This window comes from Sapajus apella, unplaced genomic scaffold, assembly GCF_009761245.1.
Source record: "Sapajus apella isolate SASKATOON/1434 unplaced genomic scaffold, GSC_monkey_1.0 scaffold89, whole genome shotgun sequence".
Classification (NCBI taxonomy): Eukaryota; Metazoa; Chordata; class Mammalia; order Primates; family Cebidae; genus Sapajus; species Sapajus apella.
In genome coordinates this window covers 1-125,296 of record NW_022437029.1, presented here as the reverse complement: position 1 = coordinate 125,296, position 125,296 = coordinate 1, and the positions used below count along the sequence as shown (strand labels likewise).

At 49.6% G+C, this 125,296-nt stretch overlaps 4 protein-coding genes and 2 long non-coding RNA genes across 7 annotated transcripts in view; all 6 read left to right on the top strand.

Moving 5' to 3' along the window:
• The window catches only part of STARD7 (StAR related lipid transfer domain containing 7), a 24,585-nt gene extending 10,393 nt beyond the window's left edge, over positions 1-14,192 (top strand). The window contains exons 2-8 of the mRNA XM_032255285.1: positions 3,485-3,693; positions 4,023-4,072; positions 5,695-5,805; positions 5,887-5,969; positions 6,896-6,995; positions 11,620-11,704; positions 12,858-14,192. Coding sequence (XP_032111176.1) covers positions 3,485-3,693; positions 4,023-4,072; positions 5,695-5,805; positions 5,887-5,969; positions 6,896-6,995; positions 11,620-11,704; positions 12,858-13,042 — 823 coding nt within the window. The 3' untranslated portion in view covers positions 13,043-14,192. The remainder of the gene's footprint in view (positions 1-3,484; positions 3,694-4,022; positions 4,073-5,694; positions 5,806-5,886; positions 5,970-6,895; positions 6,996-11,619; positions 11,705-12,857) is intronic.
• Positions 14,193-45,604: 31,412 nt separating this feature from the next.
• LOC116534712 lies at positions 45,605-57,056 on the top strand. Its single transcript, XR_004261842.1, has 4 exons — positions 45,605-45,615; positions 48,086-48,090; positions 52,128-52,133; positions 56,379-57,056. It is a non-coding gene; the product is annotated as an uncharacterized LOC116534712 (long non-coding RNA).
• DUSP2 (dual specificity phosphatase 2) lies at positions 54,747-57,048 on the top strand. The gene is made up of 4 exons (XM_032255284.1): positions 54,747-55,252; positions 55,337-55,458; positions 55,832-56,051; positions 56,163-57,048. The coding sequence occupies exons 1-4, from the start codon at positions 54,865-54,867 to the stop codon at positions 56,375-56,377; spliced, it is 945 nt and encodes a 314-aa protein (XP_032111175.1). The 5' UTR covers positions 54,747-54,864; the 3' UTR covers positions 56,378-57,048.
• A 4,372-nt stretch (positions 57,057-61,428) lies between the features above and the next one.
• Positions 61,429-76,281, top strand: ASTL (astacin like metalloendopeptidase). The gene is made up of 9 exons (XM_032255278.1): positions 61,429-61,483; positions 62,155-62,280; positions 64,446-64,507; positions 65,764-65,857; positions 66,564-66,681; positions 67,305-67,486; positions 69,880-69,961; positions 70,044-70,198; positions 75,860-76,281. The coding sequence occupies exons 1-9, from the start codon at positions 61,429-61,431 to the stop codon at positions 76,279-76,281; spliced, it is 1,296 nt and encodes a 431-aa protein (XP_032111169.1).
• A 7,098-nt stretch (positions 76,282-83,379) lies between these two features.
• ADRA2B (adrenoceptor alpha 2B) lies at positions 83,380-87,123 on the top strand. Its single transcript, XM_032255283.1, has 2 exons — positions 83,380-85,154; positions 85,600-87,123. Coding segments are annotated over exons 1-2 (1,353 nt in total). The 5' UTR covers positions 83,380-83,802; the 3' UTR covers positions 85,601-87,123.
• A 12,709-nt stretch (positions 87,124-99,832) lies between these two features.
• Positions 99,833-124,450, top strand: LOC116534709. 2 transcript variants are annotated; one of them, XR_004261841.1, is made up of 3 exons: positions 99,833-100,138; positions 117,299-117,376; positions 124,259-124,450. It is a non-coding gene; the product is annotated as an uncharacterized LOC116534709 (long non-coding RNA). The 2 variants fall into 2 exon arrangements; XR_004261840.1 differs by lacking the exon at positions 99,833-100,138 and adding an exon at positions 115,571-115,725.
• Positions 124,451-125,296: the final 846 nt, after the last annotated feature.

Genomic DNA, 125,296 nt, shown 5'->3' with positions numbered 1-125,296 from the left:
AAAAAAAAAAAAAAAAAAAAAAAAAAAAAAAGAAAGAAAAGAAAAAAGAAAACAGCAGACTGGGAATAGAAGGAAATTTCCTTCAGCTGATAAAAGGCATCTATAGGCCATGTGTGGTGGCTGATGCCTGTAATCCCAGCACTTTGGGCTGAGGTGGGTGGATCACAAGGTCAGGAGTTCAAGACCAACCTGGCCAATATGGTGAAACCCCATCTGTACTAAAAATACAAAAATTAGCTGGGCATGGTGGCGCGTGTCTATAGTCTCAGCTACTTGGGAGGCTGAGGCAGAAGAATCGCTTGAACCCAGGAGGTGGAGGTTGCAGTGAGACAAGATCATACCACTGTACTCCAGCCTGGGTGACAGAGGGAAAAAAAGGCATCTACAAAAAACATAGCTAACAGTGTAGTTAATGGTGAAAGACTGAATGCTTTTCCCCTAAGATCAGGAACAAGATGAGGATTCTGCTGTCACCTCTTCTGTTCAACATTGTACTGGCGATCACAACCAATAAAATTATGCAAGAGAAGTAAATGAAAGTCATTTAGATTGGAAAGGAAAAAATAAAGCTCTCTATTTGTAGCTGACATGATCTTACATATGGAAAATACTAAGGAATCCACAGAAAACTGTTAGAGCTGACAAATGAGTTCAGCAAGTTTGCGGGATATAAGATCAATCAGTACACAGAAGTCATATTTATTTATTTATTGTTTTTAATTCTTCAGACAAGGAAATAGGTTCTGTGACAGAAGTCATATTTATATACACTAGCAATGAGACCAATCTGAAAATAAAATAAAACAATCTTATTTACAGTAGCATCAAAAGGAATAAATACATAGGAATAAATCAAACAAAAGTGTATGACTAAAAGTGTGACACTACAACAAAACATCACTGGAAGAAATTTAAAAAGACAAATAAATGGAAAGACATGCTGTACTCATGGATTAGAACACTTAATATTGCTAAGATGGCAGTACCATGTAAGTGATCTACAAATTCATTGTTGTTCTTATCAAAATCCTAGGCAGTTTTGCAGAAATTGGCAAGCCAATTTTGATACTCATGTGGAAATGAAAGGAACTCAGAATAGCCAAAACAGTCTTGATAAAAGAGAACAAAGTTTGGAGGACTCATGGTGCCCAATTTCAAAACTTATTATTACAAAGCTACAGTAATGACACTGTGGTACTGGCATAAGGATAGACATTTAGATTGTTAGAATAAAATTGAGTCTAGAAATAAATCCTAAAATTTTTGGTCAATTTTCAACAATGGTGCCAGGATAATTCACTGGGGAAGGAAGCCTTTTCAACAAATGGCACTGGGTCACCTGGAGAAGCACATGCAAAAGAATGAGTTTGGACTCCTACCTCATTACCATACACAAACATTAACTCAAAATAAGGTAGAGACCTAATGTAAGCTAAAATTATAAAAAACTCTTAGAAGAAAATATAGGCAAAAGTTCTTGTGACTTTGGATTGGGCAATGGTTTCTTAGATATAACAGCAAAAACATAAGCAATCAAAGAAAAAATAAACTTCATCAGAATTAAAACTTCTGTGCATCAAAAGATACTATCAAGAATAGGATAAGCACATGAAAAGGTTAGGGAAATATCAATCAAGAACAATGAGATAACATTGCACACCCACTAAGATGGCTGAAGTTGAAAAGATGGACAATAATAAGTGGGGCACGTAGAACCAAGGATGTGGAGCATTTGGAATCCTCAAACATTGGTGATGTTAATATAAAATGGTATGATTGTTTGGAAAACAGTTGGCAGTTGCTTAAAAAGTTAAGTGACCCAGCAAATCTGCTCCTAGGAATCTACCCAAGAGAATTGAGAATGTATCTATATGAAGGTTTGTATACAAATGTCTACAGCAGTATTCTCTTTTTTTTTTTTTTTTTTTTTTTTTGAGACAGTTTCGCTCTTTTGCCCAAACTGGAGTGAAGTGGCACCATCTCAGCTCGTTGCATCCTCCGCCTCCCGGGCTCAAGCAATTCTCCTTCCTCAGTCTCCCAAGTAGCTAGAATTACAGGCTCCCGCCATCACACCTGGCTAATTTTTGTATTTTTAGTAGAGATGGGGTTTCGCCATGTCGGCCAGGCTGGTTACATATCATATGATGATACGTATCATATGATTCCATTTACTTGAAATGTCCAGAAGTGGAAACTCCATACAGACAGAAAGTAGATGAGTGGCTGCCTAGGGCTGGAGGGAGGCAGGAATGGGAAGTGAGTAATGATGGGTAGAGGTTTCTTTTGGGGGGTGATAAAAATGTTCTGGAATTAGATAGGGGTGATGGTTGTACAACCTTGTGAATACACTAACAAGTACTGATTTATACATTGTAAAAGAATGAATCTTCTGGTATGTGAATTTATCATGTAAAAACAAGGGGGAAAATATATTTACTTATAATAAGACAACCCAATAAGAAATGAACAAAAGATATCAATTGACATTTTAAAACCATAAACCTTCATAGTTAGCATTTGAGGGCTACTTATGTGCCAGATACTAAATACTTAACTTTTATTTTACTTTATTTATTTATTTTAGAGATGGAGTCTCACTCTGTTGCCCAGGGTGGAGAGCAATGGTGCAATCTCGGCTCACTGCAACCTCCGCCTCCTGGGTTCAAGTGATTCTCCTGCCTTAACCTCCCAAGTAGCTGGGATTACAGGCACCCACTGCCATGCCCAGCTAATTTTTGTATTTTTAGTAGAGATGGGATTTCACCATGAGTCCAGGCTGGTATCGAACTCCTGATCTCAGGTGATCTTCCCACCTTGACCTCCTGGGATTACAGGTATGAGCCACTGTGCCCAGCCTTTTATTTTTTAAGAGACAGTCTTACTCTGTGACCAGACTGGAGTACAGTGGCACAATTATCACTCACCACAGCCTCAAACTCCTGGGCTCAAGTGATCGTCCCACCTCAGCCTATAGCTGGGACTACAGGCACATGCCATTACACCTGGCTGATTTTTTAAATTTTTTCTTAGAGCCAAGGCCTCACTGTGTTTCCTGGGCTGGTCTCGAATCTGGCCTCAAGCAATCCTCCTGCCTCAGTCTCCCAAAGTGCTGGGACTACAGACTTGAGCTGCTTTGCCTGTCCATAAATATTAAGCACTTAACACTTCGTTTGTAATCTTTATACCCAGCCTCGAGATAGGCACTATTATTTCCTTTTTATAGATTTAGAAATAGGAACTGGTTAAATAATATTCTAGTTAATGAGCGTTGGACTAAGATTCAAACTCAGGAACTCAATTTTAATTCACTATACTGCGTCCTGTTTATATACTACATACTGTGGTTTACTGTATAACCTTCTTGCACAGGCCTCTTATTTTTTTAAGACTCTGTCTCTTAAAAAATAAAAGGTTGGGCGTGGTGGACCCTTCATTTCACAAGGCTGACTAACCACCTCACCATGGCTCTTTTTCTCCTTTCCAGATCCATTAATGAGATGAAGCGGTTGGAAGAAATGTCAAATATGTTTCAGAGCTCTGGAGTCCAGTGCCACACTCCAGAACCAAAAGCCCAAACAGAAGGGAATGAAGATTTGGAGGACAAAGAGCAACCTTGGGAAATGGTGATGGATAAGAAACACTTTAAGCTGTGGCGGCGCCCAATTACAGGCACCCACCTCTACCAGTACCGAGGTGAGCACAGGTGGCTGTCTTTTTTGTTCCATAATTGCTCACGTGCACGGGATTTTTGTTCCTCATACTTCTCTAAACTGTTCTGGTTGTTTCTCAGAAAATTTGGCATGGTTTTTTGTTGTTTTTCTTCTCCCAGATGACAAATGTTTCAGTGTCATCTTTGCTATAGATCATCTTTCTCTTTCTTTGTTGCTCTAATATGACTTCTACTTTCTGAACCTGACTTTAAGATCTCTTATTACTTCAGAACTAAAACATTGCTAAGTGATAGAAACAAGGTGAGTGACCGGAGTATGGCAAGCATCCCTTATTCTTTCTTGTCATTCTAGTTTTTGGAACCTATACAGATGTGACACCTCGGCAGTTCTTCAATGTTCAGGTGAGTTAATTTTTCTCTCCACATTTGGAGCTGCCTTCAATATCAATTGCTACTGTCTACATGAATAATTTCTCTGACTCAGATGACATTGGCTTCAATACATCCATCTACCTACCTGTCATCTCACATTGCATAGCATTTAGGTAAACATTTGACTTAGAATTTCTTTATCTGTCCCATGGTGGTGAGATCCATTTTACCCTCCCACAGGACTCTTGGGAAGATCAGATAGAGGAATGGATATGAATACTTTAATGTATTTTATGAGGCTTTCTTGTTTTTTTTCCAAAACAACTTGAGAGTAAGTTACATACGTCATAGCCCTTTATTCCTAAATTCTTCCAGTGTGTATTTCTTAAAACTAGCTATATTTTCTTAACTAACCATGATACCATTATTGAAATCAGTAAGTAACACTGATGCAGCACTTTCATGTAGTCTTCTGTTTGTATTCCGGTTTTATGATTTGACTCAGTAATGTTCTTTATAGCATTTTCCCTTTAGTACAGACATAGTCAGGATTATATTTAGTTGTTGCATCTCTTTAACCTCAAATCCAGAACATTTCCATAGTGAAAGCCCTCCCTGAGACCGGGTCCTGCTGTGTCACCCAGGCTGGAGTGCAGTGGTGTCATAATGGCTCACTGTAGCCTCTGCTTCCTGGACTCAGTGATCCTCCCACCTCAGCTTCCAGGCTTAGAGGCATGCGCCACCACACTTGGCTAATTAAAATTTTTTTCCCTTAGAGACAGGGTCTCCCTATGCCTCCTAGGCTGGTCTTGAACTCCTGGGCTCAAGTGATCCTCCTGCCTTGGCCTCCCAAAGTGCTGGGATTACAGATGTGAGCTACTATGTTGGCCAAGTATTTATTTCATGAAGATGAAGAGTATCTGTTCAAAGACTGCTTTCCTCCTTGTGGTGGAAGATGTTTAAAAAAATGAAACAGGGAGGTGGGATCACCCAGAGTTCTAGAAGAAAAATTTTTTCTTTCTGGATTTTTCATTTGTTTTGCCAGACTTCAATAACTAGTTCGTTATTGTTAATATGCGATATTGCTCTAATCACTCTAATATGCTCTAATCACTCTAATATCACTCAAATATGCAAATGCACTTTCCCCTGAGGCAGTAGATTTTGTTGATTTGTAATGAATTTTTATTGTTTTTATGTATATGGTATATCTGTCTTAATTTGAAATTCTTCAGTTACTAGTGATGCCAGAAATTTTAAAAAATATGCTACTTGCATTTTTGTGCGTGACATGTCTACTTAATACTTTTGGACTTTCGTTGTTTAAAACCTTTTAGAATTGTCTTATCCTTACATATTCATATGACTATATATTGTTTTTTCCCAGATGTGTCTATTAAAATGTATTCTGTTACACTTTTCCTTGGTTTGTCTTTTTAAGATGCACATTCAGTGTAATGACATTAGCCTGTACAAAGTGATGTTGAAAGAATCATCTGTAGTAAACAGTCACATCTCTCACATTTCAGCACTGTCTGTTAGGTCAGTTTACTATCTCCTTGTAATAAGGTTCTTGGGTCAGAGACCAGAGCATCCGGAAAGCCTTCTGCATTTTTGTTTGTGGGTCTTCATGGTCTTTTCTCTTTCTGCAGCTAGACACAGAGTATAGAAAAAAGTGGGATGCCCTGGTGATCAAGCTGGAGGTGATTGAGAGGGATGTGGTTAGTGGTTCTGAGGTTCTTCACTGGGTAACCCATTTTCCTGTGAGTATTTTTACTTCTGTTTTTGTCTCTCTCCAAGTTTGTGTGATACAGACCACTAATCCTGTCCCTCCATTTCTTTAGTATCCAATGTACTCGCGGGATTATGTTTATGTTCGGCGGTATAGTGTGGATCAGGAAAACAACATGATGGTGTTGGTGTCGCGGTATGTATGGCTGCCTGTGGCTCTTGCTTAGTCCTTTAGCTGTGCTCTTCATTCCTGCGTACCTGAGTTTGCATATTCTTAGTGCCCTGGTGAGTCTCCCACAGGCTTCTCTGCAGCCAGTGCCCTATCCATCCAGCTAGAAGATGAGGGGGCTCTGACCGTCTAGGAAGAATGGAGACATACAAGCTTTTAGCTAAAGTGTTTTTTTGAGTTCTTTAACGTTGGCAGTTAAAAGAAGTGCTGTTATTTTTGACCCACAGCATAGTGAGCCATAAATTACCAAAGGAACTCACTTCATTTTTAATTAATTAATTAATTAATTTTTTGTAGAGGCAGGGTTCCACAGTGTTGTCCAGGCTGTTCTTGGACTCCTGGCCTTAAGTTATCTTCCTGCCTTGGCCTCCCAGTGCTGGGATTGCAGGCATGAGCCACCACGTCTGGCCTTCATGTCATTTTTTTTTTTTTTTTGAGATGGAGTTTCACTCTTGTTGCCCTGGCTGGAGTGCAATGGTGTGATCTAAGCTCACCGCATCCTCTGCCTCCCGGGTTCAAGCGATTGTCCTGCCTCAGCCTCCCGAGTAGCTGGGATTCCAGGCATGTGCCACCATGCCCAGCTAATTTTGTATTTTTAGTAGAGACGGGGTTTCTCTATGTTGGTCAGGCTGGTCTTGAACTCCTGACCTCAGGTAATCCACCTGCCTTGGCCCCCCAAAGTGCTGGGATTACAGGCATGAGCCGCTGTGCCCAGCCCCTTCACTTGATTTTTAGAACTTAGTTTGTATTTATTCATCTTAGTGACTCCTCTGTTGGCGTGTATTTTAAAAAATCAGAGCCAGCCTTTTAGGCCTTCCCCTTAACTTAGCTCTCCTGTTGTTTTATATATAGACATTACTAAGAGTTTGCTTCTCCTTTCCTCTCCTTACCAGTGCTGTGGAGCATCCGAGTGTGCCAGAGTCTCCAGAATTTGTCAGGGTCAGATCATATGAATCCCAAATGGTTATCCGTCCACACAGGTCATTTGATGAGGTGAGTTTTACCTCATCTGAGAGATGATATCCCAAGGCTATGGAATTTTCTCAAGGGATGTCTTTTATCTGAACTAGGGAGGAGGGGGTATGACCCAGGAACAGTTCTCCGGAGAGGCTGATGCTGCTGGTCTGGGAACCATATTTTGGGAACTCCGGTGTACGTGATGTACCTGGAAGATCCCCAAGGACAAGGTAGTGGCAATCCATTGGTTCCCTTTTGTTTGAGAGACAGTTATAAGAAAGAATCATAGCCACTGATGTGTTAGCCTGTGTCAGCATCATTCTTTAGGAACTACAGTGAGTGCTTTCTGTCAGCATTTCACCACAGTGGGTAGAGCACTGGAAACCTTTCTGGATTTCTGCTTCCTTGTTGGAGAAATGGGAGGGTTGGAGTCATGCTCTCTGCCTTCTTTAAAATTCTATGACCTTTCTTTGAAAAGAATATTTATTTCAGCTTAGTGGGGTGTTTTGTTTTTTTTTTCAGTCTTGTAAAACTAAATCTCCATTGAGAGTATACATATTGATGCCAGGGGCTGTTGGTTTTAGTTCTATTTCACCTTATAATAGCTTTGTTTCTCCCTGTTGCTTCTGTTTGATTTAGAGCTTTATGGACTGTGTTCTTTAGTGTAGTTTTCTTATTCTCATCAAGTTTTATTTACACCACTTGAAGTAAGACTTGAGCCAGTGGTTCACTTCAGCCAATGTAGCATGTTTTTTTTTTTTTTTTTTTAACTGGGGGATCTCTGTGTTTACTTCTGTGCTATTTTTATAGCAGTACTTTTTAGGCCACAGATTGCTACCTATTAGTAGAAAACAAAACTAATTTGGGGGATTATGGTTAGCTTTTAAAAAAAAAAAAAAAAAGGAAAGAAAAGGAATAAATAGAGCAGAATAGAAACTACCTGAGTGTAAGAGTATTTCATGAAACTTTGGTTACATAAATACATTTAAGTGTGTGTATGAGAGTGAGAGAGAACTAGGTTGCAATATGAAAAGGATCATTTACAATGGATTGTGGTTAAAATGTTTGAAAGCCCTAGCTTTAGAGGATAGAGGGAGATAAGGCTGTGGCTAGTTACCTTTAGGAAGGGGAGGTCAGGCTGGGAATGGTGTAGGAGGGAGACTTTTGCCTCACATCCTTTATGTTGTTTTTAAATTCTGAACCATGTCCATATGTTGCCTATTTGAAAAAAAAGTGACTTGAGTTCTAGGATTGCTGCCTTAAGAAACCATGACCATGAAACAGCGAAGGGCATAGTTTAGCACTTAGCAGAGTGGGTTTCATCTGGTAAATATTTTTTTTAGCTGTGTTGGGAGAATAAGATTTATCAGTGTAATTTTTTTTGTTGTTGGGGGGGACTGAGTCTTACTCTGTCGCTCAGGCTGGAGTGCAGTGGCATGATCTCAGCCCATCGAAACCTCCACCTCCCAGGTTTAAGCAATTCTCTGCCTCTGCCTCCTGAGTAGCAAGGATTACAGGTATCTGCCATGCCTGGCTAATTTTTTTTTTTGTATTTTTAGTAGAGATGGGGTTTCACCATCTTGGCCAGGCTGGTCTTGAACTCCTGACCTAGTGATCCACCTGCCTCGGCCTTCCAAAGTGCTGGGATTACAGGCGTGAGCCACCGTGCCGGCCTATAAATCTAATTTTAAAAAATTATTTTTGTGGCAAACTCTTACGAAAAAGGTAGGACTTGATTTGGTCCTTGTAAAAAAAAAAAAGAAAAAAGACTGGATAGGAAAGCAGGACACTGGGGTTAGAAGACATGATTCAAGCAAAGACAAACAGAGGAATGAGCCATGTATGCACCCAGAGACTCACATGCTAAGGAAGGTGGAGGTTAGGGAGAAGTAATAAGTTGCATTGACTGTGTATAGAGGGTACTCGAAAACAATGCAGATGAGTTTGGATTTGCCAAATGGGAAGTAGATCTTTGAGCCAAGGTAGAGGGTTTTTATCATGGAAAATTTGAAATATATACAAAAGATACAGAAGTAGAAGAGTTTAATGAACTCTATGTATCTGTCCCCAGCTATAGTTATCAACTCACTGTTTTGGGAAAGACCAAAATTGTTCTATCCATAGCCTTTCTCATTTCCTTTCCCACTCCCCTGATTATTTTGAAGCAAATTCTAGCTTTACTATAGGAGAACCCATTTCTTCTATTATATATTTCAGTATTTGTTTCAAATAAGGATTTTGGTTTTTTTTGGAAATAGGGTCTTACACTGTTCCCAGGCTAGTGTGCAGGGGCGCAATCACAACTCACTGCAGCCTCGACTTCCTGGGCTAATGTGATCCTACTGGCTCAGCCTCCCGAGTAGCTGGGACTATAGGTGTGTGCCACCATACTCAGCTAATTTTTTGTATTTTTTGTAGAGATAGGGTCTCACCATGCTGCCCAGGCTGATTTTGAACTCCTGGGCCCAGGCAGTTCTCCCACCTCAGCCTCCCAAAGTGCTAGGATTACAGGTGTGAGCCACCATGCCCAGCCCAAATAAGAAATTTTTAAAACAGCTCTGGGCTGGGCAACATGGAGAGACTCTGTCTCTACAAAAAATAAAAATAAAAATTAGCTGGGCATGGTGACAGGTGCCTGTAGTCCCAGATATTTGGGAAGCTGAGGTTGGGAGAATCACTTGATCCCAGGAGGTCAAGGCTGCAGTAAGCCATGTTTGTGCCACTGCATGCCAGCCTGGGCGACAGTGTGAGACCCTTCTCAAAAAAAAAAAGAAAAAACAAAACAAAACAGGCGCAGGCACAGTGGCTCACGCCTGTAATCCCAGCACTTTGGGAGGCCAAGACGGGCAGATCACTTGAAGTCAGGATTTTGAGACCAGCCTGGCCAACATGGTGAAACCCCATCTCTACTAAAAATACAAAAATTATCCAGGCATGGTGGCATGTGCCTGTAATTCCAGCTACTTGGAAGGCCGAGGCAGGAGAATGGCTTGAACCCGGGAGGCAGAGGTTGCAATGTGCCAACATCGTTCCACTGCACCCCAGTGTAGGTGACAGAGCGAGACTCATCTCAAGAAAAAAAGAGAAACTCACAGACTTAAACGTACTTAGTTTTTAAATTTGTTATCCTTACTGATGCTCAAATTGATCCTAGTTTTAGCGATTGGGAACCTTGTTGGCTTAGGGCCCTTTGACATGAACCTAGAAGCTATCTTGCTTTCTGGTGTTACAAGATGTTGTAGGTTCATCTTGTATATTTTTAGTTTTAAACCTGGAAATTAGCATTTCTTCAGGGAGTCCTAGTTCCTTTTATTGGAAAATGGTATTTAAATACCAGAATTTGGCTGCTAATGGTACTCATAGCTACAAGGTTTATCGTTTGTAGGCCTTTTCAGAAAATAGAACCAAGTAGTACATTTTTCTTGTATGTTTATTTTTAAGATAAAACAAATCTTAAGTATATACTAATACTTTTCATTCAAATTTAGGATTATGGAGTTTTTGTTTCTATCTTGTATCTTTTATATTTCCCTGTACTGTAGAACTAAATTCCCAGGAACCCTAACACAACTAACTACTCATTTGTTGAAATACACAGCCTCAGAATAACAATATAATGTGATCACCAGTAATATGAAGAATAAAAATTTGTGTGTCTTTTTGTCTTCAGGATATGCATACTGTGTACGAAATATAGATATATTTTTTTTTTTAGACAGAGTCTCGCTCTGTTGCCCAGGCTGGAGTGCAGTAGTACGATCTTGGCTCACTGCAACCTCCACCTCCCAGGTTCAAGCAGCCTCAGCCTCCCAAGTAGCTGGGAATACAGATGCGTGCCACCATGCCTGGCTAATTTTTGTATTTTTAGTAGAGACGGGATTTCACCATGTTAGCCAAGCTTGTCTGGAACTCCTGACCTCAGTGATCTGCCTGCCTTGGCCTCCCAAAGTGCTGGGATTACAGGCGTGAGCCACCGTACCCAGCCACCACCCAAAGCTTTTTTTGTGAGATGGAGTCTATTGCTCAGACTCTAGTGCAGTGGCTTGATCTTGGCTCACTGCAACCTCTGCCTCCCGGTTCAAGCAGTTCTCATGCCTTAGCCTCCAGAGTAGCTGGAACTATAGGTGTGTGTCACCACGGCTGGCTAATTTTTATATTTGGTAGAGATGGAGTTTTGTCATGTTGGCCAGGCTTGTCTTAAACTCCTGACCTCAAGTGATCCACCTGCCTCGGCCTCCTAAAGTACTGGGATTACAGACGGGAGCCACCATGCCCACTTCACACCTAAAGTTTTTATTGGGAGCTGGTTACTTAGTGCCGTCTGCTTAGCACATACCAGAATTCAAGACCCCCAAAAGCAAAGCCTGTGTTCAGGATAAATCACATTGTTTGCATAGCCTAGGTACAGGGAGCCAGCCTTATCAGCTAACTGTTGACTGGGAGCATTCTGGGAGCCAAGTTGGCCAAGGGTCAACATTGTAAGCAGGCCTTTCTATAGATAGTAGTGTCTCAGGCCTTTGGTGTTAACTCTTTTCTGCACAAGGTAAAAGAAATGACACTCCCTGCTCCAGAATCAGATTATAGTTATTCTATGATATTGGATATGGAGGTTGTGGTGAGTGATTCAGGGATCTTCATTTTTGTTGTTTTTCTTTTCCAGAATGGCTTTGACTACTTACTGACATACAGTGACAATCCCCAAACAGTGTTTCCTCGCTACTGTGTTAGTTGGATGGTTTCCAGTGGTAAGTAAGGGCAAGTATACAGGGCCTGTGTTAAGCATTTTAGTTTCTCTATCTTCTTAACAGCAGCAAGATTAGTACTTGTCTCACTGGAGTCCTATTGGGGAAATTAAACGTCTCTTCTGGTTCTTTTTTTTTTTTTTTTTTTTCTTGAGATGGAGTCTCACTCTCTTGCCTAGGTTTGAGTGGAAATGGTGTGATCTCAGGTCACTGCAACCTCTGCTTCCCAGGTTCAAGCGATTCTCCTGCCGCAGGCTCTTGAGTAGCTGGGATTATAGGCACCCACCACCATGCCTGGCTAATTTTTGTATTTTTAGTAGAGACGAGGTTTCACCATGTTGGCCATGCTTGTCTTGAGCTCCTGAACTCAAGTGATCCACCTGCCTCAACCTCCCAAAGTGCTGGGATTATAGGCATGAGCCACCGTGCCCAACCCTTTTCTGGTTCATTCTTGAATTACTATGATGATACCAAAGACTCCAGGTGGAGATTGAAGGGATGAGAATTATAGGGTCCCAGAAAGGAACTTGTACCCGGAGGAGAGCTTTAAAAACATTGGCTTCAATGCCTTAAATATGAACTGTGTAGATTAACATATTTAAATTTTCTTCTTCAATAGTTGAAGGCCATAAGATGGAAAATATGGCGATCATAGGGCAGTCACCTGGGGAAAGGAGCACTTGTCTTAACAAAGGATATACATCATGGCTATAACTGCAGCTTTCCCTTCCACCTTCTTGTCTGAGAAAGCATACTTGTGATTTTCTTTTTTGTGGTTCTCTATAGGCAGCTTCTTACATGCTTCAGGGGAGAACAGAGAGATTAGGTGTTTCTGTTTGACATTTGTCTAAATAAAATTGGCAGGTATTTTAGCCGTGCCACTGATAAATGATATTTAGATTAAAAGATCCTTTTGGGACTTAAGTGGCCTGATTAGTACCTCCTTTCAAAGAAGGAACAAAGATCATGGGTTGTTTTTACAACGCATGCTTTGGGAACACATTCTGGGAGGCAGCTGTTATTCACAGGCTATCAGTCAGGCTATGATCTTTATAAGGAAGAGCTAGTTCCCTACCATCAAAGAAATGGGGTCTTCTAATTTTGAGCCTACTGTTGGTTTATATGTCAGCTTAACCTGATTCCTGTCTCCCGACAGGCATGCCAGATTTCCTGGAGAAGCTGCACATGGCCACTCTGAAAGCCAAGAATATGGAGATTAAAGTAAAGGACTACATCTCGGCTAAGCCTCTGGAAATGAGTAGTGAAGCCAAGGCCACCAGCCAGTCCTCTGAGCGAAAGAACGAGGGCAGTTGTGGCCCTGCTCGGATTGAGTATGCCTGACAGGCTTTGGGATAAGAAGGGACAGGCGTTCTGGCCCTGTCTCAGTCATTTATCACTGCTACAGAACGGGGACATGCCACATGTATTAGAAGGCATCTGCTCTAACTTCCAGTGTAAGAAGATAATTCAGTAACTGATGTCCCATTTTATTCAGAGCCCTGTTGCTCTTACCAGAAGAGAAGAAGGCTACATTTGTGGGAGTGTTGTCATATTCTCAGGCCAACTATTTTGAAATTCGGTATCTCACTGAGCGAATCTGGAACAAACCTCTCACCTCAGGCCAGAAGGGGATGACCTCCATTTGCTTCTCTGAGTAGTTTCCTCTGTTGACATTCCAAATCCCATCAATTGTGCAGCACTTTGGATTTCCTTCAGTTCTACAGGTCCACCTGAAAAGTGTAGTTGGCCCGTAAAGTCTCTCAGATGAGGGGCTACTGGGAGTACTCTTGGTAACAATCTTGATGTCAATGGGTGTGAATGATACTTGGCTGTGTTAAGTGCCTTGTCTGCACCTTGCTTTTATCTCTAGGGACATGAAGTTGTTATGAATTTTTTTTTAAGTAGAGTTGAAGTCTCCTTATGTTTCCCAGGCTGGTCTTGAACTCCTGCCTTGGACTCCCAAAGTGCTGGAATTATAGGTGTCAGCCACCATGCCTGGCCAGTGACATGAAATTTGTACCAAGAAATTTCCCTCCTTGCTGGCACAATACCACCCATTGATTCACCTTATCCAAAGCAGTTTCCTTTGAATCAGCCAGTTCTTCTATATTCATTGGATCATTTCCTCCTTCCTAACCATCCCTATTTACCAAGAGCACTGGGAGACTAATCATTTTAGATAGTAGCTTTTTGATGCTCAAAACATCGCCTTTAAACTTAGTTTAAAAAATTTTTAATTTTATGTCAAAATAAAGGAGTTGAGGAGTTGAGTGGGATTCTACCTTAGTCCCATTGTATAGAAAGGGTCACCATTTTGATGCAGACATTATTTTTCATTTCAGGTTTGACTTGTTCTTTTCAGAATGCTAAAGGTGGAGGAATGGGGGCTGGGCCACTCCCTTGGAGCTCTCAGATCTGTAGACAAGCTGTGTAAATGCATAGATGTAATCTTGCTGCAAATACTAATATAGCAGCGATGTGGTTTATGTTACCGTCATGTTCCTCTAAAAAGTTTTTCTGACTCTTTTCAGAGCCAGAATAGGATAGATTTCACAATCAGATGCTGTCCGTTATGCCCAGCTGGTTTTGCTTATGGTCATGCCACAGTTTGTTAGGAGAATAAGTAAGGATCAAGTTTTAAATCCTCCCTCCCTCCCTCTCTTCTGGAGTCTTGATGGCCAGAGGTTTTTGTTTGTTTGTTTGTTTTTTTTGGTCTGCTTGCTACTGTTTTGTGGTGTTGAAAAGTGATTTAGCCGGGCACAGTGGTGTGTGCCTGTAGTCCCAGCTACTTGGGAGGCTGAGGTGGGAGGATTGCTTGAGCCCAGGAGCTCTAGGCTGTAGTGCGCTATGCCAATCGGGTGTCTGCACTAAGTTCGGCATCAATATGGTGACCTCCTGGGAGCAGGGGACCACCAGGTTTCCTAAGGAGGGGTGAACCGGCCCAGGCCGGAAATGGAGCAGGTCAAAACTCACGTGCTGATCAGTAGTGGGATCGCGCCTGTGACTATCCACTGCACTCCAGCCTGGGGGACATAGCGAGACCCCCATCTCTTAAATAAAGAAAAGTGATTTAAACTTGAGACTAACTTAAACCCTTCCTTGACCTTATTGTTGCCTGTTCATTTTTGTGCCAAGGAAGTAGCTGCCCCAGTGTATGTCTTGCCTTCTCAGAGTCATTGTTGGAAGAGCAGAGAGATGCATTGAGCAGTCCCAGCGGCGTTTCATTCATTGCTTCTCTCTTCTCCCCAGCACCTGACAGAAGCCAGGGAAGAGTCCCTGGGTTATGTCCAAACTTAGCACCTGTGATTGTTGGGGTGTGGATGGATGTGTGCATGAGACAGAGAGAGAGTATGTGTGTGTGTGTGCATGCATGTGCTCACACATGCACAGGTACAAAAGAGTTATGGTTGCTCCATGTTCTGACAGAAATTTGATTCTGCACTTGAGGTCTGCCTGTACAGTTACTCATGTCATTGTAATGATTTCACTCCTAACTGTGACATTTTTATCAAATGTGTGAATAAATACATCAAGATTGATACAAAAAAACTTTGTCTTTGGAAAAACGGTGGTGGAAAAATCTTGCATATTGGGCTTATCATTTCTTTCTTATCACAAAGTTGAAAAGCATTTTTACTCAGAGTTGGGAGGTGAAAGTGGCAGGCCTTGTTCATTCTTGGTAGATAGTGGCCGCCACACAGCTTGCCTAGACTATGAGCCCTTTCCAGATGACCTGCTTGGGAACTGAAAATAAACTACCAATATTCACTTCCCTAGCTTGACATACTGATATCCTCTGCCTTTAAAGAAGGATGACTTTGGAGGGAGCAGTGCTAGAGCTTAGCATTCGGTAGAAATCAGGAGGGATGTAAGCGGGCCTATGGTCTAGGGTTGAGGAGAGGGCCAAGACAGCACCCTTGGTGGAGGGGGGGTTCTGCTAGCATGCTCTGAGCATAATGAATTAAGTGTAATTTTGCCTAGGGGAAGCATTAGGTGAACACAAAAGCACATCCAGTTGAACTGAGCTGCGTAGGAACACACAAGGCACAGGTCCCTTTGTGGTGTACCACCTCCCATCTGATTCCAGAGAACCATGCGCCTCATCTCATGGTTGCAAGCTGCAGCCCTTCCATTGGCCATCAGGGCTCTGTGCCTCATACTCCCCTCTTTATTCTCCTTTTTCCTTTCAGCCTCATTTGTATTTTTTCTAATCTTTTTTTTTTTCTTTTTTGAAATGGAGTCTCACTCTTACCCAGGCTGGCGTCCTGTGATGAGACCTTGGCTCACTGCAACCTCTGCCTCCTGAGTTCAAGCAGTTCTCCTGCCTCAGCCTCTCGATTAGCTGGGACTACAGGTGCATACCACCAAGCCTGGCTGATTTTTGTATTTTTAGTAGAGATGGGATTCCACCATGTTAGTCAGGCTGGTCTCAAACTCCTGATTTCAAAGTGATCTGCCTGCCTGAGCTTCCCGAAGTGTTGGGATTACAGGCATGAGCCACTGAGCTGCTTTTTTTCCTATCTTTTCTCTCGCTTTGTCTTATCTTTTGTTCTCTTCCTCTTCACATAGGGTGGTGGTATGGGAGCTGAGTGGGCGGTCCAGTGAGTTTTTCCCTGCAAGCTGCAGGTCAAGGGAGACTGCTTTATATATTTCTTAACCATTGACATGTTTGAAACTGCTACCTTTTTATGTGTCACAAAGATTTTTAGTGTTGCACACCTAAACCCGTTTTTCTATAGGCCTTACAGTTTTTGTTGTGTTGTTTTGTGTAGACACATGTGAGAGAGCAGCACGGAGTGTTCTTTGAACAGGAGAACCATACAATAGGAATGTAGTGATGCCTTAATAGCCAGCGTGGGCTTAGCCATCACATAATTCACAGCATGGTGACCAGTGTTAGTATGAGTTTTTATTTTTAAAAGTCTATATATATATATATATATTGAAAAGTTAAAAGAGTAAGAAACTACATTGCATACCCTTTTCTTTGCTGGTATTTAGTATCTGCTGTGTGTGCTTTCCCTTTCTATATACACAGTGTCATGACCATTTGAAAGTAGGATGCAAACATGGTATTTCACCCCTAAACAGTTGAGCATTCTTTTTATACTACAGATGTTCTGTGTAGCCACAATATCATTAGTACACAAGATAAGTAACAATGCCACAGTATCTAATAATGCAGTTCATATTAAAATTTCCAAAATGATTTTTATAGCCTCCCCAACCCAAGATATAATTAAGTATCATGGTGGCATTTGTCTCTTTGGCCACTTTTCATCTAGAACAGTCTGCCTTTCATAACTTCACCTGCGCTTCATATAGTAGAATGTAGAGCAGTGGTCTTCAAGTTTGGCTGCACTTGGGAAGCTTATGCAAACTCCCAAAGCCTGACCCCATCACAGACCATTAAAACCTCTAGGATGAGCTATGGTACTTGTGCAAGGGTTAAATGCTGAATGTGATCAAAGGGAGACAAAATAGGCTAGAGAGGCAACAGTCTCCCTAAATCCACATACCGCTAATGTAAGTCTTGTCATATTGTTGGCTTATGCTGAGTTTGGGATTAGCCAATAACAGCCACCATTACTGAGCATCTACTGTGCCAGGCACCATGCTTCAAGCCTTAATCTAATCCTATAGCCCTGTGAGTATGTAGTTGCCTCATCTATAAAATGAGGAGACAGCATTAGAGGTTAAGTAATTTTCCTGCCCAGGGTCACACAGGAAGTGACAGCCAGGATGCAGACCTAGCTCTAACATCTCCAAAGACAGCTGGCAGTGTGGCTTAACACTTAGGTTTTTAAACATTTTAAAATTTTCTCCCTAAAACTTACATTAGTGTTTATAAATACAATGCTAGATTCTTTCCCCTGGGGGTGGTTGACTTGTTGGGAAGCTTGGATCATAGGCTTGCCTTTTTTTTTTTTTTTTTTTTTTTTTTTTTGACATAGCCCTGCGAAGACCTTGAGAAAGTGTGCCCCTATGGGCTTGCTTTTTTTAAAAAAATGTTTTTTGAGATAGTCTCGCTGGTGCCCAGGCTAGAGTGCAGTGGTCCATCAGAGCTCACTGCAACTTTGAACTCCTGGGCTTCAGTGAACTCCCACTTCAGCCTCCCGAGTAGCTGGAACCACAGGCATGCACCACCATTCCCATGTAACTTTTTAAGTGATCCTCCTGTGTGGATCTCCTAAAGTATTGGAATTACAGATTAAGCCACTGTGCCTGGCCTAGGCTTGCTTGCTTGCTTGATTTTTGTTTTTTGAGAGAGTCTCGTTCTGTTGCCCAGGCTGGATAGCAATGGCATGGTCACAGCTTACTGCAGCCTTGAACTCCCTGGGCTCAGGCGATCCTCCCATCTCTGCTGGGACTGCAGGTGCAATCCATCACACCTGAAAATTTTTTGTATAGGTGGCTTTCACCATGTTGCCCAGGCTGGTCTCAAAACTGGCCTCAAGCGATCTTCCCGCCTTGGCCTCCCAAAACACTGGAATTACAGTTATGAGCTGGAAAACTTCAGAATGTACACCACACCCAGTACCACACTGTGTAACATGAAGGGATGCTGGTGGGGACATCTTGAAATAACGTTTTCTAAAGATATTTAATTTCAAAGTAACCAGTCTCTGATCCTAGCATGATAAGACGAAAATATAAATATTTTTCTCAAAGTGAAAATAGTCATAAAATCTGAGAACTATGATTTCCAATGAATAAACTTGAAAGCCTCTTAAAAATCAGGCAATAACGTGTAAACGAAAGTGATCTTAATGCAAATTGTACTATCCCTACAAGCCTCAGTGGGTACTTGATAGAGCGTCATTCAAATAGAGCCCTCAGGCTGTCCACTGTCACAGCTGCTTTAATAACCTCAGGGTTGATTGTGGCCCACAAATATACTTTAAAACTTTTTTTTTTTTTTTTTTAGGCGGAGTTCTGTGGCTATTTGCCAGGCTGGAGTGCAGTGGCGCGATCTCAGCTCACTGCAGCTGCCTCCTGGGTTCAAGCAATTCTCCTGCCTTAGCCTCTGGAGTAGCTGGGACTGCAGGCGTGTGCCACCACACACACCCAGCTAATTTTTGTATTTTTTTATCTTTATTATTTATTTTTTTTAAAAGCCCAGGCCCCTCCGCGCGTGCACACGGAAGATGTGCAGGCCACGTAATTTTTGTATTTTTTAGTAGAGACGGGGTTTCACCATGTTGGCCAGTTGGTCTCAATCTCTTGACCTCGTGATCCGCCTTGGCCTCCCAAAGTGCTGGGATTACAGGCGTGAGCCACCATGTCCGACCACTTTAAAACATTTTTAAACAGATAAATTATAAATGACGTAACTTTATTACCCACTATTTTTTTCCCTTTTTTGAGACAGAGTCTCGCTCTGTTGCCTAGGCTGGAATGCAGTGGCATGATCACTGCTCACTGCATCCCCTGCATCCCAGGTTCAAGCAGTTCTCTGCCTCAGCCTCATGAGTAGCTAGGATTACAGGTGCCTGCCATCACGCCTGGCTAATTTTTGTATTTTTAGTAGAGACTGGGTTTCACCATCTTGGCCAGGCTGGTCTTGAACTCCTGACCTCGTGATCCACCCTCCTTGGCCTCCCAAAGTGCTGGAATTACAGCCCACTTTTAAAGAGCCTGACCATACCTTAAAAGGTAGACTGTTTGAAAGTAGTAATATGTGGGCCAGGCGCAGTGGCTCATGCCTGTAATCCCAGCACTTTAGGAGGCCAAGGCAGGCGGATCACCTGAGGTCAGGAGTTCAAGACCAGCCGGGCCAACATGGCGAAACCCTGTCTCTACTAAAAATACAAAAATTAGCTGGGCATGGCGTTGTATGCCAGTAGTCCCTAGCTACTTAGGAGGCTGAGGAGGAGAATCGCCTGAACCCAGGAGGCGGAAGTTACAGTAGGCCAAGATTGCACCATTGTACTCCATCCAGCCTGAGCAATAAGAGCAAAACTCCATCTCAAAAAAAAAAAAAAAAAAAAAGCAAGTAGTTATATGTAGATATTTTTACAGTAAATACATTTTGTCATATCTTAAAATTCTGCTGTGTATGAGAGTTTAGGATTATGTTCAGCCTCCAGGTATAGAGACTATCGTGGCTGAAACAAATTTACCCTTGATTCTTGTGAATGTAGCCAGTTCAGGGCTGGTATGATAGCTCTGCAGTCCTCCTGCTCCCAGGCTCCTGTCTTCGCCATACAGCCTCCAGCCAAGGTGGAATTACAGTTCCATCAGAGGCTGAGGGTGGGACCCAAGCAACCTTCAGTTTTTTTAAAGTTTTAAAGTTTCCAGGGATACTAATGTGCGGTGAAGTGGTTCAAAATAAGAACTCTGTAGCTAGAGTCAAAGGCTGTGTGACTTTGAACAAGTTACTGAACCTTTCCCCTTATCTGTAAAAGGGAAATGAGTACCTACTTTGTAAGGTTATTGTGAAGATTACATAATATACGTAACGTACCTAGACTGGTGCCTGAGACACAGCATTCAATACATTTTCACTGTCTTCTTTTCTCCTGATTACCTTTCTGGAAATTATAGTTTGTCAATACCCTTCCTAAAATGCGGACCCCAGGGCTAGATCCCTTTCTGTTCCCTGGAAGGTAGGCATCCCCAGGGGAGGGACTGTGTCTGTGTTCCCAGTGCCCCAGCGGGACCTGCTCCACCTCTAGTCATCAAGTCTGTTCCACTAGTGGGAGGGAACAAGGGGAGAAGAGGATGGCCTCTGCCTTTGAAGATACTTCCCGTTTCTACCTACAGCCCAATGGCCACACTTTCAAAGAACACCATGTGCTGGGAAATAGAGTCTATATTTTAAGCAGTATCTGTCCAGTTAAAATTGAGAGGTAATTTGCTGGGGAAGAAAGGGAGAATGGAAATGGAGGACACTGGGAGTCTTTGCCAAATTATAGGTGAAAATAACTTTAAGTGGATCACTTCAAAGGACCAAATGTTTCAGTTAAAAAGGGAAAAATCACCAGTAGATGTTTTAGAACTTTCAGTAGATAGTTTAGAACTCAGTAGATGTAGAATTTATTTGGCATCAACATCAAGCCAATTGGTCTGTAATTCATCCCCTTTTTGAAAACCTTAATGACCTTTGTCCATCTCCAATCAGCAGTGCCTCTTCCCTCAGGACTTTAGACAGCTTATTGAGGACCCTCTGAAGAAATCTCCTTGGCCTCAGTGTCTGGAATAGGACTCTCAGGCATGCACTTTTATTTTTGCTTCATTTCTAGATCCAGTTTCTGTCCCTGCCCTTGTTTATGTGTTTTGTTTTCTTTTCCACCTCATATCTTTCTACTTTCTAAAAATCTTGTGTCTGATATTTTGTTGGCTAATTTGCTTCTCTCTTGGAACACAAGTGTTGTCTATGTTAACACAAGTATCCAGCACACTTCCTATCCCCACGTGCAAGTCATTGTAGCTGCCTGGGCAGCTATAATCTAGTTCTACATCTGGAGGTCAGGATTCATTTGGAAAGTTGAGCTGATGGGAGAGGAAGAAAGTACTATTTTGGTATTCAATTTCCTTTTTTTCTGATGTGTTCAATCTTCCCCTTCCATCAGAAGATACAGAAGTGGGCTGGGTGCGGTGCTCACGCCTGTAATCCCAGCACTCTGGGAGGCTAAGGCAGGTGGATCACCTGAGGTCAAGAGTTCAAAACAAGCCTGGCCAACATGGTGAAAACCTGTCTCTACCAAAAATACAAAAATTAGCTGGGCTTGGTAATGCGCACCTGTAGTCCCAGCTACTGGGGAGGCTGAGGCAGGAGAATCACTTAAACCCTCGAGGCGGAGGTTGCAGTGAGCCAAGATCATACCACTGCACTCCAGTCTGGGCAACAGAGTGAGACTCCATCTCAAAAAAAAAAAAAAGACACAGAAGTGGGAAACTATGTGGGGACAGGTTTGGGTGTTCCCAGGTGACTCCAGAGTGGTCAGCTGTGTGTATTCCTGCAGCCCAGGAGCAGCACCTCAGTTCTGTCGGCTAAGAAACTCTACCATGTCAGAGACAAGAGTTAGCTGAACTCAGTGAGTCTAACCAAGCTCCCAAGAGAAAGACACATTTAGCGTTCCAAGAAATACATGCCAGCAGGATGAGTCAGGCCTTGCTAGCCTGACCAGGATCATCTCCACTGTAAGCAAAACACATGGGAAGCCCAATCACAGGGTTTTAAGGTGATCATGCAGGCAGGTGGACATTTGCTTGGCTATATTTGTCCTACTACCACCTTCTGAGCTTGTCAGTGAGCTCCTGGGCAGCGAGGTTTGTTTTTTTTTTTGAGATGGAGTTTTGCTCTGTCGCCTAGGCTGGAGTGCAATGACTTGATCTTGGCTTACTGCAATTTCTGCCTCCCAAGTTCAAGCAATTCTCCTGTCTCAGCCTCCTGAGTAGCTGGGATTACATGCACATACCACCATGCCCAGCTGATTTTTATATTTTTCGTAGAGACAGGGTTTCACCATGTTGGTCAGGCCCGTCTTGAACTCCTGACCTCAGGTGATCTGCCTGCCTCCACCTCCCAAAGTGCTGGGTTTACAGGCATGAACTATTGTGTCAGTCTTTTTTTTTTTTTTTTTTTTTTTTTTTTCTTAAAATGGTCTCTGCCTTTGGAGGCTTGGGACTGTTCAGGCTGTGTGTATATTTTCAGTTTGCATTTCCCTAGACAGGATTGAACCCAATATTTTAACAAAATGTAGTTTAATGTTGGAAGGCACTTCAGAGGGCCTCAGGTACAGATCTTTCATTTATAAATGATGCTCAGAGCTCAGCATTTGTTCCAAGTCACACAGCTCTTCCCTGGTCTAGAAACTTGGTCTTCTGGGATCCAATGCATTTTCCATTTCACTATGTAATTTCTTGGTGAAGTTTTTGGAGAAATCTTTAGAATTCATAATATGCGTGCTCAAAAGCCTTAAAAACCACTCCCAACTACCTGGACAAGGAGTGTATTAGTTTGGTCATAATCAGTTTCCATAACAAAGTACCAGAAACTGAGTGGCTTAAACAACAGAAATTTATTGTCTCACATTTTTGGAGGCTGGAAGTCCAAGGGCAAGGTGTGAGCAGGGCTGGCCCCTTCTGAGGGCGGTGAGAAAGAATGTTCTCGGACTCTTCCAGCTTCTCCTGGTTGCTGGTGTGTGAGCTGCATCACCCCAGTCCCTGCCTTCGTGTTCCCTGCGTGCACACCTTGTCCACATTTCCTTTTAATAAGGACTCCAGTCATACTGCAGTAGGGACCACACTACTTCATTATGACTTGATCTTAACTATATCTGTAATGCCCTATCTCCAAATAGGGTCACATTCTGAGATACTGGGGATTAGACCTTCAACAAAGGAATTTTAGATGGATACAATTCAATCCAGAACAACGGGAGATCTGCAGAGAACTCAATTGAAGAGATGAATTTTCAAAATCAATGTCCGGAGGCTGCTGTCCCAGTGGAGTCCAGAAAGACTTCCCAGCCTGGCCAGGGCCACCTGTCCTGCAGCTTCTGTGTTGAGCAACAGGGGGCAGGGCTGTGCCACCCACTGGTAATCTTGTCAGCCTTCCTGTGACTGCTGGATTTTACAGCTCCTGACAACTGACAGTTTGGCGTGGTTCTATACGGGCACCACTATCCCCTCAGAGCCTTGACTTGCATCAAGTCCTATGAATGAAAGAGACGAAGTGGGCCAGACGACCACAGCCTGTGTGGGTGTGTACAGTAGTGCACGGGTGGAAAGAGGAGGCCAAGGCTTTGTCCCTTTGGACGACTGGGAGAGTCATAGGCTCCAGGCAGTGACTAGGAATGTGTTTGCTGGGGAGACAGATGGACAGATGGAGATAACTAGGCAGCAGCTTGGATAAGCTGTCTCCTTCCTCATCGCCCTCCTGCTCCTGGAGGCCAGTCCAGTGTTCAGTCTAGGAAGGTGGGTTGGTTACTCCTGAATGAGCTGGGACTGTCAGGCCATTAGGAGGACCCAGCTGTCTGATGTTCCAATGCTCCTGTTCTCGTTTCTGCACTTCTTATGACAACTCATGATTGTTTCCTGTATTTCTGTGCCTAGGAAAGAAGGCATGATGGGATGATAATCAGCAAGGACTTACTGAGGGCCCACTGTGTGCCTTAGAACTTCCAAAGGAATTATGAAGCAGCTGGGGAGATGACACTTGCCTAGACAGAATTACACAGCCCAGCATCGAGAACCAGCAGAGTCTCAGCCCTGTGCAGCAAGGACAGAGCAGAACTGAGTACCGTGACTCTGTTCCTGAGACCAACTGTCTCAAACATAGTCACACCAGTGGACTGCTGGTTCATCACCCAGAATGTTCTGTATTCACCTTTGGATCTTGCCTCCATATTCTTTTGTTCATACAGTATGAATTAAGAGACTAAAAGGTAATACAATTATGCATTTCTTTTCTTTTTTTGAGATGGAGTCTCACTCTATTGCCCAGGCCGGAGTGCAGTGGCACAATCTCGGCTCACTGCAACCCTTGTCCACCCAGTTCAAGCGATTCTCATGCCTCAGCCTTCCCAGTAGCTGGGACTATAGGTGCATGCCATCATGCCCAGCTAATTTTTGTATTTTTAGTAGAGACGGGGTTTCACCATGTTGGCCAGGCTGTTCTTGAACTCCTGACCTCAGATCCACCTGCCTCGGCCTCCCAAAGCGCTGGGATTATAGGCATGAGCTACCACGCCCGGTCTCACTTATGCATTTCTTTTACACATAAAAATATAAAGAAAAATTACATATCACTGGCAAAAAGGTCCAAAAAAAAAAAAAAAAAAGAAAAGAAAAAAAGAGAAGATTTTTTTTTCTTTTTTAATAAAGAAATATAATTGGGCCTTGTGTAGTGGCTCACGCCTGTAATCCAAGCACTTTGGAGGCCAAGGTGGGCAGATCACCTGAGGTCGGGAGTTCAAGACCAGCCTGACCAACATGGTGAAACCCTGTCTTTTTTAAAAAAAAAAAAAAAAAAAGGAAATATGATTTTAAAAAAGAAAAATTACGTAATCTGTACAACCTAGAGCATCAGTGATTTTTTTTCCTCCACTTACATTTGTATATAACATTTTTTCTGGCTGGGGATGGTGGCTCATGCCTGTAATCCCAGCACTTTGGGAGGCTGAGGTGGGTGGATCACCTGAGGTCGGGAGTTTGAGACCAGCCTGGCCAACTTGGTGAAAAACTGTCTCTACTAAAAATACAAAAATGAGCCAGGTGTGGTGGCACTTGTCTGTAATCCCAGCTACTTGGGAGGCTGAGGCATGAACATTGCTTGAACTTGGAGAGGCAGAGACTGCAGTGAGCCGAGATCACACCACTGCTGTCCAGCCTGGGCAACAGAGTGAGACTCTATCTCAGAAAAAACAAGAAACAAACAAACAAATTTTTCTTTTTCATTTCGGTTTTATCCAAGTATTTGTGTGCATAGTTTGAAAAGTCGTGGCCGGGCACTATGGCTTATGCTTGTAATTGCAGCACTTTGGAAGGCTGAGGCAAGTAGATCACTTAAGGTCAGGAGTTTGAGACCAGCCTGGCTAACACAGTGAAACTCGTCTCTACTAAGAATACAAAAATTAGCTGGGCATGGTGGTGGACTCCCAAGGCTGAGGCGCAAAAATCGCTTGAACCCAGAAGGCAGAGGTTGCAGGGAGCCAAGATGGTGCCATTGCACCCCAGCCTGGGGGACAGAGCGAGACTCTGTCTCAAAAAAAAAAAAAAAAAGTCAAATAGTTCTTAAAATTTGTTAGAACTCCTCCCACCATTTCCCCTCCTCAGGGAAAGCCAGTTTCACCTCTCCCAGCGTATTACCTTGATATTTACCTCCCTGTCTCTAAATAATGTGCTTATAGCACCCCTTCTTGCTTTTTCATTTTAGGCGTTTTATAAAGACTTCACTCTTCCTTCCCCCACCCCCGTCTCCCCACCCCCATCCTTCCCCGCAATGACTTAGCTCTTCCTTCCCCTCCCCGCCCCCCTTTTCCCCTCTTTCTCCCACAGTACTTAATTACAGCTGATTAGTTACAGTATTATTTAGCATTTACAGTATTATGAACATGGAAATATCACAGGCAAGACATTACACTTATTTTCTAGCACCACTTACTGTTTTCCTAGAGCCAGTTCTGGGTTTTTCATTTGTTTCGTTTGTTGTGGGGGTGTGTGTGTGTGTGTGTGTGTGTGTGTGTGTGTGTGTGTGTGTGTGTTGCTTTTTTTGTTTTTGAGATGGAGTTTTACTGTGTCTCCCAGGCTGGAGCCCATGGCTCGATCTGGGCTCACTGTAACCTCTGCCTCCCAGATTGAAGCGATTCTCCCACCTCAGCCTCCCAAGTAGCTGGGACTACAGGCACCCGCTATCATGCCTGGCCCTGTTGTGTTCTCAACACTAACCACCCTCGCCGGTGCGGTGGCTCACGCTCGTAATCCCAGCAGTTGGGAGGCCTAGATAGGCAGAGCGCTGGAGCTGAGGAGTTGGATATCAGCCTAGGCAATATGGTAAGACCCTGTCTCCACCAAAAATACAAAAACTGTTAACGGGGCGTGGTCGTGGGCGCGCCTGTAGTCCCAGCTACTTGGGAGGCTGAGGCGAGAGAATCGCTTGAACCTGGGAGGTTGCAGTGAGCCTAGACTGTGCCATTGCACTCCAGCCCTGGGCGACAAAGCTCCGTCTCAAAACAAACGAAACCAACCAACCAACCAAACAAACCGAACCACTCACCTTCTCTGGCAATTGGGATCTCTCTGCTGCTGCAGCAGGTATCATAACATTTTACTTCCCGAGGGTCTGGGCAGACGGTGCTGCACTGGGTGCCCAGCTGGTGCCTGAGACCTCCCTCTCCAGCCGCTTGGGATCTCTTCAGGTCTGTTTTGTGTTCTCTGGGTCCCATGTCTTCCTTTTTGTTGGTTTATTTCCTCATCGAAATAAAGAAGAAAGGGCTCACCAGAGGCAACCTTCTTGAGAGCCTTACCTGTGATATTTCTATGAGTATAGAAATATCAGTTGGAAATAGTTTTTCTCTAGAATTTTGGCGGTCTGAAGATGTTCTGATTCCTGATCTTTTTTCAGCCCTCCAGCCCCCAACACTCTCTCTTTGCTTCTAGCATTGTTTCAATCTGTTGTGCTGCCGTTGGGTCCTGGTTTGTAAACTCAACATCTTTCATTCTGGAGGACTCTCTTGCATTATTTCATTTTGCCTCTTCCCTCTTTTGGTCTTTCTGTTATTCAGAGATTTAGTCACCTGAACTTATCCTCTCATTTTCTCTTTTTTGCCTCCTGTTTTTCAATTCTTTGTTTTCTTGCTACACTTTCTGGAAATTTCCCTCATCTTAACTTCCAAACCTGATATTGTTTTATTTATTTACTTGTTTTTATTATTGTTATTTTTGAGATGGAGTCTCAATTATCGCCCAGGCTGGAGTGCAGTGGCATGATTTGGGCTCACTGCAACCTCTGCCTCCCAGGCTCAAGTGATTCTCCTGTCTCAGCCTTCCGAGTTGCTGGGATTACAGGCACGCTTGGCTAGTTTTTGTGTTTCTAGTAGAGACAAGGTTTCACCATATTGGCCAGGCTGGTCTTGAACTCATGGCCTCAAGTGATCCACCTGCCTCGGCCTCCCAAAGTGCTGGGATTACAGGTGTGAGCCACTGCTTCTGGCCTGATACTGAGTTTTAAATTTCTGTTTTCTTATTTCTAACACTGGAGACCTATTTTCTGAGTGTTGGCTCTTTGTTCTTATTTTACAGGTATGGTATCTTCCCTCTCTAAGAATGGGAGTGATTTTTGTTAATGTTTTTTTCTTCCTAGTGTCTCCTCCAAGTTGCTTTTTCCTGTTAATTGCCTCTCCTTCATGATTGAGGCTTTCCTTGGCTGTTGGTTGTTGATTCTTATTAAGAAACTTGGACTGGGCTGGGCGAGGTGGCTCATGCCTGTAATCCCAGCACTTTGGGAGGTCGAGGCGGGCAGATTATGAGGTCAGGAGTTCAGGACCAGACTGGTCAACATGGTGAAACCCCGTCTCTGCTAACAAATACAAAAATTAGCTGGGCATGGTGGCTCATGCCTATAATTCCAGTTACTTGGGAGACTGAGGTAGGAGAATTGCTTGAACTGGGACCCAGGAGGCGGAGGTTGCAGTGAGCCGAGATCGCACCACTGCACTCCAGCCTGGGCTACAGAACAAGACTTCATCTCAAAACAAACAAACAAAAACTCGGACTAGGGGTTCTGAGCGTGTGAGCAGCTGGCGATGATTCTCACTGGAGGGTAGGCTGGCTGGCTGTTACACAAACATTCAGCTGGTTCTTATTCTATCCCTTCTCTTCACCTCACGTGGTAGCTCACTTATCCTGAGCCATTTGGGCATTCCACTGGGTAAACTGGATTAGTTCTTAACTGTCCCCACTACTGGCTAGGAATTCAGTTTTTTCTTTCCTTTAAGCCATTTGCCATTTTGACCATCTACTTTCCAGCTTCCAAAAATGTTTTCCATTTGTTTCCTTTCTCCTTGATGGTATGGGGTTTGCCTTTCACTTCGCCTTCTTTGCTGTCAAGTGTGGTTTCAGGAGGTAACCACTGGCATCTTTACCTAGGTCCTTACTTTTTTTAATTAAGTAGTTTTTATTCACTGACTTTGTTCAGGTATAATCAAAGTACAGTAAGCTGCACATACTTAAAATGCACAACCTAATACATTTTATTTAAATTCACTAAGTAAATTTAAATGCACAACCTAAGAAATTCTGACCTGTGATATACCTGTGACAACAACTGCGATGAAGGTAATGAACATTTCATCACCCACACAAGTTCCCTTGTGCCCTTTGCAGTTATTCCCCTGCCCCTGCCTGAGCATACCACCATAGAATATTCTTCATTTTATAGAATTTTATATAAAAGGAATCTTACAGTATGTGCTATAGTGTGGTTCTTGAATTCAGCATAATGATTCTGTGATCGTTCATGTTGTGTTTATCAGTAGTTCACCCCTCGTCATTGCTGAGTATTCCACTGAATGCATGGACTACAATTTATTTCCTCATGCACCTGTGGAGGGACATTTGAGTTGTTACCAGTATGGCGTGACTATACACAGAGCTGCAATAAACATTTGTGTACAAGTCTTTGTGTAAATATATGTTTTAGGTTTTTTTTTTTTTTTTTTTTTTAAGGTAAATACTGAGGAATGAAATGGCTGGGTCATGGTAAAAGTATGTTCAAATATTTTTTCTTTCTTTTTTTTTTTGTTTTTTGAGACAAAGTCTTGCTCTGTTGATCAGGCTGGGAGTGCAATGGCGTGATCTTGGCTCACTGCAATCTCCACCTCCTGGGTTCAAGTGATTCTCCTGCCTCAACCTCCCAAGTTGCTGGGATTACAGGCGTGTACGAACACGCCCCACTAATGTTTGTTTTTTTTTTTTTTAGTAGAGACGGGTTTCGCCATGTTGGCCAGGCTGGTCTTGAACTCTTGACCTCAGGTGATCCACCTGCCTTGGCCTCCCAAAGTGCTGGGATTACAGGCATGAGCCACCCGTGCCCGGCCTCAAATATTTTTAAGTGACTGCCAAACTGTTTTCCAAAGTGATTGCTCCATTTTATATTCCCAAGAGCAGTGTATGAGAGTTTCAATTGCCCCATCTCCTTGCCAAAATGTTTTGTGATCCATCTTCTCATTATGGCTTTAATTTGCATCTCCCCAGTGACTAATGATGTTTAGCATCTTTTTATGTGCTTTTTGGTGGTCATAAATCTTCCTGTAAAGTGTCATTTGAAATCTTTGGATCATTTTGTATTGGGTTGTTTGTCTTGACACAGAGTATTTCTATTTTTCTCCTCTTTTAAAAATGAAGATATATACAATTCAGTGGTTTTAAAGCACACTTATGGTTATAAAACCATCACCATGACCTAATTTCAAAACATTTTCATCACTCCTCCGAAAAATTCCAGATTCATTAGCAACCACTCCCTTTACCCTTCTCTCCCCAGCCCCTGGCAACTACTAATCTACTGTCTGTCTCTATGAATTTGCCTATTCTGGACATTTCATATGAAAGAGTCATAAACTATGCTGTCTCTTGTGACTGGATTCTTTCATTTGGTGTAAGATTTCTAGGGTTCATCCATATTGTAGCATGTATCAGTACTTCATTCCCTTTTATGGCTGAATAATTTTTTTTCGAGACAGAGCCTCGCTCTGTCATCCAGGCTGGAGTACAGTGGCATGGTTTCAGCCCACTCAACCTTCATCTCCCAGGTTCAAGCGATTCTCATGCCCCAGCCTCCTGGGTAGCTGGGATTGGCAGGTACCACCACACCTGGCTAAGTTTTGTATTTTTAGTAGAGGTGGGTTTTCACCATATTGGTCAGGCTAGTCTTGAATTCCTGGCCTCAAGTAATCTGCCTGCTTTAGCCTCCCAAATATTGGAATTATAGGCGTGACCCACTGGGCCAAATAATACTTTACTGTGCAGTTGTACCACATTTTGTCTATCCATTCATTCACTGCTAGGCAGTTGTGTTTTTTCCACTTTTTGGCTATTATGAATAATACCATTATGAACACTCATGTACACACTTTTGTATAGACATATGCCTATAATTCTCTTGGGTATAAGTAGGAGTGGATTGCTGGCTCATATGATTATTACTAGTGGAAGGTATCTGAGTTGCTGGCGAATCCCTATGGGTCTGCAGCAACCTCAATTCTTGCCTCCTCAGAAGAAATAATTCAACTGAGAGCCGAAAAAGACATCAAGGCAAGTTTTCAGAGCAGGAGTGGAAGTTTACTTTAAAAGGCTTTAGAACAGACAACAGATGCTGGAGAGGATGTGGAGAAATAGGAACACTTTTACAGTGTTGGTGGGACTGTAAATTAGTTCAACCATTGTGGAAGACAGTGTGGTGATTCCTCGAGGACCTAGAAATAGAAATTCCATTTGACCCAGCAATCCCATTACTGGTTATATATCCAAAGGATTATAAATCTTTCTACTATAAGGACACATGCACACAAATGTTCATTGCAGCACTGTTTACAATAACAAAGACCTGGAAACAACCCAAATGTCCATCGATGATAGACTGGACAGGGAAAATGTGGCACATATACACCATGGAATATTATGCAGCCATCAAAAATGATGAGTTTGTGTCCTTTGTAGGGACATGGATGAACCTGGAAACCATCATTCTCAGCAAACTGACATAAGAGTAGAAGATCAAACACCGCATATTCTCACTCATAGGTGGGTGTTGAACAATGAGAACACATGGACACAGGGAGGGGAGCACTACACACTGGGGTCTGTTGGGGGGAAATAGGGAAGGGACAGTGCGGGGTGGGGAGTTGGGGAGAGATAGCATGGGGAGAAATGCCAAATATGGGGTGATGGGGAGGAAGGAAGCAAATCAAGCTGCCATATGTGTGCCTATGCAACAATCTTGCATGTCCTTCACATGTACCCCAAAACCTAAAATGCAATAAAATAAATTAAAAAAAAAATAATAAAAAGAACAGGAAAGGAAGGAAAGTACACTTGGAAGAGGCCCAAGCCAACAACTTGAACAAGTGTGATGTTTTACCTTGATCCTAACACTTTATAGGCTGGCCCACTGATGGGGTCTTGTGCCCATTTCCCATGATTCTTCCCTCAGGGTGGGCCGCCTGCATGTGCAGTGCTTTCCTTACCCTTGGGAGGTGAGCATGTGCAGTGCGTTTCGGAAGTTGAGCTCATGCCTATCTGAGGCTTTCTTCGCTTTTCTGGTGGGGTGTCCGCAGAAGGTCCACATTTTGTCTCTTAATGCATATACCTGGGAAGTTGCTTCTCCCTAGCACCTGGATTTAATTAATACGTTAGTGCAATAGGTGTGGACCATCAGGAAATGGACTCTCCCTGGCACCAGCTGCCAATTTATCACTGTTATGAGGCAATACGATAACTGCCAAACCACCACCAGCATTCCTAGTGGGTTGAGGGAGAGCCCTCTCTTCCTCGCTCACACCTGTCTAACTACCTGTAACATGGCTACTGGATGTTTAACTTTTTGAGGGATCAGCAAACTGTTTTCCAAAACAGTTGCACCATTTTACATTCACACCAGCAATTTATGTGGGTTTCACTTTCTCCACATCTTCAACAACACTTGTTATTGTTCTTTATTCTAGCCATCCCTGTGTGTGTGAAATGTTATCTCATTGTGGATTCGAATTGCAATTATTGAACGACTAATGATGTTGAGCGTCTTTTCATGGCTTGTTGGCCATTTGAATATCATCTTTGAGGAAATGGTTATTCAAAACCTTCACTCAGTTAAAATTAGATTATTTGTGATTTTATAGTTGAGTCACGTATTTATATATTTTAGATGTGTAGATGTGTGTCCTTTGTATATGTGTTGGTAATATTTTCTTCCCTGTCTGTAGCTTGCCTTTTGTTCTTTTTTATGGTTCCCTCCCTCCTTTTTGTTTTCTTTTCTCTTTTCTTTTCTTTTTTTTTTCTTTCCTTCTTCATGGAGTCTCGCTCTGTCACCCAGGCTAGAGTGCAGAGGTGCGATCTCGGCTCACTGTGTGAGATTGCACCACTGCAACCTGCGCCTCCTGAGTTCAAGTGATTCTCCTACCTCAGCTTCCTGAGTAGCTGGGATTACAGGTGCATGCCACCACGCCCAGCTAATTTTTTTGTATTTTTAGTAGAGATGGGGTTTCACCGTGTTAGCTAGTATGGTCTTAATCTCCTGACCATGTGATCTGCCTGCCTCAGCCTCCCAAAGTGTCAGGATTACAGGTGTGAGTCACTGCACCTGGCCTATGGTATCTTTCAAAGAGCAAAAGGTTTTAATTTTGATAGAGTTCAACTTAACAATTTTTATGTGTTTTTTTTTTTTTTAGACGGAGTCCTGCTCTGTCGCCAGGTTGGAGTGCAGTGGCGCAATCTTGGCTCACTGCAATCTCCACCTCCTAGGTTCAAATGATTCCCTCAGCCCTCCTGAGTAGCTGAGATTACATGCACGAGCCACCACACCCAGCTAATAATTTTTGTATTTTTAGTAGACATGGGGTTTCATCATATTGGCCAGGATCATCTCAATCTCCTGAACTCGTGATCTGCCCACCTCGGCCTCCCAAAGTGCTGGGATTACAGATGTGAGTCACTGCACCTGGCGTGTGCTTTTTTGTGTTCTAAGAAAACTTTGTCCAGTTATCGTTTCCAGAAAATATATAAATATTTTCTCCTATGTTTTTCTTCTATACATTGTATAATTTTAGACTTTACATTTAGGTCTTTGATCTGTTCCAGTTAATTTTTATATATGGTATGAGGTAAGGGTCTTGGATGACATTTAGGATGTTTCCAACATTATTTCTTATTTTGTATGAGGCAGAAAAGGAGTCTCACTCCCCTATATTTTTTCTCCCTTGCCTTATCTCATATACCTTGCAGGAAATGTGTTTTTGTTTCTTTTTCACCTTTTTTTTTTTTTTTTTTTGAGACAGAGTCTCACTCCGTTGCCAGGTGCCAGGCTGGAGCGCAGTGGTGTGATCTTGGCTCACTGCAACCTCTGCCTCCCAGGTTCAAGCAGCTCTCCTGCCTCAGCCTCCTGAGTAGCTGGGACTACAGGCGTGTGACACCATGCCCAGCTAATTTTTGCATTTTTAGTAGAGATGGGGTTTCACCATGTTGGCCAAGATGGTCTTGATCTCTTGACCTCGTGATCCGCCCACCTTGGCTTCCTAATCACCTTTTTTTTTAAAGAATAAAGTGACAGAAAGATTTGCTAACATGGGGGTAGCCAGTATACTTCCTTTTTACTCAATACTGTCATGTTGCTTTCCCTACATGACTTTTTAAAATTTATTTTTTAGATAGAGTCTTGTTCTGTCACCCAGGCGTGATCTCGTCTCACTGCAATCTCCACCTCCCAGGCTCAAGCAATTCTCCTGTGTCAGTCTCCCAAGTAATGGGATTAAAGGCATGTGCCACCACTCTCAGCTAGTTTTTATATTTTTAGTAGAGATGGGGTTTTGCCATGTTGGCCAGGCTAGTCTCGAACTCCTGGCCTCAAGTGATCTGCCTGCCTTGGCCTCCTTAAAGTGCTGGGAATACAGGAGTAAGCCACCATGTCTGGTCAATATTATCTGACTTTTATTTTTTATTTTTATTTGGTTTTTCCAATCTGGATGGTATAAGAGGGATATCTCATAATTTTGATTAATTACTGGGGAGTTTATTTCTTGTCATATTTGTTAATCATTGGGATTTCCCTTATATGAATTGCCCATTATAATCCTTTTTTTTTTCCTTAGAGACAGTCTCGCTCTGTCACCCAGGCTGGAGTGCAGTGGCCCCATCTTGGCTACCTGCAATCTCCACCTCCTGGGTTCAAGCAGTTCTCCTGCCTCAGCCTCCTAAGTAGCTGGGAGGGGACTACAGGCACCCACCACCACGACTGGCTAATTTTTCATTTTATTTTTGTATTTTTAGTAGAGACAGGGTTTCATCATGTTGGCCAGGCTGGTCTTGAACTCCTAACCTCAGGTGATCTGCCTGCCTTGGTTTCCCAAAGTACTGGGATTACAGGCGTGAGCTACTGTGCACAGTTGACTATATCCATTTTTATGTTGATATTTTTCCTATAATTCTCCTGGTTTTCTTCTTGATTTGTAAAAATTCCTTGTGTATGCCAAAATATAATTTCGTAAGAGTTAATTTTATTTATGAAATTGTAAATAGGATCCACAGGAGTAGAGTGAACAGCTCAGAAGCTCAGGACCTAGGTGATGGTGGGGTGGCCACCACCATTTAATAGACTGAAAATTAGGATGGAAGTTGGGGGTGTGGTGGAACAGGGCCACAGGGAGTGGGTTTTCACCAGTGGAAAAGTAGGTAGAGCCCTTCAGATGAAGCCAACTGGCTATCATGCAGCCGTGGTGCCTGGAGTACACAAGGTCTCCATCAACATGGCGGAGGAACGGCAAGCGGGAACATCGCACAGGGCTTTTTACTGACTGAGTCTGGAGGTGGTGTTTCATTGTCTGGAGTAAATCACATGGCTCTGCCAGGTGTGAGAGGGCTGAGGAGGGCAGGTCCCTGCATCTGGTAGGGAGGAGGTTGGGACCAGCAGCTACCAGCCATATTCACCGCAGCATGTGTGCCATTGTCCCCTGGCGGGCAGGCCTGGCCTTGCAGCCCACCCCTGGACCCGCCTTGGGAGGGGAAAGGCTGCAGGACTCTGGGAGTGCTGCCGCCAGGGAGGGGCTGCTGGGATCAGCTGGGAAGGAGGGAGGGAAGTGGGAGAGGGGCTCGGGTCCCTGCATGCTGCCCGAGGAGGGCCCGTGAACACTGCCTCGCAGGCCGTGTTGGGCAACAGGAGGCTTTTGTTTTCAGTAAGGGATCTCCCCTCCTAGCTTTGGTTCTGAGTGCATTGCAAAGGGCTCAGGGAAGGGCAAGTCCAAACAGGAACTGTGATGGGTTATGGGCAATGCATTACTACTGTCTTCTCCCTTCTTTTCTGTGTGTTCCAGGTTTCCTAATGTGGAGGGATTTCTGGGGTAATGAGGGAAAATAACAAATGTGTGCAGGGTGATGTGGTGGGTGAGGCTTCTGTCCAGAGTGAGGGATCCTTCCCCTGATATGGGTGTCTCCAGGGCCTCCCTGCCCGTCCCGTGGGCATCCTTATTCCTGGTTCACACCGGTGGGGTCACCTCCCCAGGGTTCCCACTTGGTAGCTGAGGAAAGTGGGGCTCAGCTGGCTTGCGGGCCCTGCCCGAGGCCACACCGTGTGCCAGTGGTGAAACGGGCTTGGAGCCTCCGGATGCTGGGCCAGCCATCTCACTCCTTCCCCTCTGCCTTAGCGCTTGCCTAGGCTGAGGCTGCCGGGGAGACCACGTTAGACACATTTGAGACCATCTGTCCCTTCAAGAGCGCAGACCCAGATGTAAATTCCTTCAGTCCCCAAGGAGCTAAAAATAAGAGGCCTGTACCCCTAGATCAACCCAGGAAAGGCCATGTGAAAACCCAGCAGCTGGGGGCGGAGGCCCAGGGCACAGGCCCAGCAGTGTCGAAGAAGTGGAAACAGGATGTGAGCTGAGAGGGGGCTGTGAGAAGCAAGGTGACTCCCAGCAGAGGCGGCCACCTGGTACAGCACGTTCTGAGCCACGGAAAAAGACCCTGGGCTGCGTGGGAGCCTTACATCCTGCTTCAGGACAGGCCTCCCCGGCTTGGCCTGGCTGTTGGCCAGGGCAGAAACTGACCCCTGTGCTGGGGTGGTGGGGAACAAAGGACAGGATGTTCCCTTTCAGAAAGATGAGGATTAAACCTTAACAAGGGCTCCTGGCTCCCCCAGGGAGGCCTGGTACCTACCCAAGGCCACCAATGGAGGAACAGGGCAACTAGCTCACCTGCTGTCCGTCAGCCAATGTTGCTGGCCAGGCCTGAGCCAGGTGTGGGGAAAGCAAACCCTCCAAGGCCCACTCCATGACTTCAGGGAGGCATCAGTATTGGGTGGGTGCCTTGATGAGGCCTGTGAAGGGCAGAGTGAGCCCAAGCTCTGGGAGGTTCTGGGAGAGGCCCTTGATTCAGTCTGGGGATCTGGGAAGGCTTCCTGGAGGAAGTGAGGCCTGAGGAGTCTCAAGGATGGGCAGAGGAGGGTTGGGTGAAGGCATTCCAGGTGGGTCAGCTGGCATAGGGTGCAGAGGGAACTCCCAGCCTGAGTGGTGTGGTCAATGTCACCAGGACCTCTGTGCCCACCTAACCTGAGCCCACCCCCCTTGGCCTGCTCAGGGCCTTTCCTGAGATCCCTCCTCTCTGACGTCTGCAGCCTCCCCTCTGGCCTGTCAGAAGCCAACAGATTCAGCCAGCCTCGGGGTCTTCCTTCACAGCCCAGACCACAGTCCAGTCCCAATTAGTGGAAAGCTTGTCTCTCCCTTCCCCAGCAGCCCCAACTGAGGGTTGCCCTGAGGCTCACTGAGTCACCAGCTCCTTCTGGTGGTTCAACACTTTTTTTTTTAAGATGGAGTTTCGTTCTGTTGCCCAGACTAGAGTGCAATGGTGTGACCTCTGCCTCCTGGGTTCAAGCAATTCTCCTGCCTCAGGCACTAGGCTTACAGGTATGTGCCACCGTGGCTAATTTTGTATTTTTAGTAGAGATGGAGTTTCTCCATGTTGGTCAGACTGGCCTTGAACTCTGACCTCAGGTGAGCCACCTGCCTTGGCCTCCCAAAGTGCTGGCCGATTCAACTCTTTTTCCTTGGTTTGTAACCAGACTTTTTCTCCTAGAGCTCTTTATATACATTTATGTTCATGTAGAATGTAGGCTGGGTGCAGTAGCTCACGCCTATAATACCAGCACTTTGAGAGGCCGTGACGGATTGCTTGAGCCCAGGGGACCAGCCTGGGAACCTCTACCAAAAATACAAAAAATTAGCCGGGTATAGTGAAGTGCGCCTGTAGTCCCAGTTACCCTGGAGGTTGAAGAGGAAGGATGGCTTGTGCCACGGAGGTTGAGGCTGCAGTGAGCTGTGATCACACCACTGCACTCCAGCCAGGGTGACAGAGTTGTCTAAAAAAACAAAACAAAACAAAAAAACCCAACAACAAACAAACCAAGAATGCAGAGTTTCTCTTTTGTTTTTATTGGTATGGTATCATACTGCACAACCTTATTTTGCAACTCAGTTTTCTTCACTTTATCTTGGAGCTTGTTCTAGATCAGCATCTGTAGGTTTACCTCATTATTTGTTTTTACAGATAGTTGATAGAAGTGTAAAAACTTTGTGTTCCATTTTTCCTTCCAATACAGATAATGCTGCCTTAGAAGTCTCTGGACAAGTTTCTTTACCCAGAAGAGAGGTTGCATGGTCAAAGAGCATGTGCTTTAAACATCTGGATAGGTTCCGTCAAATTGCTTTCTTTAAACAAATATTATCCATTTACACTACCACCAAAAGGGCACAAGTTCACTCACTCACCACCCTCCCCAGAACTTGAATAATTGCCAGTCTGATGGGTGGATCATCACTTTGCTTTGTTTTAGTGGGTAGAGCATGGCTTTTGTGGATTACTGGACATTTGCATTGCTTGGCCTGTGAAGTCTGTGTTGTTGATCTTTGCCCCTTTTCCTGTTGTGATGTTTGACTTTTTCTTATTTGTTTTTGGAGGTCTCACATCTTCACTCACTTTCTTCACACTCTCTGGCCTCCTTTCCTGTTGGGTTTTCTCCATAACCACCATCTGATGTACAATGTGTTTGTTTCTTTATTGCTTGTCCTCCCCACCACATTAGAACGTAAGAACCAAGAGGGCAGGGATTTTGTTATTTGTCCATGTGAAGGTTTCCAGCACCTGAAACAACGCCTGCTGCCTGATAGGCACCCTCCAATTAACTGCTGGATGAATGAATGAATAATATTTTATCTGTCACTTGTTGTCAAATATTTTCTTTTCTTTTTTTCTTTTTTTTTTGAGTTGGAGTTTCACTTTTGTTGCCCAGGCTAGAATGCAATGGTGAGATCTCGGCTCACTGCAACCTCCACCTCCTGGGTTCAAGCAGTTCTCCTGCCTCAGCCTCCTGAGTAGCTGGGATTACAGGTGTGTGCCATCACATCTGGCTAATTTTTTTATTTCTTTCTCTACTAAGAGATGAGGTTTCACTATGTTGGTCAAGCTGGTCTTGAACTCCTGACCTCAGGTGATCCACCTGCCTTGGCCTCCCAAAGTGCTGGGATTATAGGTGTGAACCCCCGTGCCCAGGCTGTTTTCAAATATTTTCTCCAGGTTTGTCACTCACCCTTTACTTTTGTTTGTGGTGAGTTAGAGCATACAGAAACTTAAAAAAATATTTAAGTTTGTTTTGTTTTGTTCTCTCCAACTTTTATTTTAGATTCAGAGGGTAAGTGTGCAAGCTTGTGACATGGGTAAATTGCATGTCATGGGGGTTTTGCCAGGCTGTTCTTGAACCCCTGACCTCAAGTGATTTGCCTGCCGTGGCCTCTCAAAGTGCTGGGCTTACAGGCATGAGCCGCCGCACCCAGCCCTTTGCCCATTTTTAAAATGGGGTTGTTTTTTGCTTGTTAATTTAAGTTCCCTATAGATTCATGTTACTGCACATGAAATTACTATCTTTATCTTCAGCTCTATTGTGTCTTTTAGTCAGATTTTACTGCTGTCTTTATGTAGGTCTACACATTCCTTTTAGGCGTATTTCTTGGTGTCTTATAGCTTCTGTTGCTATTGTGAATGATACATTTTTTTTTCTATGATAATTTCTGGTTGGCATGAAAGCAATGATTTTTGTATGATCTGGTGTCTGTTTACCTTGCTGACTTTTGCTTATTAATTCTAATATTAGTGAGATGATTTGCTTAGATATTTTTCTGACAGGCAGTTATATTTTCTGCAAATAACGATGGTTTATTTTTTTTCTCCTCCCTCTCTTCTTGTTCTGTGAAAGGCCAGCATGCCCAGAACATGGACGGCAACCATCCCAGGGGCTCGCCAGCCTTACTCCTCCTTCAGGGAGAATGCTCCCGGAGCTTCGTTATTCAGCGGGATGTTCACTGAAGTTCAGAAGCTTCTATTTTCCTATTTCTAGTTTCTATTTCTGCTCTTCTATGACCTCACATGTTAAGTGCCATCAGTTTCTGACAAGCTTGTTTGTTATGGTACAGACTGTGGCATTGTAGCTGGGCACGTGGCTGCTCAAGATAACGGAAGCCTTTCTTGCACATAGGTGTGGCCAGGTGACTACGTTCTGCTCATTGGGCTATAGCAGAAGTGACAGTGCCACTTCCTGGAAGTGCCCTTAAAGGAAGGAGGGATCATGTCCATCTTTGCCCTTTCCTCTTTTCTGCTGGCTGGAATGCCAATGTGAAAGCGGGAGCTGGGGCAGCCAACTTGCTCTATAAGGTCACCTTGGAAATGAGGGCAACAGGATAGTAGCACTGGATGCCTGGGAGCGCTGGGGAGGATACCTGCATACCAGCCCGAGCTCCTAGTCCCCACTTAAACCTGGGCCCCTGTCCTGTTAACCAAATCGAACTGCTACTGACATACCTGGGTGCCACTGAAAGGTTTCCAGCAGAGCCATTTAGAAACTTAGAAAGTTCATTCTGGATTCTACAGGAGGTGGGGGATGCTGGAATCAGGATGGAGCTGGGGTCTGCCAACCCCCTCCAGCCAAAGACCACAAGGAACACAAATGCAGTTGAACACACTGGGAGTATTTGCAGAGAGGGCGAACGCACAGTACTGGGAACTCTGGGCATCTGGGCAGGAGGTGTGAGGAAGCGCCTGTGCCATGGGCTGGGCTGCCCTGTGGCTTGCCTTGATGTTGTGGATAATTGGACTCCTCCTCTTTGACAGCGTCAAAATGTGGTCATTTTTGCACTGTACCACAAGGTCATTTCTCTTTTTTGGGCTGGGGGAACAAGGAGAGGGAAGATGTTGTTAGAGCCTGGGACAGCTAGGGCCATGCAGAGTGGGTGAGCTATGGGAGCAGGAGTCCCAGAGGGACCCAGCCCGGCCCACACCTTGGTGACAGGGCAGAGGGGGAACAGGGGCAGAAGTCCCCGTCCCCGCTTCACCTCCTGATGCCTTCTGGCTGAGCACTCGGGAAGCAGAGAGCAAGGGAGCCCACGTGATTGTCCACGCCTGGCAGCCTGTGGGCCCAGAGCAGGGAGGAGAACAGGTCTGGGAAGGGGAAGGGGACAGAGAGTAACCAGCACAGCCATTGCCTTCTCAGAGCCCAGAGTGGTGCCTGGCACATAAGAGCTGCTCCACAAATACATGTTGAATGGCTGAATCTCATGGAGGTCTTGGTTCTGTGCAGCACCCCTCTAATGGGTGTGATCCTCCTGGGGAGATTCCAGGGTTGAGGAAGAGAAGTTACTGGAGATGCAAGAAGGGGCTGGGACCAAAAACAAAGTGAGCAGTCCCCTCTCGTGACCTGGCTCCTGGCTCTCTTGTGGCTCTTCTTGCCCCTGACATGACTGGGCCGTACTAGTGCAGGCTCTCTGGACCCCACTGGCCAGGGTCTGAGGGCCTCCTGCCGGGCTAGGACAAGAAGGGGCTGTGCAGGGAGCCAGGCCCCCTGGATCCACCTTGGACACCTGGATCCCCCGTGCCCTGAGCCTCTCAGCAGCCCTTGCCCAAGCACGTCCTGGGTAGCAGGCCTGAGACAACCCTCTTGGGAGCAGATGGCTGCAGCACACCAGCATGGATTTCTTCTGTCCCAGCACCTGCTGCACGGAGCCTATGGAAAGTGCCGCTGATCAGGGAGAGAAAGGTCCTCTCAGCATAAGCCGCTCAGAGAGAAGCACAAGGAAGGGGCCAGCTAGGCTGGGAGCACTGTCTGTGACGCTCCCCCGAATGGACAACCACAGGGCCTCTGCTCTCCCTGACTGCCTCCTCCTGCCCCACAGGATCCAAAGTTGGGGAGTCAAGGGCCAGGAGGCTGAGAGGTACCTGAGGAGGAGGGTCCTGGGGAAAGGTTTATCCTCAGCTGTGAGAGGAGCTTACACGTGGGCAGAGGGGCCAGGAAGAGCTCTATGCCTGGGGTGGGGCTGGGGGACAGAAGAAAGGCTTCTTCTGGGGTCTCCCTATAGGTGGGGGCTGCCCTCTGTCCTGGGAGGCCAGCCCACTTGCCTGCACTCACGAGTCTGTTGTTCCTACATTATTTCAATTATTTACATATGGAAGGCCCTTAGCAGCTTCCAAAACATCTTCCCGGATGGTGGCTCATTCAGTTCCCACAACAGCAGGGTGAGGTGGCGCTGCCTGGGCCCCTTCCCCAGCAAGGCGGCTGAGGCAGGGTGACATGATTCACCACTCCTGCCACCCACACAGAGGGGCCACCCCTCCTCGCACGCCAGGAGGGGAAGGCACCCGTGTGCACCCTGCTGCTGGCGGGTGAGCAGTTTCTATTTTCCTTGGCTGACGAGCCTCCTCCCTGCTGGTGCCTGTCACTGCCCCAACTCGGGACCCAGAAGGGGACTTCCTCCACCCTCTATAGGGTGGGGTGCGGGTGAGCCCCGCCTGGCCTCTGCTTAGGGCTTCTGGGCTGCCCAACACTGCCTGGCCCTGTGGTCCCTGACCCATGTGGCCACCTGCTCACCCACTGTCTACTCCATGCCAGGGCCAAGATCCCTGTAAGCCCCTTCTTCCTCTGCTACTGACCTATGCTCAGGCCCCAAGGGCTCCTTGGGGAGGTGGGACATGACTGAGGAGAAGCCCAGTGGCTCCTCTGTGACCTGTTCCTTCCCTGGGAACCGTGGCTGTGCATTGGTCCTGTCCATGGCCCCACTTGCTTAGTGTGGCTCTGGAAGGGGCTACCCCTGTGTTCGGGCATGGGGGTGTTCCTGGGGGGATTGTGGCTGACCTGAGGGCAGGCGGGCTCTGCTGAGGGTGGGGGAAGGCAGCATGGCTCTGGGCTACCTGTACAGGACACGTCTTCTTCCTCTCCAGCCTCTTGCTTAGGATTCACCCAGTGTGACTCACTTTCCCTCTCTGGGCCTCAGTTTCCGTATCTGTAAAGAAGGGCTGATGACAATCCCTGGGGCGAGGACGGAGGGAGACATCCAAGAGGGTGGAGCATTCCTGGAGGCAGCTGGGTGACAGCAGCTCCAATGGGACAGCAAGTCCCCGAGGGCTTCACAGTGCTGTGGGGCACCCAAGAGGGAGACACCAGGCTCCGTCAGGGTGATGGGGACGCTTCCTAGAGGAGGCAGCATTGGTGCTGGCCCCAGAGAGGCAGGCATGAGGGCATTCTGAGTCCACGAGAGGGGCATTGCAGACAGAGTGGCTGCTGTGAGCACGGTGGTGTGGGGGCAGGGCACAGTGTGGTGAGAAGATCTAAGCTGGGCTTTGCTGAAGAACATGAACCAAAAAAGAGGAAGAAAGGATGGGGCCTTGACTCCCTGCTGAAAGGTGTGGCTGCTTTGCAGAGACAACGGCAGGGACCTGGGACTTGGTTAGATTTCCCTCGGGGAAGAAGGACTTGGGCTGTGATGGGAGAGAGTGGACAGAGGGGGCTGGGAGACTCGGAGGCAGGTGCTCAGAACCTGGTGAGGGTTGGGGGTGGCTGTTATCATAGTCGGGTTAGGAGACAACAGGGCCTGGCTGATTCTGAAACCAGCTGGTTGGTTTAGGAAACCTCTGCTGCGACCTCACATTGGCCCCAAACCAGTGTGTCACACTGCTTGGAGTAACCCTAACATGGAGTAACCCCAACATGGGCTCCGGTGTGGGCACATGACATGCCGGGTCTCTGATCCTGTCACACTGTGGAGTTAACCACCTCTCTGCTTCTCTGGTTTAAAAAGCAGTGCTTATTTGTTTTTCTCATACTTTATGTCATCATTCCAAACAAATTTTGGAGAATCAGAAAAAGGGGAAAATGTGTTTGAAGTGGGCTCATCTCTCAGCCAAGGTGGAGGGGGCTCCCCAGCCCCTGGAAGATCGCGAACCCATCTGGGGTTCTAGCTCATCTAATCTGTAGCCCATCTAATATATAGCCACATGTGAGGTCCCATGCCCTGGGTCCTGGGCAGACACGCATTCCTGTTCTGTTTCCATTGGGTGGGGGTAGGGGACTGCTGGGCTCCAACCAAGATCAGATGCTGCCAGGGGTATGGGTGGCAGGTACAGGCATGGGCATGTCAGGCCTCCCCTTCCTTGGAGGACCTTACTGCTATCGGAGAGGTAGGACCAATGTGCAGAGCCCAGGGGAATACAGCCCTGTGCGTTAATGAGGAAAGGATGGGCTGGGGGAATAGCAAGTAATTCCTGTCTCTCAAAGTGATGTGAAACTGATGAGAGGCGTGATTTAGCGTAGCCAGCTCATGGTAGGTTCACAATAATTGGAAGTTACTGGAAAACATTGCCAAGTAGTTCTTATTTTTAGCCAGAAGGAGACAACATCCAGGTGCCTGGTGCTGCTGGAATGGAGCTGAGGAAACCCTCTGGGTCTCAAGCCTCGGGAAGCTGCAGCCAGGCCCCTGGCTACTCTGGTCTCCAGGACCTGGGGAGTACAGACAGCTTCTGGGGGCTCACTGGCTGGGGCCATTAGCAACTGGACATTCTGGGCTGGGGTCTGAGGCTGGGTAGAGGGGCCTGGTGGTCAGAGAAGGGTAGAGGGAGGTGAAATTCTGGTGTATGTGGAAGCCACCAACAATCCTGTTGTACCCGATGAGCAACTTGTGTTGAGGTGGTGTGGCCATTCCCCTGCCTCAAGGAGGGGCTTCAGTCCCCAGAGGGAGAAGTCTTCCGCTCTGGGCGCCTTCCCTGGGGGGCATGGGAAGCTCCCCTGCATTCTGACTTTGGGCCTTTATCACCTGGGTTTCTCTGGTCCAGCAGGCCTGGCCACGGCAAGGCTGGGCCTGTGCAGGCCCGACTACAGACCTAGTGTTCAGGAGCGGCCGCAGAGTGCCTCCTCTGGCCTCCAGAAGGAGAGACAGACTTGCCTGAGCCCGGAATGGAGGAGAAGCAGGGAGGGTTGGGGTGGGACACAGAAGGGTCCACAGGAGAGGCGGCTCCAGCCATCCAGGGTCAGAGAACAGCAAGAGTGGAGCTATGGAAGTTGGGATTTCAGAGTGAATGGAGGTCGCGGTGAGTCCTCTAAGCCAAGCTCATGAGTGGGGGATTGGGCTGTCACCACCGTGGTCTCTGAGCAGGGAGAGGCAGGCTCTATACTAGTTCGTCTTGGACTGCCTCAGTCCTTCAAGTTCACACAAGGGGCAGGAGTCCTGGGAGAGCCTTGCTGGGTATCCCCTGAGCCTGGGCAGGGTGGGCCAGGACCAGCGTCCCTGCCTCAGCCACTGCTCAGCTCCCCTTTCTTGGCCTCCTGTGGCTGAAGGGGATATTTACTGAGGGTAGGGAGGCGGCCTGAAGATGGGGGAGCAGTGAGGGGTTGGGGAGGAGGAGAACAAAGTGACAGTGGGTAGAGGGACTGGAGAGAGAAGGGAAGAGGGCAGGTGGCCCCCCAGCTGCAGGCCTTCCCTGCTGCCACACAGGGCGCCTCCCTGGGCACTGCCCTCCTGCTCTTCTCCAGGTTCTTCCCTCAGGGTCTGGGTAAGGGCAGCATACTCTCCAGGCCATCCTGTGTCCCTCGTGCCTCTCCCTCGCCCTCAGCACCCAGGCCAGCAGAAAGGAGCCTCCTGGCGTGGGGGTTCTAGCCTAGTGACTGCTGTCTTTGGGGCTGCACCCTGGGGCTTTCACTCCACCCTTCTCCTGGGTGATCTCGCAGCCCCAGCTGGGCAGCCCAGTGTTGGCAAAGCACCAGGTGTGTCTGACCCCTGCAAGCTCCAGGAAGCTGGACTAGGTCACTACTGCCCCTGCCAGGCCCAGCCTAAGAGGCCATTGGTGGCCACTGGGAGTGGCTCCTCCAGAGCCTTTCCTCTCTCAGACTAAACCTGAGTCCTGCCTCTGCTCCTGGGGAAACTGAGGCAGGCACTCTTTGCCCAGGCCCTGCTGTGGGTGAGTCAAGCTGTGGATAGGGCCACACACCTCTGGCCAGCAGCTACACCCCTGAAGGAAGCAGGGGACATCTGGGTTGCAACACTCAAATGCGAGATTCATTATAGTCACAAATGTGTGTTGTGTGTGTTCTGGGGTGTGCATGTGTGTGGCAGGTGTGCGGTCATCCGGTGTCTGTGTGAGAGGAGAGGGCTGAGGCCAGGGCCCCAGAAATGGCCCTGCTTGAACGCCCCCACAGTCCAGGAAGCTGCTTCCTTCCGGGTGGTGCTGGCCAGATAGGGAAGGGGCCATTTACCTGCGCTGTCTGAGAAGTGGATGCAGGTCTCGTACCAGGCAGGGCTGTGTCCATGTGAAATGTGGGCAGGGCGCTGGTGGGTGGCAGTTGGTCTCAGGGCTGGTGGTTAGGAGCGCAGTTTCATGGGCTCCAGAGGGGGAGCTGAGTCATGTGAGCCAGGGGTGGGCCCACCCATGGATCTGGGGCCTGGCTCCTGGGGCCACTGGGACCATGGCAGGACTAATCATGGAGGGTTCTGTGGGCTGTTCTGGGCCTAGGGAGGCCATATCACCATGGGTGTGTCCACGTGTCCAACGGTAATGGAGAGGATGTTTAGGCTTGACTGTAGCACCGTGCACATGAGGACAGGTGTGGGAGTGTGGCTATGTAATTGCAGGGTGTGTGTGTGTATGAGTCTGTGTGCACATAACACATGTATGTGTGTGCGTGCACACATGACCTTCTCTGGGTGTCTGGGCGGCTCCATGAGCAGTGATGGCCTCAGCTTTTCCAGGCACTTTCATTCTTGAGGAAGCATCATTGGATTTGGGCCCTGATCCTCCCTGATCCTCTGGAGTCTCTTCCTGTCCGGTGTCACCCCAGCCATCTGTGCTCTAAACCTGAGCCTCAGCCCTCCATGCCCCTTGTCCTCCCCCACCTCCTGCAGCTCCCCAGTTCTCTCTGTGGAGCTGTGGAGGGGGGCAACCTCCCTTCTCTGGCCTTCGCCCTATGTCGAGTCAATTCTCCTCTTCCAGATGATAGAATTGGGCAGCAGCTGGCATTCCTCAGCTGCTCCCTGTCCCCATCTCAGGGAGGAGGATCCCTGGCAGGGCCTAGGGTGACAGGGGAGAGGAGGGAACCTTGTCTTTCCTTAGGAACCTGTGTTCACCACTTGCTCAGCCCAGACCTGTGAGCTGCCTCCGCTCCTCTCTTTCTCACTGTCCACCTCATCCCATCTGCCCACAATTCCTGCCAGCCCTGCCCCTGCTGATCCTGGAGCGTCCTTCCTTTTCATTGCCAGTCAGGGTCCAGTCAATCCCGTCTCCTGAATCACTGCATCAGCTCCTGACCTCTCCCCACGGCCATTCCTGTTCCCATAGTCCACTCTCCACTCACAGGTTCCCTCCCCACTCACAGGTTCCCTTCCCCAGCCCACCCCCAGTCAGGACTTTCCAGCAGTTCCCATTGTCCTTTTAAGGAACTCAGACCCTGATCAGTGCTCCGGGCCCAACCAGAGCTCCTGCTGCAAGGCCTTTGTCCCTGCTGTTCTGCCTCTTGGCTGCTCTTCCTGGCCCCAGCCCTGGCAGGTTCCTTGCCATCCCTGGAGTTGCAGCGGAAAGCTGTCTCCTCCCAGAGCCCTCTCTGGTGCCCCCTCCCCTGCTCCATCTTACCCCCCTCTGTGGCATCATTCATAGCACCTCCCAGTGTCTGCTGTGGTCTCATTCATTTACTACTCCACAGGTCTCTGACCCTGCATTGGAAGACGAACCCCGGAAGCCAGGAACCTTGTGTGTCTTGTTCTCGGCTGCATCCCTAACACCCTGAAAGCAGCTTGGCACTCAGTAAACACTGGTGAGTGAATGAGTGCTGGGACCCGCAGGAAGCCTGAAGCTCACAGCTGTACGTCACAGAGCTTGCCCTTGAACCCAGGACATCCAGTGGGTTGCAACAGTGGACTTTTTTTTTTTTTTTTTTTTTTTTGAGACAGAGTCTCGGAGTCTTACTCTGCGGCCCAGGCTGGAGTGAGGTAGTGCAATCTCAGCTCACTGCAACCTCCTTTTCCCAGGATCAAGTGATTCATGTGCTTTGGCCTCCTGAGTAGCTGAGACTACAGGTATGCGGCACCACTTTGGACTAACTTGTATTTTTAGTGGAGATGGGGTTTTGCCATATTGGCCAAGCTGGTCTGGAATTCCTGGCTTCAAGTGACCCACCCAACTTGGCCTTCCAAAGTGCTAGGATTACAGGCATGAGGTACCATGCCCAGCTTCACAGTGGGCTCTTTTACTGACATGCCTGGGACATCTGCTCTTGGGAACCATCTGCTGCTCTGGGCACCTGAGGACACCTCTTTTTCTCTGGAGCTTGAGGCATGGTGGGGGATGAGGGCCTAGGCTGATGATGACTTCCGACCCACACTGTGGATTTCAACTTCCCGTGGAATCAGCTTCCTGTCAAGGGCTACCTGGGGGCACAGGGGCAAGTCCTTACAGAAATGCCTGCAGAAATGCATCAAGCCCCATTCAGGGCTGGGCACTGTGCTTCCCAGTGGATTCAGAGGGGCAGTGCCCTGGGCACTGTGCATCCTTAAGAGGTTTGCAGCAGAGCTGGGGAGGTGGCACTAATGCCCTGAAGGTCTTCCAAGATAGCAGCAGAGAGAAAGGAGGGCTGTGGTCAAGGGTGGGAGGCAGATGGAAAGGGCCTGGAGGACAGGGACATGGATTCTGGGGACAGTCATGAGGGGATACAAAACTGAATTTCAGCCTTGGCTCTGAGAGCTTGGGCAAGCTCCTTAATCTCTCTGAGCCATGGCTCCCCCATTTGTATTTGGGGCTCTTCAAGGTTTAAATGAGAATGATTTCTGTTAAGGTCTTGGGACAAGTCAGGGCACATGGCAAGCACACAATCAGTGACAGCTGTGGTTGTTCCAAGAAGCAAGAGACTCAGGCTGGAGGTGTATGCTGGGGAAAGGGGTGGATGAAGGATACCCTGCAGTCAGACCCATCTGGACCTTGCCCAAGGGCAGGGCAGGGCAGCCCAGTGGTTAAGCCCAGGTTTCAATCCCAGTTCTTCATTTGCATGTGGACTGTGTGGCCTTGGTTCTGCCCCCCAACACCTTTGGGCCTCGGTTTCCCTATCTGCAGAGCAGGGTAATGAGGCAGCCCTCCAGGGTGTGAGGCTAGATGCAGTGATGCTTCCAAGGCACCCAGCATAGTGCCGGTGATTGCGTTTTTAATGAGGACATAGACCAAGACCACACTGTGGAGAAGCAGCCCAGTTGTGTCTGACCAAGGCAATGTGGCTTCAGAACCCCTACAGCTAACTGATGCCCAGAGCTGCCCCTGCTGCCGCTGCTGCTGTGCTGCTATTGCTGGTCTTTTTTTTTTTTTTTAATTTTTTTCCTTTTAGGTTTTGGGGTACATGTGAAGAACATGCAAGATTGTTGCATAGGCACACACGTGGCAGTGTGATCTGCTGCCTTCCTCCCCATTACCCACATCTAGCACTTCTCCCTGTGCTATCTCTCCCCAGCTCCCCTCCCACCGCTGTCCCTCCCCTATTTCCCCCCCAACAGACCCCAGTGTGTAGTGCTCCCCTCCCTGTGTCCATGTGTTCTCATTGTTCAACACCCACCTATGAGTGAGAACATGCGGTGTTTGATTTTCCGCTCTTGTGTCAGTTTGCTGAGAATGATGGTTTCCAGGTTCATCCATGTCCCTACAAAGGACACGAACCCATCATTTTTTATGGCTACATAATATTCCATGGTGTATATGTGCCACATTTTCCCTGTCCAGTCTATCATCGATGGACATTTGGGTTGCTTCCAGGTCTTTGCTATTGTAAACAGTGCTACAATGAACATTCATGTACACGTGTCCTTATAGAAGAACGATTTATAATCCTTTGGATATATACCCAGTAATGGGATTGCTGGGTCAAATGGAATTTCTATTTCTAGGTCCTTGAGGAATCGCCACACTGTCTTCCACAATGGTTGAACTAATTTACACTCCCATCAACAGTGTAAAAGTGTTCCTATTTCTCCACATCCTCTCCAGCATCTGTTGTTTCCAGATTTTTTAATGATCGCCATTCCAACTGGCTTGAGATGGTATCTCAATGTAGTTTTGATTTGCATTTCTCTGATGACCAGTGATGAGGAGCATTTTTTCATATGTTTGTTGGCCTCATGTATGTCTTCTTTTGTAAAGTATCAGTTCATATCCTTTGCCTACTTTTGAATGGGCTTGTTTTTTTCTTGTAAATCTGTTTTAGTTCTTTGTAAATTCTGGATATCAGCCCTTTGTCAGATGGGTAAACTGCAAAAAATTTTTCCCATTCTGTTGGTTGCCGATTCACTCTAATGACTGTTTCTTTTGCTGTGCAGAAGCTGTGGAGTTTGATTAGGTCCCATTTGTCTATTTTGGCTTTTGTTGCCAATGCTTTTGGTGTTTTGGCCATGAAGTCCTTGCCTACGCCTATGTCCTGAATGGTTTTGCCTAGATATTGCTGGTCTTTAGAGGTGGCAGACAGCCTGGCTTAGTCTTTGATGGTAATAAAGGTGTCAGCACTGGTGAGGTGGGAAGGGGGTCCCTTTGTCACCACCACCCCCACAGTGCACCCAGCTCTGGTCACAGGGGAGCCCCAGGAGGCCTCTTGTCACAGAGCCACTTGCCCAGTGCCCACAGTGCGATCACATTTTTGAGACTCCCTCATTTCTTGCTCAACTCTTACCACCGGCCACAGCTCTTCCTTAGCAACCTCCTCTTCCCTCCTTAGATACCTGGGCCTAAGGCACAGGGCCTCTGGCTAGCAGGGTGGGAATCAGTTTCACTACTGGGACCCCAGTGGGTTGGGGGCCACAGGTATGCTGGTGGTGGGTGCCCAGGGAAAAGCCCAGAGGGGGGTCCCCTCCACCCCCAGGCCCAGGCCCATCTGGGAGCACAGCCAAATGCAGTTGCTTTGGTGGATAACCCCACAGGCAAGTGGGCTCTGGCCTTGGCAATGGAACTGGTTTTCCCACAATCCCTTCCTCAGACTGTGACCTCCTCTCTTTATTGGAAATCATGGCAGAAGGGGGAACCAGATTCCACAGCACTGCACCTCCTGAAGTTGGTAGGGGCCATAGGATCCCTTCCTGGACAACAAGGCCTGACTCTGGCATCTCCTGCTGGCACCGCACTTTGTTTTTTCGAGATGCAGTTTTGCTCTGTTGCCCAGGCTGGAGTGCAGTGGCATGATCTCGGCTCGCTGCAACCTCCACTTCCCGTGTTCAAGTGATTCTCCTGCCTCAGCCTCCTGAGTAGCTGGGATTACAGGCACCTGCTACCATGCCTGGCTAATTTTTTGTATTTTTAGTAGAGACGAGGTTTCATCATGTTGCCCAGGCTGGTCTTGAACTCCTGACCTCAAGTGATCCACCCGCCTTAGCCACCCAAAGTGCAGGGATTACAGGCGTAAGCCACTGTGCCTGGTCATGCACTGCACTTTTTAAGATGCTCCCAATAGTCTTTCTTAAGTCAACTCAGTTTTTACAAACCTAAAATTTACTTCAAAAGGAAAAGATATCATTACTCTAGGTGGATAATTAGTATCATTTACCATGAACACAACATAAATCATAAAAATAAATATTATTGAAGCAATTAGGTCAGCTCCTTGAGGGCAGTGGTTTGGGATTTACTGCTGCATCCCCAGCACATAGAACAGTACCTGGCACATAATAAGTTCTTGAAATGTATTTCTGAATGAAGAGTTGAGTAGGCAATAAATGCAAAGGGATGGGTAACCTACATAGGGGTATTTGGGGAGGGCGCTCAGCCTGTTTGTTGAAATGAGGAAAGGCAGGTGTTAGGGGCTAAAGCCATGCCAGCCCCATGTGGAGACTTTCTTCTTGATGTACTCAGAAGGACTGATTGACTTGAGAAAGGCAGAATGTCCTCTGAGCATGGCTGGGGACTCCTCAATGCCAGTCTGGATGCAGCCTCGAGGTGTCTGAGCACTGGAGTATCCTCCTGGGGGGTGCATGCCAGGGGACCCGAAACTCAGGGTGGCACCGGGGTGAGAGGTAGGGCCAGGATCGGAGTGTGTCAGGGGCCCCCTAAGGAGGCCCCACTGTGCCCAGGAGAGCTTCCCCAGTAGCACTGCTCCTGGGTTCCTGCTCACACACATGCATGAGACATGGCACATGACAGAGTGTGGGAACAGACCCCAGGCCTTTAGGCTACAGGCTTCACTTCACCTTGGCCAGGAGGAGGCTTTGCTGAGTGCTGGGTGCCCAGGTGAATCCCCTGCCCCCACCCTGCACTGTGCTGGGTGCGCCTTCCTCACAGAGGGGCTGTCCCTGGAGCCCGGTGCGTGGGGTCTGGGTCTGCACCTGGCAGGAGCCTGTGGGAGTGGCCGCCACATCCGCGTGTTCGTCAGAGGCCTGGCACAGGAAACGCGACGTCATCTCTGACTCACCCCTCGGCGGGGCTTGGGGTGGCCCGTGACTCTCACCTTCATCCATACTCTGGCCCAAGCACTGTAGCCAAGCCACTCATTCCCCGGCCCCTGTGGGGCATCTGCTTGGGGGTGGGGGCTGGAAGGAGGAAGAAAGGCTCTACAGCACCAGTGCGGAGCTGAGCGAGGCGGCTGTGGGAGGGAGACCCGCTGTGCAGGGGGCTGGGCGGAGGTGCTGCTGGGGCTGGGAAAGACCCGGAATCCCGAAGGCAGGAGCCAGTCACGCTTAAACAGCCGTCAAAATAGATGGTCATAAAAAGAATAACATGCAGAATCATTATTTGTTCCCGGTGAGTCTCACAGGTTTTCAATTAAAAAAAAAATGCTGAGCCCAAACTTACTTGATAGTGTCTGCTCTGTAACAGCCAGGCCGAGAAAAACACAAACAAAAACAGAGAGAGCTCTGAACAGGCACCCCCAGCCGGGGTCAGCCCCTTCCCATCTAGTGGCAAGGACTGGGTCCTGTTTCCAGAGCCTTCAGGCTGCTGAGCATCTGCCTAGCAGAGACCCCTCCTCATTGCATTCTCCACTCCTACACCCAATGCCCTGCCTCCTCTCTGCTGCCATTCCCAAGACTGGGCTCTGGTGATTGGGGATTGGGGAGACTCTCAGGGGTGACAGAGAGGAGCAGGCGTCCCGCACCATGATAACCAGTGGCAGCACCTAAGGCTTGGGGGGCTTTTGTCAGAGCAAAATTGGGAGAGAGGCATGGGTTTGTGTCTCTCCCCTTTCTTACTCAGCCCTAGGCTTTCACCTAGTAATTGGGGGTGGGACTTTCCCCAGTTTGGGAGTAGGGAAAGAAGGTAAAGGGAATCCCTGCCTTCATAGCTAAGCTGGGCCTCTGTGAGCCCATGTTCCAGAGCTTAAAAGGGGACAGCCCCAAGGCAAATGGCCTCAATGGGGTGACATGTGTGGAGCCACTTTAGGTCCTGAGTCGGGTGGTGGCATATGCCTGTAGTCCCAGCTACTCTGGAGGCTGAGGCAGGAGGATCACTTGAGCTCAGGAGTTTGAGGCCAGTGTGGGCTACATAACAAGATCCTGTCACTTAAAAAGAAGAAAAACAGAAACCACTGGTTGTGGCCAAGAGTGCCAGGTCCCAGGGACCGTGCCATCAGTGCAAACCTTCAGCAATGCTCTCCCCCAGTGCAGAACTCACCGGCAAGGTATACCGGTTTCTCCAGAAGGAAGGGAAGAGGCCCAGCCTAGCATGGGGTTTGGGGACTGGAGCCCCTTACAAGGCTGAGCTGAGTTCTCCTGAATCAGGAATCACACCTGGCTGGGGTTCTCCCACGGAGCTGGAAGGCTGTGGCTCCCAGCTCAGCAGCAAGACTAGATCTGACTGTCCGTCTGCACACTCTGTAATTTGCCCCTGGAATCAGCATTAAGTCATTTGGAGGCTGATGCCAAAGATAAGAGCTCATATCAGCCTCTGGGATCTGTGGCCCAGACTCCCTGGCTCTGTTGTGGGCTTTGCTGCCTCATCCTCGACTGGCCTGCGAGGCAGGGCAGGGCCTCAGCCGAGTTGCCCAGACAGTGGCATAGCCTTGGAGCCTTGAAGCCAGTGTGGACAGGCGCTCCTCCATGATGTGCTCCCCCTTACAGATGGGGACACTGAGAGGGCGACATGGCCCCAGGGATCTTTGGAGTCCTCGGGGCTTTTCTCCTCAGCATCTGCTTTGATCCCAGCACATATAAGCTCCAGCTCCTTCTCACACGAAGTGGAACTGCACAGGTACCATGCTCCCGTGAACATAACCAGGCATATAGCACACTGCTGTGAGGAGCTCAGAGCCGACAAGTCCAGAAGGGCTGCGGGCTCTTCACAGGCCCCAGCTGTCACTCTCCAAGACGATCTGGACATAGAGGTCTTCGGGGAGCTGAAAGGGTCTTTCAAAGGGCACAGAGGAGGGCCTCAGGAGACTGGGGGCTGGGAGGGTGGATTCTGAAATCCCACACAGCTGGGGGCAGGGCGGGGGCAGCTCCAGCTCAGTGACACTGTCCCCACCCACCTGAACTTCTCTGCTTGAGTTTGGGAGTTCATTGCCAACAATTCTTGTGGCTCAGACCCCCCACGCACACCTGGGCCTCACCACATCTGGCAGCAGGGCTGGGGGAGGTCAGAATGGAGGGGATACCCAAGCCCCAGTCCTAGGGCTGCAGTGGTAGTCCTGGACTTTGCTGCCCAGAGGGGCTGGACAGGGAGGGCTAGGGTGGGGGAGGCCAGTTCTATTCTGCTTTTCCCTCTTCCCCTTGCCAAGGTCTTGAAATCCCCGCTAGTCTGGGGAGGGCTCAGAGCGTCAGTGGACTTCCCACGGCAGGCTTGTGGCAGGGGAAGTGCTTCTCTCCGGGGCCTGGGGGCTTTCCCTGGGCCCAGGAGGAAGAAACTTGGCCCCACTCATAACTGGAAACCGGTCACAGACCCCTGCTTTCCCCCTGAAATGTCCCCAGGACCTGCCTCATTTCCCTTTCTCCCAAGCCCAGGGGCCTGGGCCTCCAGGGACTGTGTTCTGGCCTAGCCTGGCTACCGACCTACTGCAAGAGTCTGGTGCTGGTCTCATTTGGGCAATGGGGGGCGGGGATGGGGAGGAGAGAGTCCCTCCGGCCCAAGGTCTCCAAATATGAGAAAAAGGACAGTGTAAAAATCACCTGTGGCAGCAGACATTTGTCAATACGGTGACAGGTTCCTAGGAGGGAAATTCTGGGAGGTAAAGGGAAAAGGCAGAGGGAGAACGGGATGGGGTGGTGGGGTACGCCAGGAGACATCTCTGGCCCGGAGGGGGGACTTGCTTCTGAGAAGCTGGGTTCCCAACGACTGAGTGGCTTGGGACAGGTCAAAGGGTGGGCACAAAGACACCCTTTGGAGGGGGTGCTGGTCCCTCCAAATACAGACAACACCTTCCCCTCCCTTAGTCGCTGGTCCCTGCCTCCTCCCTGTGTGTTGGTCCCGCGCCCCGCCTTCCCCCGGAGTCCCCGGGTCCGCCCTGCCTGCGCCCCACGTGAGGGGCGGGGGCGGGCGCCAGCGCCTTCCTGCTCTGCCCTTGTATGGTGCCCCGGAGGCCGGCCCACGGTACTTAACCCAGGCTGCTGCAGAGGGTGCCTGGAGCTGACCGACCGCTCCGGCAGCGCCACCGCCACGAGAGCTCGGGAAGCGGGGAAGAGTGGCAGGAAGAGGAAGAGGCACCGGTGGTCATGGGGCTGGAGGCGGCGCGCGAGCTTGAGTGCGAGGCGCTGGGTGCGCTGCTTCGAGAGCCGCGGGAGGCGGAGCGCACGCTGCTGCTGGACTGCCGGCCCTTCCTGGCCTTCTGCCGGCGCCACGTGCGCGCCGCGCGACCAGTGCCCTGGAATGCGCTGCTGCGGCGCCGCGCCCGCGGCCCTCCTGCCGCTGCCCTCTCCTGCCTGCTGCCCGACCGCGCGCTGCGAGCGCGCCTGGACCGTGGGGAGCTGGCGCGGGCCGTGGTGCTGGATGAGGGCAGCCCCTCGGTGGCGGAGCTCCGGCCCGACGGCCCGGCCCACGTGCTGCTAACCGCTCTGCTGCATGAGACCCGCGCGGGGCCCACGGCCGTGTGCTTCCTGCGAGGTGAGTGCGCCGACCACCCTCGGCCGCTGCATCCGACCCCGGGCAGGGCCTTCCCCGCTGACTGCGCCCTTCCCCTCCCTGCAGGAGGCTTCGACGGCTTCCAGGCCTGCTGTCCGGATCTGTGTTCAGAGGCCCCCGTTCCTGCGCAGCCGCCGGTAGGGGACGAAACCAGCCGCTCAAACCCCAAGGCTCCCTTCTACGACCAAGTGAGTGGAGATAAGAAGTTCTTGTCACTGCCCTCCGCTCCTCCCTACCTCCCTCCCCACTACAGGCTGGACGTGTGAGCAGTTTGCCCATATACACACCTTTATACTTGTGTGTGCGGGAGTGGGAGGGGGCCGATACTGCTGCTCGTGCGTGCCTGTGTGGGTCTATGTGTGTCTGCATGTGTATGTTGGGGGCATGAGGGGCCTGTGTGTCCCCGTGTGTCCTCCGCACATTCCTGAGTCCTGTCTCGGGTCAGGAGGACTGGCTGAGGATTCCTCTTGTCTTGGCCAGCCCATGGGGTCTCCACCTGCTGCTGCTCCAGCCTTCTGGGGCTGAGCTGAGAAGGCCTCACCACCCCTTTGCCCCCTCCAGGGTGGCCCTGTGGAGATCTTGCCTTACCTATTCCTGGGCAGCTGCAGCCACTCGTCAGACCTGCAGGGGCTGCAGGCTTGTGGCATCACAGCCGTCCTCAATGTGTCTGCCAGCTGCCCCAACCACTTTGAGGGCCTTTTCCGCTACAAGAGTATCCCTGTGGAGGACAACCACATGGTGGAGATCAGCGCCTGGTTCCAGGAGGCCATAGGTTTCATTGGTAAGGGGGCACCTCTGCCCAGAGATCCCGAGGGGCTCCAGGGGAGAGGAGTGAGGGCACCTATCTCCTGGCACATTCCTTTCTGACATCACTCCCCCGTCTCCCTTGCAGACTGGGTGAAGAACAGTGGAGGCCGGGTGCTGGTTCACTGCCAGGCGGGCATCTCACGCTCCGCCACCATCTGCCTGGCATACCTCATGCAGAGTCGCCGTGTGCGGCTAGACGAGGCCTTTGACTTTGTTAAGCGGCGCCGGGGTGTCATCTCCCCCAACTTTAGTTTCATGGGGCAGCTGCTGCAGTTTGAGACCCAGGTGCTGTGTCACTGAGGTGGCACCCCTCTGCCTGCCTGCCTGCCTTGCTGCTCTGGCTCTCCCTGGATCCTGGGGGAGCTGACTGTGGACTGGTGAGCTCCCCTCTGAGCCAGCACAGACCCCTCACCTCTGGGAAGGCTGCTGCCTCCTTAGAGTTTGAGGAGCCCCCACATGGGGGCTCTAGGAATGCCAGTGTGCTGGCCTTTCCAACCTGGTGCTCTTCTGCTGGGGGAATGAGGCTGGTCCTCATTCAGGGGTTGGGAACTGAGGTTGTGTCTGCTCTCTCCCACCCCATCTTCTGGCAGAAAACAACTGGACTCTACGCTGTGGACTATCCCTAGTCCACCACCATGTTGAAGCCCTTGGCAGCCTGAGAGCTCCAAGGAACAAGCTGTGACAACCAGAAGCCCTGTCTGGGGGGTGGTCCGCCCGGGGCCTGGAGCCTAAGCCCTGTGTTCCTGGGGCAGTGGGGACTTGGGAAGTGATGAGTGTGTCATGTTGCATGTGTCCTCTGTGAGCCTTCCACACCTGTGCTGGTGCTGGAAAGTTATTTGTGCTCTGCTGACATTTAACACTCCCTCCCCCACTTCCTCCTAGCTCTGTGGGCAGGGGTTGGAAACTTAGCACTTTATATTTATACAGAACATTGAGGATGTGTCAATAAAATATTGTTTTGTTTAAAAAAACAACAGTCCCCCAAGCGTCTGGTCTCATCTGATGCCCAGGAACCTTCTTGGACCTCACCTTTCCTTGTGCCTGCGCGGTTTGGGAAGTGGATGGGCAGAAGGGCTGGTGACCGGAAGGGGCAGGTCTGACCCTCCCGCAGAGGCTGCCCTGCTAGCCCTGGTTCTTCTACCCTGGGCTGGTGTCCTTTCCCAGACAGGGTCCTCGCTCCGGAGCTGAACAGGGTCGTTTCTGAGAGGCTGGCTCCTGTCTGTGACTCAAAGCCAGGCCCAGTGCTGCCCTGATCAGACCCCGCTTCTTTTTCAGAATGTGGAAGGATGTGAATGTGTACCTGAGGGTGTGGTCCTGTGAGGGTGGGTGGTCTTGGCCTGTGCACACATGTGTGTTGTGCGTGGTGTTCCTGTGGGAGCGTGTGTGCACTCCCACACAAGAGGCACTTCCCAGGCCTTGTGGGCCTCTGTCTCCTCACAGCAAGGCCCCGCAGCCTCCCTATTCTTCTCCCACACCCTGGGCGGCAGGGGCTCACAGTGGCCCCTGTTCCAGGCATGTGGCCCCATGTCTGGTACAGGACCTGTCACCAGGGATGGGATTCATTGCTCTGCACACCCACTTAACTAGCACATCTTGGTTGAACTTCCAGTTACGGGCCCAGCATAGGACTAAGGTGTCTGTGGAGACCTGAGACGAGGGCTCCACCCATGCCAGAAGCTAAGGGGTGCATGCCGAGACTGCCGGAAGGGGGTGCTGTGATCTGCCTGAGAGCAGGGGTGCTGACGCCTTTGGAGATGGTTGTGCGGGAGCCAGTCCTGCTTCAGGCTCACTGGGACACTCTCGGCCATTCGGAGTGTCATCCAGACAAGGGTTGCCTCTGAACAGTTTACCTCTACGGCAGAGGTCCCCAGGCCATGGGCAGATCCCTGTTAGGAATTGGGCTGCACAGTAGGAGGTGAGCAGCTGCATCAGTATTACAGCTGCTCCCCATGTGCCCCATCGCTTGCATTACTGCCTGAGTTCCACTTCCTATCAGATCAGCAGCGGCATTAGATTCTCATAGGAGCTTGAACCTGTTGTGAACTGCATTTGAGGGATCTAAGATGCATGCTCCTTATGAAATTAACATAATCTGTCACTGTCTCCCATCACTCCCAGAAGGGACCGTCTAGTTGCAGGAAAACAAGCTCTGGGCTCCCACTGATTCTACATTATGATGAGTTGTATAATTTCGTTATAGATTACAATGTAATAATAGAAATAAAGTACACAATAAATGTAATGCACTTGAATTATCTAGAAACCAGCCCCCTCACCCCTGGTCCATGGAAAAATTGTCTTCCACAAAACTGGTCCCTGGGCTAGGCACGGTGACTCTTACCTGTAATCCCAGCACTTTAGGAGGCCTTGAGTGGGTGGATTACCTGAGGTCACGAGTTCGAGACCAGCCTGACCAACGTGTCAAAACCCTGTCTCTACTAAAAACACAAAAATTAGCCAAGCATGGTGGCGGGTGTCCTGTAATCCCAGCTACTTGGGAGTCTGAGGCAGGGAATTGCTTGAACCCAGGAGGCAGAGGTTAGAGTGAGCCTACATCACACCATTGCACTCTAACCTGGGTGCCATGAGTGAAACTCGGTCTCAAACAAACAAAAGAAAACTGTTTCCTGGTGCCACAAAGGTTGAGAACTGCTGTCTTACGACATTCTGTATGCCTGGGAGGGCATACACCTGGGGCAGTGGTCAACATAGTTTGACAGTACGGCGGCTGGTTTTGCTTAATCTTGCTGTATACAGTTTTCTTGTCTGTAAAATGGAGTTTTGTTGTTAGCCCTACCTCTCAGGTTGTAGACTTACACAAGTCAATTCGTGTATTGCTTGCACATAGTAGGTGGTCAGAAAATGTTAGCTAACTATGGCCCTAGGAGTGAGGTTGATCTGACATGCAGGTGTGCAGGTTCAAGGTGTGCATCTGGACCAGGATGGACACTTAACGACGGCTGGGCCTGGGGTCCTCTTAGCCCTGTGCCTGGAGCCCGGCATAGGTGGGCGCTCACTCTGTGAGGCCGAATGAAGAGTGATCTTTCTTCCCTCTGTTCTCTGAGGGTGGGGTGAGCCACTCCGGTGTAAACTGGGCAGAGCCGGAGCTGCTATCCCGATTTCCTTAGGACTTGAGCGGGTATCTGTTGGGACCAGCTTATACCCTCATGCCCAGCTTGGGGCTCTAAGTCATAGGGGACTTCACACCACACAGCCTCATCTCACCAGCTGGACTGGTGGCCTCTGCCCACCCTACCCTTGGCCCTACCCTATCCCACCCCGCCCAATAGCTTGTCATCCAGCAAACTGTCCTCTTTCTTTCTCTTTCCCTCCTTTTTTTCCTATTAAATTTTTAAACTTTTAATCGTGGTAAAAAATGCAATATAAAATTGATCATCTTTACCATAACCAAGTGTGTAGCAGTAGAAAGTGTATTCACATCGTTGTGTAACAGATGAACCCGAAATATTATACCTATTAAACAATAACTCCCCATCCCCACTCCCCAGTCCCTGGTAAGCTGTGCTCCACTTTCCGACTCTGTGCATTGGGATATTCTAGACACCTCTTGGAGGTAGAATCATGCAGGGTTTGTCTTTTTGTGACTGGTTTGTTTTGCTCAGCAAAATGTCCTCAGACCAACTGCATGTCCTAATAAAGACCCTGTTTCTCTCCCAAAGCAGGGTGATTATTTCTTACCATTATTTTAATTTTTTTTTTTTTTTTTTTGAGATGGAGTCTCACTCTGTTGCCGAGGCTGCAGTGCAGTGGCATGATCTTGGCTCACTGCAACCTCTGCCTCCTGGATTCATGGGATTTCTGACTAATTTTTGTATTTTTAGTAGAGACAGGGTTTCACCATATTGGACAGGCTGGTCTCAAACTCTAGACCTCAAGTGATCTGCCTGCCTCGGCATCCCAAAGTGCTGGGATTAGAGACATGAGCCACCACACCTGGCCTACTTTAATTTTTTTACTGAACACTCATCTTAAGTGGTCAGCCTCGTACTTCTTGGTTTTCTGAGGGGACCTATTCTTTATTTTACTTATTTTTTCTAGCTTTATTGAGCATAATTGACGAATAAAAGTAGCATATGTTTAAGTGTACAATGTGATGTTTTGACATACGCATACCTTGTGAAATGACCACAACAGGCTAATTAGCATATCCATCACGTGCATCCTGACATCTGTCAATACCCTGTCCTGGCAGCAGGGTGTCTGCCTCCAGCACAGTCTCTCTGTGATTCTGATTCCTATCTTTTGAGAAGCTCTGGATTGCTGAGAGGTCTTTATGGACAATAGCTGCTGTTCTTGGCTCTGTGGTTTCCCTTCACTGGGCATGGGTGGCTGTGAGGATGTCCCCAAATGCTGCCCAGTGCTGACATGCTCCACCTCTGGGATTTCAGTCCAAGTGCGCCTTGAGTGACCTGGCTCTGAGGCAGGGGTACGGAGGTGGGAGGATATATGTAAGGAGTTTAAATTTCCAAATCTGTGAAATGGGGATAAATACTGACTGATCATGCCAGCTGCTGTGGGATTAGGGAGGTGGACTTCCTGCGAGGCTCTGGGCATCTGGAGGTTCCACCTTTCCCACATGGCAGGCTTTTTGGGGTGCTAGTTGCACACCGTTCAGTTTGTGAAATTTCCTGGAGCCCTGCGTTTATGATAGTGCGCTTTTCTATCTGTGTATTAAAATAAAAGCTTGTGAAAGTGCAGTGACCTTTCCCTCCTTCCACAGATACACCGGGAGTGCCTCGGGGTCTCAGGTAGCTTTCCCCATGTCTAAGCACAGGCAGGGGTAGGAAAGGGTGTCTTCCTCGCTGGAGGGATAGGTCTATCCCAGGGCTGGGGCCTCAGCTGGGCCTGGAGCAACTTTCTGCGATGTTTCTCTGCCCCCTGGTGGCAGGAAGGAACCTCAGAAGAGCCACACTCCCAAGTGGGCCCCTCAGTCTTACCCACTGCAGTCAAGAAGGGGACTGGGCTGGGGTGGGAACCATAGGTAGGCGTCGCAGGGGCTGCAGGTAGAGGTGGTTGCGGCGGGGCTGCAGGTAGAGGTGGTTGGGGCAGGGCTGCAGGTGGAGCTGATTGGGGCAGGGCTGCAGATAGAGGTGGTTGGGGCAGGGCTGCAGGTAGAGCTGATTGGGGTGGGGCTGCAGGTGGAGATGGTTGGGCAGGGCTGCAGGTGGAGGTGGTTGGGCAGGGCTGCAGGTGGAGGTGGTTGGTGGGAGCTAGGTGGGAGCTGGAGCAGCTGCTATTTTAGAGGGGGTGGTGGTTCTGGTTCTGTAATTAGGTTTATGTGTCCTGCTGAGGCTTAGTCTTGCTTGCTGAAGGGGCGGCAGGGCTCTACCATGGAGGGTGTAGGGGGTCTCTGGCCTTGGGTGTTGGGTCTGCTCTCCTTGGCAGGTAAGCTGGCTGCCTGGCCCTCCTGCTGCTGGCTCCAGCCTGGAGAAAGCTGGGGAGAGGCCAGAAGGTTGTGGCTGGAGCCTGCAGGGATTATAGCTGAGCTCAGTGGCTCAGAGCATGGAGCTCTTCAGGATTGTTCTAGAAGTCAGCTTCTGGAAGCCAAAGGGAGGCCTCCTGAAGGTCTTGGAAGTAGAGGGCCTGCCTGGCAGAAGATAGCAGGTGTTGTGCCCCAGACCTACTTGTCTTGTGGTGGGGGTAGACTGAAAGTCCCCGCTCCAGCCTGGTTAGGCCAGGAGTCATCCAGGCTGAGCCCACTGTCCAAGAGTCTGGGCTGAGAGTCAGAGAGTGGGGTCTGAGGCTGGTCCTGCCTCTGCCATGGGTGTCAGAACCTGAGGTCTGTCCTGCCTCTTTCCTTTCTGTCCCTCCTTTACCTCATAGATGGGACATGTGCCCTTTTGGTCCCACTAAGGGAGGAGCTCCTTCCCTGAGGTCATCTAGACTTTGGCACCAGTTGGGGTTGAGCAAGGAGGCCAGGAAGGCTCCTCAGCTCTGTGCTGGAGCCTACTAGGGGCTGAGTCTTGTAGTCTGATCCCCTACAACCACCCCATATCCTGCTGTCTGGTCTCACCGGTGGGTGCTCCAGGATGTATGTCCCTGTCTGTCTGGACCAGGTATGATCCTAGGAGTGCCTCTGGCCTCCAGCTGCCCGGGAGCCTGTGGTACCAGCTTCCAAGATGGCCTCACCCCTGAGGGAACTCAGGCATCCTGGGATAAGGACATTCCTTCCATTAACCAAGGTGAGGCCATTGCATCTTCTCAGTGCCTGGAGAGGCGTGGCATTGTCTATGTAGTATGAAAACCACACTGAACACTCAGAAATGGAGAACCTGGGAGGAAATGGACCGGCTTACTTTGGGCTCTAAGTGGTTTTTAAGACATCGGGTAGTTTTGCTATGTTGCCCAGGCTGATCTTGAACTCCTGGGTTTAAGTGATTCTCCTGCCTCGGCCTCCCAAGCAGCTGGGACTACAGGTGTGAGTAGGTGGAAATTCTGTGGGCAATAGCTGAAGTCTACTTTTTCTTTTTGTATCTTTCCTAGTGGATTGTTACTTTTATAAGAAAAACTAAGTTCTTAAATGGCCTGATAAAAGTAGAGGTCGTTGGCCCTCTGAGCCTGGGTGTGGAGCTAAGTGATTAGTTGATGTTTGAGAACATCAGCCACCCTGTGCAGGACTGTTTGCAGGTGTGGTTAAGAAGTCTGAAGCAGTCAGGCGCAGTGGCTCACACCTGTAATCCCAGCATTTTGGGAGCCCATCTTGGGTGGATCAAGAGGTCAGGATCCGCTGGTCAATATGGTGAAACCTTGTCTCTGCTAAAAATATAAAAATTAACCGGGCGCAGTGGTGCATGTCTGTAGTCCCAGTTACTTGGGAGGCTGAGGTAGGAGAATCACTTGAACCCTGGGGGCGGAGTTTGCAGTAAGCTGAGATTGTGCCACTGTATTCCAGCCTGGGTGACACAGTGAGACTTCATCTTAATCAAAAAATTTGGGGTCTTGCTGTCTGGGAATGTGGGGATGTCAGCTGAGGTATGAGGGTGTATAAATAGCCTGAACAAAGCCAGTTGAAATGGAGTCTGGAGTTCAGATGTTAGAACCATGAGGGCTGAAGCACTGGGGAAAGAGGGGCAACCCTGCCCTAAGGGTGGGTGAGATCCTGCCAGATGTAGCCACTGTAAGATCTGCCTCCCTCTTCCTCCATGAGCTGACACGGCTCCACACTAGCTAAGCCTTGAGCCCCAGACACTGCCCCACCCTTAGGTCACCATGAGTGGTCTGGAGGTAACCAGAACCAATGACTCTTCCCTGGCATTGACTGTCAGATGCCATGGAGAAAATTCCCAAATGCTAGTGACTCCAACACCTATCCTATCACCTATGGCGAGGCTGTCTCATAACAGCTGTCAGTGCCTTGCCCAATGCTCTTCCCTGGGAAGCAGCTACCCATCTGTAGCCGCTGTGAATATGGCTAATGCCACACAGCTGTATCTACCCACCCAAGACTGGCCCTAAGCCAAAGGGAGCTGCCTCAGCCAGAAATGCCTAGGGGCTACTCCTTCACTTGCCCAGGATGGCCCACTGTGACTCCTCAGGGACTGGAGTCTGGCCCTGCCTCAAGGTGGTACAAGTCAGAGGTGCCATTTGTGGTCCAGAGCACCCATGGGATCTGGCTGAGGCTGCACCTGGATTCTTCCCTGTCTTCTCTTCTCTCCTGCTTCCCTCACTCCCTCTGAGTCACTTGTGGGAGACCCAGCTCAGAGAGAGAATGAGAAGCAGATGCAGGCTAAGAGTGGAGAGGAGCTTGCGAGAGTCAGTACTTGCCTGCCTCGGATGGTGCAACAAATTTGAATTTGCCACCTCAAGGGGCCTGAATATAACAGGTGGGTGGGGAATAGATGGGGGATGAGGTGAATGGAGAGCCCAGCGCCTGTTCTGAGGAACGTGGCTCAGGCTGGAAGAGGCTGCTGCTTCCTGACAGCAGGGACTGGATTGCGTAGGTCGTAGGAGCCATGGGCTGTGTTTGAGCAGGGGAAGGATGCAGCCTGGCTGAGAAGCCTTGCACACTCTGGCTGTGCCACTTCCCCGAGGCCACACAGGTTCAGTGCTCAGGGAACCTCTAGCTCCACAGTCAGGGGAAGGACAGACTCCAGCCTCAGATGCCTTTGTCTTTGTCTCCCGGCCCCCTCACACCTGCAGACAACCCCGCACAGGCTGACATTCTCAAACATCCAGGCTCGGAGAGCCAATGACCTATAATTTCATCAGGCCATTTAAGAATTTACAAAAGTAACAATCCACCAGGAAAGACACAAGAATAGACTTAAGTAGGGATTTGCTTGGCCTGTCCCTTGAGTCAGTGTTCTGGGAGACATGGGCCAACAAATGTCCTTCCTTCCCTTCCCAGGGCTCATCCCGGAAGAAACCCCAGAGAGCAGCTTTCTCATCGAGGGGGACATTGTCCGGCCAGTGAGTGCACACATGGACGTGTGTGGGTGCGGATGAGCCCACGGCTGGCAACAGAGGCCCTCTGTGCCCACCTCGGGTGTCATGGGGCCTGATGTGTGAGGGGCATACATAGCTTGATGAAGGCCCCTTTTTGTCAAAGTCAGCGACTCTTCTGTTAGGAATAAGCCAGCCTGAATGCTAAGGGAGACTGGTATCTAAAGTGCTAGCACAGTTGGCCTGAGAGGGCTTCCTGAAGGAGGAGGTTTGAACACTTGACCCAGCTTGGTACCCTGCCTGGGGGAGGTGCTCGGACCAAGGAGGAGATGAGCAAGGGCTGGCAGAGTGGCTGGTGGGGGATGAAGGGCCTGGTGGCAGTTGCGACCTGGGGATGGTGGAACAAGGAGTGTTGTGGAGTCTGACCATCTTGGCTGGGGTCGAGGGCCCATGTCTGAAGCGAGAAGGCTGCTGGGGATTGGGGTGCCTTGCTGGTGGAAAAGGGAACACTGTGCCCAGGGCAGCAGCGCTGTATTTTAGGTGACTGGGAATGGTAGAAGGCTCCTGAGTAGGACAGTGACCCAGGGGAAGGCAAGACTGTCCTGTTGGAAGATGCCACTGATGGCACAGCCTCCAGGAGAACCAGAAACTGGCCCAAGCCTGCCCGGGAACTCTGGAGACAGGGCAGGCCCCTCTGGGTTATCCAGCGAGTACATGGGGAGGTGGTGTGGGACCACCTGGAGCAGAATCAAAAAACGCCTCCAGCTGATGGCGCAGGCACACCGGGGTGCTCTGGAGCCTGGGCTCTGAAGGGCTCTGGTTGCTGGAGAGTAGAGAAGAGCGGGCCAGGGTGCTGCCTTGCCTTCACTCCAAATAGGATCTGTCCCTATCATCATCCCACATTCAGGGAAGCTTGGTGGCTGTTCCCCTCTGGAAGGGGCACTGCTCACATGCTGGGGTGGGGCTGCCAGCCTAAGCCCTTCTGATCCAGGCTACCCTGGGCTGCTGGGCCTCCTAGCCATCACGCTCAGGGACTAATCTCTTTGCTTGAGATTGAAATTCTTCCGTCATAGGCCAAGGGACTGTCTTGTGCATCAAGGTTCACATAGCTGGCCCCCTTGCCTTTCACACCTCTGTCCCATCTCTAATGGTCCCCCATCCCCATGAACACAGGTCCTGACTCCCAGATCTTTGGGTTCTGGTGCCCTGGGGTGTGGTACCCTTGGAGCACAAAGCTTGTGTGGCCTCTGTTCCCAGAGGTTGAGCTGCTGCTCTCTCCTCAGAGTCCCTTCCGACTGCTGTCAGCAACCAGCAGCAAGTGGCCCAAGGGTGGTGGCGGTGTCGTGGAGGTCCCTTTCCTGCTCTCCAGCAAATACAGTGAGTGAGCGTGGCGGGCTCCCTCCTTGCTGCAGCTCCTTCTTCCTAATGCAGCTGGCTCTTTTCTTCCCTTTTCTGCTTATACCTCCATATTCCCTCCACAGAAGCCCTTTTATTCCTGAAGGTCTCCTGAGTCGGGAGGGTTAAAATCCTGGAAGAGCTGATGGGACAGTATATATAGGGGGATCTGGTTCCCCTTCAGACCAGGCTGTGGAGAGGACAGTGACCCACCCAAGGCCACACAGCCAGGGTCTGTCTGGGGCCCAGCTTATTCCCGGCAATACAAAGCTGCCTTTTATTTTTATTTTTTTTGAGTCGGAGTCTCGCCCTGTTGCCCAGGCTGGAGTGCAAATGTGTGATCTAGGCTGACTACAGCCTCTGCCTCCCAGGTTCAAGTGATTCTCCTCCCTCAGCCTCCCAAGTAGCTGGGATTACAGGCTCATGCCACCATGCCTGGTTAATTTTTTGTATCTTTAGTAGAGATGGAGTTTTACCATGTAGGCCAGGCTGGTCTCGAACTCCTGACCTTGTGATCTGCCCACCTCACCTTCTAAAGTGCTGGGATTACAGACATGAGCCACTGTGCTGTGCCAGCTGCTCTTTCTTGATGCTATTTTGGGAGAATTCTGAGCTCTGCTTCCAGACCCCCATGTAGAGCTCAAAGAACACCAGGGCTCTGGGGGTTCAGCCAGGCAGTGTCTTTCAGGTGAGCCCAGCCGCCAGGTCATCCTGGAGGCGCTTGCAGAGTTTGAACGTTCCACGTGCATCAGGTTTGTTACCTACCAGGGCCAGAGAGACTTCGTTTCCATCATCCCCATGTATGGGTAAGTGCTGGGGCCAGGACATGTATCTCAGCTTGCTTCTGCGTTACAGCCTGGAATTAACTTGTCCATTGTCTAAAATCTACTTCTGGGCCATCCTCCAGGGCTCACAGTCCCCCTGCCCACCCTGAGGGGTCTCCCCAATGCAAGCTGGACCTCTAGGGCGGAAAGTGGGAAAGGGATGGGAATGGTGCCAGACCCTCATTTACAAAGTCATTGAGTCCTGGCAAGTCCCCTAACTTCTGAGCCTCTTCTGCCCTCTCTGGGAATGGGAGTGGTATCAATATCTGCTTCCTAGCTTGTCAGGGGCCTGAGGCAATGTGTGTGAAAGCCTTGGCTCAGGGCTGACCAGGAGGGTGTGCTCACATAGTGAGCTGTTCCGAGTTTATATCAGTTCCTGCTGCCTCCCTGCAGCCAGGCTGGTGAATGGGGTCCAGTATGCCCATTTCACAGAAGTCCAGGCAGTAAAGGGGCTTGGAGAATGGTGGACCTGAGACTAGAGCACAGAGTGGGGCCTGCCTGTTGGGTGTTTGTCTACCTTGTGGTGTTGGGGGATGGAGAGCCCAGGTCTGTGTGTCTGGGGGGATCTGGGCTGGCACTCATCCCCTGCTCTCATTGCCCTGCAGGTGCTTCTCAAGTGTGGGGCGCAGTGGAGGGATGCAGGTGGTCTCCCTGGCACCTGCCTGTCTCCAGAAGGGCCGGGGCATTGTCCTTCATGAGCTCATGCACGTGCTGGGCTTCTGGCATGAGCACGCGAGGGCTGACCGGGACCGCTATATCCATGTCAACTGGAATGAGATCCTCCCAGGTAAGCCAGGCCATGTGCAGGACAGGCTGGTGCTGGGGAGGGGACAGCTCCCGTGGATGAGACCATCTATCCTCCCTACCACCTGCCTGCTTCCTGTGGGGAAGGTGGAGGTCCCACTTCTGTCTGGGATCTGCAGGTGGTCCAGTTGCTGCTCTGGGCCCCAGGCCTTCCTCCACCCACCTGTAGTTATGCCTGAGCTGGGGCATCACCATCTGCTTTGTCTTGATTTTCATCCCTGAACCTGTCCTCTCCCTGGGTATAGGGCAGGCCTGTGGATACCTGCTTATTGAGTACTCTAGCAGTGGTCTCATGTGCCAGATGCCACCATCATGGGCCAGGGCTGTGTGCCAGCTGAGGGAAGCTGAGCCAAGGCTTCAGCCCCAAGGTAGCAGGCTACACAGGCCAGGTGCTGGGCCACGGGCTGAGGGCAGCACTGTGGGGCTGGGACATTAGCCAGTGGTGCCAGTGTGCAGGAAGAGGAAACACAGACTGTGGCCACGGGACAGTGGAGGCTGGAGGGGAGGCAAGTGGGCTGTGGTCTGTGCTGGGAGCAGCTGTGTGGCACTGGGGATCAGATCCTGGTGATGGTGGGGTCCCTCCCCGTGGGCTAGGTGGCTGGTTCAGAAGACAGGAAGAACCCCATGAGGGAGGGGCAGAGGAGGTATGGGCGGGAGTCTGGCTTGGGGGTTAGAGCTGGAAGCCCTTCTGCAGGTGGAGGGCTTCCAGCAAGAGACTTTTCACTGTTGTTAGCCAGGTGAGGCAGCCAGGGAAGCTGCCTGGGCCCAGGGACCTTCCTGGCCCCAAACACTGCTTTCTCAGTGGCTCCCAGCACACACAGAGCCACAGAGAAAGGGGTGTCTGGGGCACATGGGTAGCACCTCACCAAGGGAAGGGGATGGATATTGAATCATACCAGACTGGGGAGGAGTAGCAGGGGTGGTGACAAGTGACTCTGCACCCAAGACTGTGATCTTTCTCAATGTTCGTGGAACAGTTGTGAAAGTTTACCCTGATAATTTCATGATATATCATGAAATACCATGAAAAACTCCAACTCTGAAAGTAGACTAACATAAACACTCTGATCATGATGTAAAATAGAAATTAGTACATCAAAATCAAAAGCTGCTCCTACTTAGAAATTAAAAACAAAAAACAAACCTTTCTTTCAGCTCTGGAGTTAAAGGAATTACAGCAATTCTAAAACAAAAATCATGAAAGACCCTCCAAAAACCAATGATTCGCAGCTAAAGCAATGCTCAGGGAAAATGTGGAGACTTATGTATCAGTAAAAAGAACAAATTAAGCATTAAGTCAACCCAAGTTCAATGAAAGCAGGAGGGAATTAAAGGTAAAAGCAGAACCTGAGTTGGAAAACAGCACTAATAATTATTCCCAATGATAAAACAGGCTAAAACACCCAGTTTCCCTCATGGGAAAAATAACATATATGTGTATATTAGGTTAATATGTACAGAAACTCTGCTAGGGCAGACACATTAATAACAGTAATTAACTGTTGTGGGGTAGGGAGGTGGGAACTGGGGGGGATGGAGTAGGAAACTTCTATTACATCTCAATGTTTGACTTTTGAACCAAATGAATATATTATTTAAAATTATTTTTAATGAGTTTTTAAAAGGAAGAAATAAGAGCTCAAGAGGCAGCTATGCCAGGCAGGTGGCGGGGTATGAAGGTGCTGGAGCGCTGATCTGCTCCGTGGAGAGAGAGAGCTGCTGTGACCAAGGTGGGGTGTATGGGTGGCTGGCTGGGTTTGGGGGAATTGGGGGAGCAAAGATGGAGGGTAAAGCTTCTTTCAGGGTCTCCCTCTGAAGGCAGGAGAGAACCTTGCCCTTCCCAGGCCTGGGGGACCGGAGCAAGGGGGGATGGGCTCCAAATCTGGGGAAGTGTTGTGGCCTGAGGCAGGAAGAACAGCAGGCCTGTGGCTGCGGACTAGGGTGTCACCACTGCAGTTGACAGTGTGGCAGATTTTTAAAGCTGGGTCAAGGAACAGACACTTCATCTGGGGTGGGAGGGGCATCTGAGACTCTGAGCAGTGTGTGACCCGTGGTAGCTGTGCGTTATGCAGAGACCAGCCCCGTACAGGGTGAATATGCAAGGAGGAAGGATGGGGGAGAGAACTGCTAGGAGGTCATGGTTGGCCAGCCATGGGGTTTCTGTGCCTCTACCTCACCACTGCTACAAGTTGGGGCTCCTCCCAGGGCTGGGGAGAGCCAGGCCAAGCCGGGCCAGTACCAGAAGCAGCATGGTAGCTGAGGGTTCACACCCTTAGCTTGGGTGAGTTATGAACCCCCAGAAGACACTCTCAGCCCTTGCCTGCCCCTTCTTGCTCATCATCTTTGTATGCCACTAAATCATTTTTGTGTTTTGAGGCTTTGAAATCAACTTCATCAAGTCTCGGAGCAGCAACATGCTGACGCCTTATGACTACTCCTCTGTGATGCACTACGGGAGGTGAGGACCCTGCCCTCTTCTCCCTCTGCTTCCCCCAGCCTCTGTCGTGGTCTGGACTCAGGGATCTCCTGCTGGGTTCCAGGCTTGCCTTCAGCCGGCGTGGGCTGCCCACCATCACACCGCTTTGGGCCCCCAGTGTCCACATCGGCCAGCGATGGAACCTGAGTGCCTCGGACATCACGCGGGTCCTCAAGCTCTATGGCTGCAGCCCGAGTGGCCCTGGCCCCCATGGGAGAGGTGAGTGGGGTGGCAGGAGGGTGACTTAAACCTGGAGAAGGCCTCTATGCTCTAAGGGTGTCAGAGAGGGTGACATGGAGGGAGATGAGGTTGCAGGGGGAGCAGGGTGAGATGATGGGGCTTGCCATGATGATGCAGAACAAGCACTTGAGGAAAGTTAACACTCATGACTCAACTCTAACCAAAGAGGAATAGGGCTCACTTGCTTAACCCAGATAATAAACATCTACCAAAAACATACAGCAAAAGCGAAGGGTAAAACATTACAGCTGAAAGACAAGTTTTCCCACTGTTGTCCCATCTACTCCACATTGTATGGCAGTGGAGGTCCTGGCCGTTGAGGTGTTGCAAAAAACTAAAGGTCCAAGGATTGGAAAGGAAGCAAAAAAATCACTAATAGATGATTACTGTATTGAATGCAACAATCTATAAACAAATTATTAAAACTAATAAGAATTAGAAAAGTTAGATACAATTAATTAAAAGTTAGATACAATTAAAAAATCTGTACACCCAGTTAGAAAACACAATTGTTAATAAGCATACCATTATAATAGCAATTATAAAGGTCCCAAGGAATAAATCTGATAGCTGTATCAAACATCTTTGAGGAAAAATAAACCTTTATTAAAATCATCAAAGAATACTTAAATACAGAGAAATATATCAGTTATTGAAAGGAGGGCAATGTTATAAAAATTCAGTCTTCCTAAAAAACCTATAAATTCTGACTCAAAATATCAATTTTGATCTTGACAGTGATTTTTTTTTTCTTTTTTTTGAGACAGAGTCTCACTCTGTCACCCAGGTTGGAGTGCAGTGGCATGATCTTGGCTCACTGCAATCTCCGCCTCCCGGTTCAAGCAATTCTCCTCCCTCAGCCTCCCGAGTAGTTGGGACTACAGGTGCCCACCACCATGCCCAGCTAATTTTTTGTATTTTTAGTAGAGATGGGGTTTCACCGTATTGGTCAGGCTGGTCTCGAACTCCTGGCCTTGTGATCCACCCACCTGGGCCTCCCAATTGACAGGATGATTCTAAAGTTTTTATATGAAAACACGAAAGGTCAATAATAGCTAAGACATCCCTGAAGAAAAAACAAGGACTTGGCCTAGCAGATATTAGTTGTATGGTTCACTAACTGCCTTTACATAAATCTATAGCACTGGAGCAAGGCTAGACAGTTGCCCCTTAGAACAGAATCAGATTCAGAAACAGATCCCATTCAGAAGCAGAGTCCTGATAAAGGGCCGTTGATGATCACTAGGGAAGGACAGTTAAGTTACTTAGTTGTTTGTCTCACAGGCATTTAGCATCTATATAAAACTTTCTAACTTATGTCATGCGCAAATAACTCTGGATGCAAAAAAGACACCCATGTAAGTGGAAAAACTTTAACACTTTTAGGGAAAAAAAACAGTGAGATATCTTCATGACCTTGGGATAGGGAAGGATCCCTTAAATGAGATACAACACTAGTTGTAAAACTAGAAGATTCATAAATTAAACTATATTAACTATAACTTTGTCCAAAGGCACCAAAAAGAAAGTGAATGTACAGGTTACAAATGCAGATTTATTTTATTTTATTTTTGAGACAGTTTCACTTTTTCCTCAGGCTGGAGTGCAACGGTGTGATCTTGGCTCACTGCAACCTCTGCCTCCTGGGTTCAAATGATTCTCCTGTCTCAGCCTCACATGTAGCTGGGATTACAGGTGTGTGACACCATGCCCAGCTAATTTTGTATTTTTAGTAGAGATGGGGTTTCACCATGTTGGCCAGGAGGGTCTTGAACTCATAACCTCAGATGATCCACCCGCCTCAGCCTCCCAAAGTGCTGGGATTACAGGTGTGAGCCACTGCACCTGGCCCCGAATATTTTTTTTTTCGCAACACATAATTTGTATACAAAATACATAGAGCTACACATTAATAAAAGAACAAATCAGCTGAGTGATGGCTCATGCCTGTAATTCCAACACTTTGGGAGGCTGAGGTGTGTGGATTGCTTGAGCTTGGGAGTTCAAGACCAGCCTGGGCAACATAGTGAGATACCCCATCTCTACAAAAAAATACAAAAATTAGTGGGGTATAGCATAAGCACAGGTATAATGCACCTGTGGTCCCACCTACTCAGGAGGCAGGCTGAGGCATAAGAATCACTTGAACCTGGGAGGTAGAGATTGCAGTGAGCCAAGATTACGCCACTGCACACCAGTCGGGTGACAGAGCCAGACCCTATCTCAAAAAAAAAAAAAAAAAGACAAACCACCAAATAGAAAAATGGCAAGAGACTTCACAGACATCTCAGAGACCAAATGGGAAATACAATAACAATGCTCAACCCCAGTAACTGAGGAAATGCAAATGAAGACTACAGTACCATTCTATAGCCAGTAAATTGGACATTTAAAAGTCCAATAATACCAAATACTGGTAAGGATGTGGAGTGATGAATGGAAATGCTAGACCCTATTGACAGGAATATAAATGGCTGCAACCACTTTGGAAAACAATTTGACATCCTAGAAGGCTGAAGTATATATAACTCTCACCCAGCTTCTACTCCTAGGTCATCTTGTGTGCGAGTACCTCCCGCTCCCCTCACTACCTGCTTTTGCCCCCAGCCCCAGGTAATCACTAACCTACTTTGCCTCTCTGGATTTGTCTATCTAGACATTTCCCATAAGTGGAATCATAACACAGCCTCTTGTGTCTGGCTTAATGTTTTCAAGGTTCATCCATGTTGTAGCAGGTATCAACAACATTGCTGAATATTCCATTGGATGGATATGCCATATTCACCAATTGAGGGACACTTGGGTTTTTACTTTGCAGCTATTATGAATAGAGTTACTATGAACATTTGTATACAAGATTTTGTGTCAACATGTCATTTCTTTTGAGTATACAGCTAGGAATGGAATTGCTAGGTCCTACAATAACTCCATGTTTAAATGCTAAAATATTTTCCAAAGCAGATGCACCATTTTTATTCCCACCAGCAGTATTTGAGGGTTCCCGAGGGTTCCGACTTCTATCCTTGCTGATACTTGTTATCTATCATTTTGATGAGAACCATCCTAGTGAGTGTGAAGTGGTATCTCATTGTAGTTCTGAGTTGCATTTCCCTAATGACTAGCGATGTTAAACATCTTTTAATGTGCATGTTGGTCTTCTGTGTATCTTCTTTGGAGAATGTTCATATCCTCCACCTGTCTTTTTCCAATTGGGTTGTCTCTTCTGAGTTATAAAAGTTCTTTATCTCACGCCTGTAATCCCAGCACTTTGGGAGGCTGAGGTGGGCAGATCACAAGGTCAGGAGATTGAGACCATTCTGGCCAATATGGTGAAACCCCCTTTCTACTAAAAAATACAAAAATTAGCTGGGCGTGGTGGCACATGCCTGTAGTCTCAACTACTTGGGAGGCTGAGGCAGGATAATTGCTTGAACCCAGGAGGTGGAGGTTGCAGTGAGCCGAGATCACGCCATTGCACTCCAGCCTGGCGCCTGGCAACAGAGAGAGACTCTGTCTCAAAAAAAAAAAAAAAAAAAAAAAAAGAAAAAAAAGCTCTTTATGTATTCTAGACACATGTCCCTCATCAGATGTAGCCCTTAAATGTTTCTCATATCCTGTGTTTTCTTCCCCCACTTTTAAATGATGTCCTTTGAACATCAACATCTTAAATTTGGAAGTCCAACTGACCTATTTTGTCACTCTTTTTTGGTATCTACGACACCTTTGCCTAACCCAAGGTCATGGAGATTTGCTTCTGTTTTCATCTAAGTCTTAGTTTCAGGTTTTACATTTAGGCGTATGACCCATCTGGAGTCAACCCTTGAACATGGTGTAAGGAAGGGGTCCAATTTCATTCTTCATATAACTAGCCAGTTGTTCCAGCACCATGAGACCATTTTTTCCCCTACATTTTTTACTGTACTATTTACAGCTTCTAAAAAAAACCCTAAAGAGCAGATATAGTGAGAAATTTGTGTGTAATTTCTTTTTTTGAGATGGAGTCTTGTGTGCCTCAGCCTCCCAAGTAGCTAGGATTATAGGCAAGTGCCACCATGCCAGCTACATTTTGTAATTTTAGTAGAGACAGAGTTTTACCATGTTGGCCAGGCTGGTCTCGAACTCCGTCTCTAGTGATATATCTGCCTCAGCCTCCTGAAGTGCTGGGATTACAGATGTGAGCCACCATGCCTGGCCTTGTGTGTAATTTTTCTAGATGTTTGACTACCATGACCAGGGAATTGGGAGATGGTGGAAAGGCCTGTGGTCAAAGAATGGCTTTATCAAGATGGTGAGCATGGGAGTGCGTTCAGATGCTGGAACCATGACCCGCTGGAGGAGAGGGATAGATACAGCGGGGAGAAAGGACACCCAGAATGTTTGGAAAAAGGCTGCTCGTGGTGGGGGCTGAGGTACTTTCTTGGATCTAGTGGGATGGAAGAAGACAGTAGACCCAAGTCTGCAGGAGGATCTTGATGTACAATGATGATGATGTACAGAGATGGGGGCCTCTGTTAACACAGAATGAGGTGAGGCTACCAGAGGTAGGGAGAAAAGGGATGGAAAGAAAGGAAAAGATATGCATCCGCTGACTGGAAAGTGGAAGACAACCTGGTAGAGACGGGCAGGCCTGCAGGAGGGGATGCCAGCGTTCCAGGGCAGGGAAAGGCGGCTGGGGCTGCCTCCGAGGGCTTGACTGCAGTGGGGGCCATGAAGCCTGTGTAAATGGGAGTGGTCTGAAGTGGGGAGGGGTTAGTGTAGGAAGATGTTGGGGCCTGTTCCTGGGCTGGGGAGTGCCTGCAGAGCTGCTACCTCAGTGTGCGCAGTTGGAGGGGGTGCTGCGGAATGGTGACCCCCTGGGAATGGGCAGCAGTGGTGGTAGCTCCTGGTGAGGGCCAGGTCCGGAGGGAGGTGCGGGCTGTGAGGCTAACAGGACCTGGTCGGCGAGTCACCGGTTGAAGTGTGTCGGGGAGGATTTTGTCAGGGTGGGCTGAGGGAAGAGGCTCCTGCAGAAGCCCTCGCTGCATGAGCAGGAGGATCTGGGATGGGAGGCAGTGCTGGGAGGCTGGGGCCAGCTAGGGAATGTGGGCCTGAATGAGGACGAGTGTCTGAAAAGAGATAGGGGGCAGTCATGATCTGGCATGACAGCAAAGCACAAGGAGGCCCCAACCTACCTCCAGGCGCGGAGGTAGGATGTTTGGATGTGGCCATAAGTGCAGGAACATTCTGGGGGAGGTCTTGGGTCTGGGGCAAGCAGTTGGGGGTATGGCTACAGGCACAGTGCCCTGGATAAGGGGTCTGGAGGCAGGGCTTTGATGCTGGGTCAGGCGATTTAACTGCCATAGCAGTCTCAAGTGTGAATGAGGCAGTGGTGGAGCCTAAGTGGCCTGACATTCTGATGGTGATGTCAGGGGCCAGGTAGGGAGGAGATGGGATGGCTTCATTGTCCTGGTCTCTGGTAGTGTGGAAATCTAGGTCTTGGTGGCATTAGGCAGTGGCTTAGCAGTGGTGTGGGTGGCACCACTCCCATGAGCTGGGTTCTTTGTCCCCGTGACTAACACTAAAGCCAGCTCTGACTCTGCACAGCTGAGTCATGTGTCATCCTATGGTTGTGGACTTGACCTCCTGGCTTTCCTGTTTCAGGGTCCCATGCCCATAGCACTGGTAGAAGCCCCGCTCCAGCCTCCCTACCCCTGCAGCGGCTTTTGGAGGCACTGTCAGCGGAACCCAGGAGACCTGACCGCAGTGGTTCCAGCGCGGGAGACCAGCCCGTTCCTGCAGGGCCTGGGGACAACCCACATGGGTGGGAGTCCCCTGTCCTGAAGAAGCTCAGTGGAGAGGCCTCAGCAAGACAGCCTCAGACCCTGGCTTCTTCCCTAAGGTCGAGGCCTGGAGCAGGAGCCCCCGGTATTGCTCAGGAGCAGTCTTGGCTGGCTGGAGTGTCCACCGAGCCCACAGCCCAATCTTCAGAAGCAGGAGGCCAGCCAGACCCCATCCAGGGAAGCCCAGCTCTGCCAGGAGGCTGTGTACCTAGAAATCATTTCAGGGGGAGGCCCGGATATTAAACCTGTGGCTTCTGTCCCCAGGTGGGGAGGGCATCCCCTGCCTGGAAGAGCTGGGTTGTCTAACCCTTGCTCCTCTAGGCCACACCCCTGTTTTCCAACCCCAAACTGCCACCCCATCTCAGAGGGCTGGGCCTCTTCCCCTCTCTTCTCATCATGTTCCCCTAAGGGTTCCTAGGGCCAGGGGGCCTTCTAGCTCTGCCATGGGGGAAGGGCAGACCTGGCTCTGCCTGCTCTTGAGTTTTTCCCCAGCACTGCAGGATGCTGGGGATGGGAGGTGACATTCTCCAGGGACAGGTCCCGGAAGGGGTGGGGAAGAAGTAGGTTCCAGCCCGGCAGCACCCTGGAATCCCTCCTGTGGCTGAGGCCTTGCCCCCAGCATGGACTAATGGGGTCCCTACCTCTCCCTTGGGGCAGCCCTGTGGCTGGGACCCTGGGAACAGCCTCCCATCCCACCCTACATGCCCAAGTGTGGGGAATTTGTTCTGCAGTGGTGTACCCTCCAGCCTGGGTCTCCAGGAGGCTTTGAGGGCCTAACTCACTCCCCTGCAGAGCAGGAAGGTACTGGGCCAAGGGTTGCCATGGTCCAGGAGAAGAGAAAGAAGTGGGGCCCTACCACACTATACAATGGCAACCTCAGCTGGCCCCTGACGCCCTTGAACACAGGACTTGGTCATCTCTACCCCAGACTGCTATTCCCTGGAGCTCAGCCAGGTGCAGCCTTGGAAGGAGAAAGGGCTGATATTACCTGGCCTGTCCTCCTTCAGGCAGGCCCCCCTCTTGCTCTGCCCTAGCTCCTGGCTTTCCCCATGAGGTTTGTCCCAGGCATGAAGAAAGCATCCAGGGTGCCAGTAAGTGGGACTGGGCAAGAGGCCCCTCAGTCCTCAAGGAGTACTATTTTGGCGGCCTTTCAGAAAGTCAAGGAAGCCCTACTTGGGGTGGAAGGGACTAGGAGTCCCATGTGTTGGGGGAGGAAATAAAGCCAAGTGTGCTATGCAGAGCTTCCTGCCTCCTGTGTGCCTTTAACGCCCCTTACCCTGTGGGCCCCAGGGTGGCTATCCCACCTTCCAGGGAAGACAGACTTCAGTGAGTGCTCCGGGGGTCCTGGCTGGGAAGCGGCAGGGCAGGGCTGAAGCTTGGTGTTCCCAGGTTCCAGGGAGAGGCTGCTATTTGCCAGCCTTCTGGAGGGTCACGTGCTGGGGCCACACTAGGGACATGAGGATGCACTCGGGGGACTCTGTGGCCTCTGCTTTCAGTCTGCCTTAGGTTTCAGCCTTCAGTCTGCCTTGGGTTTCAGTCTTGAGTCACGAACCCTGAGACTGAACAGCGGACCAGTCCCATGCATCAGAATGACGGAAGAACTGCTCCTGGCTTGGGGAGTTAGTAGGGGCTCTGGTCATGCCCCTAGGATGGGGGGGAATGGGGGAGACAGCCACCCCTGGGAGGCTCCCAGGCAGAGACCTTGAGGCAGCCATAGACAGAGGCAGTACATGCAATGCCCCCTTTATCAAGGACAGAGGAGGCAGGCACTCCTGTCAGCCTCTGCTGCTGGGCTGGGGTTTCTTGGTGGCCATGCTGGGTTGAAGGAGGTACTGTGCTTCATGCCCTGGGAGGCCCCTGGCTCTCAGGCCACCCATCACCAGCCTCTGTTAGGATTTGGCTCTTGGTCTCCAATTCTGTGTTCTCTCAAAGCCACTGAGCCTGGTGGCTTAAGGGCAGGGTAGGGACAAGGTTCAGTCCTTTGAGCCTTGGTGGTGTGAGGGGTACAGGCCCCTGAGGTGTTAACTAGAGCCCAGGTGGCTAGCCAACCCCCTGCAGTCTGTGGCCTATTCACCTCCCCAGTCACTGACCATGTAGCTGTGTGGGCTGTTTGTTCATTCATCCAACATACTTATGGCATTGCTGTTTGGTGCCAGGCAAGCTCTGTTCTGCTGGGAATAGCATAGTGAGCAAGGCAGGCTCCTCTTCTCATGGAACTTATTTAGGGCAGGGAGGACTAGACAAAAAGTTATCAAACCAGTAAACACCTGGCATTGGCAAATGATGGGAGAGGGGAGTGCCCCCTTCGGCTGCTGGTTAGGAAGGGCCCCTCTGAGGATGTGACATTTCAGCTGAGCCCTAAATGGCAGGAGGCTGCCTGTAAAAATTCAGGTACTGAGTTGCCAGTGCAAAGGCCCTGAGGCAGGGGAAAGAGAGGCAGGTGGGGTCTGTGTTATTGGCAGGGGGAGGGGGCTGCAGCCAAGTCAGGCAGAGACAGGGTGGGTTTTATTTCACAAGCAGCAGGCAGCAGCTACTGGAGGTTTATGAAGGAAGATGGTGCCAAATCTGACTTAAGGTTTAAAAAGTCCTTGATGCCTTCTGGAGAATGGGCTGGAAGCAGAATAGCTGGGAAGCCACTGTGGTTGTGCAAGGGAGAGGGGCTATAGAGATGGACAGGAATAGGTGCTTTTGGAGTGTTTAGGGGTCATGGTGGCCCCATTTATGATTGCATGCATGGGGCGAGGGCATTGGCTCTCAGGTGGGGAGCTGTACCATTCACTGAGAATCTAGCACTGAGGACCGCGAGGCTAGGCAGGGCTGGGGGAAATGGTATGCCAGGTCTGAGGTGTCCATGTGACATCAAAGGGGTCAGTTGGTGGGCTTAAGGAGCCTGGGGTTCGTTGAGGAGAGCAGGGCAGGAGGTGGCTGGGGGAGCGCCATCACATCTGGAGGGGAGCCATGGGTATAGAGGAAGAGGAAGGATCCTCAGACTGAGCTGGAGTGCTGCAGCATTTAGAGCAACATTTCTTAATCTCAGCGTTTCAGCATTTTGTACCTGGTAACTCTTTGTTGCGGGGGTGGCCCTGCACCTTGCAGGAAGTGTGGCAGCATCTTTGGCTTCTACCCACCAGATGCCAGTAGCAGCCTCCTCCCTGTATTCCAGACATTGCCAAACATCCTTTGGCGGGGAGAGAATCACTCTTAGCAAGAACCTCTGACTTACAGTTTGGGAGAAGAAAAGGCTGCGGAGGAGTGGCTTTCAAGGCGGGTGCAGACCCTGTGGGTGTTCCAGGGGAAGGGCTGCTGTGCCAAATGCTGCCGAGAAAGAGGGCAGAATAAGCCTGGTGCTTGGTGATGTGCAGCAGGGCATGACCCACCGGAGTAGACTCTAGTGGAGGGTCTGCAGACACCCTGCTGGGGGTTAAGGAGAGAATGTGAGGGGCCGGCGACAGTGCCTGGACACAGACTTGTGAGGAAGGTGGCTATGGGAGGCAGTGGAAAGGGGAGAGAGGGTGCTTTCTAAGGGGTGGGGATGGCTTTGTAGAGTAGGGGCAGTGACCATGAAAGGGGGATAACTGAAGTGGGGGGGACCCTGGCGTGAGGTGAGAAGGGTTGGGTTCCAGGGCACAGGCTGAGGACTTGCCCTTCAATCAGCAAAGAGAGTTTGAACTCAAATGCCAGCGGCAGGTGTGGGGGGATGAGCTTCTGCCTGGACTTCCCTTTTCCCCTAAGTACCAGGCAGAGTCACAGCATGGGTGGGGGACAGAGGAGCAGATGGGAGGTTGGAGAGGGAGGAGGGATGCTGATTTTCACAAGTGGGAAAGTGAATGTACTAGGGAAGTTTGGAGATTTGTGGTCATGAATTTAGAGTGAGGCCAGTCGAGGCAGACAGCGTTTTGCTCTGGAAAGAGCAGCTGCTTGGTTGAAAGCAGGCAGTGGGTGGATGATTTAGGTTTGACCAGGGCTGGGGTTTTGTCAAGATCTTCATGCCGAGAGGGTGACCGATTTCTATTATAGAGGACATGACTCAAGGATCTGGGAAATGGGGAGGTTGGGGCATACATGATGGTCTGGGATAAGAGCCCAAGGGATGAGAAAGGCTGTTGCAGGGGGACATCTGGAGAAAGGTGGGGTACGTGGCCCAATGGGGGTCAGTCCCAGTGGGCCCTTAGGGGAAAGAAGGCACGGTTATGAGCTGCTGGAATGCCAGCCCAGGAGATCTGGTGGCACCATCTCACCTCTCAGGCCTTGAGAAGTGGCCCCACGGCTTCTAACTAAGGTCTTACAGCCAGAGATGGGACAATGGTCTTGCCCTTCTTTGGAAAAGATGGATCGCTTCCATGGCTAGGTTGCCTTTCCCCATGGTCTCTCTTCTTCAGGACATCCCTCCAGGGCACCCTTATTTGGGCTGTCTTAGAACCCTCATGTGTATGTGTGCACTGCTGCCACTGTCCCTCATGGTCAATGACCTTGTGCCAGGTACCAGGGACAGAGAAGTCATGCCCACTCTGATGGGCAGGAGTGATACAAAAAACCCATCAGACACCATCTTAGAAGTGTACTGAGTGTGAAAGTGGTGCCGCCTGGCATTGCGGAACCTGGAGAATGGAGGTCCCCCCTCTGCCTGAGAGCGTGCTGACTGGTGAGTGGGCCCTGAAGTGTGAGTAGAGGCCCACCAAGCACAGAAGGAAGGGTGAGAAGGCATCTCTATCATAGCAAACAGCCCCAGGGTAATTCTGGAGAGTGGAGACCCAGGGCACATCCAGGGTCCAACACTGGCCTGGCAGGTAGGAATGGAGGGCTGGGATCCAGGGTGTGCCCTGCTGCCCACTCCCCAGCTATGCAGCTGGGAACGTTCCAGGAGCTCTTGCTGCTGGCTGCTGTTGCAGGTCTGGCACTGAACTCTGCCCATCCCTATGGAACGGGATGACAGTGGAAGGTCAGGTCTAGTTTAGGAAGAGCTGAAGAAAGCCTTGCTATGGCCAGTAGGCTCCAGTTCCTGCACCTGGCAGCCTCATGGGGCTGGGTGGAGCAGGCAAGGCCTGAAGGTATGTGTGTTGGGGGAAGATGGTGAGCTTCGGAGAGGAGGGGGACCTGAGTTACCTTACTGCCTAAACGGCCCTGGAGAGTCGGCATACCCATGCTGCGCTCATCCACGCTGGGGAGGAGCTGGGAGGAGACAGTTGTAGTGGAAGGCGACAGCCTGGGGGGCAGCGCTATGGATGCCAAGGCAGCTCTGCTGCCTGGAAGGCACACCAGGTCTGCAAGCTGTAGACTTTCTCCCTGCTGTTCCTGTAGTGCCCCTTGAAGGAAGATGGGCCAGAAGACAAAGGCTGATGCTGGCTGCAGAGTCTGGGGAGCTGCTCACTGACCTCCAGCCCGAGTGTGGTTGGAGATGGTGGAAAGGCCATTCCTCCCATTGCCCACATGGGCCTCTAGCAGACCCAGACTCTGCAGGCCTCAGGAGCCTCAGGGACCGGCAGGCACTTGCCTAAGTAGCTGCTCCCCAGGCTCCTGTAGCCACCCTCAGGGAAGGGGCTACTGACATCTCTCCATCCCTGGTGATGTACACCCAGGTGGTGCCCAGGCCCTGCCCAGCCTGGAGGGTGAGAAAGACACATCTGGGAAACTGGTTAGTTTTGAGCTGAGGCCTGGGGTTGGGGTGAGGAGGAGGCTGATTACCATGTCCTAACCCAGCCCTGGCAGCATCCACCCCATGGGATGTGGGCACTTGCACCTCACCAGAAGCTGGGGAGTCTGGCAGAATGACAGGGACGGTGGGATCAAGGAGGTGCCTACTCCCAGCACCCCCCTGTGGCTGGGGTTGTTGGTCTGGGTACCTGAGACAGGGCACCTCCCACCTGAGCCTGGGGAGGGGCTAGACATTGTCCCTGGGCACTGAGAGGCTGTGTGCTCTGCTCCCATGGAGGGGGCAGGGAGGAGGGGAGGTCCAGCAGGCTGGAGGGGACCTGGGAGGAGCTCCACTATCAGAGGTACATTAGTGCTTATTTATACAGAGAATGCCTTGCAGAGTCGTGGGCTGTGAATAAGAGGCCTGGCTTGAGGTGGGGCCTATGGCATTAGGGGCTCCAGAATGGGGTAGGGGGCAGGGAATGTCCTCAGGGCTGCTCAGGCTGGTGCTGGTGTGGCAGGGAGAGTGAGTGGGGGCCCTGGGGGAGAGTAGTTGCTCACAGCTCTTTTGAAGGCAAGTAGGGGGCCTGAGTCTGAAGTTGCTTTTAACCCCAACCTCTCTTTCCACTGTCACCCCCAGAAGGGCTTCAGTGTGTATGTAGGGGAGCCAGGTAGGACCGCAGCAGGGAGGGAGGGTCAACCCCTTCTCCCAGGAACACTACAGAAGCGGAAGGGACGCTCCTCCCTTCACAGCTGCCCCTGAGACCTGCTTTTTCTCGGTGCTGTGTGAAAAAGGCCCCACCTTTTACTCCCCAACCTCAAGATCTCCTTGCTTTACTCCCAGGCAGGGACCTCCCTTCGCATTAGGTGAGGCCGCTCACCCCTTGCGTCGTACAAACCCTTGGTTGAGTCGCAGTTGACGCTGTGATTTGAGTCCAAGACAGTTTCCCTCTTACCTCCTTTGCCCTTAATGGAAGAAACTGAGGTAGCTGCGGAGACACAAGAAGCCGAAGTCCTAAGTCCCACGTTGTGAGCGGTGGCTCTGGGGCCAAGGCAGCTGCGGACGGGCCGGGCGCGTGGACCGCAGCAGGGGGCGCTCGCAGGCTGGGACGCGCCCTCCAGGCGCCGCGCTGGCCCGACGGAGCCCGGCCGCCAGGGCAAGTGCCCGTGAAGGGGTCAGGACCCGCTCCCCGCTCCCCCACCTTTCTGTGGGACGTCTCCACTGCCCGGCCGGGCGTGCTTGTGGTATATTAAGACCCGGCGCCCCTGCCCCACGCCGGCCCCGCTCTCTCCACGGGCTCCCGGGAGGCGGAAGGGAGAGCAGCGCGCACCTGCCCGGCTCAGCCCGGCTCCCCCGGGAGGAGGGTCCTGCCCGCGCGCCAGCTCTGTGTCCCGGCTCCCGGCACCCACCTACTCCACCGAGGCGCGCGTCCTGCTCGGGGGCCAAAGACGCCGGCCGCTGGGCCCCTCCGCCCTCCCGAGGTACGGCCGCCGGGAAGAAGGCGGGCAGGGGAGCAGGGAGTCCGGGCGCGGGGCCAGGTGCAAGGAGTCCAGGGCTCGCGCCTCCCCCGAAGAGCACCTTCCACCCACCTCGGTCCGCCCGCCGCCCCGCCTCCCACCCGCTCCCACCAGCTCCCACCAGCTCCCACCCGCTCCCGCGCCCGCCTCCAGTCTCCGCCCTCCTCCAGCCGCGCGCCCCGCTCCCCGCTCCCCTGCAGGCGCTGCTGGGGCGACAGCCTGCAAGCTGAGCGGGCACAGGGGCCTCCGCGCCTCCTCCGAGAACCGGCCCCGCCCGGCCTGCGCCCCTGTGCATCCGGCATTTGTGTGGCGGGAGGGTGCGACTTTCTCCGGTCCCGGGGCGGGGGGGACGCGGACGGCGGCGGGACAAACTCGAAAAACTTCTCTGGGGCTGACGGCTGGGATTCTGGGTGCCGGTGGAGGAGGATGTACGAGGGCGGTGGCTGGTCCTGGGTGTTTCCAACCTCCTAAGCACCGCTCGCCCAGGCCATGGGGCTCCAGCGCCTTCGGTGCCGCCGGAGGGGCGACGCTCTCGTCTAGCCGAGCTGGGCAGCGCTGTCGCCCACGGTGTGTACCGGGCTGGCAGCGCTCCCTCTGCCCACGTCCTGCCCAGCCATGGACCACCAGGAGCCCTACTCAGTGCAGGCCACGGCGGCCATCGCAGCGGCCATCACCTTCCTCATCCTCTTCACCATCTTCGGCAACGCGCTGGTCATCCTGGCTGTGTTGACTAGCCGCTCGCTGCGTGCCCCGCAGAACCTGTTCCTGGTGTCGCTGGCTGCCGCCGACATCCTGGTGGCCACGCTCATCATCCCTTTTTCGCTGGCCAACGAGCTGCTGGGCTACTGGTACTTCCGGCGCACGTGGTGTGAAGTGTACCTGGCGCTCGATGTGCTGTTCTGCACCTCGTCCATCGTGCATCTATGCGCCATCAGCCTGGACCGCTACTGGGCGGTGAGCCGTGCACTGGAGTACAACTCCAAGCGCACCCCGCGCCGCATCAAGTGCATCATCCTCACAGTATGGCTCATCGCTGCCATCATCTCGCTGCCGCCCCTCATCTACAAGGGCGACCAGGGCCCCCAGCCGCGCGGGCGCCCCCAGTGCAAGCTCAACCAGGAGGCCTGGTACATCCTGGCCTCCAGCATTGGATCTTTCTTTGCTCCTTGCCTCATCATGATCCTGGTCTACCTGCGAATCTACCTGATCGCCAAACGCAGTAACCGCAGAAGTCCCAGGGCCAAGCAGGGGCCTGGGCAGGGTGAGTCCAAGCAGCCCCGACTTGACCGTGGGGGGGCTTTGGCCTCAGCCAAGCTGCCAGCCCTGGCCTCTCTGGCTTCTGCCAGAGAGGCCAAGGTACAGTTGAAGTCCACTGGGGAGCAGGAGGAAGGGGAGACCCCTGAAGATACTGGGAACCAGGCCTTGCCACCCAGTTGGGCTGCCCTTCCCAAGTCAGGCCAGGGCCAGAAGGAGGGTGTCTGTGGGCCATCTCCAGAGGATGAAGCTGAAGAAGAGGAAGAGGAGGAGGAGGAGGAGGAGGAAGAGTGTGGACCCCAGGCAGTGTCAGCATCTCCAGCCTCAGCTTGCAGCCCTCCTCTGCAGCAGCCGCAGGGCTCCCAGGTGCTGGCCACCCTACGTGGCCAGGTGCTCCTGGGCAGGGGTGTGGGTGGTATGGGTGGGCAGTGGTGGCGTCGACGGGCACAGCTGACCCGGGAGAAGCGCTTCACCTTCGTGCTGGCCGTGGTCATCGGCGTCTTTGTGCTCTGCTGGTTCCCCTTCTTCTTCAGCTACAGCCTGGGTGCCATCTGCCCGAAGCACTGCAAGGTGCCCCATGGCCTCTTTCAGTTCTTCTTCTGGATTGGCTACTGCAACAGCTCGCTGAACCCTGTTATCTACACCATCTTCAACCAGGACTTCCGCCGTGCCTTCCGGAGGATCCTGTGCCGTCCGTGGACCCAGACGGTCTGGTGAGCCCGACTGCACTGCCCTTATGGGGTTGGTACGGTGGCGTTGGGGCCGCCTTGCTTCTTGCCTTGCTGTGTGTGGCTGCCTCCCTGGGGCTTTCTGCTCCCTGCCCAGATCCTGCAGGCCTCATCTTAGGAGCTTCTTGGAAGGGGTGTGTGGCGGTGTGTGTGGGGGGTGCTGTTTGCAAGGGTCCCAGTGAAGCCTCCCCTTGCTGGCTCAGCTTGATGGGGACCCATTCTCCACCCTCTTCCTGAGCACAGGCTGATGGAGGTGGTTCAAACCCTCCAGAACATAGCCAAGACCAGAAGAGAGAGCACTTCCTTCCCAGAGCCCCATGCTCTCCAGGCCAGTGTCAGGGCTTCCCTTTCTTGAGGACCCTGTGTTCCTGGTAGGTCACTTGCTTATGGTGTTTTTGTTTTTGTTTTTCATCTCCTTCCACCCACAAAGAGCATGAAGCCAGCCTTCCACTTTTCCCAGTGGGGCCTGCTGCTGAGGAGGAGGAAGAAACGAAGACTGATCACCCATGCTGGGCACTCTTGGTCCTTGGCAGATGCTGGGATGGGGGCTTTGGGGTGTCACCATCTCTGGGCCCTTCTTTCCCCCTTTTGCCTGTTTTTTAAAGGCCAGAACTGTGGATCGGTTTCCTCACCCAGCACCTCTCCGGCAGGTGGGTGGCCACGTGGATGCCTCACTGGGGTGATCTTAGAGGCTTGGTCTCTGCCTCGACGGGAGATCCCCGATCACTGGCATTCACCTCCTGCAAAAATCGGGGCGACAATAGCTTGCCGCCTACTTGCTGCAGGGAGATGAAAGTCTTTGCAGAAAGCTTTGAGCTCCAGTGGGGGAATGCACTGGAGAACCAAAAATGTGATTATCCGGTGATATAAAAATCTCTTTCTTCTGTGTTTACCACCACCTGTCTTCCTGTAGACTTTTGTTCTGTGCCTGGGGTGTGTGAATTCCTACCCCGAACTGGAAGTGGGGAGTGGCAGACAGAATCACTATTTCAAGTTAAAGGATCTCTTTGAGAATGTGTTCTTGTGGCCGCAAAGGTCTGGGTTATCATGCTGCATGACAACTTCTCAACATTTTGCGTGTAACACCAAGAGGGTTTTTAGTGGCTTGGGTGTCCCCAGTGGGGGGCAGGTCTTTTGTCATCAAGAGGGCAAATTGTTTCCCCAAGACAGCCCAAAATATCCACACTGTGGGAACAGTCTAAGATGAGAGCCTCTAACAGGTGGCAGAGCCCCCAGGTGGGGTGCTGGCATGAAAGCCCAGTGGACCCCTAGGGGAGCCTCCCACTGGAGTGCCCAGCCAGGTCTCCAAGCTCCAAATGAGTCCTTGTGAAACACAACTGATCCCCCCAGGTGGGTGCTTGTGGGCTGCCTCAGACCCAGCCATGCTGCTCCCCCTACGCTGATGGGACTGTGCATTCAGGAGCCTCTCCTTTCTGGTTCTTGGTCCCACCCCCAAACCTGGCAGCCAGAACATTGGAAGTGTGGAAAGGAGGTTTCGGGGCCTTCCCTTGGGGAGCGCATGGCTTCAGCATTGGGCCAACAGGTATCTTAGCGTGGCGGGTATGGGGGGAATGGGCTGAGCAGTGCAGACACTGTTGGCACCAGATGGACCTGCGAGATTTGGAAGGCCACTGAGGGAGTTTTTGGGGTGTAGAGAGAATGGAGTGGACCAAAAAGAGTTCCTCCTGGGGAGTGGGAGGCTTCCCAGTCTGGGCCTCAGTGGGTTGTCATTGTGAGGCCAGAGCATCGCCCTGGGGTGTGGTGGGGAGCTGGGCCAGGGGAGGGACTGACTGTGACCCTCTGCCGGCCAGTCTTGTGTGCACCCCATGGGACCCCCAAGTGTTCTTGCCTGTGATCTCTTATTGTGACATGCAGGTGTTTTTGGCTTTTTTTTTTTTTTTTTTTTTTTTTTAAGTCTGAGCTATTTTGTCAATAAAGGATATTTTGTAATAAGCAAGCGGTGTCCTCGTTGCTCAAGGGCTGTCTGGAGCAGTTATTCCTCAGCTGCTTGCACAGCAAACTCTGGATGTTGGCCCAATGAGCTGGGGCTCGCTCTTGGGACCAGTAGTCCTCTCCTCCCTTAGATGTGGCTGGCTGGTCTCCCCAGGCCTCTGCCCTGCCTGCCTGCCTTCATCCACGCAGGATCCTTACTCATCATCACAAGCCAGTGGGTGAGGGTGGCTGAGGAGCCTGAGACTGGCTACCTGGGAAGGGAGAGAAGGGAGGGCTTCCTGGAGGAGATGGCCTTTGGGTTGGGTCTTGGAGGAAGAGCAGGAGTATACCAAGAGGCAACATGGGAGGATGTTTTGGGTAGGGGGAAAGGCATGTGTAAGGGATGTTGTGATTGGTAGATTTGTGACTGATTTTAAAAACAGCCCTAAGCTAGCCCTGCTGGGTGGTCTGGTGCCACAGCCTTCTTGCCCTACTTAGTCGCCCCTGAGTGGGCAGTCCTGGGGACCTGAACCAGGTTGGTCTGGTCCCATGGGTAAGGGATAGCACCAGTGGCCACCCCAGGGAGGAGAGGGAGAAGGGAGGAGAAGTGAAGCCCCAGGGCCCTCAGTGTGAGGCTACCCTCTACTTCCACATTGGCCCAGAATCTTTAGTCTCACCACCTCCGTACTGTCATGGGGCATGCTTCTGCTAAGGACAACCAGTGGGACCTCCAGTGTACCCACCATCACTGATGACATGGGGACGTGGGCTTCACTGAGGAATTATCAAGAAAGACATGCCCTGCCCTACTCTCAGTTCCCCGCACCTGCCGAGGTGCCCACTGCTGATACCCAGAGGCCTGATATGGGTAGATGAGGATAGTTCATTGACTTCCTTTTACTCATCCAGGCTCTTCTGGCTTTGTCTGATGACCTCATTTAATCCTTATGCCTGCCTGTAAGGTAAATATCAGCCCATTTTATACTAGCGAAATGCAGGCTGAGAAAGCTGTAATCACCTGCTTGAGGTCATCCAGGCCCAGGTTCTTTCTGCTGGACCACACTGTCCCCTGGTGCTTAATCATCTGCAAGGGGCAGGCCTGGGGCCTGTGAGTAGAGCACCCTGCCCCATCTCTGGAAGTGGTGCTAGAAAGGTACCACTGCAGGAATGGGACTGTTTGCTAGCCCATTTTGAATACATCAACTCATTAATCCTCACAACCTTGCTGAGAGTGATCATTTAACCAAAAACAAAATTCAGACTTAAGGTGACCTCTCTAGGTCCTGAAATCACAAAACTATGGAATTCAGGTGATGAAGAATTGTGATTCCATCTCTTGGGCCAGCTCACTCAGTGGCATTGGGTATCTAAGATCCTGAAACTGCATGTGGATAGATTCGGTAGGTGACTGTGCTGTGATTGATTGTTCATGTCTGTCACTGCCAAGGAACATGTAATTGATGGCAGATATGTCCCAGGTTTTCCATTCCCCACAGCTCAGTTCAACCCCTGAATTGTATGAAGGAAGTGACTGGGGCCCACAGAGAGGAGATGACTTGCCTCAGGGGTCCTCACACAGACACAGCTGGCTCGGCTGGATCTAGATCTAGACCCAGGATGCCCATCACGCCACACTTCCACACTGAAAGGATTGCATCCAAACTCAAGGAATAACAGGCCCACATTCAGGAAACATCCGCTAAGAGTCAGCTGTGTGGCAGGGCCTGTGCTTGGCTTGTCTCCATTTTGCTATCTTGCTCAGTTCTCAGGCAAGGAACTGCGGGGGGCGTGGAGTCTCAGGCCCCTGGCCAGGCCATTCGGCTAATGGGGTACAGCCGGAGCTGGGCCCAGGATCTGGCTCCTGATCAGGCCTTCTCTCTTATACTCTATTCCTGCAGGTCTCTCTGAGTAGGACCTGCTTTTGACTTCTCTGTCAGCCCATCCGAGGGCTACAGGTTGATGAGGCTGGCTGAGAAAAGCAGAGGTGGGAGTGGGGTGGGTGCAGCCCTCTGCCTCCAGGAATAATTCAGGCAAGTCACCTGGAGGTGAGGGTCAGGGGTGTGAGGCCAGCAGGGGTGCTTTGCCTGGCAGTTCAGGTGGATGGGAGCTGTCACGGCTGGTCACATCATCCTTCCAGACACCCCTTTCTCAGGATGTCCCTGCTGGAAGGGAGGCGCTGCTGCAGAACGCAGTTAAAGAGGAGCTGGGCAGAGCAGGATGAGGAAGACCTAACAACTGCACCTTCTCTGTGAGAACCTGGGTCCTTAGATGGTAGGGATACCCTTGAGAGGGTCTTATGAGCCAGCTTTACCTGGGGATACTTGCTGAGAACCTTGGGGCTGCTGAGCGCTCCTCTTTGGAGCACTGTGGCTGAAGGGACTCCTGACCCTTGCTCAAGAAGGGACCTGTGGCAGGAGGGCCCAGCTTATCTGCTGCTAGTATTCAAGGTGGGGGCTTGTGGGCTCATCAGGCCCTGGTGACTGTGGTGTGACTGTGCTCTCCCTGTCCTCTGCATGGTCCCCAACCTGTGTGTGGGGGGCTACTGGCAAGGGATATGAGACCTTGCCCAGCTCCCACCTGCAAATGGGGTTGCCTCTGGCTGGGGAGGAGGCATCTGTCCAGCTGGATTTGGACCTGGGCAGCCTTTGGCTTCCCTGGCACTGGCAGGGCTTTCTGCTCCCAGGTCCTGGTTGCTGTGGGCGGCAGGGCAGGGGGAGGTGGGGAGATCAGGGTTCATGTCCTCACCCTGCCACCACCTGTCAGTCTGTCCTTAGGCAGGAGTTGGTCCCACTCTGGGCCTCAGCGTCCTTGTCTGCCCATGCAGGATTGCCCCTGTGGTCCCCAGGGTTCTCCAGCTTGGGGCTTCATCTCTGCCTTCCCTCCACTGCACTCCCTGCCCCAGCTCCCTGGGAGGCCCAGACCTGAAGGTTCCTGGAGTTAATCAGTTGTTCTTGGCGTCAGGCTCATGGGCAGGATGGCGGTGGTGTTTTCCTCACCTTTGTACCTCAGTGCAAAGTTAAGCACCAGGTCTGGAGTAACAGATCAGTTTGGGGACCCCTGAGATGTGCTGTGGTGAAAGGAATCATGACAGTCCTGAGCTGTTAGGGTCCAGGGCCAGATGTGCATCATCTGAAATTGATGTGATTACTATGGCTATTTCACAGGCAAGGAAATTGAGGCAAAGGCAATTGGCTGAGGTCATCCAGAACCAGGACATAAACGTACCCAATCTCATCTCAGTGGTGTCACCCACTGGCCTCAACTTCTGCCTCCTCATCAGCCCTGCCTCTGGCACAAGAGCTCAGACTTTGGGTCCCTCCCAGTCCAGCAAAGCCCCTGCCCTGTGTGAGCTTGGGAGCCTCACCTGTAGACCCCAGCCACTCTTGGCAGCTCTCCCTGCCAGCTGGCACTTCCATAAGAGCAGGAGCCCTGGCAGGGGGTGCAAGGATCCTACCCTCCCAGGCTCTGCTCACTGTCAGCAGGGGAGGAGGGGAGCACTGGGCTAAAATTAGATTCTGGGTTTCTTCATGCTCCCGCATCCGTCCTCTCTTCCGTTTGGGCTTGGGGAAGCTGTTGTCAGAAGGCCAGCACTAGAAGGGCCTGAATGTCAGCTTGCACCCACCCCCGGACTTGTCTGCTCTGATCTTCTCACACCCTGGACTGGCCCTGGCCAAAGGCTCCTGCCCTTTGTGTGACCTTGAGACCAATGATTGATCAGTAGTGATTTCAGAGATGAGGCGCCCATTTACCTCCCACCCACTGCCCCCTGGGATTCTCTGTCCCCTCCTTCCTCTATTCTCCCTTCTCATCCCTTCTTCCCTTCCCCTATCCTGGCCCTTCCCACTTCCGGGTCCTCAGTGACTCCCCCTTCTCTGAGCCTCCCACTCCCTCCTGCTGACTGCCTGACCCCTGCCTCGCCCAGGGGAATGGTCCTGACTCTTCATGAGCCTATGGGCTCCATGGAGCAGTGGTGCCTGTGAGGGGACCGAATAGACTGGAGACCAAAAAAGAGCCTCCCTCCCTGGAAAGTCAGGGCTATTTCTGTCCCTGCAGCAGCCCATGGGGCTCCCTGCTTTCCGGCAGGGCAGGCGGGGGAGGTGCTGAGGGTCCTGACCTTTGATTTCCCCAGGGAGGGGGCAGGCCCCTTCTGGAGCTGCAGATGGACCCCTCCAATCTCAGAGCAGCTGGGGCTCAGATGGAATTTCCTCCCCATCTGTGGGGACTGGAGCTGCTTCAGGAGGGAAGAGGGCTGGGCTGTGGTGTGGGGCACCCAGATGTCCTGGTGTCACAGCCCAGCCCAGCCCAACCACAGCCATGAAGGGAGGGTGAGAGGCTACCTGAGCGCGCTGCTTGGATTCCCCAGGCACTTGTCGGGGAGGCAAGGGTTAAACGCAGCCATCCTCCTCCCAGTGCAGAAAGGGCTGCTGGAGCAGCCACTGCAGCAGGCTCCATCAGTCCCTGTTTGTCAGGTGCAGCTTTGATGCAGCTGAAACAGCTGCAAATCTCCAAAGGCTGTGGCCCCTCTGTCCTTGCTGGCCTGGCAGCTGGATTTGGGTGGGCACCTAGCTGGCAGCTCATTGAGGGATTCCTCAGCTGTTTCCAGGGTCCAGAGGCTCAGGGCGTGATCCTAGGAGGACCACCAAATTGCTGGGTGGCCCCAGGCAAATCTGCTCACCTCTCTGGGTTTCAGATGCCTTCTTGTCAAGCGAGGGGGTTGGACAGGAGCGTGGTTCTAATGATGTTCTGGGTGCTGCCCCAGGAACCCCTGGGCAGGGAAGACACGAGGGAAACCAAGGCCTCCTGCCCCTTACTTTCCACCTTTCTGCTTGTTGACTGTTCAGAAAGCAGCTCCCTTCCCTGCTCACCAGGCTTCCTCCTCTGCCCTCCTGCCTGCACCCACATGGCCTTCATCCTCCAACCCCACCAGGGCTCAAGTAACACCCCTCAGTCACCTCCCCATCCTGCCCATGATACCTGTGTCCTGGGAAAATCTAGATGGCTGAGCCCCAGAAGGGTCATCTTGAAAGACATTCCCCAGGGCAAGTGGGCGGGAGAGGGGAGTGGCCAGCTGCCTGGGCTGGACTTGGTGTCTACAGGGCTGGGAGGGGTACTGAAGTTGGGGGGCAACAGAGGAGGAAGTGGGTGAGATCCTCTGGGAGGGGCAAGTGGGGAGGTGGGCTCTGGGAAACCGGGGTCCCATGGGGTCATGTCTTAGGATGACGCAGGAGAAGATACGGCTCTTAACAACAGGCCCGCTTTCACCCCAGCAGGGCTGGGCCAGTGCCCAGGGGCCTCCCCCAAGAGGACAGCCCTGGAGGGCAGGGACTCTGCTGCCTCGTCTGTCCCCATGCTTCTTGCCCTGTGGCAGAGCCTGGCCTGGAGCAGGTGCCCAGTAAATATTTGTTGGAGAAGTGAGTTTTCCTAGCAAAGTGGGGCAGCCTTGGCTATCTAAGGCTGGGGACACTGGGATATGGGAGTGTGTGTCTCTGATTTGGGGTTTTCATTTTCTGTTTTGTTTTGTTTTCCCCATAGTTTCCTAGAGAAATTCTGTTGGAAGATTCCATTCTGGTCTTGGCTGAGCTAGAGGCGGGAGAACTGTCCCTACAGCACCGGGGACATGCCAGGGCCTCTGGAGATGTGGTGGCAGGGGCCAGACCCAGAGAAAAGAGGCTGAGACAGGGCTGGACAGAGAGGGGATGAGCAGAGAGCGGGCATGGTTGGGGCCATTCCTGGAGCAGCATGCAAAGAGCACTGGCTTTGGAGTCAAAACTGGTTCTACTGCTTACCAGATATATGATCTCAGACCGCTAAACCTCTCTGAGCCTTGACTTACTCACATTTAAAATGGCCCAGGTGTGGTGGCTCATGGCTATAATCTCAGCACTTTGGGAGGGTGAGGCAGAAGGATCACTTGAGCCTAGGAGCTGGAAACCAGCCTGGGAAACATAGTAAAATCCTGTCTCTACAAAATTAAAAAAAAATTAACCAGGTGTGGTGGCGTGTGCCTGGGGTCCCAGCCATTTGAGAGGCTGAGGTGGGAGGATCGCTTGAGCCCAGAAGTTCAAGGCCACAGTGAGCTGTGCTTGCATCACTGCACTCCAGCCTGGCAATGGAGCAAGACCATGCATCAAAAAGAAAAAAAAGGAGGGAGAAAATAATTTAAATAAACAAACAAACAAATAAATAAATAAATAAAATGAGGTAACATCAACCACTTTCAGATTGGGCAACGTGTTGAGAGGTAGAGATGACATGTAAGGTGCTCCTATAGAGTGTGAGGGTGCAAAGTGGGCACCTGCAAATGGCAGAGCCATTACATTTAATCCTCTGGACCCTCAGGTTCTCTTCAAGGTGAGTGGGCAGAACTCTTTGTCACAGGTGTCCTCTGACTCCTTCTCGGATGCCTGATGGAAGGAGGATGGACCCTACCCTGTGTCCTGCCTGCTGTCACCCCTTGCTTCCACGGGCTCCAGGCCTCTCCCATGGAGAGCTTCAGCAGGACCTCTCCAGTGTGGAGCTAGTAATGGAAGATTCTCAGGCAGCTATGCCAAATGTGCCACATGTGCCCTTCCTGCTGCGCCCATCAGTAATGGGCCCCAGAGTTCTCTCCATGATTAGAGAAAAAGTTGTGTGGAGTCCCAGGTGGCAAACAATTGTTGGTGTGAAAGATGAAATCATTTGCCCCTCAAATCTGTGGAGAACCTCAGTCTTGTCCTTGGTGGGTATAGGGGAAAGGGCTGCTCACCATGATGTGAAGGGCATCATCCAGGGCGGTGAAAAGGGCCATCTCCGGAGACCTCTAGGATTCCTGTACTGCTGCTGCATTAGAGGCATCCAGGGGTCAAATGTCAGCACCCAGGAGGACCCTGATATTTGGAGAAGACTGCATCTGGAAACACGGCCAGTGAACAGAGGGAGGGGTAGGTTGGTGAGGATGGGAGCTTCTTGAGCCAGCACACCTTGACTTACACTGGAGATGGGCGGGAAGGGTGGTGAAGGGATGCAGGGGCATTGGGAGGTCCTATTCTCTCAAGAGTGTGGAAAGCAAGGCAAGGATGGTTCAAGCACTGCCTGAGCCCACAAAGTTGAATGGCCTCTGGTGCTGCCTGGGAGTCTGATTTCCCAGTTGCAGGGTGGGCATAATTTCTCCCCATGCTCCAGGAGTGGAACTTGAGTCCCAATTCCCTCCACCAGCACAGTGCTCCACAGCAATGAGGCCAACCCTGAAGTTCCCATCCTGACAACATGGGAAGCCCCTATCCATGTGCGTCAAAATATTTCTGTCTTGTTCCCTGTGTGTCCCAGAACCAGATGTGACAATGCTCAGCAAATAGTGACAATGGAAAGGCTGGCCTGGCTTGTCAGTGGCTCCTGACACCAGTCTCTCAGGGGTGCTAAAATATCCCTGGAAAATTGGTGAGGTAGAGAAAACTATGTTTATAAGATCTCCTCCCGGAGAGGGAGGAATAGTTGAAGCCTCCAGAGACAGGCTTGAACAAGAACAGATGTTGGTTGTTTGTTAAGTGGCCCTTGTGGAGGGTGGCCGGGCTGAGTGCCCTTACAGCACAGCATTGGTATTGCTGAGTAGGGTGAGCAAGTTTGGGGTTGGAAGGGAATTGCTGGGGACCTTGGAGGTGGGCAAGCACCCTCTGCCACTGCACCCATCTCAGCTGCAGTCATAGGATGGACCGCTGGTCCAGGATACACAATTTAGAGCATCCTGTGTGGAACCTGCCTGGACTCTAGTCTCCTGTGTACAAAGCTCTGTGCCAGGCTCAAAGGCCACAGAGAGCCAACACCACCTTGCACCCTGGGTATGAGGTGGGGTCAAGCTACCAGTGCCAAGGGTACAGAGCACTGAGGGATGGCATGAGTGACCCTTGTGGAAAGGGAGGCTCATTGGGCACCTGAGTGGGTGGGCCTTGGTGGGGGGCAGGGAGGAGGGTCTGTGGGGGGGTGGCGCCCTCTGTGTGGATGGGAAGGCCGGGAGCAGGTGGGCCCTAGCTGTCCCATAAGCTATTGAATTCACACGACAGCATCCCAGGCAGGAGATGGGGAGCAGGGGCTGCTGTACAGATTGTGGCTTGGGTTTGGGCTTGCTCATGTTCTGAGGTGACTTCTGGCCCTAGGCTGCCCCCTCAGGGGCAGGGGACAGGGCAGCAAGGCCCCAGGCCAGCAGCGAGGCTCCAGGAGACAGCTGACTAAAATAAGCTGGGATGTCAGAGTCTCCTGTCTCCAGGAAGTGGAGAAGACTGATGAGTGTCAGGAGCTGGCCTTGAGTGCAGAGGAGCAGGGGGACAGACGGGGAGAGGGGAGGGAGGGGGGGAACTAGGGAGGAATAGGGGGAGGAGGGGTAAGGAGGGGAAAGGAGCGGAGAGAGGAGGTGGGGAGGAGGGGGAGAGGAGGAAGGGAAGGAAAAGGAGGAGGAGGAGGAGGAGGAGGAAGGGGGAGGGGGAGAGGAAGGGGAGCCAGAGATGGAGGGGGAAGAGGAGGAGGGGGACCAGAAGGGGAGGAGGAAATGGGAGGAGACAGCGGTCACAGCTGAAGGCATCCAAAAAACTTGTTTTCTTCTCCCTGGACTGAAGTCTCAGGCTGTTGCCCCCTGGGTCCAGTGAGGGCAATGGTCTTCCAGGCTTGCTGCACACCCAGCACCCCTGTGTCCTGAGAATGTCTAGAAACCCAGTCAATGGAGGGCAGGAGACAGGACCTGGAGAGTTTAGGTGAAAGGAACCTGGTTTCCAAGAGCCGATTTGGAGGACAAGAACAACTGGTGCTTTGAATTTGATTTCTAGCCCTTCCATTCTGCAGATGAAGAAACCTGGCCCAGGTGGTTTAGGGATGTATCCCAGGTCCTGTGTCTGAGGATGCTTGGAGCCACCCTGGAGCCCAGGTCTCCACACGCCCAGGGCACAGCCCTCTGTGTGGGGCTTCGGCCCACATCAGTGTGGGAGCAGGGGCAGCGGGGGGGGCTGGCCTGCAGTTGTGAGAACAGGCCTCTGGGTGTGGATGGAAGGGCTGGGGCAGGTGGGCCCTAGCTGTCCCACAAGCTACTGGGTTCACACGACAGCCATCTCAGCCTACCTGCCAGGCTTCCAGATACCACTGATAAGTAAATGTGTGGGGGCCTCAAGCCCTCTGCCTTTCATGGCTAGTTGGGAGTCCCCTTCTTGTCCTGGCTGCAGAGTTTGCCAGGGTGGCTCGGACACAGCCTCTCATGTCCACACTGTGGCCTGGATGGAGCAGCAGAAGATGCATACTGCTCTCGCTCTGCCCAGGCCTCTCGCCTCCCCTGGGCACACCAGGCCTGGCCTGGTACCACCTGTGACCAGAGCACCCCCTTTCCCTCCACCTCCCTCCGTTGGGGTGAAACTTGACCACCCCAGGTGGCAGTTCATGGGCTGCCCTGGAGCCTCAGTGCAGGGCTGCAGATTCACCTGTGTCCCTCTGATCACAGCTGGCTGTGAGCTCTGTGGAGATGTTCAGCCCCTGTCAATACAGGGCCCACTGCTGCAGGGACAGACCTGCATCCGGGGGCATGTAAGGAAGTCCAAAGCAGGAGGGCAGCTTGCATGAAGGGCTGCCCTGCAGGACCTCAGCACCCTGCACTCCCTCTCCTCAGTTCCTCCCCTTCTCTTTGTTTAAATCAAATCTTCTGTTGATGAAGTCTCTAGAAGGGCTCAAAATCCTCAGGTCGGCCAGGCGCAGTGGCTCACACTTGTAATCCCAGCACTTTGGGAGGCCGAGGTGTGTGGATCACCTGAGGTCAGGAGTTGGAGATCAGCCTGACCAACATGGTGAAACCCATCTCTATTAAAAATACAAAAATTAGCCGGGCGTGGTGGCGCATGCCTGTAATCCTAGCTACTTGGGAGGCTGAGCCAGGAGAATCACTTGAACCTGGGAGGCAGAGGTTGCGGTGAGCTGAAATCGCACCACTGCACTCCAGCCTGGGTGACAGAGGGAGACTCTAGCTCAAGAAAAAAAAAATCCTCAGCTCTGCCTCACCGACTGCTCTTTCTCTCTCTCTCTCTCCCTCCCCACCCCACACACCTTCCCTCTCAACAGCCCCACTTTTCAGGGGCAGTCAGCTTGGGGACCCTGGAAGCCCCCAGCCCCTGTGCTCTCTCGTCTCCCAGCTGGATCATCCCCCACCCCTGGCCAGCCTTTCCAGGTCCGGGGTGTTATTTCAGGGAGGTGCTGGGGTCTGGGTTCTGTCCTTGAGGAAACTCCTTTGCGGTGAGCCTGAAGGCTGTTAAGAGAGCCCTCTGTCTCCCCAGTGATGCCAGCCAGGCAGAGGTCTGGGCTTAGGGCAGGATCCCGGAGGCATGTGAAAGGCCAGGGCCTCATCCTCTCAGAGCCTGGGATCCACGACAAGCAGGCCCCCCGCAGAGGCTGTGCCGGAGCTCTTGGCTGCCCGGGCCAGGCCACTCCTCTTCCTGCCCTCCAAGCTCCCCAGGGCTGGGATGTGCCCCCTCCTGTGGACCTGGTGGATTTCCAGGAGGCCCTGTGGGTGTGAGGCCAATAGCCCGGAGGACAGAGGCAGACAAGGCAGCTGTGGACACTGCAGGCTTCAGGGCTGGGACTCCCCTAGGCTGGTGGGAGCTGGATGGAAGCCTTGGTTTTCAGGGTACCCCAGACTTGACAGTCTACCAAACAGAGCCCAGTCCCCACAGTTACCCTGCAGTGATTCCCAAATACTTGGAGTGTCCAGTGTCCAGTTAGTTACAATAGAAATAATCATCTCAAGGGCCACAGGGGTGTAGTGTGTATAGGGAGCCATGTGCAGATAACACTTTCCAGCTCTCCTTGTCTTCTCATCCACAAATGCTGTCTCCAGCTTTTTCCAGAAGGTGCTGTAGGGTGAGGTTTATAAGAATAGCCTGTCTCTAGATCTGCCCAGGAGCAGTTCTTATACATGGGAATCATCTGGGGTGGGCCAGTGCAGAGCAGCAGAGCTGTGTTCAGATCCTGGCTTAGTTGCTGCGTGACCTCAGAGAAGTTACTCAGCTTCTCTGATTCTTATGTTGTCATCTGTAAAATGAGATTCCTGCTGCACCTCACTCACAGGGTCCTGCAGAGAGTTACGCTGAGATGCCTGTCACAGAGGCAGTGTCCACCTGTGGGGCCTGGGTTTGCTGTCAGCCTTGGGCAGGATGGGTGACGAGGTGGGACCTGGGCGTGTAGGCGTGGCTCAGAAGGTCTGTCCTGGCCTCAGGGACTAGGAAGATCCTGGCTAGGCTCAGGTGCAGGGAAGGGTCTGGGATGAGGCAGGGGCTAATGGGGCCTGGGGCTGCCTCTGAGACCCCGTTTTTGGGCTGCAGCACCCACCAGAGCTGCCACCTCTTCTCTCTGTTATTCACCAGTAATTACCCTAAATGCTACATCTGTTGTCATGACAACATCTTATCCATCCTTAGATAAAAGCCCTGTTTGCAGGGGAGTCAGGCTGTCTCCAGCTCCCCAAGCTCCATCACTGTCCCTCACAGCCCCCGCTGGGGTTCCCTAGCTGGTCTTCCTCCCTCCCATTTGAGTCTTTTAGAGAGGTCACTCCTGTGTTTCTAAATTTCTTCTCTATCTCCCTTTGTGTCCCTGGGTCTCTCTCCACCCTCTTTTGCTCACTTTCTCCTCTCTCCTTCTTCCTGGACCCTCTCTCCATTTCCCTTGGTCCCTTCTCGCTCTCTTTCCTTCTGCCCACACCCCTGCATGCAGTGGGGTTGCAGGAAGGTGGCTGGTGGGGACAGGAGGGGCCTGTTGCCTTGGATGTGTCTGCTCTGCAGGAGCCTCAGGAAGCCCCTCAGGCTCTCCAGCCTGGGGCGAGGTGAGCCCAGGGTGAGCATGCTGCCCCAGGCCCCATGCCTACGAGCCTCCAGCCTCTGTGGTGTGTGTGGCCAGGAAGGCTTAACTTCTCCTGCAGAAGCATGGCCAAGGAAGCTGCCCTTCCCCCACCCTGCCCTGCCTTCAGCTCCAGTCTCTGGGGCTCCAGCTCTCCCACTGTCCTGAATGGGGCCTTGCACACTTGTCCAGTGCTGACTTCTGCTCAGCCCCATCCTAAGGGCACCCACACAGAGGCTGTGCAATGGCTTCAGGAGGGGTCATAATTCCATTTTACAGCCCAGGAAATTAGGGACCAGAAAGGTCAAGCAACTGGCTCAATGCCACACAGCTGGTCAGTAGAGGAGGAGGCATGTGAAATTCCACTCCAAACAATGCTCTTAACTAGGATGCTGGATGGATGACTTCTTCTTCTCCCCCTCCCCCTCCTTTTCTCCCCCTCCTCCTCCCCTTCCTCGTCTTCCTCCTCCTCCTCCTCCTTTTTCCTTAGTATGTGTTGGGCACTGCATTTAAGAACACTGGGAACTCATCTAGCTTCACAGCAACCCTACAAGGTTGGAGTCATAAATATCTATTTTACCAGTGAGGAAATCAGGGCACAGAGAGATTAAGTAACTTTCTCAGGTCACACTGTAGTTAGGGCTGTGTTGGGATTTGAACCCAGGTCTTTCTGCCTCCAGAGCCTGGGCTTTTAGTCCTGAGTGCTATGCAGAGGGGATGGCAGCAGAGAGGGGACTGCATCTGCGGGATAAGGACATGAGCTTTACACACACCCAAGTCCCTCCTTCTCCTCGATTCCTGTCAAGTCCCCTGTGGTCCCAGCCAGAGGCATTTTTGGGAATCAGAGAAGGAAGCTACGTGGCACAGTGTCCTCTTTGCTGCATTCTATGTAAGGGGGAAGCAAGTTCCAGGTCACTGGGAGAGGCCCACGGATCCTATAGCAGCATGAGCCTCTGGGGTAACTGCAGCACCCCTGGAACCCAGAGGCCCCTGTCACTGGACCTCACACCCAGGGTCTTGGGAGGCAGGCGGACTCACATGTGGCTGGGATGCCTGGACTGAGATGCGGGGCTGTGGGCATCTCTCCCAGCCTGGGCCGGGCTGGAGAAGCCACAGCCCTTCCTGCCCCACCGCTCCTGTCCCTGGAGAGCAGCCTGGCCTTGGAACGCACTGTCCCGGAGCACGGCTGTCAGGATGATAGAGAGGTGGGTTATTTTTAACAGCCAGGATTCGTCGACAGAAGGCTCTTCTAGGCCAGGGTAAAGGATATCAGGGAGGTGGGGACCATAAACTCCAGGTCCTCTCACCCTCTCCCTACTCTCCCTTCTCCATCCTCCTTGCTCCTGAGAGCCCTGAGGGCTTGGTGGCAGTCCCTGAGGTTGATGGAATCTTTAGGCTGAAGATGGCTGCCACCTAGCTATCAACCCAGAGGGAGGGCCTGGCAGTGGTGGTGGCCTCAGAAGTGAGCCCTGTCCTTTGTGTGGACACTGCAGGTCTGGGGGCTAATCAGGAAACGGAAGTGCTGGCTCCTGTGGGCCTGCTCTGCCCAGCAGCTGCTAATCCTGGACCCCCTGTCCTGTGGGGCCTTTCTGCTTTCTCTGAGGGAAGTAGCTCGTTCTCCAAGTTCCCCAGGCTCTTTTCAATTTGAGCCAGGACCCATTGGATCCTGGGCGGAGTGTGGCCCTGCCAGGGCCCTAATTTCTTCAGACACCTCAGAGCTGGCTCCTGCTGGTCTTATGACACTGTTCCTTCCCCACTCTGCTGAGGAGGGGTGGAAATGCCTTATCCACCCTCATCTGGTCCCATAATGACCCTCTCCACCCTCCTGTGCCCTACTGGGAAAGATCCTTTTAGGACTTTCAAAGGATGCACGGTCACCTTCTCCAGAGCATCTTTATGAGAACAGCCTGTTGCTGGGAGGGAGCCCTGGGCTGGAAGGCAGGCACGAGGCTTCTGTCCAGTCTGCTGCCCCCACACTGTGGGGTGGTCCCTCCTCCTCTCTGGGCCTGGGTCTTGCCATCAAGCCCAAGGTGGTGGGGCAGGAAAGAGCCCAGGACCTCTTTTTGCTTGGTGTCCACACTGGGTCTGCTCCTGGGGTTCAGGCCTGACCAGCCAGGTTTGGGGGCTAGGGGATGCTTGCTGCTGATGTGCCAGTTTTACAGGGCCCCCCCATTTCTGACTGAGACCTCTACAAACCCCTCTCTACCTGCACTCAGAGGAAGCTTTACAAATGATTATCCTGATCAGACCACGAAGAGCACAGACTTTACGGTACAGCTCGGAGACAGTTTACAGATGCATACAGCACCCTGAGCAAGGGGAAGCGTGGTTTCTTCACCCCAGCAAGTCCCCTGTGCCCCTTCTCAGTTGATACCACCCAGAAAGAGCACTGTTCTGATTTCTACCACATGGATTAATTTTTCCTGTTCTAGAACTTTCACATAAATGTAATCGAAACAGTCTCTGCGTCTGGCTTCTTTCGCTTAGTATAACATAGAAGAGTCACCCGGGTTGTTTCAGTATTAGTTCATTCTTTTTCATTGCTGAATAATATTCCAGTGTATGGATGTATCACTGTTTATCCATTCCCTGCTGATGAACATTAGGTTGTTTCCAGTTTGGGGCAACTGTAAGTAAAGCCAATAGGAATGTTCATGCACATGTCTTTTGGTTTACAGAAGCATTCATTTCTTTTGGGTAAGTATCTAGAAGTGGAGTGACTAGGTCATACAATAAGCAAATAGTTAGCTTTAGTGAATACTCAATCTTCCAAAGTGAGTCTACCAATGAACACTTCCACTGCCAGTGTTTGAGAGTTCCGGTTGCTCCACACCCTCGTCAGCATTTGGTGTTATTGGTCTTCTTGCTTTTAGTCATTCTGGTGAGTGTGTAGTATCTCCTTGTGTGTATCTTTTTGGAAAAGAAGGGAGTATTTTCTTGCCCCAGTTTTCTTAGTTGCAGTCAAATACACATAACAAAATTTACCATCTTAACTGTCTTTAAGTGCACAGTTCAGTGATATTAAGTGCACTCACAATTTGGGCACTCATCGCCTCCATCCATCCCGAGGAATCTTTTCATCATGTAAAACTACATCGCTGTCCCCATTATACAATAACTCCCATTTCCCCTCCCCCAAGTCCCTGGGAGCCTACCATTCCACTCCCTGTCTCTGTGACTGTGACTACTGTAGATACCTCATGTAAGTAGAATCAAGCAGTATTTATCTTTTGATGACTGGCTTCTTTCATCTAGCATAATGTCTTTGGGTTTCATCCATGTTCTAGACTATGTCAGAATTTCCTTACTTTTTTAATGCCTGATCATCTTCCATGGTGTACAAACCACATTTGGTTCATCCATTCATCTGTACATGGACAATTGAGTTGCTTTTACCTTTTGGCTGTTGTGAATCCTGATTCTATGAACATGGGTATACAAATATTTCTTCAAGATCTTGCTTTTTGCTGGGTGTGGTGGCTCATGCCTGTAATCCCAGCAGTTTGGTAGGCTGAGGAGGGTGGATCATTTGAGGTCAGGAGTTCAAGACCAGCCTGGCCAACTAAAAATACAAAAATTATCTAGGCATAGTGGAGGGAGCCTGTAATCCCGTCTACTTGGGAGGCTGAGGCAGGAGAATCACTTGAACCTGGGAGGCAGAGGTTGCATTGACCCGAGATCATGTCACTGCACTCTAGCCTGGGCAATAGAATGAGACATTGTCTCAAAAAAAAAGGAACTGCAATGCTGTTTTTCCCAGTGGTTGCACTATTTCACATTTCCGCCAACAGAACAAAAGGGTTTCAGTCTCTCCACATCCTCACCAATACTTGTTATTTTATTTTATTTTATTTTATTTTTTTATTTTTTAATAATTGCTATCTTAATGGGTTTTATTTTGCATTTTCCTGGTGACTAATGATGTTGAACATATTTTCACGTGCTTATTGGCTGTTTGGCTATCCTCCCTGATAAAGTGCCTGTTCAAGCCTTTAACCCATTAAAAAATTGTTTTCTTTGGTCTTTTTCTTACTGGCTTATACAAATTCTTTATGCAGTCTGAATATTAGTAGTTTGTCATATATATTTTTTTAAGACAGGGTCTCACTCTGTTGCCCAGGCTGGAGTGCAGTGGTGCTATCATGGCTCACTGCAGCCTCTGCCTCCTGGGCTCAAGGGATCCTCCTGCTTCAGCCTCCCAAGTAGCTGGGACTACAGGTTTGCATCACCACTGCTGGCTAACCTTTGTATTTTTTGTAGAGATGGGGTTTCACCATGTCTCCCAGGCTGGTCTTGAGCTCTGGGCTCAAGCAATCTACCCCCCGGCACTCGGCCTCCTGAAGTAGAAAATGTATTTTTTAATTGAGGTAAAATTACCAATACATGAAATAAACTATTAAAAATGTATAATTCAGTGGCATTTAGTACGTCCACAATGTTGTACAATCATCACCTGTATCTCAATCCAGAATATTTTCATCACCCTAAAAGAAAACCTCATTCCCATTAAACCATCACTTCTTATTTCTCCCTTTTAACAGCTCCTGGCAACCATTAATCTACTTTCTGTCTCTAAGGATTTACCTAGTCTGCATATTTCATACATATGAAATGGTATGATCTGTGGCCTTTTGTGTCTGGCTTTTTTCACTTAGCATATTTTCCCCAGGTTCATCCACGTTGCAGCAGGTATCTGTACTTCATTCCTTTTGATTGTGGAATGTAGATAGACTACATTTTGTTTATCTGTTTAGCCGGTGAGGGACATTTGGCTTACAGCCAACTTAGGCTATGATGAACAGGACTGTTAAGAACATTAGTGTCCTTGTTTTCAGATCTCTTGGGTGTGTACCTAGGAATGGAAATTCTGGGTCCTATGAGAATTCTTCTTCTTTTTTTTTTTTTTTTTTGAGACGAGTTTAGCTCTGTTGCCCAAGCTGGAGTGCAGTGGCGCAATCTTGGCTCACTGCAACCTCTGCTCCCTGGGTTCAAGTAATTCTCTTGTCTCAGGCTCCTGAGTAGCTGGGATTACAGGCATCTGATACCACACCCAGCTAATTTTTGAATTTTTAGTAGAGACGGGGTTTTACCATGTTGGCCAGGCTGGTCTTGAATTCCTGACCTCGTGATCCACTTGCTTTGGCCTCCCAAAGTGCTGGGATTACAGGCGTGAGCCACTGCGCCTGGCCCCTACAATAATTCTATGTTGAGTTTTTTAGGAACTGCCAAACTGTTTTTCAAAGTGGCCACACCATTTTACACTCCTAACAGCAATATATGAGGGTTTCAATTTCTCCACATCTGTAATATCACTTTTAATTGTTTGCTTTAAAAAATTCTGATCATTCTAGTGAGTGTGAAGTAGTATCTCACTGTGATTTTAATCTGCATTTCCTTAATGAACAGTGATGTTAAATATCTTTTCATGTGCTGTTTGGCCATTCACATATTGTCTTTGGAGAAATGTCTATTCAAATCCTTTACCCAGTTTTTTAGTTGGGTTCTTTGTCTTTTTGTTATTGAGTTATAAGAATTCTTTATATATTCTGGATGCTAGATCCTTATCAGGTGTGTAAGTATTTGATTTTCAAATCTCCCATTCTGTAGGTTGTCTTTTCACTTTCTTGATGGTATTCTTTGAGGAACAAGTTTTTAATTTTGATTAATTCTAATTTATCTATTTTTTCTTTTGTTGTTTTTTTGGTGTAATAGCTGAGAATTCATCACCAAATCCAAGGTCATGAATATTTACCCCTATGTTTTCTTCCAAGGATTTTATAGTTTAAGCGCTTACTAAATGTAAGATATTTGATCCATTCTGAGTTAATTTTTGTAGATGGTGTGAGGTTGGGGTTCATTTTCATTATTTAGCATGCAGATATCCAGTTTTCCCAGCACCATTTATCAAAAAGACTATTCTTTTTTCATTGAAGGTTTAGACCACTCTTGTTGAATATCAATGGACTATAGACACATTTGGTTTATTTCTGGACTCTCAATTGTACTCCACTAGGCTATGTGTCTATATGCTAATACCACATTGTTTGGATTGTATATTTTTTTTCTTCTAAAGAAGCCAGGCATGTCTTTTTTGCACTTGCCGTTCCCTTTGACTGGAATGTTCTTTCCTTCAGTCTCATGAGGCTCCTTTCTATCACTGAGATTTTCTGGAAATGTCTCCTTAGAGAGGCCTCCCATTGTCACTCTCCACCACATGACCTTTTAATTTTCATTTTTGATGAATTCTAATTTATCTATTTTTTCTTTTTCCCATAATTCTAATCGTGTTTGAATTCATATACCCTCTGAGAGCAGAGTCTTCTGTCCTAGTTACTGGGTGTAAGAGTCCTGCACGTAACAGGCACTTAAATATCATCGAATGAACAGTCACTGTTCCTGAGCCTGGAACACACTTCTCCACCTTCCGCATGGTACCAGCCAAAGACCCCCTCCTCCCTGCGACCTTCCCATTCTCTCTAGGTTGGCAGTGCTGTTGGCCCCTCACCTCTGTCATGGTGAAGATTGGGCAAGTTGTCCTCCTGCATTTGATTGGAAGCTCCCGAAGGGCAGGACCCCAATTCTGCATCCCCACCTCTAGCCCATATGATGCAGCTCATACAAAATGGGCCCTTGCCATGGACAGCCTCTGATCCTGACCCTGGTCTGATTATGGAGTGAAGGGTGGAGGGGTAAAAGCAAATTTGAGTGAGGGACTTAACTAAAGTATTGTGGCCACTTAAGCCAAGAGACAAAGTTAATGATTATTTCATAGCCTTTAGCCACAGCATTAGGGAATATTATTCTCGGGCCAGAAATGTGGAAGTGGAGGATCTGGAGTGAAGACCAAAACAAAGAGTTCAGTTTTCCAGAAGCTGACTTAAAGGCTATGGCACAGTGGATGGATGAAACACCCCAAGGTGGCTGGGACTCTGGCAAGTCATAGTGGGAGCTCCTGGTTGCTAAGTGCCAGTGTGGTGTGAACTGTACAGCATGGGATCCTCAGAACCACCCTGCAAGTTCGGCTGCACTACCCCATTTGCACAAGAGGAAACTGAATCCCCGAGAGGCAAAGCCACTTTCCCAGGGGCACACAGCCCTTAAATGAGGGACAGGACATGCAGACCCAGGCCTCAGATTCCAAAGGGTCCTTCTCCTCCCCTGTGCGACCCCTAGCAAGGCTAATGCTACAGGAGTTATTCCTGCCAGGGGTCTGCCCCAGACTTCTGCCCACAGGATGGCACCCTGGCAGTGAGAGAAGTGGGGCAAGGCCCAAATATGGAATAGGTGAAGCCACAGCTTTGGGCACCTGCAGAAGGTGTTTGTGAAATAATTAGAATATCAACAATTTTCACTTAGGTACTGGCTTGGGGCTGATATCTCATTAGGTTACGTGGCTGAGTATAGATCCTTAAGTAGGATCCTAAGTACCGTGAGTCAGTTTCCTTAGCCTTTCCCTCCTCCCCTGTCTTCTTCTAAGCCTGTCCCAGCTGCCACCTTCCCCAGGCTGCCACAGAGTACCTCTAAGACTGACCTGCAGGTGAGCCTCCCAGCTGCCAGCTTCCCTCTTGCCCTTTGGGGATCCTTTCTGGCTGCTTTTGTCAGTAAAAGCGGGCATTGGTTTCCCACCATTCCTGGGTCACCAGGGAGGGAGAGTGTATATGTGAGGCACAGTTATAATGTCCTTGGCTCCAGGGACCCTGTGGTGGGAGGGGAGGGTGGGGCCCTTGTGGGTCTGAAGATAGAGAGGCGGGGCTTGTGCAGGAGGGAAGTGGTAACAATTCCCGAGGGACACACCTGTGAGTTCATGGACTGACTGTACCCGCTGTTACTGTGTGACCTCAGGCAAGCTCCCTCCCCTCTCTGGGGAGCTGGCCATCCTCCATGCATTGGGGAGAGCACAGGGCTCACACCGTTCATGAGATGAGGTGGGGTAGTGCAAGCCAAGCCTGTGAACAGGCCTGTCCTGGGGGCCCACACTGGGTGGGGAGGTAGTTGTTGCTGGAGGCCTGTGATGGGAGGGAGGACGAGGACAGGGAGGAGCCAGCAGTGGCCATCAGGGTTGGGCAATGGGGAAATCCCACAGGGGCCCCACCCATCTCTTTTTGCAAAGCCTGGAAGGGCCTGGAGGGGACAGAGGAGGCAGCATTGAGTAGGAATGGGTGCTAGGAGGTTTACAGGAGCCAGCATGTACCTGCATACCAGGTGTTCCCATACACCAGGAAATGCCTCTCCACTCCAGCTAAGGAAGCCAAGATCCAGGGCCCGACTCCCTGCCTGCTTCACCAAGCTTCCCCCTGGGGAGGGCACCTCCTCACCACACGGCTCCTTTCACACTGCCCTGTGCACCCACCACATGGCCCCAGGAGACGGGGTGTAGAGTCAGGGACCAGCTCTTGCCTCCCACCCTCTCGAATGGCCCTGCCGAGGTCTGCCTTTGGTCTTCTGCTCAAGCCCCTGCCCTAACGATGCTGCTGGAAGATGGTTTCCCTGAAGGGTACATTCGGTCTGGGTGACTGGCTCCTGCCTGGGCCTGAGTGATGTCCCGGCGCCTGCAATGAACCAAATGTGGTTATCGGTCCCTCTGCCCCTGCTGGCTCCCAGACACTGGCAATAGAATTACAGCCTTACGTCCGCCTTCCTGCTGCCTCTCACAGTCAGGGCAACCTTCCCCTCAGCTGCACTCTGGGGTGGGGCTGGGTGTCCTGCCTGTTGCCCCTGTCGGGAAGGCATCACCAAGGCTTGGATGGCCAGGATTTCATGATGGGCTGGGAAGGAGGATGAGTGCTGGATCAGGGGTCCAGAGACTCAGCCTGTAGTCCCCAAGGGCTCTGGGCTGCTCACACGACCTGCAGCCCTGCTCACCTCACTTCTAGCCTCCCTGATGCTCTCTCCTCAACAGTATTATCTCTCTGCAACCCAGGCTTGCCCAGGGCACTTCCCTTTTGAAAGCCTGTCAGTGGCTCCTGGCAGCCCTCAGGACAAAGTCCTGGCGCCACCCCAGTTACTTGCCATTCCCCAGGGTGCCCAGTTCCTCCCTGATGCGTGGGAGGCAGTAGCCCCTGGCTAAGGACACAGGCCCAGGATTAGCTGCTCAGGGATGAGCTGTCCAGAGGCCCCTGACATCCTTGGTGTCCCACTCTTCCTGGTGTCTCCCTCTTCCTGACCACCCTGAGACCACATTTCCCAGCCCCCTTGATCAGGCATGAATAGAGCCAATGGAAAGGGGGCAGAAGAGAGACGCACGCCACATCCACCTGGCCCATAAAAGCCTCCCAAGTAGGATTCTCCATCAGTTTCCCTTTTGTTGCAAGTGTGAAGGCCACAAGTTAAAGATGGTAGCACTAGAGAACAAATAGAGCCTGGGTCCCTGAGTTACCACTTGGATTCACCCTAGACTGTGACATAAGCAAGGAATCAACTTTCGCTCAGCTGCAGAAATTTGGGATTCTTTGTTCTAGCAGTTCACTTACCCTGACTTACAAAAATCTTAGGAGTAAATGTGAGCAAGTGGTGTAACATGAGATCAGTTTTCTCATCCGTGAAATGAGATAATGATATGTACGTTGTAGAATGATGGGAAAGATGGACCTCCAGGCACCTGGCCCTTAGTAAGCCCTCAGTACTCAAAGCTATTTGCAATTTCTAGGCCTTTTCTTCCTAGCCAGCTCCATTCCGGGCCTCTTTCTAGGCTCACTACTCTAGGAGGCCTTTCTGAGCCCCCAGATTCCACGATCCTGCGCCTGGGGACCTGCAGCCTGGGGACGCAGCTGGAGGACTTTCCCTGCAGCACCATTCTCAGTTGTCTATCTGTCTGTCTCTCCCTGGACTGGGTCCCACTGGCAGCCAGTGCAAAGCCTGAGACAAAACAGGGCCCATAAGTGGCTTTTTCATTTGCTAGCGAGGCTGGAGCTGCCTGTCTCAGGCCGGGACTGGTGCTGTGAGGTGGACTGAGGCCCTGAATGTGAAACTACATTGGAAAATGGAAAAGACTCTCCCAGACTCTCACAAGCGGGTTCCCTGGCCCAGAGCACACCCCAGCCCCTGCTCTGCCACAGCCCTCCTCTCAGGTGCCCCTTCTGCTGCAGTTCCCTTTTCTGCCTGTTTTTCTGTCTTGGAGACTCAAAGTCAGCAGTTGTCAAGGCAAATGGCACCAAGCAGGACTCAGATGAGGCCTGGAATCCGGACCAGGGCCCATCGCCATTCACCTGCTGTGCGGCAGCCCCTGCTAGCTGCCGGCCAGATGTCTGGCCAGAGGCTGCCAGACAGCAAGGGACTCTTGCAGCCAGTGCTGGACACAAGCCAGCCTGGGGGCGGTGCGGACAGCAGCCCTGCTTGGTTTTCCCTCCTGCTCCCCCTCTACTCTCTTTCCGTTCTCCCAGGTGTAGGGTGTCAGGAGTGTGTGGGTTCCCTCCTTTGTCCCTGTGCAGTGTGGAGTGGGAGTGAGACACCTGAAGGCTTGTAGGGGGCCACCCAGAGAAGGCAAGGGGCAGAGGAAGGAAGGGAGGTGGCACCTGGCTCAGGTGCAGAAAGCTTGCACCCCTAGGCCCAGGGTTCCGACTCAGCTGTGACCTGGGCCTGTAAAAAGACTGGAGGGGAGCTGGGCATGGGACCAAGCCTGGCATAGCTCGGGAAGAGGACCCAGCCAGCCGCTCAAGGCCACTGCCAGTGCCCAGATAAGTCTGGGAAGAGGAATCCCGGCCTGGACCATGAGGCCACATTTCCCTCCCACATTCCCTCCTCGCTCCCTCGAAGATGCTCTGGATCACAGGTAGTGCCGGCGTGGAGGGACAAGGATGGATTACAGTCACAAACAACCGTCTTTGTCCATGAGACGTTTGCAGTTTGGAATGGGGCAGTGATTCCCTATAGAGGGAGCCCCTGTTCCTCTTGGGGAGTTCTAATCCATGTTGGCCCCATTCCAGCTGGGTGAGGATGCTCTACAGGGTGTACTGGCAGGACTCCCCGCCGGAGCTCACTGGGGTCCATGGCAGCTGCCCTAGGGCAGCTCTGCCCATCGGGCCTCATCAGAGGCAGCCTGAGGAATGGCTTCCTTGCTCCAAGTCCACCTGCCCCTCAGGCTGGTGCAGCCTACCTACAGCCAGCTTGTACACGCAGATCATACATCGGGGACCCAATTCCAGCCTGCAGGTGGACAGACACCATGAAGGCGACAGTGATGGGCTTCTGAGTAGAAGAGGATGACATGCACACAGTCCCGCCACTGCCACCTGCCCACCAGCTCCAGGCTGTCCCGGCCACAGGGTTTCATGTCCCGCCTTCAGCAAACCTCACAGCAGCAGCACTTCCCCGCATCACCAGTGTTTGCAGACCCTGCTTAGAACAGCACAGCTGCAGCTTCTCATTTATGTAACTCTTCTCTTGTTGTCGGAAACTGAGGTAGCTTCTGGTTTTTCACCATTACAGAAAAAGCTGTGCAGAACGTTTTTTGAGCACAGAGCTTTGTCCTTCATGAGGACGGCTCCTCAGTCTAGATTTCCAGAACTGGGGCTGCCGGCTCAAAGAGCCCAAAGGCCCTCAGAAATGATCAGAGATAAGACTGAGGTCAGAGAGGGGTGGAGATCTGGCTGAGGTAACCCAGCAGGCCTGTGGTGCTGCTGGGCTCTGGCCCCGAGACTGGTGATCCTTCCTCTCCTTGAAGCTTTGCGGACTGAAAAAGAGGGCAGAGCTGCCAATGCCTCTCCAAAGAGGATTTTTAAATAAACATCTTTATTCAGATACAATCCACGTACCATGTAATCATCCACTTAAAGCACATACTTCAATGGCTTTTAGTATATTCACAGAGTGTGCAATCATCACCACAATCAATATGAACCCATTTCCATCACTTAAACAAGTAAACAAACCCCATACTCTTTAGCCACCACCTGCCCCCTGCCTCCACTGCACCCTCGTCCCAGCCCTGGACAATCACAAATCTTCATTCTGCCTCTGCAGAGCGATTTACTCTGGACATTTCTTAAAAATGGAAAGAGACCATATGTGGGCTTTTGTGACTGATTCCTTTCACAGAGCAGAATGTTTTCCAGCTCTGTCCATGCCAGAGCACACAACACTACTTCATTCTGTTTTATTGCTGAACAATATACTGTGGCAGGCATTTATTTTATCTGTCCACTCATCAGCTGAGGGACATTTGGGTTATTTCCACTTTGGGGCTATTATGAATGATGCTGCTATAAATATTTGTATACCAGTTTCAGTGGGGACGTGTGTTTTCATTACTTTTGGGTATAAACCTAGAAATGGAAGTGCTGACTCCTGTGGGAACTCTATGTTTAACATTTTGAGGAGCTGCCAGACTGTTTTTCAAAGTGGCTGCACCATTTTATATTTCCACCAGTGGCATGTGATGGTTCTAATTTCTCCACATCTTCAACAACACTTGTTATTGTCTTTTATTTTTTATTATTAGAGATGGGGTCTTGCTATGTTGGCTGGATGGACTTGAACTCCTAGGCTCAAGAGATCCTCTTGCCTCAGTCTCCCAAGTAGCTGAGATTACAGGCACACACCATAGTGCCTGGCTTGTTTATTGTAGCTATTCTAGCGGGTGTGAAGTTGTACCTCATTGTGGTTTCGATTTGCATTTCCCTGATAACTAATTATGTCTAACATCTTTTTGTGTGCTTGCTGACCATTTGTATATCTTCTTTGGAGAAATGTCTTTTCAGATACTTTGCCCATTTTTAAACTGAACCGTTTGTCTTTTTATTATTGAGTTGTAAGTGTTCTTTATATATTCTATATATGAGTCCCTTATCAGATGTACGATTTGCAAATATTCTATCGCATACAGTAGGTTACTCTTCGCTTTCTTTGAAGCACAAAAGTTTTAATTTTGAAGTCCAATTCATCTTTTTTTTGGTTGTTTGTGCTTTTAATGCCATAGTTAAGAAACCATTGCTTAATCTAATATCATGAAAATTTATGTTTATGCTTTCTTGTAAGAGTTCTATAGTTTTAGCTCTTACATTTAAATCTGTGATTCATTTTGAGTTTTGTATATGGCGAGAGGCAGGAAACCAAATTCATTCTTTTGCATGTGCATATCCAGTGGCCCCATGCCATTTCTTCAGAAGACTAGTCTTCCCTTCATTGAACTGTCTTGGCACTTTTGCTGAAAATTAATTTGACCATAAATACGAGAGTTGGTTTCTGGATTCTCAGTTCTGTTCTGCTGACTGGAATGTATATCCTTATGTCAGTGCCACAGTCTTAATCAATGCAAGTTAGCAGTACATTTTGAAATTGTATATCCTCCAACTTTGATTTTCTTCAATATTGTTTTGGCTACTCTGGGTTCCTTAGATTTTGTATAAATTTTGTGATCAGCTTGTCAATGTTTTGGAAGAAGCTGCATGGAATTTTGTTAGGGATTGCATTAAATCTGTAGATCAATTTGGGAACATTTTTCATCTTCGTAATATTAAGTCTTCTAATTGATGAACACAGGATATCTTTTCATTATTTAGATCTTGAATTTCTTTCAACAGTGTTTTGTAGTTGTCAGGGTTTGAGTTTTTCACTTTTCTTATGACATTTATTACTAAGTATTTCATTATCTGATGCTGTTTGTAAATAAGATTGTTCTCTAAATTTCACTTTTGGGCATTGCAAGAGCACAGCTCTCCGAAGAGATTCCAGTACCTCATCCTCTCCTGGCAGATGGTCTGCCTGCTCTGCCCTGAGCCACCCTGGGTTCCTGCAGCATCACCCTCTGCGGCCGGGATTTGGTTACAGGCCTATGTGTCCACCAGACTGTGGCTCCTCAAAGGCCTTATCCCAGCATAGGGCCGAGTGCGTGGGCAGACTGAGCTGGGAAATGACCAGTGAATGAGTCAATGAGTGAATGAGTGAACAGATTGACCACAGGATCTGAGCTCACACTGGGTTCTGCGTGCCCTGAGGCAATGGCTCTGGAGCTTGGGCCTGGGGCTCTGCAGCTTGTCCCAGGCCTGATCTTGCACTTTCCCTCAGGCGACTTTTGCCTGTGTCCCCCACCTACTTGCAGGGGCAGTGTCCAGGCACTCCCCTGCAGCCATGGAAGGCATGGATCGCTGGAAGTGGAGCTGGGTGAGGGCAAAGGGGAGAGGGCCCAGCTTCCCAGCAGCCCGGCACCTGGACCTCGCGTCCCTCCGTCCTCGGGCTCTGGCCCTCGGGCTTCCCCGTGAACTGTCCTTGGTCCCTCCTGCCTCCCTGCCTCCCTGATGCCTCACTCCTCATCTCAAGCAGATCTGTCCTCTTTTATCCAGGCAGGCAAACAGAGCCCTTCCCTTTCCTCTGCTCCGTTGTCCATCCTAACAGAGAGGCACATGGCTGTGTGTGCCCTGTTTGCGACATCAGCTGCCCCCGCTGCCCACAGTGACCTCCAATCTCCAAACTCCAGGGACCCTCAGCAGCCCCACAGAAACACTGCCCCTTCTGCCTCCAGGAGCCTCTCTTCGCTCGGCATCCCTGCCTTTTTCTTTGGCCTCCCCATTACATCTTTGTCTCTCCCACCTTCTGCCCCTTGCATGATGGGTTCTCAGGGTCTCTTTTTGGTTGCTTTTCCACCTCCACTTGATTCTCTCCAAGGGCAGTCAGACCCTCTTCTGGGGCCTCTGTGATCACGACCACCATCCCCACCCGTCAGTCCCAGCCCTCCCTCTGCACCAGGCCTGCATTGCTGGCGGTCAGCAACATCTCCTGTCTGAGAAAGCACCTGGCTCTGCTCTCTTTCTGGCTGCTCAGGGGTGAAACGTAGCCTCATACCAAAAGGAGAGTCTGGGTTGCCCAGCCTAGCTGGGGGCCTGGCACTGTTCCCCAGGGCTCTTCTGCCTTTGCAGCCTCAGCACTTGCGCCTCCTCTTCTCACATCTAGACACCCCTAAATAGACTCAGGGCCACTCCCTGGTGGCATCAGCTTCCCCTGTGCTGGGCCTGAGCACGCACAGTTGCCTGTGACTGGAAGCTTCTCCCCTTTCTCCTCCACTCCACACGTCCACTGTCTACACCCCACCTATACCCTAAGGCCCACCTCAGTCCCTCATTCTCCATGAAGCCCCTGCGGACCGCACCTCTGGGCTCGTACTCCTTCTTGCCTCCTCCAGCCTGGCTGCCGCTGGCTGGTGGCAGGCAGTGGCAAACCAGAGGGGCTCCTCAGGGCAGGCCACTCTGGTCACTGCTCTGCCTTCAGGCCTCCCTTAGGGTTTACTGAATTAGCTAAAGCAGTGCAGGTGGCCTCAGCTGCCAGGGAGGGAGGCCCTGGGCCTGGAGGAGGTGCCCACTCTCCAAGACTGCTGGGAGGGACCTTCTGGCCAGAGGCTGCCCCCACCACTTTTCAGGCTCATACCATGGTCTGTTCACTTGTTCATTAATTAGTTTGGACATGGTGGGACGCCCCCTGGCACATTCAGGCTGGTGGAAAGGGCGCCACTGGGACAGTGCAAAGCATTAGGCTTGCTGAGAGGATCTATCAAACACAGCTGGAGGGCGCCCAGGGTGGTCTACAAAACCCACAGCATGGGACAAAGACAGACACACAGACATACATGGTGAGAACCCTCACAAGCAAGAAGTAAGGGCGGGACAATGGGATGGAACCCAGGGGGTGCCCTGCACTCTCAGGAGAGATGGCTGCTTGAGGGTGGCTACGGGGAATCCGGTCAGGGACGTGATGTGTGATTCATGTGTTCAAGCCAGAGCTGGACTCAGAAACAGCACAGACAACCCAGGGCGGAGGGCATTTCTCCCTTAGCCTGTGGCTGGGACTTGGTGAGCAACATCCCAACAGCACCTGCACCTGCTGCAGCATTCCTGGGTTTTGGGGCACCTTCCAGTATTGGAGCACCTTCCTGTCCTGGGGTCTAGATATGATGGCCATGAGCCCCAAATCCCATGGCTCCTGGGAGTGGGGCCCTCCTGAGGCCTTTGAGACTGCTGGGATAGAACTCATGGTCATCCATTCTTCCCAGTTTTGGCCACTAGACAGTTTTGAGGATGCATGTGTGTTCAAGGACATCCATGGAAATAAAGAGGAAGAGAAAATGAACATAAATCATGCGAGTGGCCCCTCATGGGGCATGCAGTTCAGTGTGGGTGGTGACAGGCATGCGCCTAACTCAGGCACTAAGGAAGAAAGAGGCACAGAGTGGGGAATGGCTCTGAGGCTGGAGAGGGAGGGTAAGCCTCTTTCCCTAGGGTCCTGGAGGGATTGGGGGTAGCAGGAGCTCAGATGGGGCAGCAGTGTCCAGGGGTCAGGATTTGAACGTGCATGCTAACTATGCACGCCTGGGGCAGGGCAGGGCCCTGGAGGGCTTGGCAGATGTGGCCTTCTGCATGCTTCTCTGCTGAGGTCGGGGCACGAGGCTAAGCCAGCCAGAATTCTTGGGCCACCTCTGGCTGAGCACAGAAGGCGGCTGTCCCCAGAAGGCGGCTGTCCCCAGTGGAGGGGCGGGGGCCTTGGCTCTTGGAAGCAGGTCAGGGGATGTGGCTGCTTAGAAATGTGCGGACGTGAGCAGCTCTGCGGTCCTTGGCCTCTGGCTGGCCAGCCCAGGCGCCAAGCCTGATTTCCCCTCCTCCCCACACTGCCAGCCTGGAGGCCAATGGCCAACCGGCCAGGCTCTGCCTTGGGCTGAGCTGGAACAGGGAGGAGCTGCAGAACAGAAAGGAGGGGCCGGCAGCCTCCATCTCATCTGCCTCCTAATTAAAGCAGCACTGCACAGTGCCTGCCAAATTCGAGTGTTGACCCCAGGATGTGGTGGCCCTGCCAAGACTATGGGAAGAGGCAGGTGGGCTTCCTGGCCACCTAAGGCAGCCTGAGAACTGCCCACAAGTGGGGTGGGAGGGAGGGCAGATGTGTAAGCTACACTGCGCTCCAAGAGACAGGAGATGTGAGTCCCTGTCCCTGCCTGTTCCTTATTGTGGTATGGCTGTGGGCAAGCAGCTTCCCTCCTCTCTAAGGAAGTTATGAGGTCAGTTACACTCCTGGGAGTGGAGAAGCTTCCTTTGTAAACTGTGAAGTGCTGCCAGAATGGGAGGTGGAGAGGAGAGCTGGCCTTCCAGGCAGCGATTCAATGACCTCAGCTGGCCAACCAAAGAGGTCCTGGGGGTTAGGCAGGTGTCCTGGCCCTCTCTCCATTTTGTCCCCTTGCAGACTAACTATGGGCTGGGGTGAGTATGAGTCCAAGACTGGACCCCGCCCTGACCAGGACACAGGCTTGGAGCCTTTGCATTTTGCAGGCTGAAAGGATGACCTTGAGAGAAGAGCTATTACAGCGGCAGGATGCAGATGATAGCTTTGTAGAGTGATCAGCAAGGAGTGAGCAGCCATCTTCTCCAAACCTCAGGCCCTGGAAGAAGTGTGGCGCTCCCAGGACTGCCTGCTCATGGCAAGGCCCCAATGTAAGGCCTCATGTGGGTCACAGGAGCTGCACAAGCCAACACTCTTACCTTTTGCCTGGAGAGGCCTGGAGTTGCAGGCCTGTCTGGGCCACCTGATTTACTCACAAGTGTGCTAGTTCAGCACCTCCTCCCCTGCAGGTAGGCCTCTTGCCCAGGATCACAGGAATGGTCAGTAACAGCCTGAGCCAGGACTCCAGGGCTTAGGGCCTGGGCAGCTGCTCAAGGAGGGGGGTTGTCTGCCTTGTGTTCCCTCCCAGAAAGCATGCTTGTATTTGGAACTCTGGTGTGCAGCCACCCAGCTGGCAGCTTGAGAGGGGCACCTGTTCATGAGAAGGACCATGGCATCTTCTGGCTTGCTCTGGTCTGGCCTCACCCTGTCATGCAGGGGACCCATCCACAGCCCTCTGTGAAGAAGAAATACAGGCTTTCTCAGACAAACAAAAATTGAGAGAATTTATTGTCGGTACATGTGCCTTGTAAGAAATATTGAAAGAAGCTCTTCAGAGAGAAAGAAAAACATATGTCAGAAACTTGGATCTATGTAAAGAAACAGAGAGCACTGAAGAAGGAATGAGTGAAGATAGAATAGAAACTTTTATTTTTCTTATATGTATTCATGTATGTATGTATATATCCACAGAAATATATATACTTAATTATGCTTATGTATAAGTAAAATGATTGACAGCAGTGATATAAGAGGCAGGAGGCAGGAATGAGGATTATTTTGTTATTATAAAATACTTTGTACAACCCATGAAGTAGTATATAGTATTTGAAAATGGACATGCATTAGTTGTAGATGCATATTGCAAATCTAGGGAAAACACTAAGACAAGTAAAAAAAATAAGAAAAAAAGTATTTTTTTTTTAAATAGAAGTTGTCTTAGTGCACTTGGGCTGCCATAACAAAATACCTCAGACTGCATAATTTATAAATAATAAAAATTTATTTTTCAGAGTTCTGGAGGCTGGGAAGTCCAAGATCAAGGCAATAGCACATTTGGTCTCTGTAAGGGCTCACTTTCTGTTTCCAAGGTAAGTACTTACTTGCTGTGTCCTTGCATGGTAGAAAAGATGAATAGTCCCCTCTCACCTATTTCATTAAAGCACAAATCCATTCATGAGAGTTCCACCATTATGACTTAATCACCCTCTAAGCACCTCACTTCTTATCATATTGGTGATTACATTTCAACATGTGAATTTTCAGGGAACATATTCAGACCACAGCAGAAATATGCTGACTATTTATTTTTTGGTCATATAAAATGTTCAATTAAAACCACAAAAGACAGAGAAAGAGTGGGAGACAAAATAGAGAAACAAATAACAAGGCAGCAAATAGAAAAACAGTAACAGATACGGTAGATATTACTCTATGTCAATAATCATTTTGAATGCTAATGGTCTAAATATACCAATTAAGACAGAGACTCTGCAAAGTAAAAGAAACCATCAGGGTAAACAGACATCCTAAAGAGTGAAATAAAATGTTTACAACTTATACATCTAATAAAAGTCTAATGTCTAGAATTTATAAGGAACTTAAACAAATCGGCAAGCAAAAAACAACCCCATTAAAAATGGGCAAAGGACATGAACAGATACTTCTCAAAAGACACCTGCACAGGCAACAAGCATAGGAAAAAATACTAAATATCAATAATCAAATCAAAACCACGATGAGATACCATCTTACACCAGTCAGAATGACTACTAATAAAAGGGAAAAATAACAGATGCTGGGGAGGCTGTGGAGAAAAGAGAATGCTTATACACTGCTGGTTAGAGCATAAATTAGTTTAGCCACTGTGGAAAACTGACTGGAGATTTATCAAAGAACTTAAAGCAGAACTACCATTCAACCCAGCAATTCCATTACTGGGTGTATACCTAAAGCGATAGAAATAATTCTACCACGAAGACACATGCAGATATATGTTCATTGCAGCACTATTCACAATAGCAAATATATGGAATCAGCCTAGATGCCCATCAATGATAGACTAGGTAAAAAAAAAATGTGGCACATATACACTATGGAATACCACAGAGTCATAAAATAGAATTCAGTCAATGTCCTTCACAGCAACATGGATAGAGCTGGAGGCCATCATCCTAAGCAAATTAACACAGGAACAGAGAACCAAATACTTCACGTTCTCACTTATCAGTGGGAGCTAAACATTGAGTACACATGGACACAAAGAAGGGAACAACAGACATCTGGGGCCTTAAGGGTGGAGGCTGGGAGGAGGGTGATTGAAAAGTGGGTATTCTGCTTATTACCTGGTGACAAAATGTCCTGTACACCAAACTCCCGTGATATGCAATTTACCCATGTAATAATAAACCTTCATATGTACCCCTTGAACCTATAATAAAAGGTGGAAAGAAAAAAATAAAAGAGATTGTCAGAGTAGATAAAACACAAACCAGACCCAACTATATGTAGTCCACAAGAAATCCATTCTAAATATCAAGATGCATCTAGATTAAAATTAAAGGGATAGAGAAACATATACCATACTAACACTTGGCAAAAACACCCCCATAATATCTATATTAATTTCAGACAGAACAGACTTGAAGGACAAGGAAAGTTACCACAGATAAAGAAGGACATTACATAAGGAAAAAGGAGTCAATTCTCCAAGAAGACATGACAATTCTGACCATATGCACCTAACAACAGAGCATAGAAATATGTGAGGGAAGAACTGACAGAACTGCAAGGAGAAACAGATGAATCCACTTCTAAAGTTGAAGACTTCAACACTCATTGATCAGGAATTGGCAGACTGAACAGGCAGAAAATCAGTAAGAACGTAGTCAAACTCAACATCATCAATCAACTGGATATAATGGACATCTATAGACTACTTCATCCAATAACAGAAAACTAAAGATTCTTCTCAAACTCACTTGGAACATTCACCAAGATACCACATTTTGGGTCATGAAACACGCCTTAACAAATTTAAAGAATATACATCATATACTGCCTGCTCTCAGACAGACAATAGAATTAAACTACAAATCAATAAAAGAAAGATAGCTGGAAACCATCAAAATACCTGGAGATTGAACAATACACTTCTAAGTAACATCTGGTGCAAAGAAGAAATGTAGAGAAATTAAACAATAGTTTGAACTAATGAAAAAGAACGTACAACTAATCAAAATATGTGGGATGTAGCAAAAGCAGTGATTAGAGGGAAATTTATAACATTGAATGAACTGAAGTTATTATTAGCCTCTACATTAAAAAAGAAGAAATATTGAAGATCAGCGATCTAAGTCTCCTCTTTAGGAAAGTAGAAAAAAGAGTAAATTAAATCCAAAGTAAACAGAAGAAAGTAAATAATAAAAATTAGAACAGATCTCAATGAAACTGAAAACAGGAAATCAGTAGAGAAAATCAGCAAAATAAAAAGTTGGTTATTTCAAGGTAGGTGAAACTCATAAGTCTCCAGCCAGGCTAAGAAAAAAGAGAGAAGGCACAAATTACTAATATGAAAAATGAAAGGGGTGACATCACTAATGTCCTTTTATGGATATTGAAAGGATCATAAATGAATATTATGAAAAACTCTATGGTCACAAATCTGATAACCTAGGTGAAATGGAACAAGTCCTTGAAATACGCATTCTGTCAAAACTCATTCAAGAAGAAATAGACAATCTGTGCTGGGACATGGTGGCTCATGCATGTAATCCCAGCACTTTGGGAGGCTGAGGTGCGAGAATATGTTGAGGCCAGGAATTTGAGACCAGCCTGGGCAACATAGTGAGACCCTGTCTCTACAAAACATAAAAAAGTTGATGGATGTGTTGGTGTGTGCCTGTTGTCCCGGTTACTTAGGAGGTAGAGGTGGGAGAATTGCTTGAGCACAGGATGTCAAGGCTGCAGTGAGCAGTGATGGCACCACTGTACTCCAGCATGGGTGACAGAGTGACACCCTGTCTCAGGAAAAACAAAAACAAACAAACAAAAACAACAACAAGACAATCTGAACAGGTCTATCTGTATTAAAGAAACCAAATCAATAATTAATAACCTTTTAAAACAGGAAGCATCAGGCCCAGATAGGTTCACTGGTGAATTCTACCAAATATTCAAGAAAGAAATTATATCAATATTCTACAGTTTCTTCCAGAAAATAGAAGCAGAGAGAATACTTCCTAACTTATCCTATGAGGCCAGCATTACCCTAACACTAAATCACACAAACCTATTACAAGAAAAGAAAACTATGGGACCAATATCTCTCATGAACATAGATGCAAAATTCTTCAACAAAATACAAGCAAGTAGAATCTAAGAACGTAAACAAAGAATTATACGCCAAGACCAAGAAGGATTTATCCCAGGTATGCAAGGCTAGTTTAATATTCAAAACTCATTTAGATATATAATTTATCACATCAACAGGCTAAAGAAGAAAAATCACATGATTATATCAATAGATGCAGAAACCACATTTGAAAAAATACAACACCCATGATAAAAAACTCTCAGTGGCCGCCTGTAATCCCAGCACTTTGGGAGGCTGAGGAGGACGGATCACGAGGTCAGGAGTTTGAGACCAGCCTGGCCAATATGGTGAAACCCCGTTACTACTAAAAATACAAAAATTAGCCAGGTGTGGTGGCACAAGCCTGTAGTCCCAGCTACTTGGGAGGCTGAGAAAGAAGAATCGCTTGAACCTGAGAGGCAGGGGTTTCGGTGAACTGAGATTGTGCCACTGCACTCCAGCCTGGGTGACAGAGCGAGACTCCATGTCAAAAAAAAAAACAAAACAAAAACACCTCTCAGTAAACTAGGACTAGAGGGGAACTTCCTCAGCTGAATAAAGAATATCTGCAAAAAACCTACAGCTAACATTATACTTAATGGTGAGAAACAGCTTTCTTGCTAAGATCAGGAGTGATGCAAGAATATCTCCTCACCACTCTTTTTCAACATTGTGCCAGAGTCTTAGCTAATGTGATAACACAAGAAAGAGAAATAAAAGGTATGCTAATTGGAAAGGAAGAAAAAATATACTCTCTGTTTGCAGGTGTCATGTTTATGTAGAAAATTTGAAAAGAATAAACAAAAAAAATTCTAGGCTAGGTGTGGTGGCTCATTCCTGTAATCCTAGCACTTTGGGATGCCAAGGTGGGTGGATCACTTGAGCCCAGGAATTCGGAGACCAGCCTGGGCAACATGACAAAACCTTGTATCTACTAAAAATACAAAAATTAGCTGGAAATTGTGATGCACTTGAGCCTGGGAGGTGGAGGTTGCAGTGAGCCTAGCTCACACCACTGCACTGTGGCCTAGGTTGCAGAGCAAGGCTCTGTCTCAAAATGAATAAATAAATAACTCAAAAATTAATAAGTAATTATACCAAGGTTTCAGGATACAAGGTTAATATACAAAAGTCAATCACTTTCTTAAGTATCTACAATAAACAAGTGGAGCTTGAAATTAAAACACAATACCAGGCTGGGCTTGGTGGCTCACCCGTGTAATCCCAACACTTTGGGAGGCCAAGGTGGGTGGATCACCTGAGGTCAGGAGTTCGAGACCAGCCTGACCAACACGATGAAACCCTGTCTCTACGAAAAATACAAATATTAGCCAGGTGTGGGGGCAGGCGCCTGTAATCCCAGCTACTTGGGAGGCTGAGGGAGGAGAATCACTTGAACCAGGGAGGTGGAGGTTATAGTGAGCCAAGACTGCACCATTGCACTCCAGCCTGGGCAATAAGAGCGGACCTCTGACTCAAAAAAACAAACAAACAAAAACAAAAACAAATACCCAAAACAGAAAAACCCACAATACCATTCAGCTGGTATCATACTGAATGGGGAACAACTTAAAGCCTTCCTTCTAAAAACAGAACACAACAAGAATGCCCACTTCACCATTGTTACTCAACATAGTACTGGAAGTCCTAGCTAGAGTAATCAAACAAGAGAAAGAAATAAAGGGCATCCAAATTGGAAAGGAAGAAGTCAAATTATCTTTGTCCACAGATGATATGATCTTTTTTTCCCCCATATCCAATTCCTGCAGAGATATGATCTTTTATTTGGAAAAACCTAAAGATTTCACAAAAATCGATTAGAACTGATAAGCAAATTCAGTAAAGTTTCAGGATACAAAATCAACATAGAAAAATCAGTAGTATTTCTATATTCCAACAGTAAACAATATGAAAAAGAAAGTAAAAGAGTTATCCCATTTACAATAGTCACAAATAAAATCAAATACCTAAGAATTAACTTAACCAAAGAAGTGAAAGATCACTGTAATGAAAATCAGAAAACACTGATAAAAGAAATTGAAGAAGATATCGAAAAAATGGAATGATATTTCAGGTTCATGGGTTATAAGAATCAATATTGTTAAAATGTTTACAATACTGAAAGCAATCTACAAATTCAATGCAATCCCCATCAAAATACCAGTGATGTTCTTCACATTTATAGAAAAAACAATCCTAAAATTTATATGGAACCCCAAAAAACCCAGTATATTCAAAGCTATCCTAAGCAAAAAGAACAGAACTGGAGGAATCACATTTCTTAACTTCAAATTATACTACAGAGCCATAGTAACCAAAACAGCATGGTACTGGCATAATAACAGACACATAGACCAGTGGAACAGAATAGAGAACCCGGAAACAAATCCACAGGAACTCATTGTTAACAAAGGTACCAAGAACATACACTGGGGAAAAGACAGTATCTTCAATATATGGTTGAGAAAAACAGATATTCATATGGAGAAGAGTGAAACCAGCTCCTAGACCTCTATCTCTTGCCATATATAAAATCAAATCAAAAGTGATTAAAGACTTAAATCTAAAACCTCAAACTATGAAGCTACTACAAGAAATCACCAGGGAAAATCTCCAGGACATTAGTCTGGGCAAACCTAGCTTCCTTCCTTCCCTCCTTCCTTCCTTCCTTCCTTCTTTCCTTCTTTCTTTCTCTCTTTATCCCTCCTTTCTTCCTTCTTTGCTTCTCTCTCTCTCTCTCTTTTGAGACAGAGACTTCCTCTGTTGCCCAGGCTGGAGTACAGTAATGCACTGTCTGCCCACTGCCACCTCCACCTCCCAGGTTCGGGTGATTCTCATGTCTCAGCCTCCCGAGCAGCTGGGATTACAGATGTGCCCCACCACACTCTCTAACTCCTGGCCTCAAGCAATCCACCTGCTTCAACATCCTAAAGTGCTGTATTACAGGTGTGACCCCCACCAAAGAATATTATTTAACACTAAAAAGAAAAGAATTCAGCACTAAATGACTTTAGTGTTAAAGTCTCTTTAGCACTAAAAAGAAAACACATGAGCTTTTAAGCCATGAAAAGACAAGAAGGAACCTTAAATGCCTATTATTCAACGAAAGAAGCCAATCTGAAAAGGCTACATACTCTATGATTACAGCTGTACAATCTTCTGGAAAAGAGAAAACTGTAGAGATAGTAAACAGTTCAGGGGCTGACAGAGGTTAGGGGGGAGGGAGAAATAAACAGAGGAATTTTTAGGGCAGTGAAACTACTCTGTGTGACACTGTAATGGTGGCTACATGTCATTATACTTCTGTCACACCACCAAGAGTGAACCTTAATGTTAAATATTGACTTTGGTTGATAATGATATGAACATGACTTAGTTGTAAGAAAAGTGCCACTCTGGTGGGCAATGTTGATAGTAGGGGAGGTTGTGTATGTGTGGGACAGGAGGTGTAGGGGAGCTCTCTGCACTTTCTGCTCAGTTTTGCTGTGAACCTAAAATGGCTCTAAAAAAATCTATTAATAAAGAAATAAACTAGAAAATGAATAACATCTATGAAAATAAACAAATGTAAGATCTAGATCTGAAAAATATAATCTAAAATGAAGTCTTCACTTAATAGGCTTGACAACAGATTGGACACAACCACAAGAAAGGGTCGGAAACTCAAAGGCAGGTCAAAGTAAGTTCTCCAAGTTGAAGCACAGAAAGAAACAAACAATGACAGACTGGAGGAAGGGTCAGCAAACTGTGGGCCCATGGACCAGCTATAACCTGCTGCCTGTTATTGTAAACAAAGTTTTATGGGAACCCAGACGTACCAGACATTGTTTATAGAATAGCCAAGTAGTTGTGACAGAGATGATATGGCATACAAAGCCTAAAATATTAAGTCTTGCCCTTTAGAGAAAAGTTTGTCAAACCCTTGTAATAGAGCATCAACATCTATGAAACAATATATTAAATGGGATGTTATATGTATAACTGGAGTCCCAGGAGGAGAGGGAAATGAGAATGGGGCTTCAATAAATATTTGAAGAGATAGTGACTGAACATGTCTTCACAAAACTCATGAAAGACGTCAATACACAGATTTAGGAATAAAAATAAACTTAAGGAGTATAAATACAAGAAAGACTATACCTAGAGATGTCATCATCAAGCTAGAAAACAAAGGTAAGGAGAAGATCTTAAAATTATCCAGAAAATAGAATTAGATTACATTGAGGGGAAACACAATAAGATTTGCAGCTGGCTTTTCACTAGAAACAAAGTCAGCAAAAATACAACTAAAGGACCACTTTAATGGGTATCAAGGAAAAAATTCTGTGAGCTTAGAAGTCTATTTCCAATAAAAATGTCATTCAAAAATAAAGGCTAAATTAAGACATTTTTAAACAAATGAAAGGAGACAAAATTAAGAGATTCATTGCTACACTATAAATAGTACTAAAGGAATTTCCAAGGCCAAAGGGAGAGAATCTAAGATAGAAGCCCAGACTACTCAAAAGAAATAGAAAGGACCAGGAATTACACAGAAAATATAAGAGCATATCTTTTGTTTTTTACTTTAAAAAACGCTTTTGGCCATTTAAAGCAAAAATAAGAGGCAAGTAGAAGTAAAATGTATAATAACACTAGTGCAAGAGGCAGAGAGGGA

Bases quoted from the DNA above. Each gene is read 5' to 3' on its own strand.
- DUSP2 (XM_032255284.1), top strand. From the start codon at position 54,865: ATGGGGCTGGAGGCGGCGCGCGAGCTTGAGTGCGAGGCGCTGGGTGCG. The intron at 55,253-55,336 runs GTGAGTGCGCCG...CCCTCCCTGCAG, and splicing joins GGCCGTGTGCTTCCTGCGAG to GAGGCTTCGACGGCTTCCAG. The intron at 56,052-56,162 runs GTAAGGGGGCAC...TCTCCCTTGCAG, and splicing joins GGAGGCCATAGGTTTCATTG to ACTGGGTGAAGAACAGTGGA.
- ASTL (XM_032255278.1), top strand. From the start codon at position 61,429: ATGGAGGGTGTAGGGGGTCTCTGGCCTTGGGTGTTGGGTCTGCTCTCC. The intron at 64,508-65,763 runs GTGAGTGCACAC...CTCTCTCCTCAG, and splicing joins AGGGGGACATTGTCCGGCCA to AGTCCCTTCCGACTGCTGTC. The intron at 66,682-67,304 runs GTAAGTGCTGGG...ATTGCCCTGCAG, and splicing joins TCCATCATCCCCATGTATGG to GTGCTTCTCAAGTGTGGGGC.
- ADRA2B (XM_032255283.1), top strand. From the start codon at position 83,803: ATGGACCACCAGGAGCCCTACTCAGTGCAGGCCACGGCGGCCATCGCA.